General features: G+C 52.4%; 7 protein-coding genes and 2 long non-coding RNA genes across 12 annotated transcripts; 7 read left to right on the top strand and 2 right to left on the bottom strand.

Annotated features, from left to right (window-relative positions):
• Positions 1 to 15482: 15482 nt before the first annotated feature.
• Positions 15483 to 17636, top strand: HOXC11 (homeobox C11). The gene is made up of 2 exons (XM_044227817.1): positions 15483 to 16164; positions 17404 to 17636. Exons 1-2 carry the CDS (start codon positions 15483 to 15485, stop codon positions 17634 to 17636), a joined length of 915 nt encoding a protein of 304 aa, XP_044083752.1.
• A 9809-nt stretch (positions 17637 to 27445) lies between these two features.
• Positions 27446 to 32640, top strand: HOXC10 (homeobox C10). Its single transcript, XM_044228199.1, has 2 exons — positions 27446 to 28284; positions 31542 to 32640. The coding sequence occupies exons 1-2, from the start codon at positions 27534 to 27536 to the stop codon at positions 31817 to 31819; spliced, it is 1029 nt and encodes a 342-aa protein (XP_044084134.1). The 5' UTR covers positions 27446 to 27533; the 3' UTR covers positions 31820 to 32640.
• A 4749-nt stretch (positions 32641 to 37389) lies between these two features.
• HOXC4 (homeobox C4) lies at positions 37390 to 98049 on the top strand. 3 transcript variants are annotated; one of them, XM_044227250.1, is made up of 4 exons: positions 37390 to 37449; positions 95178 to 95294; positions 95443 to 96383; positions 96877 to 98049. In XM_044227250.1, the coding sequence occupies exons 3-4, from the start codon at positions 95945 to 95947 to the stop codon at positions 97230 to 97232; spliced, it is 795 nt and encodes a 264-aa protein (XP_044083185.1). In that variant the 5' UTR covers positions 37390 to 37449; positions 95178 to 95294; positions 95443 to 95944; the 3' UTR covers positions 97233 to 98049. The 3 variants fall into 3 exon arrangements, with proteins under 3 accessions (XP_044083185.1, XP_044083187.1, XP_044083186.1); XM_044227252.1 differs by lacking the exon at positions 37390 to 37449 and adding an exon at positions 89494 to 89582; XM_044227251.1 differs by lacking the exon at positions 37390 to 37449 and adding an exon at positions 94911 to 95008.
• LOC122891533 lies at positions 41442 to 42200 on the bottom strand. Its single transcript, XR_006381290.1, has 2 exons — positions 42113 to 42200; positions 41442 to 41676 (listed from the first exon to the last, which is right to left on the bottom strand). It is a non-coding gene; the product is annotated as an uncharacterized LOC122891533 (long non-coding RNA).
• On the top strand, positions 42008 to 45786 carry HOXC9 (homeobox C9). Its single transcript, XM_044227253.1, has 2 exons — positions 42008 to 43153; positions 44880 to 45786. Exons 1-2 carry the CDS (start codon positions 42616 to 42618, stop codon positions 45122 to 45124), a joined length of 783 nt encoding a protein of 260 aa, XP_044083188.1. The 5' UTR covers positions 42008 to 42615; the 3' UTR covers positions 45125 to 45786.
• Positions 47453 to 73093, top strand: HOXC6 (homeobox C6). 2 transcript variants are annotated; one of them, XM_044227248.1, is made up of 3 exons: positions 47453 to 47700; positions 70842 to 71187; positions 71916 to 73093. In XM_044227248.1, exons 2-3 carry the CDS (start codon positions 71034 to 71036, stop codon positions 72221 to 72223), a joined length of 462 nt encoding a protein of 153 aa, XP_044083183.1. In that variant the 5' UTR covers positions 47453 to 47700; positions 70842 to 71033; the 3' UTR covers positions 72224 to 73093. The 2 variants fall into 2 exon arrangements, with proteins under 2 accessions (XP_044083183.1, XP_044083182.1); XM_044227247.1 differs by lacking the exon at positions 47453 to 47700 and adding an exon at positions 61417 to 61927.
• On the top strand, positions 51755 to 55319 carry HOXC8 (homeobox C8). Its single transcript, XM_044227254.1, has 2 exons — positions 51755 to 52241; positions 53620 to 55319. Exons 1-2 carry the CDS (start codon positions 51806 to 51808, stop codon positions 53910 to 53912), a joined length of 729 nt encoding a protein of 242 aa, XP_044083189.1. The 5' UTR covers positions 51755 to 51805; the 3' UTR covers positions 53913 to 55319.
• On the top strand, positions 75254 to 77073 carry HOXC5 (homeobox C5). The gene is made up of 2 exons (XM_044227255.1): positions 75254 to 75926; positions 76646 to 77073. Exons 1-2 carry the CDS (start codon positions 75473 to 75475, stop codon positions 76858 to 76860), a joined length of 669 nt encoding a protein of 222 aa, XP_044083190.1. The 5' UTR covers positions 75254 to 75472; the 3' UTR covers positions 76861 to 77073.
• Positions 98050 to 120281: 22232 nt separating the features above from the next.
• On the bottom strand, positions 120282 to 122626 carry LOC122892165. Its single transcript, XR_006381379.1, has 2 exons — positions 121545 to 122626; positions 120282 to 120741 (listed from the first exon to the last, which is right to left on the bottom strand). It is a non-coding gene; the product is annotated as an uncharacterized LOC122892165 (long non-coding RNA).
• Between the last annotated feature and the right edge of the window lie 5988 nt (positions 122627 to 128614).

The raw sequence follows: 128614 nt of genomic DNA, 5'->3' as shown, positions 1-128614 counted from the left end.
CCCTAGCTGGTGAGCCTCCCAGTACGAGGACCAGAGTAGGAGGAGCACATCTCCAGAACCGGTTGGAAGCCAGAGTGGCTTCTTTAGCCCAGGACATTTTATTCATAGCCCCCTTCAGGCCCCAGCCCCAGTCCAATAGATCTAGGCTGGCTTAGGAGAGAGAGGCAGAAGAAGCCCAGCCGCACCTTCCTGCACTCTTGGTGAGAGTCCCTGGACGTCCCCCTCTGCTGACCCACCCTTGCCAGGAGTAAGAAGGTGAGAAGAGGGGACTGATGGGAGTTAAGCCCAGCATGCACAGTGTGAACTGGCCTGCTAGCTTGGAGTTCTTCCTGCCTGGGAAGAGTGTCCCCTAACCCACCCTCAAAAGGCAATCCCCAGAGCCTCCCACTCTCCCATCAGCACACAGCTTCATGTCCCCCATAAGGGATTGTGCAGAGGCATGGGCAAACACAGGCACAGCTGAGCCCAGCACTCCCATGGGGCCTACGCCACTTTTCTGACTGTACTTGTAAGCAGGCAGCCTCATGTCCCCAAATACAGTCCTGCAGAGTGGCCATACAATCACTTGCCCTCATCCCCCACTGGGCACCTGACACACTTCCCTACTGATGTAAACTTGTTTCACCTATGTACCAGTTTGCAGAGATCAGCATCATTCCAGCTGTCTGCACAACCCTTTCTGGGCTGACCCTGGGTACGTGGCACTCTCCCCTTTGCCTGGTCACCCATTACCCCTTCATGCAGCACCCCCCCACACACATTGTGGGTTCTGGGGTGCTGGATTCAAGCTTCACCACTCCAGCCTGATTCCTACAGCCTGGTAGAAAAAAGAGGCCAGAACACTCCAAAAGGGATGAGGGTACAAAGATATGCAATATTCTCTTCCTGTCGCTTTAAACTTGACTTCTCTGTTGTGAGCTTCTCTGTCAATCTGTGCCCTGTTCTCTGTATCCGTTGCTAGTACCTACTGTAGTCTCTATGGGTAGATGCCCTTCCCAGCTCTCTGTAGTGTGCCCTCCTATTCAAACGTCTGTCTTTAGCACGTTTTCCCTTTATATAGTCCTTGTACAGAGTTGCTTCATCATATTAATATTAATAATAATAATTAAAACATGACCGAATGATGATGTGATTTTTTTGAGAAATAATTTTAAACTGAGTCCCCACACATGGTCTCCTCTGCCCAGAAAGAAAAGAATGGGATCCCCATTCCTAGCCGCTCTCCCACTTGATTGTCTCCAGCTCAGGTGAATAATAAAAATAATAAATGTATAATGATAAAGGAAGAACGGTGCAGGGGCAACAAAAATATACGAGCAACAAAGATCTGTTGATGAGCTGCCATCTCTAGTCCCAAGCAATTACTAGCAGAGAGAAAATTGGGGGATAGAAGATTAGGGGGGAGGAGAGGGATATCTGAGGAGTCACGGGGCCATAAAAATAACGCAGACAGCCCAGAGGAGGCTGAAACCACCTTCAGGGCCTGAAAGAGAACGTCTGAGCTGCAGGATCTCCAGGAAGTAAAACCAGGGTAGGGGCTCAAGCAGGTTGGGGCAAGGATGGCAAGAATGCCCTGGGATATGGGGCAGGGGCTGGTGAAACCACACTTCAACCCCAGGGTCTAACCCCATGGCTTAACCCCAAGAGCACATTCTGTGCACAGCAAAATGACTAGATAGGGGACTAAAGGCCCCTTGGAGCTGGTGAAATAGACTTCCTCTCTCTTGGCCAGCAACTGCCTCTGGGCCTACCTTGCCAGAGAGAGGCCCAGGTGGAAGCCAGAGTCTGGGTTCCAGCAAAGCCCATGGCCCCTCTGCACCTCCACTTCACCCTTTCCTTCTGGGTGTGATATCTTCCCTCTGTCTCTACCCTTGTGCCTCTGGCCCCTGAACTTCCCTTTCTCACAGCCTGGTTCCAACCAGGGAGTCTCCACCAGATTCCCTCTCCACCCTCCTGGGTCTGCTTTGGAAAAGCAGAGACCCGCATCGAGCCCAGAGTCCAAGTCACAACTCCTGGCTGGAAATCTCTCTCTCTCTCCCTTTCTTTCCTTACTCCTGCAACTAGAAAAACTAACAAATTTAAATTGAATCACACTCTCCTTTTGCTCCTAACACACAGCTTATCTGGTGAAGTTGAAGGATTTGGGCAAGAAGGAAGATCCCAAGCTTTGGGAGGTCACCATACAAAGGTCCCCACAGAGTACAGGCAAAGCTGGGAACAGAATAGCTTCTGGCAGCTCAGCTGCCAGAATAGCTTCTGAGCTGGGGAGGGAGTGGGTGGCTGGCTGTGCCTAGGTCTGAATTAATTTGGGGGGGGGCAGGAGTTGAATCCCAGTGAACCCAGGCATAGGTTCTCTTCTTAGGACACATCTATATAGGAAGAATTAACAGTGAAGGCATTTCTCGCTAAAAAGAAAGGAGGGAATTTAAGGAGGTCGGAAGTAACTGGCCTTTAATTTGTTCTCTTGATTTATTCCTGAGACACTGCGGATCTGAGAGAGGAGGTACTTTGCTGGGTGGTGTCTACACAGGTCCCCAAACTCAATAACTGGGGAGACTGTCAGAGAAGGAACGACACTATAACTTCCTCCTAAGGGTTGAAAAACTTATTGTTGGGTATCTGGGCCAAAGAAAATGTCATGTTTGAGCCTCGATCCAAATACTCAGGGCAAGTCTGTATTCAACATCTGGGCAAGGATTGCATGTATTTTGCAACTATTTTTCTGGCTTAAACCCTCAAACTACAATTTACTCCATGGACTTTAAGACAAATAATCTCGTGTCTCTAACTGGGTCTTGAGGAGCAAGAAACGGAGACAATTATCTGGATAATTCAGGTAGAAAATATTTCTGCTGTTGTGTATTTGTAAGCTTCTATCATCTCTGGCCCCTGTTGTCCACCAAGTTCTACTCCACTCTGACCTGCATAGACACAGCTACGGTATTTAAAGCCGCTATCGAGCGGGCGGGAGATGGGTCCGGCAGCCGGGGTTCTGCGGATGCTAATGCAGCCGGAAACCCGGCGCGCGGTCGATGGCTCAGACCCAGAGCCGAGCAGGGACCGCCAGCCCCGTCTACGAACAAAGCAAACCCCCCGGGGCCTTGGGTTCCGGACTGGCCGGAGCTCCTGCCCATCATCCTCCCCGCCATTACCAGGAAAGTAGGAGCGGTTTTTAGGCCCCGGGCCGGCGCGGGAAACGCACCCCGGAACCCCCAACCCTCTCTGCGCGGCTGGCACACGGAGGCGCCGGAAGGTCGCATGTAATTCAGCGCGCGGCTGGCTGCAGGCGCCGGATCCCGCAGCCACGCGCCTGCCTAGCCTTAGGCCGGCGCGGCCGCCTTCCTGCGTCTGCCTCGGTCGAGACAGAGCTGCCCGTTTTCCGTGAAGCGTGCGGCCGACGCCAGCCGCCCCGAACGCCCCGCACCGCTGTGGCCCGGCGCCGCGCTCGCGGTCGCCGCTCAGGAGGAGGCTCCGAGACAAAGGCGCGGCGGCCGCTGGTGAGGACGCGGGCGCCTGGAGCCCTCCGTGGCCTGGCCGGGTGGAAAGGGCTCTGGGAGGTCGATCCGCGTCCCCGGCCGGCCCCAGCCCCGGCTCCCGTCCGCAGCAGGGCCCCCGGGAGGGGAGACCCGGCGCGCCTCTCAGCCTCCGGCTGCCCCGTGCGGCTCCCCGCCCAACAGCCGCCCCCCGCTCCGGTCGCCGCCCGAGGGCAGCCGGGCCCCCGCGAAGGACGGGATGACCCCTGCTGGCCGGAGCAGAGGAAGCTGGCGAGCGCCGCCCCGCCCAGCCGCTCAGCCCCGAGCACCCCGGGCCTGGGCGGGAGTACTCCCAGTTTGTGGGAGCCGTGGAAGAACAGCCCGAGTCTCAGGCGCTGCCGGGCGGCTAAGCGCCCTCCCTCTGCTGGGTACGCGGCGTCCCCACAGCCGCGGTCCGCCCTCCCGCTGGGCTTCTCACCGCCGGCGGCTGAGGCTCCTAAAGCCTGTGCCGCCTCAAGGAGCCTGGCACCGGAGACGAGGAACTGGTCTCAGATGAGACCAAACCTTTAGCCACTGTGACCCAGCCGCTGCCGGTGGGTGATCCTTCCTCTCAGAGCCAGAGGCACTTCCTGGAGACTAGGAGATCAGCCTTCAGTATGTCAGTTTCCACGTCCCCGAGTGCAGAACTTCCTTCGAGGGCAGATCTGCGCGGATGGGACTCGCCGGCAGTTCTTGCTAAGAAAGCTCCTGTGAAAGACGCATAGTCCGTATGCGAGGCACGGAAAAGATGTTTCAGAAAACGCACACTTGGCGGGAATGCCAACATAACAGATATATTGAAACAGTCTAAAATGCACAGATAGCTCTATTACATGTACATACTGGGCATGGAAAATATATTTCTCTATAAAACATACATACAAAGGCACTTTCATTTGTACGGGAAAGCAACGTTCTGAGAAAAGGTTACACACAGCATGGATAGACACCACACGTAATTTACATAAACAGTACACTTGCATGTGTATCCTACACAGGAAATATACAGTCCTCATCTGTTTAGCTACATAAACGTATACATTCCATAGGGCGTATAAAATCACGCATGGAAAATGCATCCAGATATTAACTGTCCACATAAAAAGTGCATGGAAAATACATCATATTATTATACACACATAAATTGAGTATCTACCCAATGTATGAAAAATACGTTCTGTAAATTAGTTTGTTTACATGGTGTGTGCATACCAAATACATTGCAGTACATTCTTTGAGCTCACATAGTATTGCATTTATAATACACATTTATTTGGCTGTCTTACAGACAGAAGCAGGAGGAAGCTCAGGCATTGGCATTGACAGGCTCCAACAGCTGAGCCTCTTTTCTGTCTTTCTGTTTTTCTATTATTTCCGTGTTTTAAAACCCCTTCTATGTCTAATGGGATTATTTATATAAGTGTTCTCCTATCTTGATTTCCTTAGTCCATCTCTTGCCGAAATCAGCATCTATATTTAGAATCCCAAGTCCTGTTTGCAGCAGGATCTGACTCGTAAACACAGCCTATATGGAATGAGCATTATATAATTAAGTTACCCTGTGTCTCAGGACTTGTTCTTCTAGACCTAAGATAAATATATTAGAGCATTATTCTGGGCTGTGAGTTAAGAAGTGAGGGGAGGAGAGGGAGGTGCAGTGACTTGGCAAAGTTGTGTAAGAAGCAGGTTGGGGTAAAGGCAAGTTCCAGATGTGTGCTGGGCACTCAGAGTTCCTGAAAGCCAAAGTTTGTTTAAATTTTTTTTTAATTTATTTTTAAAATCTCCAGTGGAGAAAGATGGCATGAAGTAAGGGCTCGATCTGGTCCTCTACCTCCCTCTCAAACCCCAAAGCAGCTCCACTCCCTCTCAGCCAACCCAGGAGAGGATTCTGGCCCACCCAGTTCTTTAGCAGCCGGTTAGCATCCTTCATGCTGGCTGGGTCCACACAGGCAGCAGGGAAAGTTTATTCTGGAACCCAAGTTTTTCTCAACAAGATCCATTCCTAACGCTTTCAGAGATGGAATCATAGCTTAAAGCATTTTTGGACACAGAGCTAACTGTTTCAGCCCCGGAAAAAAATGAATCCCACTTGGGTCTTTCTTTAGTAGCTAAAACCCCGAAACTACCTGACACACCCTATGGAAAAATTCTTTGAAAGACAATGCACTCATACCCCACACAGATATTGTTTATGGGTTCCATGTAGACACTGCCATATTTTACTGTCCAAAGGAATCAATTAATTAATGCCTTGCCAGTCCCAGAGCCGGCTGCTGCTTGGCTAAGCGGGAGCGGCTGAGATAGACACGCGTGGCCAGATCGCTGGTCTTGTTAACAAGCCTCGTCATAAAGATGGAGAAGATAAGGAGAGCAAGGATGCCCTGGTGGCCACGAGGGGGGGCTTCGAGGGCCAGCCCACAGCGTGTGGGGCAGCGGCGGCCCGGAGTCCGAGCCGGAATTCGGCTCTGGCATCTCTCCTCGCTAGCATTTATCCGGTCTTCTCCCCTTCTGGGGCGTTCATGCTGGAACTCCGATAATTCCCTCCCCTCTCCGCTCCTCTGTATTTTCCCTTTTCTTCTTCGAGCCCCACATTTTTAAAAAAAAATTGTAAATAAAAATGTATAAACCTCTGTCTGTGAGTGCCTGTCTTGCTCTCTGCCACATTTGCTCATTCTGAGACCTGCTGCCTCCTCCTTTCTCTGCATTACTCCGCATCGTTCCTTTTCATCTCTGTCTGGAGCTCTCTTCCATCTCTGGCTTCACGGCTGCTTTTTCTACTGGGTTGGTGCTGGCTCAGGCCCCAGTGAGCTTGTAAAAAAAAAATAATAATACAAATAACCCTTGGTTATCTTGCGGCAGAGTGAACACCCCCTGATAAGCCAGACCCCATGGAGGAAAAAAAAAAAAAAAAACCTTGAATGTAATTGCTGGTTTGGGTTGCAACACTTAATTCTGTTTATTCTCACCAATGTGCATACTTAACGAAGAGATATTGATATTAAAGGGCAGGGGGGAATTAATTTTACTTTTATAGTCATCTATTAAGAGCACAAGATGATCTGAGTCTCCTTTAAAGGGACCAAAAAAGGGGGAGGGAGAGAGAAATAAAGGGAGGGGGAAGGGAGAAATATGACTGAAGGCGAACAAAGATCTTTGCCTGAAGATACAATGTAACACTAGACAGAACTATAAAGTCTGGGAATGTAACAACGCAGGACCCTCTCAACCTCCCCCATTTGGAATCCTGTCCCCTGCACTTCCTGCTGAAATCCCAATCCCGACTACACAACAGTATTCAAGGAAAAATTCATGCAATTATCTGGATAATTGTAGGGAGAGGGAGAGAGAGAGAGAAAGCATTTCCTTTTTATTGTCTGATCCTCTCTGGTGTCAGTGCAAGGAGAAGGGTGGCTATATGGGATATGGAGGAAAAGGAGGTAGTAGGGTCTCCCAATGTCACTCTGTGACCTACAAGATGGCTACTCCTGAACCAAGAAGGTCCTAGGCAGGAGCTCAGATATTCTTAAGAGATTTTGAAAGCCTCAGCGATCCAGTTTCATTTTCCAAAATATTTGTTTGGTTTTACTTTTTCTGTTTAGACCTGCCTCATCTAGTATTGTAATTAGCACAAGTAAGCGAATAATAGATAATTATAGGGGTGTCGATAATATCATTTATTTTACAGCTGCGCAAGATATGATTAGAGTTAATGTCGGAGGCTCTGTTGGAGCCTGGAAGGCAGCAAGAGGCAAGGTAGAGAGAGAGTCCTGATTGTCTTTCTCTTTCCTATTTTATGTGTGTGAATCTCCAGAAATCCCCAATTCTCTAAATTCTCTGCCCAGATGTCTTGAGGGAGATCTCTACAATTTTAGTGGTTGGGAGCTCAGAGAAGGGCAAACAACAATTTGGTACTTAAATCTTAGTCTCAGGACCAGTAGTCTCTGTTCTCCCCATGTCCCCCAACAGTGAAAGACTTCAACCTTAGTTCAAGACTCCTAAGGTCACAGAAACTTGGCAATTTAGGCCAGTGAGAGGAAGGCAGGGTCTTACCAAAACCAAGTTCATTGTCATCCCCAAGTGGGCACTAGGTTCTCAGTGAAGCCCCCTTTGATCCCAGTTTGGCCTTCCTTCTTGGACCTCTTCCCTAGGGACACCTGGATGGAGGTAGAAGTCAGGCTAGGACTGTGGAGGTTGGTTGGGATGGGGATGGGTAAAAAAAACTGAAAATATGCTTTCTTGTTTCTGGGATTCAGAAGACCAGAAGCCAGAAGCCTGGGGGGAGGGGAGAGGAAAGAGGGAGGGAGAGTCAGGCAAGAGAGAGTCAAGGGAAACCACGAGACAGGAAGACAAGAATAAAAGGAATGAGTGAAAGAAAAGGGGCAAGAGGAGAAACCACAATAAATAAAGGAAGGAAATAAAAAGGAAAAGGTAGAAAGGAAATAAAAAGACAGAAGGAAAAAAAGGACGGGCATTTAGAAAGGAAAGAAAGATTTGAAAGCAAAAGAGAGGAAGGAGGGAGACAGAGGCCAGGGTCCAGCCGGCCGCAGGATCCGCCGGGCAGCCTGCAGCAGTCTGGGTGGGCGGGGGCCGCCATGACAAAGTGAAGGTCAAGTTAGCATCGTACCTTATAAGGAAGGCTTCGGTCCTCCATTTCAGCCTTTCTTTCTGCCCGGACAAGGCCGTAGCATTTCTAGTCTTGTAAACACTGGATTCTTTGGGGCCTTTAAAAAAAAATAAAGACCCCCTTCCTTCCTTTATTGGGGGTGAGCTCCGCCGGCTGGGGGAAGCAGTGGACAGGGAAGTCAACTAATGAAGACTCCGGGAAACTTTTCTCTCCTTTTCTCTCTCTCTCTGGCTCCGCTCCCGCCAGCTGGGACTCCCTCCCTCCCTCCTTTTCTCCCTCCCTTCCTCCCTCCCTCCCTCTCACCCTCCTCTCCCCAACCCAACGCCTCTTGCTCTCTCTATCTCTTGGTCTTCCGTGTCTCTCATCACAGTCTGGGCTCCTTCTCTCCACACTCCCCTCCCCTACTGCAGACTTCTAAATCCGTTCCACTCCACCAGGAAAAGGAGCAGGACTTAAGAACTGGAAAGAAAACTAGCCGTCACAAAGAAAAGTTCATTTACAGCCTAAATGTCTAATAAGATTTCCTTCTGAAAACAAGGCGGTGCACTCGGTAAGGAGGAGGAGAAGTGAGGCAGCGCCAGTGGGGAGGGCTGACGAGGTAGGAGGCTTGGATTTATTTATTTCGCAGATCCAGAGGCGGAGAGAAAGGAGGAGAAGCAGGAAAGCGAGAGAGAAGCGCTTTAACCCGGCAACTAGCAAAGGAAGCTGCAGCGGGCGGGACTGGGAGCCAAGCGCGCGGGCCTAGGACCCGGACCTGCAGCCGCTCTCCTCGAGCACGGAGCGGGCTCAGCCTAGGCCTGAGGTGCGGAGAAGCGAGCATACCCCAAATCTGTTGCCCTGTGAAGTGTGGGAGATTCAAGGACGGAGGGAGGCAGGGAGAGACAGAGAAAGGCTGCGCCCCAGCCGGCCAGCCAGAGGGAAAGTGAGTTCCGGATCCTGGGGGCAGTGGCGGCGACCTGGCTGGCTGCGGGCTGGGGGCAGCGGGTGGCTCAGCTGAAAGCCAAGGCGCCAGAGAAAGAAACCTGAAGTGGAGTCTTAGATCTTTTCCCTGCAGGATGGCACTGTGGGGAGAGAGGGAGGGAGAGAGAGAACATAGCATAGGGGTGTCTGTGAAGGGTTCACCTCCTTTTTCCTGGCCCTGTCAGCAGATTTCCTCTTGCTCGGTGCCCATAGAGCCCTTTTTAGGCCTATCTGTTGCTTTTAAAATGGGAATTCTAATGACGAGGGAAGGGAGAAATGCTCAGAAAGCAATTCTGGGGACTTTTGGTTCAATGTGATACTCCTCAAAGGCCTAATTTTGTCACATCCGCCCTTCTCAACTGGAAACCAGCCTCTAGGATCTGCCCCCTCCCACTTTACCTACCTGGCTAAGGTGCCTAAGGGCTACTAGGGACCCAAAGTAGGACCTGACACCCAGGTGGAAGTAGCCAGGAGCACTGGGGGTGGTCAGTAGCGCTCCCAGGCCTCGGGGCCTAGAGCCCTCCCACCCTGCTCCCTGATAATGAAAAACAAAGAGGGAGGACTTGATTATTTCTGATGGTGTTCAAGGATCCAGGCTTAGATAAACAGCACCTGACCCCAAGATCTAAGGTGATAGGCGTCTCTCCCACAGACATTTAATCTGGGCAAATGTCCTACTGCTTGAGCTCCAGGGGCTGAGGAGGTGAGCAGGGTGAGGACATTTGCTAACAGAAAGCCCCAGGGAGGGCACGGCAGACCCGCTTCGTATTATGTGCAGTGGTGTGGAGAGTGTTTTAAAAGGTTGGAATGAACTGGGGAGGCCCTTTCTGATGTCCCCCTCAGCTCTGGGAAGGGGAGCCCCAGGAAGTGAGGGAGTTTATGAGCTGGGACATTTCCCCCTAATGTGGGAAAGACAGAGATAGCCAGACCTCATCCTGCAAAAATGTGTTTCATGCCTGTGACAGAAAATTGGTAGCTGCTTGGGAGATTTCCGGACTTTTAGGGAGTAGAGCAGGGCCAGACGCTTGGGGGAAGGCAGAGGCTGAGGTGTGATTTAGGGTAAGTAGAGGAATCTGAGGGAGCAAGACTAGAAAGGTATCACCCAAATCCATTTTCTCAGAGAAGACACACACACACACACACACACACACACACAAAATGGGCTCCAGTATTGAAAAACACCAGATGATCTCCTTCGAAGGGACATAAACAGGCCAAGCGGATGCAGGTTCATAAAACCTGCAAAAACCCAGACAGGAACACTTAAAATGCCCCCAGAAACAAAGCACACCGTGACAAATTCTCACCCAACACACAAGTCCATGCACCAGAATGTTCAGGCACAAAGAGACCCTCCTCACCCTGGGCCTCCCCACTGGGACACTCAGGTGTACCTGCCCAGCTCCAGAAACACACACAAATTTGTGCACTTTCCTAAACCTACCCACAGCAATCTCTGGGGGGCAAGGGGCAAGCGCTGGGTGGCACACACACTCCCCACACAGAGCCAGACCCTATCCCCTGAGCCTCAATAATGCAGGATCCATACCCGGAGATAAAAGTCTAGACAATAGACGGCTGTTATTTGCAACGGGGCTCTCCAAGTTTGGAGCCAGGCGATAAATCTCTGGTGAATCTTCCTGTAACTCAACTTCTGGCTGTAGAGACAAGAGAACCACGGAGACCGCAGAGAAAAAGGAGCAAAACGGGGGAGACTTTGAAATCCTGAGCAGAAGGCGACTTCCCCGCTGGGGCAGGAGAGTGCAGGCGGCCACGCTCGCCTTACAAGGCACGTCCACACTGTGGAAGCTTTCGGATCAAGCTCCAGCACACAGGCGAGTCAGGTTTCCCAGCCCCCCGGAAATCGGGGTGAAGTGTACAGGCAGATGGCGGGGCCTGGAGGCTGGAACAGACCCACAGACCATTTTTGCTGCAGGCAAAGGTTTTTTTGGTTTGTTTGTTTTTGGGTGTTTTTTTTTTTGGGTTTTTTTTGGTCGGTGGTGGTGATCAGAATCTTCCTGTTATGTGTCACCTGAATGTTTTCGCCCCAGTACCCCTCTTCTCCCTAATGTTCTCTCTCTCTCTATCTCTCTCTCCACCACCCCCCCTTTTCCTTTTTGGATTGATGGGCTGTTCCCTTTTGCATTTTCGACCCAGGCGTCTGATTACAAGTAAAGAGCCACTGAAGTTCATCTCATAAAAATGCCGCGAGCTCACTTTGATCTGCACGGACTGGGTCCGAGCCTAAGTAGGCGCTAAAGCCAGGGAATGGCGGCTCCGGCCAACCCGCCTCCGCTCGCTGGCGGCGGGGAGGCCAGAGATCCGGGTGGCCCAACAGGGCAATCCCGCCCAGAAAAGACATTTCTGTGGGTCTGCAACTGGGTTTGGACACCAAGGTCCAGTAGTAGCGGCTCCAATTCAGACTGCTTTTAAGAGATTTCCTTCATTTTAGAGCATTTGGTGAGGGGCCCAGTGAAACTGGCTCATAAAATGGGACTTTTATGGGGAGAAATGGGGTCCCGTTGCTAGCCTCCTGGGACAATCCCTCAGCGGAGGAAGGTGGGTGGGGCTGCGGGGGTGGAGAAGCTGCCCTTCTCCCTTCCCCTGTCACTTCCAGGAGCCCAGTGGCCGAGGAACCTCGGAGCAGCAGCATCTACCGGCTTGGGTGACCTGACTTGGGCCCTTGGGTTTGGGACGATGGCCAGGGCTGAGGAGAGGTGGGGGCCAAGAACTAGTGGCTGGGGGTGAGATGTGTCCTGTGTGCAGGGTAAACGGCTGACCTGAAAATCCCCAAGCACACTAGAGAGGTTATTAAACGCCTCGGATTGCTCTAAGTGGAGAGAAAGACTTACAAGAAGGTGCGAGCTGATTTCTAATGAGGGCTCATCCTTGCGGGCCAAGCCTCCAAGCACTGAGGTTGTTCACGGCCTATTGCTTATCTTTTACTGACCCCACACGGGACTGTATTTAGAGTCCAAGCCCACCGGAGCTCTAACGGTCCCTCTTTCTCAGCTCTGGTTTTGTCCTCCCCGTGCCTGGTCTGTGGGATGGGTCCCTTTCCCTGGTTACCCCAGGGAACTGCTTTCTAGAACCAGGAGGTTTACAAGCTGCAAAGCTAGCCAGCGCTGTGTGTGGGGTCTCCCGTGCATGAGGGGATTCAGAATTCAGGAGATACTGCCCCCTTCTGAAGCCACCTCTAGTGTCTGTGTGTGGAAGGGAGTGTCACTGGAGTCTGTTTTGGTCCTGGCCAGAGTACCGTATCAGCTGCCGGACCGCAGCTGCCTGGAAGCAGCCAGGCAGGCGGGCGGGCTGGAGGTGCTGACTGAGGCCACCAAGAACCGGTGCGCTAGGTAGGATGGCCCTGCCCTGGAGGAATTCAGGTGAAAGATGGGACTCCAGGATTGTGGAAGGGCCATAGGCACCCATGAGATAGGGGAGGAGAAGCCACCTCCTGCCAGGGAGTGGGGCTTGCCAGGGCTCTTAGGAACTGATTTTGGACCACAGCTGAGTCTCTTATTGGGGGATGTACTGATGCCCCAGGATGCACCCTGGGGCAAGTGACCCAGCCTATGCTTTGGAGTGGCCTTGGACCAAGGGGTGGGCAGTGAAGTGGCCAGCCCACACTGTGGGCATTTTTGCCCATCCGTGCCTTGCTGACCTCAGCGTCCAGGGCTTTCTTTCCTTGACCCCAGCAGCAACCTCCAGTTGCTGGAATTTTTAAACAGTTGTTGAGAAATTAACAGACCAAAACTAGGCTAAATAAATAAATAAATAAAAATAAAGAACTTCATGTCTTTTAGGGGGAAGAATATTAATTCTCAGAAGCCTCTGTTGGGAGACCCTAGAGTTGACATCAACTTCTTTGACATTCTTTTTTTTGCCTTCTTTTTTGTTTCAAGGAAATAAAGCCGCCAGTGGCTCCTTGCAGCCGCCTGGCTCACTTTTATGGTGGCCCTGGAATAAACTTTGGTGGTCAAATTCAAGTGCTCAGGCCCACAGCTGGCTCCTCACAGGAAGCGTACCCCTCCCCACTGTCAGCACTGGCTGTACAGAATTTGCCTTGGGGGCTCAGGCCCCACAGTGCCCTGGAGACCAGGATAGAGAAGGAAGCAGGGCCCTGGGGGAACTCGGAAAAGCCAAAACTGAGATTCTGAGCCTTTATCCCCACCTCTGCAAGGGATGGGGTGCCTCACACTTCCCACTTGCTGGTTCCTATCACTGTTTGGGGAACATTTTGCCTCCAATAAACCTGAGTTTAATGAGGTCAGCACGAACCCCATAAAAGCCATAGTCCTTAGTTCCCCATCATTATAATTAAAAACTCTAGCCCCAGGTCACCCTATAAAAAGAGGTAGAGGAAGGAGGAAAAGCAACAGATTTTACTTCTTGCAGCTCCTAACTGATAGAGAAGTTCCACACTTTAGCAAAGCCCCAATCTAGTTCCTATTTGCCATCATTTAAGATCTGGCCAGGACTAAAGAAGGGTTCAGGAAATATTGCCCAACAAATAATAATGGGTAGAGGGGTGCTGGAGGTCTATCGTTGGGTATCTAGAGCCTGCCCAAGAATGGGATCCATGGTAAATGCGGCTCCACTGGGGACGCAGGAGGATTGAGGAGTGGATTTAGGGAGTTGTATTTGGGGACACGATACGATTTTTTGTGCCTCCGTCTGGTTTGGGGGCCTCAGTACCTCCCCTAGCTTGGCAAGGAAAATCAAATCCAAATAATATTTGTAAAGTAGATATCAGTTTTAACCAAGAGTTAGGGGTAAAAAGAAGGTCTGGGTCATTCTGGCTTTCCCTGAGTCCTTTTGGGGCTTCAGTCTTCCCCTCCTACCTGAGCAAATCACAACCTGGCAGCTCCTCCTTGGATCCAAGGTTGCTTTTTGCTTATGATGATTGCTCTGGTCCCCTGGATCCAGTCCGGAACCTTCCAATAAAGGGATTCTCTGCTGCCTAAATGTGTCCCATAGTGCCCAGAGGGATGGAAAGCAAAGGAGGGCAAACCACTGAGTCCACCTCTTGGGCCATCGTTATCTAGGAGGCTGATGGACATGGTAGAGGGCAGGAAATGACTGAGAAATGGGAAAGAGGTACCAAGGACTGCCTACAGCCCCCTGGGAGCAGGGCTGGGGGCCTCCATTAGGGAGTGGCACTTGGCCTTGCCCTGTACACCCAGATTCCTCAGCTCCCTTCCATTCCCTTGCTAGTCTGTGCAACAGACCCACTGCCCACCTCCCAGCCCCCAAATCATTCAAAGTCAGGAGCCCCAAACCCAGCACCCCCCTCATATTCTTCCTGGACCCTGACTCTGGGCTTCTTTTCAGCTCCCAAGCTAAGGCTGAACCCCCGACCCAAAGGACCACAGACAGAGAAAATACATAGCTCTCATTCCGATCTTTATCTTTGGGGTTTGAGATTTCAAAATCCACAGTGGATGTAGCTTTCTGCACATTGATTGACAATAAAGGCAGGCATGAAATATTCACCCAGGGCCACTCTCTCATACTAAATATTTAACACAACATTAGAGAAGGTTTTTCCCAGACTTCGCCAGGCACCGGCTGGGCGGCTGGCGCACTGCTTACCATTCGTTTATGACTAATCTGAGTCCCTAGCCGCAGGCAGCACAGCAAGCCAGACAAAGTTGGGACACTGGCTTGCTGCTGGGCTGCCTCACCTTTGGGAAACTTCACACACTCTTCTGAGGAGTCTCTCCAAAGGGGAAAGGGAGTATTGACATACAGCCCGGCCAAGAAAAGAATGGACTTCTTCAAACTCTTGTAAACAGGCACTGGCCCTCTGTGGGTTGGCAGGGTAAGAGATCTTGAGAGTTGGGGGGAAGGATTCACATCTCCGGTGGAACCAGGCGGTGGGGAACTCGGTCTTCCTCCCCACCTCAGTCTTAGGCTCATCACCAGGAGGAGGGAAGACCCCCCCATATGTGGGACCCCTCCTCCTACACCCAATCATGTGGGGGGGGGAGAGCAGCAGCTAGAAAAAAATACAGTTGCCCCCTCCCAGCCACCGCCCCTGCCCATCCCACCACCCACTCCACCCCAACCCTCTCTTTCCTTTGCTCGCTCTGTGGAATGGAGAGGAGGGGAGTGACGAGAGAAAAACGAATACAAATCTGCAATTGATTTTCATAATGTTTCTGCGGTGTTTGCAAACCAATCGCCTGAACGTCCCCATCTTACCTAAGAGAGAACCCCTCCTACGTCTGCGAAGTGCTCCGAACTGATATATGACAATATCTACTTTGGATCACGTGCTCGGGGAGAGAGACTAAGACGGATAACGCGTCATCTCGCCTTCCCAAATTTTCCCCCCTCGCTAGATCGGGTCCAAAACCTCCATCTGGAGCCGGCAGGAGAAGAGAACGATGTTTAACTCGGTCAACCTGGGCAACTTCTGCTCGCCGTCGCGCAAGGAGAGGGGCGCTGATTTCGGCGAGCGAGGGAGCTGCGCCTCCAACCTCTATCTACCCAGTTGCACTTACTACGTGCCCGAGTTCTCCACGGTCTCCTCCTTCCTGCCCCAGGCCCCCTCTCGTCAGATCTCCTATCCCTACTCAGCCCAAGTGCCCCCGGTCCGGGAAGTCTCATACGGCCTGGAGCCATCCGGCAAGTGGCACCACCGGAACAGCTACTCCTCCTGCTATGCAGCGGCCGACGAGCTTATGCACCGGGAGTGCCTGCCTCCTTCCACGGTCACCGAGATCCTCATGAAAAACGAAGGCTCCTACGGCAGCCACCACCACCCCAGCGCCCCGCACGCAGCCCCCGCCGGCTTCTACTCCTCAGTCAACAAGAACAGCGTCCTGCCTCAAGCCTTCGACCGTTTCTTCGACAACGCCTACTGCGGTGGCGGCGACGCGCCTACCGAGCCCCCCTGCCCAGGCAAGGGAGAGGCCAAGGGGGAGCCTGAGGCGACCCCGGCCTCGGGACTGGCGTCCCGGGCTGAGGCGGGGGCCGAGGCGGAGGCCGAGGAGGAAAACACGAATCCCAGCTCGTCCGGTTCAGCCCACTCAGCGGCCAAGGAGCCGGCCAAGGGAGCCGCCCCCAGTAGGTAGCAGCGGCCGGGATACAGGCGGGCAGCGAGGGAGGGAGCGGGAGAGGGAGGGCGAGAGCAGGGGGGAGGCGAGGGGAGCGGGGACGGCCTCGTGTTTTGGGTCAGTCCGATTTTATGTGGAGTTTTATAAGCATTCAAAGGATTTTATTATAACCTACAAAGCCCTCTCTCCCAACGACTCGACTTTTTACGATGGAGAAGGGGTGGGGAGGGAGGGGAAAGGGCTCTTTGGAAAAGCCGGGTGAACCCCCCTCCCCGTTATCTCCCTCGGTCTGTGAAATTTTTAAAAGCGCCACCATCGCGAGCGATATTAACTTTGATCGTGAACTTAGAAGAGCATTTAAGGAAGGATGGGGAGCCGGGCTGCCGGGGGGGTGGGACGGGAGGAGGGGTGGAGGGGGAGTAAGGGGAGGGCGAGGGAAAGACAGGGAGAAACTCAGAGAGGGGGAGTGGTGGGGGAGAGGCAATGGAGCAGAACCTGAGACCGGAGAGGCCGGCCAGGACTGCTCTGTTTCTTTTAAAAACTATTTTTGAAATGTTCAAACTATGTGTTCACGGGTCCTTGAGCAGAACCCCAGCAAGCCCGGGGTCATGGCGACAAAGGGTGGGGAGAGCCAGCTCAGGGCTCCACGCGGCTCCAGGGCCGGGTCTCACTGTCTCCCTGCGGTCCGCGGCCTCGGCGCCGGCCTAGCCCGGTAGCTTGGAAGGCGCGGCCCGCCGGGCGTCCCGGGGCGCCAGGGCCCCCGGAAACGGCTCTCTGGTGTCTTTGGTGCCTACTCGCTCGCTTCCTTCCCGTCTCCCCACTGCTCTCGCCCGCTCTCACTTCTTCGTGCCTGTTCTCCGCGGTCCCCCAGATTTCTGGAGGAGGGGTGGGTGGGTGCTCAGAGCCACCGGGAGGGCAGTGCAGGAAGGGGCCGAGGACGGCGGCTGAGCCCGCCGCTCCTGGGACGCACTTGGCCCACCCGACTACCTTCTCCCCCAGACTCCACTAGCTGAGGGGAGGGGCGGCGACCCCGCGGTGGCCCGGGAGCGGCCGAGCCAGACCTGGCAGGGGGTCCCAGGCTTGCCCCAGCACTGTGGCCCGAGCGAGGAAAGCAGGCCGGCCTGGCGGGAGGGCTGCCTGGCGGTGGGACTGGTAGAAGGGCCGCTGAGCGCTCGGCGGGCTGGGGTCGCCCGGGTCTCACGTGTCTCTCTCCCCTCTCCTCGCACTTGCCTCCTCCCCTCCCCTCCAGACGCCCCCCGCACCCGCAAGAAGCGCTGCCCTTATTCGAAATTCCAGATCCGGGAACTGGAGAGAGAGTTTTTCTTCAACGTGTATATCAACAAAGAGAAGCGGCTGCAGCTGTCCCGCATGCTGAACCTGACGGACCGACAAGTGAAAATTTGGTTTCAGAACAGAAGGATGAAAGAAAAAAAACTAAGCAGAGACCGGCTGCAGTATTTCTCCGGAAATCCTCTGCTGTAACTGCAGACCGGGCCCTTCACGGGGATGGGGGGGGCGGGGAAAGGGGGAAATTATTTTATTTTTATTTTTATTTTTTATTTTCTAACTCGCCTTCTTTCCGCGGGTGGAAAACTGGACTGTGGCCAGGGCTGGCCCCCACTGCCGATGCCCGCACTTCTTTCTGGAACCTCCTTCACCTTCCGTCCGACTCGCTGTGGGACAGGGACGGGGCCTGGAAAGAGGGTGAAGGGAAGTGTCTAACCCACAGCGAGTGGACTTGTTGGCGCCAAGGCCAAGACTCTATTTAAAAGAAAACACACCTCGCGACACTGTCCTGCTGCTCCGATTGGGTGGGGGAGGGGCGAGAGTAGTGGGCGCCTAAGCGAACAATCCTTGAACTAAAAGCCTTCCCTTGCCCCAGTGATAAGATCTGCTAAGACACCGTGTCTGCGAGGGGAGACTTCTTGCGCTCCCCACCCCTACCCCACCTCGCCCCACTGCTAGGGGGCAGCTAAATGTGATCCTGCCTTGCTGTGAAATTTCTGTACCTTCGACCTGGTGTTAGGTGTGCAAAGTCCGTGTCCTACCTCCGTCTGCGCCCAGGCCCCGCCTGAGCCTAGTTGTTCTCCCCGTGACCGTGTAGAGCCCTTCTTTTGAAATTTCTTAACTGGTGCATTGAGGTTTCCTAACCTATTTCCCAGCCGTGCCCCACTCCATGGATTTATAGCTATAGTCTATGCAGTTGTTACCTCCCTTAAAAAAAGAAAAAAAAGAAAAAAAGAAAAGATTAGGGTGGAGGAGGCAGGAGGGAGGTGGGATTGGACGCCTCCCCCATGCTGGGGCCTGAATTTTTGTAAATAAATTTCACAAGCGTTTCTTTTTACCCAGAGGGGATGGGGTGGAGGGGGAGGACTCTCCTGGAATGAGATTCAAATCACCCATCTCTCTCCATGAGCGTGAGTGCGCGTGTACGTGTGCAATCCCCACCCGGCTCCCATCCCAGAGGGATTGCTGTGAATTTTTTTTTTTGTGGCAAATAAAGATATTTCATTCTGTTCAATATTATGATTTTATTTGACCCTTTTATTAGCCCCTCTCCTCTTAAAATCCTCAGTGCTCCCAAGGCGGAGGAGGAGGCTGGAGGGTAGGGCCCAGCTGGTGAGGACAGGCAAGGGAAGGTGAGGTAGGCCGGGGCTGGTGGGCCTGCCGGCTCTCCCCGCTGGCAGGGGAAAGAGCGTGGCGGTAGCTTCCTCCTGCTCTGGAGCTGAGGACATTCCACGGCGACTCTTAAAGCTCTCCTTTCTCACGTGCAGTTCGAGCTGCGTCCAAACGCCCAGCACCGCTTTCCGTTTAAGTACACGTTTGTTGTGGAGTTAATTGTAACCATCATCGAATTTAAATTTATAGGAATTTTCTTGGCTCCACCGCCCTCCCGCCAGATGTCTCTGTCTGTCGCAGTTAAATGTGCAGGGTTGAGGGTAGGGCTTTCGGGTTTTTTTTTCCCCCTCTATGAGAAGACTGTATTGGAATTTTTATATACAGTTTTGAAGGAGGGAGGGGAGAGGAGGGGAAGCCAGCCCCCTCCCTTTCCTCACCGAGGCTGGGCCCCTTCCCCTCAAGCACAAATGGCAAGGCTCCTCCAGACACAACAAGACCCTATACTGGGGCCACCCTGATGTTTGTACATTGGGTCTCCCAGAGTAGAAAGCCCCAGAGATTTGTTTTGTAAGGGGTGGGGAGGCGGTGGGGCACTGAGTAATGGGGTGATTCATGGGGACATTCGCCATACCCATCTATATTTCCTGCATGCTTTTTTCTTTTTCCTCTGTAAAAAGATAACCATAGTCCTTTCAAGCAAAAAGCAAGGGCGCTCGGCAGTCTTGGTTCCAAATTCGTTATTTAGGGGCAAAGATTTGGAAACAGTCTCTCTTCTCTTTTCCCCCTCTTTGGAACTGTTCTTACAGAAATCAAAGAAAATGGTGTTGCCAATATGATTCTGTGGAATGACAGGCAAAACGCCCTGATAATGGACAGTCACAATCAGGCTCCGCCGTTGCTTTCGATGACAGGGACCTGTGCGGCTTAGCTATCTGAATCTGTAATTTGTCAATGTGAGTCTTGAGATAAAATCCGAAAGCCAAAGTGTGCATACAGCCCCACAATTCCCTTGTGTGTCCCCACCCAGGTATTTTAAGTTGGTGTGCCTGTGTGTACAGAAGAAGGAATCTTATATGTACATTTCTGCCCGTGCTGTGGAGTAAGCCTCACCCCATGCACATCCAAGGCTTGTGTCCTCTGTGGTGTATAAGCCTTGGCAGTGTTTATGAGTGTCAGCAAGAATGAAGCTGAGGGTGCTCTGTGGGTGTGTATGTGTGTGTGGACGCGCAAGACCTCATTTATCCCCTAGTCATATCAAGGAATATTGACATGCTGGCCATGTTTCCTATAAAATAAGGTGGGGCTAACTCTATTGAGCAAACCTGTTTATAGAGCAAAATGTTGATCTCCAAATGGATTCCGATTTTGGAGAAAAATATTTGAAACCTATAGCTATCCCTTGCCTGCAATATGCCCAGAAAAGATCCCCGGCCCCAGAAGGGATTTCGGAAAGCCGGGGGGTCATAGTGAAAGAAAAACAAAGGCTTTTGTGACCCAGGCCCAGAAACCTGCCTGTCCTTGGCAACCCTCTAAAAAGAGAAAAAAGGGGTCTCTGTCCCCCAAACGAACCCATCTTCTGGCCCCTAGGATGTCCAACCCCCCTTGTGGGTCAGGAGCACTCTGGGCTCAGCCTTTCTGGGTAATCCCCTCCAGCCGAGGCGCTGCCAGGGAACAAAAGATCTTCGTCTAGACGCCGCCATAAAGCACCCCCCGTGCCTCTAAACCCAGTTTCATTTCGCCCTTAACGACCCAGTCTGGCCTGTGTTAGAAAATGCTTCCGCTCTAAATAGTAAACAAACCCACAGCGGATGGTCTTGGCTCCCCCAACACACCCCAGACCCCCATGCCATTACCCTCTTGCCCCACATCTTCCCCCTCTTCTCCTCCAGCTTTTCTCAGCTCCCAGCTCCCCAACCCCCTCCCACCACCACCCCCAGTAAATAAACCCGAGGCCGAGTTCAAAGTTTCTTGGAGCTAAGGAGGAATGTTGGTTGTAAAAATCCAAGTTTATAGCGCACGTGGGAGTTTACAAGGGTATTAAGTGGTGTGGGCTGAGAGAGAGCACTCTGGCCCCTCCCCCTCTCGCTATGGGCTTTAGGGGTACAGAGAGAACTTTGGGGACTTGAAAGGAGAAATGGCTTGGGGCCAGCCTTGTGTTTGGGGTTTCTTTGTCCCTCAGACCTCTGGGTTGCTGAGGAATGGGGATGCAAGGGCCCCTTAGAAGACAGCTCACACAGGCGCCTCTGAAAGCAAGCCCACAGGTTTCAGATATCCCAGATGGAGAGGATGGGCAGCTCTGCTTTGAGAAAGCAAAAAAGTGACAGACCAGGTGTCTGAAAGGTGCACAGACATGGGGATATCTAGAGCCCCTTCTCAACCAGAGGGAGAAAAACTAGGTGGGGCTAATTTCTTGAGTGGGCTGAAGGCAGAGGGGGATTTTCTCACCAGAGCAAAGAAGAACTTTGAACTTCAAGAAGTCAAGGGCGCCACCCCTTCCCTTTCCCCGCCCCCTCTCAGGAATCTGTAGGGCAATTCGTTTCTGGGCCACTATTCCTCCAAGGGGGCAGTCCCTGGGGTTTCCTGGTGCCCCAGGGCTGGATAACACTGTTTGCTGAAACTTCTCTCCTTGGAGCCGGCCAGAACCGTGTGCACGCGACTACACTCTTTATTATTCGTATAAACCTTTGGAAAAGGCAACGCCCGGGAAGTTTTTATAACTTTGTTTGGCATAAAAGTTTTACAAGATTCCTCCTCCCCTTTTTAAAAACTTTTAAGTTTTGGTCTTTCCACGGAATGAAAACTCAGGATCTTTAGGAGGTTGTGGGGAGAGAGGTTCTGGGGCCCCGGTGGGGGAAATGGGGGCGTCTGAAGCGGACTCCGTCTGCCTATGGTAGAATAAGGCTGAAGACTGTTGCCAGTCTTTGCCTGAGGCCCAACTTAGACCGAGCTTTGGGGGCTAGCGGCTCACAGCCACTACAGGCCTGCAAGACAGTGCTGGCCGCTCCTCTCTGTACACACGCTCTTGCAGACTCCCAAAGCTGGGCCAGACCTTTCCCTTCATTCCCTCTGTTCTCCTGCAGGCATCATTCTCTCTGTCTCTACACACAACACAGACACACACACACACACACACACACACGCACAAACCAAACACTCCTTCAACCCACTACACAAAGTGGAAACCCATAACCTTGACTCAGACTGCGGATTTGGGAGAGTTACACACACGGCCTTGCATCTCTGTTTCTTGCAAACTCTCCAGTGGGTCAGAAGAAAGACAGAATTCAAAACACCGAGGAATTCCTGTCCAGAGGTTCCAGAGACTGCAAGACTGACAGAGGAGGGCCGGTGGGCTGCAGTCCGGAAGCTCAGAGAACAAAGGTGCCCATGTGCGGACATGGCTTTGGGTTGCTAAGCCCACGGGTAGCCCCTCGGATCTTGACCCCCATCTGGGACTGACAGAGCCCCACTCCTTCATTTCCCCTGACTCCAGCCTTGGGGACTCCAGTTCAGCTCAAACTGAGGCTATTTTAATGTTCAGCTCTGGAGGTCAGGACAAAGATGGAGCGACTTCTCCAAAGAGGCGTCTTGGAGGCAGTGGGACCAAAGGTACCTGAGCCCTGGGACCAGGCATGTCAGGGAGCCATCAGAGCCAGTAAGAACGTGCCCCCGCGCCAGCTTTTCCTTCCCTCTAATGGCGACTGCTGAGGCCTGGCTGCTGGCCGCTGGCAGCTGTACACTTCGCCTTGTGAGGAGCCGAGTTATTAAGGCTGAAGGCCGGAGAAGGTCAACTCCAAGCCTGAGTAGTAAGGCTGGGAAGAGACGCCCCCGAGCCTGGGGCTTTCTCCTCCCTGAGCTATGCCTCAGAGAGAAAAACAAGAAAGCCTGGGGAGACCGAAAGTCAAGGGGGAACGAAAGCACTGAGGAGGAAAGAAAAGAGCAAAGAATAAATTGTGTCCTAAAGAAAAAAGGAAGAAGGAAATAAAACAATGAATTAAGAAAGAGAAAAGGTCAGGAAAAAATGAAGGGAAAAATGAACTGCAGGAAAAAAGAGAAGGAAAGAAAAAGAGAAAGAGACAAATAAAGAGAAAGGAGGAAGAAGAAAAAGGAAGAAAGGAAGAAACAGAGAGAGAAAGAGGAAAAAAAGATGCAAAATCGATCTTCGGAAAGGAATTTAGCCGGTAAGGGAGGGGGGGTGGTTTCTTCTCCGGAGCCAGTCGGCCCAACTACAGCCCTGACTCCCCACTGGAAACCCAATCTACTGGGGCAACTTGGGAGCAAATCCCTGAAGTGGGGGGCCAGGCTTCCCCCCACCAAGACATCCTCCCATCTGTGTCCTTCTCTCAAAGCTTCTTTCCGAAGTGTTTGCTGTCTGGTTTCGATTCAGGAGGCAAAGTTAAATAACTGGCCGCCTTCGGCCGGGCAAAAAGGCCGTTGTGTTGGCTCAGGTTTATCGGACTTCAGGATGCGGGGATCCCGGGGAGCACGTCTCTTAGGTCGAGGTGAATATTTGTTGCCGGGTGCGCACAATGGAGCACGAGTTAGACAAGTTCATAAAGGGTAAATTCCGTAGCATCTGGGTGCGATCGTGCAGTGTGCAGTGTCCAGATGTGAGAGGGACTCTGATGGCCGGGCTGCCAGGGTGGCTTCGAGATCCCGAGTAGACCAGAGGCACCTCCAAGGGTCCTGGGTCTCCCATGTCTCTCTTGTACCTTTTTGAAAATCTCTGTCTTGGGCTTCTGAGCATTCTGCAGTTTGCCTAGTAGTTCAATGTTCCCAACTCAGCCTGGGCAGAGCCCCGTGTTTGTGAAGGAGAAAAGAAAAATTTTCCTTCAAGTTTTGGGATGAGAATGATTTATCTGGGTCTCCAAAACAAGAGGAAAAATGCTTGCAACTTTACTCCCTGGTGTGATTTTGTTTTCCATTTCACTTGGAGAGATTTCAATACACCAACTTTACGACTATTTTATTTTATTATTTTACCCCAAAGGGAGAGACGCTCTTCCTTTTTTCACTCCACCTTTGGAATTTTCCAGATGATGTCCTTAAATTTTGGGGGAAACTCTCCTCATTTTCCTTGGAAAAATCGGGGTGTTTCTGGGGCACGTTGTGGGCTGGCGCCAGGGAAACAGCCCGGTTCCTTTCTGTTCGTTGAGCACTACATTTTCCTTCTTCTGTTTTCACATGGGGACCCCTAGTGCCCCAGCCCTCAGCCTGCCCTCTGGAACCACAGATCTTCCTGGAATATGCTAGGAGTGAGCAAGGGGCACCCTCCTCCGCTCCCTGGCTCACAATCCCACAGGCAGCAGGAGGCTCAGTCCCCTGTCCCTGCTGCCCTTCCAGGTTCAGAGTACCAGGAAGAAGCGACCAGAGTGAGAGGGCTCTCGGGGTGGGTGGGATTGGTCAAGATGTACGTGCAGCCTGAGCCCTGCTCTGGCCTGCCACCCCTGGATTTTCACAGCCCCAAGTTTAGGCAAGAAGGGGTAGCCCTGAAGTCTCTCAGCACTCCCAGAAAGTTGGGGAAATGGTTTAACTGGCTGAGCAAAGCCACACAGATTTCTCTTGACCCCAATCTAGTTCCCCAGGGGTGCAGGCCTGAGGGTCTTGGCTCTGTTGGGCAGGACCTGTGGGTGCCTGGCAGCGGCAGCAGGCGGGATGGCCGTGGCAGCCTGAGTGCCTTTGAACGCCAGGCCCGGACAATAGGACGGAAACGGCCTTTGCTCCTGGCCTCGGGAAAGACCGAGCCCAAGGGGGCAGGGCTGGAACACACATCCAACCGTACTTTCCTGGACCCGCTCAAATGCTCCCTTGCCTCGACCTCACCCTCACGTCTTCCTCTCTTTCGCCTCCACTGGGGCAGAATCCCAAAGTCTGCAAAAACCCAACAAGTTATTCGAGTCTGCGTCCGCGCTTGGGGTCTTGTTTAACAGCTCCGGGTTTGCGTTTATCCTGCGTAATTAGAGGCAAACATTTGTCCCACCGGGGGTCCCACTTAGGCTGATGAATTTGATTTCTTTTTTCATTAATGGGCCGTGTTTATCATACTTCTAATTATTTCAACTTTAAACACTATTCGTTCTAGTGAGGAGGTGAGAGCTGAGGTGGGAGGCTCCTTCTCCCGGGGGGATTATTTCCATTAATAATGGCAAGAATTCTGAAGCAGCTCCAACCCCTCCTGGGGCTGAGGTAAGGAGTGAGTTTGGGATGGAGGTCGGGCTGGTAGGGAGAGACAGGTCCTGAGGCGGAGTGACTCTGTTCCTCTCCCGTTGGTTCCCCAGCTTAAGTCTTAGGGCTTGCTGTGTTTTGAGAGGTAATCTGGAGTTTGTCTTCTTCACCCTCCGCCACCTCCCTCGCCCCCTCCCAGCCTGGACTCGGATCCTTCCCCTGTGAGCCTCTTGGCAACCTTCCACCACCCCAGCCAGATCCCAGCCTGGCTGGGCAGAGGCTCAAGGAGCCCTATCCCAGCCCCTAGCTGCTAACACCGACAGAAAAGCCAGGAAAAGTTAGGGCTGACCAAGCGGTACCTGGGTGTGGAGGAGAGGGCCCAGTAGACCCCCAAACGGGGGGCAAGGGCAGGGGACTGTGACGCCAAACTCCATGGACAGGCACACCAGGCGGGAAAATAAAGGAGATGTGAAAGAGCGGGGGAGGGAACCCCCCCAAAGCCATATAATTCTCAATTGCTTTGGTCTTTAATTTCATCGCCCCATAAATGAGGAAATATCAGTTCCCATACTAAATTTTTATCCCCGGCTGATAAATATGACGGGGAATTTTCGTTGGGTCCTCGTAAAAGCGAACAGTTTCGATCAAACTGGTGGGGAAAGACTTATGCAGATAATACAAACAGAGTGGCCATAAAGTCTCCGCCGTTTCCCGCGGGGTGGGAGGTGGGACAAATGGTTCCCTGGATTGACGGCTGCCCAGGCTGTCCCAAGTCTCTTCTGGGGCCTAAACAGCCTAACCTTGCCCCGGCCAACCCCTCTGCCGAGCCCACTGCAACCCCTGCAGATGAAAACACAAAACCATTTCTAATCTCTCCTGGCTGGCCCTGCAAGCGAGTCACACATTACACATTTTCTGCCAGTGTTCCCGGGGTCCATGGACCCCTGTGGTCTCCTCTCTCGCCCCCTGGCTGAGGGAGTTCCGTGGATTTCTTTCCGAAGTCCTTTTCTAGCAGCCGCGGGCTTGGGCCTCTCTAGAAGCGATCCAGCCTCCGCACTCTTCCACGCCAGGGTGCCCGGAGCACCGGTCCTTTCCCGGCCAGGCTTCAGCCCTTTGGAAAATCGAAACCCGAGGCTTCATCCAGGGGAAAATGTGGGGCGACCGGAAAGACAAGTTATTTTCCAGATTCCGTTTCCTGAGGAAGGGGTGGAGAGTTTAGTTCGCTTTGGGAGAAAGGCGATGGAGAAACGGAAAGAACTATTTAAAACATATCTTGTCCCTTATTTCTCGTTTTCCTTTATTAAAAAAATAAAAACCACACAAAGACGCTGGTTCCTCTTTTCTGTTAAAAAATGCCCCCCAGCTCATTCGTTCTATAAAGGACACTTCCCTGGATTGAATTTTGTCGCATCTGGTGTCCTAGTTTCCCGTGTGATACGTGACTCCCACAAACCATCCGAGGCCCTGCAGGTTCCCTCTTCCTCTCTGGGAATATTCCTCGTTTTAGTGGGGGAAAGGTCAATTGGAAAGCGAGGAACGCCAAGGCCTGGAGCAAAGCACCCGAACGGACTCCAAGGCCAAAGCCTTCCAACCCCTGAGATGGTGACCCAGGGGCCGCCCACTCTGCCAGGCCCGGACTGCATTCCGTGGTCGGGGAGCTTGCGCCTCTGGTCTCTGGCTTCCTCCTCTCCGGACCCCTAGATCCACTGGAAACCTCCTTTACCCTCCTGGAGCAGCCCTGAAGTGATGATGACCCCCTCCCTGGTCCACTCCATACTCTGGGGATTCCCCCGTCAACCTGCACAGGGAACTTATAACTCAACCAGCTTCCATTGAGCGAGGTCCCCAAACTGAGCTCCCAGGCCAAGCCCGGAGAACCCGGACGCAGGAGAGCAGAAAGTTTAGTTCTGTTTGGGATTCCTTAACTTTTTCTCCCTTTCTCTGCCCACTGGAGCCCTCCCTCCAAACATCACCCCACACCCCTCCCAAGGGAAGAAACGGGGAAAGGGCACAAAGAGAGGAAAAGAAGAGGTAAAAGACAAGGGAAAAAGTACCTGGATCGTGTCTTGACCTTTTAATTTGAATTTGACTGTTTTGAGCCCCGAGTTGCCTTGCTCTCTCCCTCTCTCCTGCATGTCCCCCCTCTCCGCCCCACTCTCCCCAAGAGTTACAGGCTGGTTCCCGGGTAAACAAACCCCGTTCTCTCTAGAACCCCCCACCCACCCTCCTCCACCCCTCTCCTGCCCCTGCCGCCCCGGGGGCGCTTCCTTTGTTCGCGGGGAAGGGCTCCGGCGCCCCTACCCCGAGGCGGCTGCTAGGTGGCGCTGTTACTCCACGCTGCGCGCTCCGCCTGCCGACAACTTGACCCCGCTGACGTCACGGCCGTCTGAATCATCAAGGCCATTTTCAAATCCCATTGGTCTAGCCGTCACATGGTGAGGACCGAATGCGCGGATAATTATGGAGCTGATATTTCCCCCCCTCCCCTTCTTTTCCCGCCCGCCCCTCCAACCGCCCCCCCTCCCGGATGGGGAAAAAAAAAGATGTCAGCTCCTCCGCTGTAGTATTGCTCCTTAAAAACCCCTCTCTCTGAAAATGACATGCCCTCGCAATGTAACTCCGAACTCGTACGCTGAGCCCTTGGCTGCGCCGGGCGGAGGAGAGCGCTATAGCCGGAGCGCAGGCATGTATATGCAATCTGGGAGTGACTTCAACTGCGGGGTGATGAGGGGCTGCGGGCTCGCGCCCTCGCTCTCCAAGAGGGACGAGGGCAGCAGTCCCAACCTCGCCCTCAACACCTACCCGTCCTACCTCTCACAGCTGGACTCCTGGGGCGACCCCAAAGCCACCTACCGTCTGGAACAACCTGTTGGCAGGCCGCTGTCCTCCTGCTCCTACCCACCTAGTGTCAAGGAGGAGAATGTCTGCTGTATGTACAGCGCAGAGAAGCGGGCGAAAAGTGGCCCCGAGGCAGCTCTCTACTCCCACCCCCTGCAGGAGTCCTGTCTCGGGGAGCACGAGGTGCCCGTGCCCAGCTACTACCGCGCCAGCCCGAGCTACTCAGCGCTGGACAAGCCGCCCCACTGTGCCGGGGCCAACGACTTCGAAGCCCCCTTTGAGCAGCGGGCCAATCTCAACCCGCGCGCCGAACATCTGGAGTCGCCCCAGCTCGGGGGCAAAGTGAGTTTCCCTGAGACCCCCAAGTCCGACAGCCAGACCCCTAGCCCCAATGAAATCAAGACCGAGCAGAGCCTGGCGGGCCCAAAAGGTAGCCCCTTGGAGAGCGAAAAGGAGCGGGCCAAAACCGCGGACTCCAGCCCAGACACCTCGGATAACGAAGCGAAAGGTAAGGCTGCCTGGGCAGCGGCGGCCGGGCTGGGACGCTCGGGTACTTGGTCTTCGTGGCCGGGGCGGGGGTAGGGGGAGGGTTGGGCCGAGGAGGCCCTGGACAGTCCCGGGAATGCGATCCCGGCTTGCGACTCGTGTCCGCCGAGCGCCAGGCTGGTGGCGCGTCATTTGGCTAAGGAAGGTAAGCGGCAGAGTGGAAGGGCCGGGCAGCCAGCGGCCGTGGGCGCCGAGACCCGGGAGTGGTGCGCACCGCGGGCAGCCTGAGGGCGCCTTGTGCTGCCCAGGGCTGATGACGGCTCCCGGATGCTTGCTGGCTTTGGTTTGCTTGCTTTACGGCGGTTGCTTGGGGGCTGAGGTCCCTCGTTCAGGTCAGAAGCTTGCAAAAAGCTTAAAATGGCGATCTTGGGCCAGGGACTGGGGAAGGCTTAGGTGAAGGGGGATTTCGCTTTACTGCGCTTTCCCAATTGAAAATTGTTTCCTTCGAAGCGCGATTTGTTATTGTTTGTGGGTCTGATTTGTGTGTGTGGTATGGGCTCCTGCGGTTTGAACTCGGCCGGGGGGCCTCGGGCAGCGGGGGCTGGGGCGGAAAGAGGTGGAGGTGTAGGGCTGATCTCCACGTTCCTCCCTCCCCCAGACGCCTGGCTAGGGGATGGCGTTGGAACAGTGCATTTGGAATGTTGTTAGTTTCTTGTCTTCCCTGTAAAATTTCTTTTTCTTTTTCTAGTTAAATTTTAAAACATATTTTTTCGTTCTTTTCCAAAAACAGTTTACAAATGAGTGGTTGGGAATTTTCTGTTCGCGTGGCAAGTGGTTTTCTCCTGAAAGGGAGTGTTGCTTTAGTTGGATTTCATTGTGATTTCGGCTGGAGAGAGAAAGCCTAGCCAGAGTTCAAGCTCAGGGTTCAAGATTCACTTCTGCTGCTGGAACTGGGGTCCTCCAGGACCTTTCTCTGACACCTGGAGAAAGAATGTGGAGGAAACGGGAGCAGTGGAGGGAACCTGAGGGGACCTACTTTCCTTGAAAAGTTGGAGCAAAAATCATCCAGAAAGGCCCAACTGGGAGGAGAGGAATAAACCCGTGTCTCCTGCCACTAACTACTGGAGGCTGTGTATAAGTGGGGCTCGTTGGACGCAGAGGCAGATGAGATCCTGAGAGCTGAGCAGCCTGGGGGCGGCCTGGATCTTGTGGTGCTTTGTATATGGATATGGTGCACACTCATGCCTGGCGGCGACCTGTGTCACACTCACACTCACACACACACACACGCGCGCACCTCTCTCATGCTTCGCGCACACTCACGCATGCCCCCGTGCACGCGCGCGCGCGCACACACACACACACACACATGCAAGCGTGTGCGCGCGTACTCGCACTGTTTTGGCGGGCAAGGGCAGAGCCTTGCCCTCTTGGGTCTCCTCTGCAAAGGTAGCCTTGGCAAATCAGCCCATAGAGACCCCAGCAGAAGATGTGCACCGGTGTGTTCAGGAGGCTGAGGGAGAGAGTGAGGTACCCACACCCAGGAAGGCTTCCCTGTGACACATGTGCTGCAGGAAAGCTTAATTTTGTGCCCTCTCCCCAGATCCTGAGCTTTGTTGGGAAAGAATTTTAGGGTAGGAAAAGCTGCGTCCTAGCCCCACCAAAAGCAAAGTCAAGGTTAACAAGTCCACCTCCTAACTCAAACTGCCCCCATTCCAGTAGGCTCCCTTTCTCTCTTGCCCTCCCTACAACTTAAGCCCTTCCATCCCACCCAATTCTCTCAGTCTGCACTTAGCCTGTGCCCTTCTTGCCTCCACTCCCCCCCATATGGTGTCTCCACCAGCCCAGAGGCGAGAGGGCTTTTAGCCAGACTTCCCCATTTTTAATTCCTCCCTTCCCCCAAAACCCAACAATCCCAATGAGAAAATAAATAGGGCAGAGTTAGATGTGGAGAACATTTAAACAATTTGGCAAGAGACTGCAGGTGCAGAGGTGGGAGCAGAAGTAAGGACATTCAGATGTCTTAAACTATAGCCTTAAGTTTGCCTTTTTTTTTTTTTCTGGTGCCTCTCAGTTCCCCAAGGGCCCCTGCCTCACTCCCCATCAAAAGAGGATCTAGGAATCTGGCAGTTCCATTTGGCAAAGCAGGGGTGGGGGGTTGAGAGTACAGAGCCATCAGCAGCCACCTTTGCTGGGTGCCCTTGTTGGGTCTCTGGACTCTGGGTTTTTTCCCTAGAAAGGATGACCAAGGGCTCTCATGCTGCTTGAGGAGCAAGGCTGGTCCATTTCAGCAAGAATGTGTACCAAGGAAAGAAGCTGTCAGTAAGATAATGGGAATTACACACTCTATCTATATCATCTCCTTCTATCAGTAGACACATGTGTACTTATCTGTGTGTGGACATTGTGTAGAAGTGCGCACCTCTACAGGAATACATGTGCACACACAGACATTCACATCTATATAGACTAGATGGAGACTTCCAGGAGGCTGCATTTCCTCAGGATATCTCTCTCCCTTGACCTTAGGTCCTATGGCTAGGGCAGTTGTCTGAGGACCCCTCAGCATGCCCCAGAGCGGTTGCCCCTGACCTCTGCTGCCTTCACAAGCAACCCTGCTTCAGCTATTCACACCTGGGGGAAATGGCCAGGAGAGGAAGAGCTGGCAACGGGAGATTGAAAGGGGCAGAGTTGCTCTGTGGCACTTCAGGTGGGAACAAGGGCTGGGGGTCTGGTCCAGGGACAACTGCAAGGGCCTCTGGCCAAAGGGACTCTAAGGCAAATGTCCCTCTGTCCCTCCACTGAGTTGAAAGGGGTCAAAGCTCTCTGGGAATTGCTCTGGGCAGCAGGGTGGACTCTGCAACCCCGTCTGGGGCCTGGGAAGCACTTTTCCTTCCAGTTAGATTTTTCCAGAGCTGGAATGGAACCTAGAGGAGGGAGGGCCTGGTAAGGTTGAGCACACGCCCGCCCTGATCAGTCAGAAAGCTGAGGGAGAGTGGGAGTACTCAGAATCTGCCAGGTCAAGGTGGATTGGGGTCACATAATTAATAAATGCTCCAGAGGCAAGAGCTTTTTGTCTTTCCCCACAGAAGTCTAGACCCCAACGAAATTCTAAGAGCCCTGAGCCCAAGAACACCCCGCCAGCCAGGCCTGTGGGGTGAGAACAGCTCCCCTCTGCTCCCTCAGCTGCCCCCCACAGCAGACTGGCAAAGGCTGCAGTGGGCTGAGAGGGTCTGCCTCTTCGAGGGATACTTATGTAAATAATGTTATTTTTAACAGAGGAGATAAAGGCAGAAAACACCACAGGAAATTGGCTGACAGCAAAGAGCGGAAGGAAGAAGCGGTGCCCCTATACTAAACACCAGACGCTGGAATTGGAGAAAGAATTTCTGTTCAATATGTATTTGACGCGAGAGCGCCGCCTGGAGATTAGCAAGACCATTAACCTTACAGACAGACAAGTCAAAATCTGGTTTCAAAATCGCAGAATGAAACTCAAGAAAATGAACCGAGAGAATCGGATCCGGGAACTGACCTCCAATTTTAATTTCACCTGAGCGCGCGGCCTCCCCTCCCCCTCCCCTTTCTCCCCGCTTCTTCCTTTCCCCGCCCCCTCCTCCCTTTGTGCCTGGTGCTATATATTTTTTTTTTCCTCCCTGAGTATAAATGCAACGCGCCTGCCAAAAAGGCAAAGACCTCAGACTCTCCTTCTAAGGGACCTATGGTTCGTGCTGCGAAGATGCTTCCACCTAAAGCATGAGAAACGGGGTGCCGGGGTGTGGGGTGTGGTGTGCCCGCATAGATGAGGGTGGGAGTGTGGCTGGTGTGTGTGTCAACCCCTCACTCACCCACGCACTCACACACACCATCCTGTCCTCCATGCAAAGTTAAGGTCGAACCCACCCGATCACAGGGGGAAAAAATCAACCAGAGAAGGTCTGTAATCTCGCAGAGCACAGTCAGAATCGCTCCTTCCTTGCTGCATTTCCTCCTTAGGATAATAGACGTTTTGGAAAGTTCGGCTAGTGTTTGTGTGTTTGTCGTAGCGCCCAGCGCCTCCACGAAACCCTCTCCATGTCTTTACCTCCCAGTCGCTCTGAGAATCTGCTTGAAGTCTCGTATTTGTACTGCTTTCTGCTTTTCTTCCATTCTCCCAGCACCCCCCACATAGCCCCCGCACTGACACCTCAGAAATTCCATCCAGAGGAATACAAAAAAATTTAAAAATTAAAAATAGAACATAGTGAAGCAAAGACAGACTGCCCCCCCCCTTAAATATTGCCCTGTCCCTGTCTGGGAGTTGTGTTATTTAAAGATATTCTGTATGTTGTATCTTTTGCATGTCGCTTCCTTAATGGAGAAGAAAATCCTAATAAATTTCCAGAATCGTAATCCTCAAATGGGTGGTTTTTTGTTTTTAAGTGTTTTTTTAGCAACACCCCCCACCCCCAAAAGAGGCTGAGTGTGTGGATGTGTGTGTTTTGTGTTTGACTCATCTCCTAGAGCCTTTCTAGAATGTCTCTTGGCGGGTTTAATGTAAGTGAGAGACCATAACGTTGATTTAAATATTATCCAGGTGACCACAATAAGTCAAGGTCATAAAACAGTAATGTCAGGACGGTCTTGGTGCGCGCGAGAGGTGGATTTTATGATCTGCAAATATAATGTGGTGCTGCAGTAAAAGATGCATTTAAAGGTGACTGGAGGAGGGAAAGAGGCAGAGAGCAAACTGCAATCTTGAGGAGCAGACGGATCTGATTGCCTGGGGTGCTGGGCCAGGCGCACCCCACCGCTGCTGGGGGAACCCCAAGAGCCCCCCACCTATCCAAAGAGAGGAATAAACTTAACCGCCGGAGGGGGACGAGGAGATCAGCCAACCCCCCCCCTCGACAGCAGCAGCAGAAGCGCGGGCAGAAGCAGGAGGAGGAGGCGGCAAGGTAAGAGAAGCGGTTTCTTGTTCTTCTCTTGGCGGCGGAGTGGGGACCAGCGGTGTCCCCAGGTGCCTGGCGTGCAGCGGGCACAACAGGGAGGAAGGTGTTTCGGGCATCCGAGCTTGCTGAGAGCCCAGGCTTGTCTTGTGGCCGCACTCACAGCGGAGGGCAGTGGCCGGGAGCTCCCTCTCCACCCCTCCCAGACCCGTTGCTGTGGGGTTCGGCGGGTAAAGGGGTAAATTGGTGGTTTTTGGCTTCTTTCTCTGCGCGGGCACTTAGGGTCGCCTCGAGGTCGACACATGGATGTAGATGTCGCTCTGTCTGGTCGTCTGCTGGGGGAAGAAGAGGGAGGGTGGGCGAGAGAGGGCTGGAGCTTGAAGCTTAGGTTTCCTGCTTTCTGCTGGTTTGGATCCGAGCCTTATTCAAGCTCTCGGTCCCCACGCTCTCTGGTCGTGGGGTTTTGCCAGGCAAGTGGCCTGATTGGAAGAGGCTCTGGAGCACAAGTGCCTTGGTTTGGCCACCCATAGAGGCAGGGAAGCAAAGCAGAGCTGAGACAGGGAGGAGACCAGAGGGAACCTAGGAGGAGAGCCAGATGGATAAGACAGGGGACCCAGCTCAAGAGTGGAAGGACACTCCAGCTTCCCTCAGGGCCAGGGCCAGAGGCAGGGGAATAGCTCCACGGCCGGGCTGGGGGCGGGGCAGGGGTTTGGCGGCTGGAGGTCCCATTTCACCAGAGTTTCCCTGAGCAATTTGCTTAAACCAGAGGCTGTTGAGGCAGTCAGACCCCCTACCCACCCAGCCACCCAAAGTCTACTCCCTAGTCCTTAGGGAGGTTGTGGGGGCGGAAAGGGGGACGGGGCTGAATTTCTTCCTTCCCCAACCCCCTTCCCTTCTCCTCCCGGTAGATGCAAAGCCGATCCCGCCCTGCTCGCTCAGCTGATCTGTGGCTTAGGTAGTTTCATGTTGTTGGGATTGAGTTTTGAACTCGGCAACAAGAAACTGCCTGAGTTACATCAGTCGGTTTTCGTCGAGGGCCCCAATCCACCTACCCTGCTCCTTCCCTCCCCAGTGGGACTGCCCTACAGCCCCCTCCAAGGTAGGGCAAAATGGGTACAGACTGAGGAGGACAAGCTGTGACTGGGACTGCAGGACAAGTCTGGGGAGCCCCGCTTCATACTGTCCACTCCTCAGCCTGTCCCAATCTCTGTGACTGAGGGAGAGGAGTTTTCCCAGCAGCTATTGTTTCCTGGGCCCAGCTGATGGAGACAGACAAAGAAAGTCTAGCCAATTCCAAGGAAATTGAGGAATTTGAGTAAGAGGTGGCCTGGTGGGCCCTCTCAGTTGGGCAGCAGGGTGGGGCAGGATCAGAAGGAGAGAAAAGAGCACAGAAAGAGAAGGGAGTCTCTGGAAGGGCTAGCTTCTCTCACCTGCCAACCTCCAAAGACAAAAAACTACCTCCAGTCGGCTGGGGCTGGAGCTTCTCCCTAGACAAGTGGGGTGACTGGGGGGGCCCCAAGAGTTGGGGAACTCTGAGCTCCAGCTCAGCCACCTCCCCTTCCTTTTCTATAGCTCCATACCCATGAGAAGGGGATATTTAGGGTGTTAGTAGGTTAGAGAAAAAGCCGTCAAGTCCAAGTAGAAACACTCCCCCCACACACACACCCTACCTACTGGGAAACATCAGGGCAGGAACCTGGCTCTAGTTTCGGTCTAGCTGTCTGTGGCCCATAGGCCTTGGTCTGTTGTGTCTGTGGCTGTCAGGCAGCTGCTTGTCTTTGCGCTTTGTGGAAATGTCTGGGTGAACGGAGGCTGCCAGCGCCCACCATTACCATATTGTTGGGAATGTTGTTGGCTGATGCCAGGGGGAGGAGGGGAGGATAAAGGAGTAGAGGAGAACCCGAGCAAAGTGAAACTTTGCAAAGCTTCTTCCCTTCCTTTCCCTACCTGGCTCCTCAATTCTGGCCCTGGTCGCTAGAGAGAAGGCTCTCAAAAGAGGCTTCTCTGCCTGTGGAGAAAAATGGGAGGGGGGTCAGGGAGAATGGGGAGATAACACCCCTGTTCTCAGAGAGACTGGGAAAGAGAAAGCCAAGAGGAGAAGGATAGGCTCCTGGTTCTCTCACTTTGGAATTATTATGATTATTAAAGTATTATAAACTTTGAGACAGGGGAATAAAATTCCATCCCTGTAACAGAGTATATACATGGAGTTCTATTTTCTCACAGAGGGCTGCTGGAGGGATATATCTAACCTTGTATATGAGTGTGGGTCCCTTTTTCTATTATGTCTGTCTTCTCCAGACTCTCTCAAAGCCCTAGTATATTTTTACATGCATACTTCGTGTATTTCTCTCTGTCTCTACAAAGAGATTTCTTTTGACCCCAGGGAGGCTAGAGGAGAAAATGGGAATAGAGCCTTTCTTCTCCCTGAGTTTGTTAGTCTTTCTGTCTATTCCCTTTGTGGGAGAAAATAATCTCTTTCCTTGAAGGAAAGTGCTCAAATCTCTCTATGGCTCCCGGGGAAATAGAGAGGTTTTCAGAGAGGAAGGCCAGCTGGTGCGAGGCAGGCAGGGGCTCCCCTGGATTGGGAGCCCCTAGCAGTCTCTGAGTTTTCAAGCTGTCAGAAGCACAGGACCAGTTGGAGTGAAGGGAGTCCCAGGCAGGGGCGGGGTGCTCAGGAGTGCCTGGCTTGGAGAGAGTGTCCCTGATGGGCCGAAATTCACCAATGAACGACTTTTGCGCTTTGGGTCTCTCTCTGCCCCCATTTCCATTTCAGAGTCCACGGGCTTATGGGGGCCTGGCCACAGAGCCATGAGTCTGGGGTGTCCCCCTTCCCAGATCCTGGGGAATGGGGCGAGTCCTCACCCGGCCAAGGTGAGGGCCAGCCTGGTGGCCAGAGTCCACCCCCACGGCCCTGGGACCGTAGATTATGGCTAAGGCGATGGTGATTATTTATTCGCTTCGCTGGAAGGGAGTCTTCAGAAGAAACAGCGTGAAGAGGAGGGAAAAAATTATCTCTCTCGTCTGCGGATATTAAGATGGATTTTTATTTCTTAAAGGACCCTCCCCGCCGAGAGCGCATAAGCGTAAACTTAATATATGCTCCGCAGCCCAACTCCAGAAATCGCAATAAAAGTTAAAACCTCCCCTACTGGTTTTTTTTAATTATGATATGGGAAAGAGGAGCAGGATTTATAGAGCTGAACTCCCGGCGTGTGAGTGTTTAAGACTTGAGGGAGACGGAGGAAAAGGCAAGAGCTCGTCAAGGAGAGCCTTGGTCTCTGAGATATCTTGCTGGCTGCGGGGGCTCCGGCTTAGCCCGGCCGATCCTCTGTGGCCTCCCTGGGACCTCGGCTCCCCGGCTCCCCGGCACCCTCCGCCCAGGCCCACGGCCTTGCCTCGGCTCGGATATGCAGCCTTTCTCGGGAACAGGTGAAGGGCAGCGGCGGCTGGGGACGGGGTGGGGGGGCTGCGGTTGGGCACTGGGCTTTGTGTGGGTCCCGTGCGGGGAAGAAGGTTTGCAGTCCGGGGGAGGGTCGCGGCCCGAGGGTGGCCCGGCGGACGCCTTGGCTAGGAGGGGTGTCCGGCCCGGCGCGAGAGCTCGGACAAGGTGGATTGTGTGTGGACTTTGGCCGCAGACGGAGCAGAGCGGGCTCCGGGGCGGAGGCCAGCCGCTAGGCAGGCAACCGGATGTTGAGTCTGTAGGAAGGACCTTGAGGTCTGTTTGGTGTTTGGGCTGCCGGGGGGCGGCGGCCCAGAGTGTGGAGCGCGCAGTGCGCGGGGCGCGGCGGTCAGCGTGGGCGAGGCAGCAGGCCCAGCACACCTCTGCAGCTGCCCGGCCGTGTCCAGGGCGTCTTCACAGAGGCCGGCCAGTGGTCAGAGCATGGAAAATAAACGCGGTTAAAGGTCTTTCTTTCTTTTTCACATAAGAGGTCCTTTTCTCTCTCTCTCTCTCTCTTTCGGAGATACCTGGATTTGGTCCAGAACAGGTTGCCCGCGGGAGGGCCCCGCGAGCGGCAGCGCGCGAGGGAGGGAGAGAGGGAGGGAGGGCAAGAAAGAGGGAGGGAGGGAAGGAGGGCGGGCAGCGGCGGCTGCGGTGGCCGGGGCTTCCCTCCCCCGGCGGGAGGCGGCTGCCCTGCATCTGTGGCCGTGGGGAGCCGAGGAGCAGGTAACGAAGGCGCTTCCCGAGGCGGGATTGGACCAAGCCAGAGGGACCGAGTCTTCCGGGTCTCTGCCCAACGCCCTGGAGGGGAGAGAAGGTAGGGAGATCGGCGCCCGCCCGGCCTGGCGGAGAGGCCTCGGGAATGTTGAACCTGTATTTGATTTTAGGCTCACACTCATGTTGTGAGTCTGTCTGCCTCCGGAGATGCGGTTTGTCTGTCTGTATGTCTGAGACGTTCCAAACCCTACGCTCTCCTTCCAAAGGCTGAAAAAAATCGGGAAATTTCGTCGGAATGTACACTTTCATTCATTGGATTCTCTGCAACTCAGCGGGGCTGGCTGCTGCGCCCCCAAGTTGGAAGGGAGCTTTAGTCCAGCTTTCTGGATGCCGGATCCTCTGGTTCCCTCCGCCGTGGGCTGAGTTTCCGGCTCCAGGTTCGCGGGTTGCCCTGAGGTCTGAGGCCAGACAGCTCCTAGTCTGGCAGGGAGGGCGGGGGAGAGATTAGCGGCTCCGGCCCCTTAATTGTACTTCGGACCCGTATTGTCTCTCCTTTCGCCACCTCGGCTTCCTCAGTCTGGGCTCCAAAGTCACTGCAAATTTCCTTGCGACACACACATCACACAAAGATCAGGTAACAAGGCTCCCCGAGCCACGGGGGTTTCAGGCAAAGAGCACCCCCAGTTCTGGGGCCGCTCCTCCCTCAGCCACTCCCCAGGCTGGGAAACTAGACCCGGTTGGGGGAGCCGGAAATAGCCCCGTTTGCTGCGGGGCGGCAGGGCAGGGGGCCGGCGGGAATGCAGGCCGTGGCGTTGAGAGGGCCACGTTCACAGGCCCTGGGGGTTTCACTCCAGCTGGGCTTAGGGGCCTGACTCCTGGCGTGTAGGGATCCCGGATACCCACCTGGGGTGGGGGCAGGACGCGGTCTCTCCTCGCGGCGGGCCAGGAGAATTCAGTTTCTGCTTCCAGCGCAGGCCTTAGCTAGGAGGAGTTGTGTGTGGGTGTGTTTTTCCCAACAAAGAGGGATCAGGAGCGAGAAGGGGGGAAAGTAGAGGGGAACCGAGGAGGGGGCGGGGAGGGGGAGAGGGCAGCCGAGAGGTGAAATGAGCCCATTTCAGGGGGAGAAGGAAAATGAAAGCAAATGGAGCACGGCCTCCTCCGCGCGGGCGGGTGCTGACGAGCCGGGGAGCGGGCTCCCTGCCTGCGGCGGCTGGGCACCGGGAAAAGCCTGTTTTAAATTTAATCCGAACTTGACGGTGTGGATTGAACCGGAGGGAATTTAAATCACTAGGAGGGAGGCGCAGGGCGAGGGGAGGGGATGACTCTAACCTGTCTGTCTTTCTGTCTGTCTGTCCTTCCCATGGTGGTGCTATCTTGGTTGTGGCTGCAGCTGTGCAGGTCTGAGGTGATGGAGTCAGGGTGCCCCTCCCCCTTAGGGGGTCTCCTCTGCCCAGTGAATTCTTTGGGGGTCCGAGGCAAGCTCTAAGAACCAGAGTGAATGCAGAGCTGCTGGCTAAAGCTGGGGTTCCCCCCACCAATAGGGACTCCCAGTGTCCTCCAGTCCCTCGGGTTTGCCCCATCCCTGCTGAGGAAAATTGAAGGGAGTGGTGGGGGTTGAGAGGGAGTGTGGGAATCTGGCAGGAGATTCAGCAGGAGTAGGTGAACCTGGAAAGACAAGGCCCTCTATCGGTGCCCCCACAGCCTTTGTGCCCCCACATCCACAGGCTGGGATTTGTGGGGGGGGGACCTCAATTTCTGCTACAGAGCCCTGACCTGCCATCCCACCTCCAAATGCAGAGACTATGGGTACAGCCCACAGACAATTGTGGAACCCGAGGGACCTCGGCCTGGTGAACTCAGGGACTCCCAGCCTCTTCCAGCCCCCCTCCTTGTGGCTGCTGCTGTCTGCAAGGCCTAGGCAAACCGGGGCATTGGTGGGGAGGGGGCTGTGGGCGAGGCCTGCTTCCTGATCCACAGCTGTGTCTGTGCCTGAGTGGGGAGGGTCTGAGTTCACGCTCTCAAACGAAGGCAACATCTCCCATCAGTTTCACGGGGAATTTGACGGCAGCAGGGAGCCCCGGCTGGGTGATCAGGTCTGCCCTGCTGTCGCTGCCTCTGCTGGGTGGGCAAGCAGGGTGGGCAGGCAGCTCCAGAGTTGAAAAGAAGGTAGTGGCCAAAGGGGGTAGGACAGAAAGGGGCATCTGTTTACAGCCACTGTGTCTGATGGGCTCTCCCAAATAGTAGAGGCCCATAGGAAGAGGTCTTTAGGGATGCCTTTCTTCTAGGAAAACTAAGGTGGGGGCACATGGGCCCTGTTGGCTGGCGAAGACGCACAGGGAGGAGTGGTGCATGAGACCTCCTTCTTCATGTCTTCTTTGCTCCTTGACTGGAGCATGGCTCAGCCCCCAGATGCCTGGGGGGCTGCCTGGGCTGAGATGGGGTTCTTCATCCTCCAGAGGCCTAGTGTACCCACCCCAGCAGGTCACCCGGGAGGGGCAGGAGAGGAGGCCTCTTCCTCCTTTGTGTCCGGACAGAAGTGGCCGCGGCGCCCGGAGCCGGTCCCGCGGCAAAGGCCCTGCGAGCAAGCGGACAGCACAATGCCACGGCTGCTCCCAGCTCGCGCCCTGCCTGTCCCGCCTGCCTATCGCCGCCCTTCCTCCCTCCAGCTCTCTGCACGCCTTCCTCTCCCAGCACTCCCATCTCTTTTCATCTTGCCCCCCCCTTTCCTTTAATTCTCCCCTCTCCTTTTCTTTTTATCTCAGTCCTCCGTTTTCTTCTCTCTCTTTCCTTCCTTCCTTCCTCTCCATGGGCCTGGCGCCGTGTTGCAGTTGTTGTGTCTCGGGCTCAGTCTCTCTCAGGCTCTGTCCCCTGATGTCCTCTAGGTCTCTGTCTGGCCCCGGGCCCGCTGAAGGCTAGCTACACGTCTCTGCTCAGTGCTGCCAGCAGCCGCCCCAGAGCTGGGCAGGTCCCCAGCCGCCAGGGCTGGGGGAGGTGCTGACGGTGCTGGGGATTTGGAGAAAGCCTCGGCAAGGGGACAGGAGGGAACCTCCTGTCTTTTCCTTGAACTAGTGAGGGAGAATTTTTGATTGACAGCTAACCCGACTCCATCAAGGCCAAAGAGATATTCTGTTTCTTGATGTAATTTGGATTTCCCACGCCATTCCAGTCCGGGGGAGGGGAAGACAATCAGAGCTGAAGGCGAGGAGGCTGAGGCCCCGGGTTGTCTCTCCCTAGCCAGGCACTTCTCACACACCCCCGTGCGTCGAAATCCCAGCCCCGATAGACCGAAAAGGAAAGAACCGGAGAGGGGGAGGAGCAGGGATGGGGAGGGGACTTGGAAAGCTGGGGTCAGTGCTGTGGGCTGCAGATCTACCCTTCCCCCCTCAACTTTCCTCCCCCGCTTCCACAACACACATGCTACACTCTCTGGGACACCTCTCTCCAGCCCTTCTCCACCCCAGAGGAGACAGGTCGACAGAGATACAGGAGAAAACCATCCTCCACCCCCACCCCCAGCGTTTGGTCCCCTCCTGGGGACAAGAGTGGGAAAGAAGGGCAGGCGTCTCCTATCTGGGAATCCTTGTCCTTCCCTGCTGCCTCAGAACCTGTGTCTCAGCCTCAGCTCCTGCCTATTTCCCATAGCACAAACTGGGACTCCTCTCTTCTGACCCTGAAATTGCACTCCTCCTTCAAATTCACTCTGCTATGCCTAGGGTGCATCGTGTCTCTGGGGGACATCACCTGCCCTTCTCTCTACCCCCCCCCAGCCAAACTCCCTGCCCCCTCTCTTGCACCCACTGAGAATTTCCTGTTTGCTAAAAACCCACCTTTACCAAACCACCATGGGACAGTCTGATGGAAAGCTCAGGGCTGGGCGACAAACCTCAAATTCAAGGAGGAGGGTAGCAACCAACTTATTGGGGGGGAGGAATCCAAGTTGTCTGATCTTCCTTACAATCTCACTGCCCCCTCCAGAATTCCTGCGTCCGACCCTGAAGAAATTGCTTTCTCCCATCCCTCCGTTGCTTTTTTCTCGTTCCAAAAACAGCCTACAATTTTATTTAATGAAAGACACATTTATGAACAATCAAATGATCCTCATAAAAATTTTATTGAAGGACGTAAAAACAAGCTACTTGCCCACGACCGAGGTCGCTCTCTCTCGCCTTGCCCGCTCTCACCCTGGCTCTCTGCAGACAGAGCCCTGGAGTGACTTCTTTTGGGGGGGCAGGGTGTCGCAGAGATGGAGTTGGGGGCAAAGGAGGGTGAGCAGGAAGACGGGACGGGGATGCCCCACTTGTGCTGATCTCTCATCCACTTCTTCAAGCTGGCAAAGAAAGATAAATAGATATAGACAATAAGTTTAAAATAAAGGAGCTTGCATATCTGTGCCAAAGCAAAGAGAGGACTTCTGATGATAAAGGTGTATGAGGTCCGGAGGTCCTACCCCTCCCACAAGCAGACCACTTTCCCCAAGCTGCCCTACCCCAGATTTGGGGGGCTGAGTTGGCCAGTGGCAGAAGGACGCTCCCCCTTTCCCTCCTTCCCTCCCTCCACCCCAGCTTCCCCAGTCCCCTCCCACCCTCCCTCCCTCGCTGCTGCTGCTCCTCCTGAAAGAAATACATACATACACACTATTTAAAAACGCATTTTTAAAAGCCACGTTCCGAACTGACAATCGCTGATCTCGGCTCGCGCAGAGACTGCGGGAGCGTCGGGGCCGACAGAGACGGATTACGTCAAGAAATAGTTCCTCCACCTACCTCGGCCGGCCTCTCCGCCCCTGCGGGGCTCCCGCGCCCAGCTCGGCCCTAGGGGTCCAGGAACCCTGGCTTCGGGGACTGGCATTTTCACCCCATTAAGAAATCCTCCAGGGTGTGGGGGGGTACGGGAGGCCATCAGCTTATGGGTGGACATGGGCAAGGGGGTGTGCTGATGAGATACGAGTTGTCCTGAGGGGGTGGCCGGTGCCTTGGATCCAGAGTTCCGGACCCCCAGGAAAACGCAGGTCGCGGGGATCAGCCGAGAGAAGGGGGTGGGAGAAGGGGGGAAAAAAAAAAAAGGCAAGGAAAAAAAAAAAAAAAAGCCCCTGCGCATTGATCCGCGCCGTATTTTTGGGTAAATACGATCACGTGGGGGCCGGGGAACCAATGAGCTGCGGGGAAAAGGCTGGAAAAATAATTACCTGCCTTGATTGTTCTGTGAGCAGATAAAAAGTACATATACAGTTCATACAATAATCTTATGTATGTAAAACCCTGTTACGATGTCGGCGACGGGGCCCATCAGTAACTATTACGTGGACTCGCTCATCTCTCACGACAATGAAGACCTCCTAGCGTCCAGGTTTCCGGCCACGGGGGCTCACCCCGCCGCCGCCAGACCCAGCGGTTTGGTGCCGGACTGTAGCGATTTTCCATCCTGTAGCTTCGCGCCCAAGCCGGCAGTATTCAGCACGTCGTGGGCGCCCGTGCCCTCGCAGTCGTCCGTGGTATACCACCCGTACGGCCCCCAGCCCCACCTCGGCGCCGACACGCGCTACATGCGGACTTGGCTCGAGCCGCTGTCCGGCGCCGTCTCCTTCCCCAGCTTCCCGGCCGGGGGCCGTCACTACGCCCTCAAGCCGGACGCCTACCCCGGGCGCCGCGCCGACTGCGGCCCGGGTGACGGCCGCAGCTACCCGGACTACATGTATGGCTCGCCCGGGGAGCTGCGCGACCGCGCCCCGCAGACACTGCCCTCGCCCGAGGCGGACGCACTCGCCGGCAGCAAGCACAAAGAGGAGAAGGCCGACTTGGACCCCAGTAAGTTGGGAGCAATTTTCCTTTACAACCGGCGCGGGAGGGGAGGGGAGGCGGGGGGGGGGAGCCGGATTACAGCCCCTCGGAGCAGCGCAGGGAGCGCGGGAGAGGGGCGAGGGTGAGGGGGCGAGGACTCAATAAAAGCGAATTACCTTGGGGAGCTTTCAGGGGCAGGAAGGTCTGAGAAGGGAGCCCAGGGAGCCAGGTTGGGAGAGGGCTGAGGGGGGCTCCTCTCTCCCTGGAGCTGGCTTTGATGAGACACCCCCCACCCCCACCCCACCCCCAGCCCAGGCTTTTTTTGGCTCAGTCGCTACTTTCCAAGAAATGCACACAGGGCCAAAGGATGGGGTGGGGGTGAGGTTCATTTTATGGTTTGAGGTGGGATAGGGGAAGAGACAAGGAGGACACTGCGGACAGAGAGGAAATACCCCAGGGAGAAATATCACCCCTACCTCCCAGCCAGCATGGGGGTCCTCACCCCATCAGGGATTCATTGAACAGAAGGTGGCTGGACTTCTCCCCTCCAGGAGCACTAGGTGAGGGGTCTGGGGGATTTCACAACCTGGGAACTTGGAGAAATCAGGACTTCAGAGTTGGGGAAGAGAAGTGGGGTCCCAGTCTCCTTAAACTTGAGAGCTCTCTTCTGAAGGTCTGCAGGAAAGAGGCTTGAGAACAGGGCTCAGGAATGAGGAATGGAGGGGGAGGCATCTCCCCAGACTGAGAATTATACCCCCCAACACACACACACACACACACACACACACTCTCCCATCAAGGAGACTGGAGCCTTAGAGTATTGCAAAGAAGGGCAGGGGTAGGTGGGGGGGGGGGCAGGTGGGAGCTTCTGGGCCAGAGAAAGGGGAAAGAAGGGGAAACAGCAGGGGAGGGGGTGCAGCCCCTGGGTGTGAGGAAGTGTCTGGGGGAGTCCCAGGAGGGGGCTGCAGGAAATCCTTTCCTCCAGCTCCATAAGGGGCCAGGGGCTAATTATACCCCTCTGAAGGCTTCCCTCCTTGCCCTCAGCTACTCCCATAAACCTGAAATTGGAGGCTTGGCTCCTGCAGAGCCTGTCCTGGGGCTGGCGGGAGGGGGGCACTGGAAGCCTAACAGGGAGGCTAAGATATGGGGAGCCTGTCCCAAGGCTAGCAGCTCTCTGGGGAGAGGAGAAAGTCTTTCCCCATTCTAGCATCACTCTGAGAATTCGCCTCAGCAGGGTTGAACTCCGAGAGAGCCGAGCCGGGCACTGAAGAGGGTAGTGAGGGGCTTAGGGACTCTCAGGGTCAGGAAACAGAACTGCTGAAATTTCAGGACTTGGTCGTGGGCTGGGAGGATGGGAGGGGGCAGAGGAGGAGGGAAGTGGGGAGGAGAGAGACCTCACTATAAAAATAAAAAACAAGAGAGAGAAGCGTTTATGGGCCTATGAAACGGTTGGGAATTTGGACTTTTTATGAGCATATTCTCGAATTACTACTCTTGAAGCTGAGGACCAGACTGTAGGGGCTTTGATAGCCTTGATTTCCTCTAGTTTCAGGTGCTAGAAATTGAAGAGGGGGACGATGGGGAGAGGGCAACATGCAAAAGGAGACAGGGCGAAAATTACCAAAGCAAAACGTGTCCAAATTCAGGTTCAATTATTGCACTGGGGGAGCCTGGCTAAGCCTGGGGGTAGGGTGGCAGGGGTCCTGGGCTAGAAAGGGGCTCCACTGACCCCTGCCTGTGTTTGGCCCTCCAGGCAACCCCGTGGCTAACTGGATCCACGCCCGCTCCACGAGGAAAAAGCGGTGCCCCTACACCAAGTACCAGACGCTGGAACTGGAGAAGGAGTTTCTCTTCAATATGTATTTAACCAGGGACCGTCGGTACGAGGTGGCCCGGGTTCTCAACCTCACCGAGCGGCAGGTCAAAATCTGGTTTCAGAACCGCAGGATGAAGATGAAAAAGATGAATAAAGAGAAAACCGACAAGGAGCAATCCTAAACCTTGCCCCAGCCTGCTGCCTCGGCACAGCCAAGGGAAAAACAAAAAAACCCCGCAAAAATACCCCAACCCAGGCGGGAGAGAGCACGAAAAGAAAAGGAAAGAGCAAGATAGAGAAAAGCCAATCGGCTTAAAAAGGAAAAAAAGGAAGGGGAAAAGGAAAACTCTTGCGATTTGGGAGGGTTCAGTGTTGAGAAATTGGTGTTTTAGAGTTAGTTCTACCCAGCGAGGAGGAGGAGGCGGGGAGAGAAGCCGCGTTCTCTTCTCCTAGCGCAACTGAAATAAATGACACACACAAATGTGATTTTTCCCCTCCTTTCTCCAGAGAAGCCAGTACTTGAATCGCTATATTTCTATTTTTTTTCTGTATCGTATTTGGTCCGGGCCATTCCTCCCCGGCCTGGGGTGCTCTGCGTGCAGATTTTGTACAAAATAAGACACACACACATACACAATAACAATTCCCAGCCCAGGAGCTGATGGGCGAGGGCCCAGCCCGTGCTGTAGGCTGGGTCCAGCGGCGCAGGCCGACGCCTCGGGCGTGTGTACATAGCAGTGTTTCTCCTCATCCCCAGCGTCCGTCCTGTAACGTGCTTCTGTTTGTTATGGTAGAACAGCTCTGTGTTAATATATCGAAGTCACTTAAAAAACCAGAAACCCAACCGCATCCCGTTCTCGTTATTTCTCCTCCCTGTGGCTCCCAGGCTGCTGTCGTGGAGGAGGCAAGTGCTCGGTGCCTTTGGGGCCAGCCGGAGCCAGGGAAGGGGCTCCCTCTACTTCGGAAGGGCAAGTGCCTGCCGCTGCTCTCAGGGCTGGGTGGGGTGGGCGTGAGAGCTCCAGGGGTGGAGTGGAGGCTGCTGAGGCCCTGGCCCAGCTTGTGCCTGCCCTGCCGGCGGCCTGTGACTTTCCTGGTAGCTTCTTGGAGTCCTGGGGTGGGGGGGGGTGGCATGGCATGAATGGTTTTCCCTGGCTGTAATTAATTGTAATAATTTATGAGTACACGAGATCGGAGGGAAGAGATAGGTGAAGATGAAAGTTGGGTGCTGGGTGAGGGCCCGGGCTGGATTCTTGCCTGTCTGTCTTGGTGCTTCGAGGGATGGCTGGGAGGGAGGGAGGGTGTGCGGTGAGCGGTGAGGGAGAAGGCTGAGCAGGCCTCAGGGAGCAGAATAGGCACTGGGGATTGTGTTGAGAGTAAAAGAAGGGGGCGAGAAGAGGAAGGGAGAGAAGGAAGGAGAACGAGAGGAAGTAGAGAGGGAAGAAAGAATGGGAAGGAAGGGAGAGAAGGAGGAAAGAAAGATAGCAAAACAAATACAATCAGAATTAGATTTAGTTTCAACTTCCCAATGCATTCTCAGCTTCTGTCTCTCTCTCCCTCTCCCAGTCCTCTTTTCTTCTCAGTCTCTCTCTCTGTCTCTGGTGGTTTAGTTTGAATGTTGGTTTGGGGGCGACAGGGTTATGCTGAGTGGCTGCAGTGTTTCTGGGGAATGACATGGCCAAGGCCTGAGGAAGCTGGTCAGGGAGTAGCCAGGAGCGGGGTGTTCCCTGATGATGGGGGTACCCCAGGCACAAGGGTAGAGGCCCGCCTGTACAACAGCCTATTGGGGCTGGTCAGTTGCACTGCACCCCAGAGCGCCTTCCCTAGCACCGGTCCGGTCGTTTTCATGTGCTAATCAGAAGCAGACACGAGCTGCTGGGTATGCCTCGGCCCGGCGCCCCCTTTCTCGGAAATCCCCCAATCTGGAAACTATTAAACTCAGACGTCTTGAAATATAGCGCTTTAATATCTCAGGCTGCCCATTCTGGCGAGGGTGCAGGGTGTTGTTCTGAGTACTTGGGGAATACCACCATAAAAGAAAATCATTGGGGATCCCAGTCCTTCTGCAGCTTCCTCCATCGCTTGGCCTTACAGGATTGGTGAGGCCCTTGGAGGGACCAGCCCCTTCCCCATCATTTGAATCTCCTACCCCCTCCTTCCATTCAACACTCCATTTTCAGGGGCTGGAGGAAGGTAGGATCCTGGCACAAACATTTTGTTTGGATGATATTTTGAGGGGGGCAATCAAAAGTCGCAAACACTGGTTTCCCAGTGGCTGAAGCACCCTCTCTTTCCCACTGAAGAAACCTCCACCCTAATTCCAAAAGCAGTTGTTTTCTTGGTCCTTTTGAAGGGTGCTTTGCCTGTCGTTTATCCTCTTTTCTCAATCCAAACTCCCTCCTTTGGCCAAATATTTCACTGTTCTGGGACCCTGGCCTCAGTTTCGCACTGGGCGGAGGCCAGGGCACCCGTGTCCCTGGGTCCTGACTGCCGGTCCTGACTGCGGAGACTCGGGCTTTTCTCAGCCCAGGCTCCGCGGCCTTTCCGGGCCTCCACCCCGCCCCTGCTCCAAGGCCCTGTCGCCTCCCCTCGTCCGTCAGCGCGGCCTGCTTCCTGCAGCCCGCTGATCCGGCCTTACTCCGGACAGGAAGGAGGGCGGCAGGGCTCAGGGCTCCGAGGGCCCTGGCGAGAGCGTGGGATCCAGAGCAGGCCCACCCGGTCCAGCCCACTGTTGAGTTCCAGCTCAACCTTCAGCCTGCAGGTTAGGATTGGATTCAAATTTTTTTTAATTTATTACAATTTGTGAATTAAAACCACAACACAAGATACATCTAGGGAAAGAAACGAAAGCTGGGGGGGGGCGGGAAGAGGGGCTAGCAAACGCCCTCCTGCCCTAATCTTCCCCTCCCACCTCTCCTCTGCTCCTTTGTCAGAATCACAAAACCCTAAAGGTTGTTCCACTTGGGAAGGCAGCGGATAGGTACATTTCCGCAGCCCCGAAATGCCACTTTTATGGCGCTGTTTGTCTCCCTGCGCTGGATTCTGAATGGGGCTGAACAAAACAGCAGCGCGGAGCTGGCTAGACGTCTGGGCTTAATTGTTTTATGGTTTAAATAAGGTGGACACTCTTTCCTTTGAAATCGGATTATAGGAATGTTTTGTCTATGGCCCACGGAGAACAGGACCTCACTGGCTGGGAGGGAGAGGTGGGGAGAGAGCGCGCGTGAGGGGGGGGGGGCGGGTTGGGCTACAAACCAGGGGGCAAACAGTCGGGAGAAGGGAGAAGTCAGCGTCCCACCCCAAAGTCCTGCGGGCGGCAGCGGAGTAGGCGGTGCGGAACCAGCGGCAGGGTAAGAGGATCGAGCAGTTTGGCGCGCGCGCCGCGGGCAGGAGGTCGCTGGAGCCTCGGAGCGTGCATCTGCGTGAGCTGAGGTGTTCTGAGCCCAGAAATGCGCCTGAATAGGGGGGAGATCGCGGCAGGTCCTTTGCGCAGCGTCTCTTAATGCGGCAAGGGAGGGTGAAAGAAGAAAATAGTGCGAAACCTTTGAGAAGGTTATTTGGAGAGTTTGGAAAACAAAAGGACAGCGGTCCCGGGGGAACTCCCTTCCAGGGACCCCTTGCTCTCGCACCCATTTGGAAACTCTTTCCTCTCACTTCCCACCTTTGGGCCAAGGCTGGGATCTGCAGGCTCTGTTGGCATTTTCCCGGCAGGACTGCATGGGAGCAAGTGGACGCGAGGTGGCGCTGTTGCTCAATGTTAGAGGCGCCGGCCGTGCCCCTGGTTGGCCTGGCAGCACTGACATTTGAGGCACGGCCCGGAGGTGCGGCGGGGAGAAGGCCCCGCGCCCCGGCCCAGACCGGCCCCGCTGGCTCTGAGCAAATCAATCCTCTCACCTGCGAGGTGTAAATAAATCGCGAGTGGCGGCGGGAGATGGGCCCTCGCTCTGGCGGCAGGCTCGGGAGGCTCAGGAGGGCGGGCGTCGAAAATAATCGCTTTGCGAAGGAGATAAGCACCAAGTAGGCAGCGCGTAATTAACACAAAAAGGCAGAATGACCCGGACAAACGAACATAAATCCGTGGTACCGAGGAGGGCGGTGTAGGCCTCGGGGCGAGGGGCAGAGACGCCCCAGCGAGGATGGCTGCTTGTGGTTCCTTTATTTCCAAGCTCCGGGGGCGAAATCAACCAGATACGTGTAAAAGAAAAAAAGACAATGGGGGGGGGGAGAAAAGAAAAAGAAAAAAAAGAAAGAAAAAAAAGGTGAGGGATCCCCAAAAGGGAAAATCGAGTCCAACCAGGGTTTTGGGGACTGGTGGGCTCTCAGAGCAGACGGTGGTGGCGGCACACTCGGGACAGTCGCATTCCAAGACACAAAGGCCTGGAAGAATAGCTCTGTGGCAGGGTTTTCGCTGGACCATAAAATGTCGAGATATCCCCCACCCTCTAAAAGATAAGGCGCAGGTCCCAGAGCGGATCTGGCCTGCCGAGCCTCCTCTTTCCAGGCAGGAAAGGGAAAATATTTATGACAGTCCCCAGTGACCCAGATGCTGGGAACCCAGAGCCCATCTCCTTCAGCTTGGTACTCTGAGCAGAGGAGGCTCAGAGAAGGCAGCGCTGAAACCAAGGCTGGAGCTTGCTCTAGCAGTGGAGGAGACCCCTGTCATGTCCCCAACTGTCCTGGACCCTAGGGAGACCTGCGGTGCTGGCACAGCCCTCCTCTGATCCTCCCCTCCTGCTGCTCCAGGGCCAGCGTTCTGAAAGCTGCAGAGTCTGGGCAGTAATTAATTCAGGTGGAGGTGGGTCCCTCCATATTCAAGGGATCCTGAAAGTGTCTTTGGCTGGGGCACCAGTGACTCTTCTTTGGGAATTTGGCTGAGAGTGGCCATTTTCCCAGCAATTATTTAGATATTAGAGGAACTTGGGGGCTGGTGTTATTCTACTCCATCCTTTCCTGCACTGCCATTCCTTCATCCATCTCCAGAGCTGGGCTCTGGCTGGGGAAGAAAAAGATCTGGTTTTCCAACAGCCTCCTTCCTCATCCAATCCTGAGACCCCAGGATGTGGAAAGAAAATAGGGAGCAAATTTTTTCCTGATGCAAACAGCTAGAGATGCACGTGTATTTGTCAGGCTTTGGTTCCCTGTGTGCCTGGGCGAACAGTGTCTGTGAGGTGACAGGGGTGCTTCCAGGTGCATGATAGTTGAGGGAGCGTGCGTTCGATGCGTTTTGGGGTGGGAGGTGACATATCCAGTGTGTGTGTGTATCCTGAGTGTGCTCCACTGTTGCCCTGTGTGCACCAACCTCACACACTGTGGAAGGGGAGGGCTGGAAAAATCCTTCTAACTCCTCTTCCTAATTCGTATGCACACAGCACACGTATTCACAGCTCTCTCACTTTCTCTCTTTTCTCTCTGTCTGTGTTAAGCCCCACATAGCTGTACATGCTTATGGTGTGAGAAGGGTGCTGATGGACTAAGGTTCTTTTATCCATTGAATTACCTTGAATTTACCTAGTCTTGGGGATGGGGGAGGAACCCTCTAGAGAAACTATGGGTAAATATTTAAAGAGTGTCTGTTGACAGTTCCCATCCACATCCTGGCCTGGGCAGCCTGCCTGGGGAAGTAAGGGGTGTAGTGAGGCCAGGGGGCCCCTCCAGGTCGAGCTGGCATGTCCTATAGGGCTGGAGTGTGTGGGGACAAGTAAGAGGCCTGCTCCCATCCCATCCGACCCAGATACAGATAGTCTCCTGAGAAGAAACATCTTGGATCAGCCCATCCAGAAGTCATAGACCCGCCAGCTGCCCTGTCCTCTGTCCCCATAAACTGCTTTGCTCTCAGAGCCCCCAGCCAAGCTTCAGGCAGGAGCTGGTATCTGAAGGGGCCAGTGCAGCCCTGCCTGGGTCTATGCAGTGTGCCCCACCTCCAGCCCTCTCCTCTACCCACAGCAGCCAGGCAAAAGGATCTTAGGGATAGGGGAAGATGGGGCGGCTTCCCACCCTGAGGAGGGGCACAAGACATGGAGGGTTGGGGTTCCTGAAGTACTGGTGGATATGTTGTACTGATATGCTTGCCCCTTCTGAGTCCCAGGCTTACGGACCCCCTGGGGAACCCATCTTTTGGGTTAGGAGACCTGCTCTCTCACGCTGGTATTCAACACCCCTGAGGGGGAGGGTCTTATACCTGTTGAGGTAACCTGGGTTGACCTGCTGGCTCAGGTGTCTCTGTCTGAGAGGAAGGAAAGGGGAAGGGGGGGGGAGGCACCTTCAAATCGGAATGCGCACCTTGGAGAAGCTGGCCCCAGCCATTAGCTGGGGCTGGCTCACCCCCCCACCACACACACATATACCACACCCCCTCCCTCCCCCTTCCTCCCCTCCCCTTCCTCCAGGTCCCCCCAGCCCTGAACCCCTCAACCCCCCGCCATCCCTCCTTCTCTCTCTCTCTCTCCCTCTCCCTCTCTCTCTCTCTCTCTCTCTCTCTCTCTCTCTCTCGCCTGTCTTCATGTCGTGGATTGATGAACGCGAATCGCGTGTAAGCGCCGCCACCGCCGGGAGTCTGAGGAATTCGCCTGGGCTGTTAAAGGAAAGAGCTAAGTGCGAGAGCGCGAGCTCTACCTACCGACAGTGAAGAGAGCCGCCGCCGCCGCCGCCGCCGCCCGCGCCCGCCGCCGCCGCCCGCCCGCGCCCAGCCCCGGGAGCCGCGCCGAGCCGGCCGGGCCCCGCACCCAGGCGCCCCCCCACCTGCCCAGCCCAGCCCCGGGGAGCCGGCCGGCCCGGGGTTCGCTCCCGGGGGAGGGGACTTTCGGGGGTACCGGGCGGGGGAGTCGCGAGCCAGAGGGGAGGGGGCGGCGGGTTTTCATGTGCCCAGCATGAGCTCCTACTTCGTCAACCCCCTGTTCTCCAAATACAAAGGCGGCGAGTCCCTGGAACCGGCCTATTATGACTGCCGGTTCCCCCAGAGCGTGGGCCGGAGCCATGCGCTGGTGTACGGGCCCGGCGGCTCGGCGCCCGGCTTCCAGCACGCCTCGCACCACGTCCAAGACTTCTTCCACCACGGCACCTCGGGCATCTCCAACTCGGGCTACCAGCAGAACCCGTGCTCGCTGAGCTGCCACGGAGACGCCTCCAAATTCTATGGCTACGAGGCGCTCCCCAGACAGTCCCTTTATGGGGCTCAGCAAGAGGCGAGCGTGGTGCAATATCCCGACTGTAAATCCTCCGCCAACACTAACAGTAGCGAAGGACAAGGCCACTTAAATCAAAACTCGTCTCCCAGCCTCATGTTTCCATGGATGAGACCCCACGGTGAGAAGCCTTTTCTCTTTCCCCCTTGGTCTCCCGCGCTCCGGGGTCTTCCCCCCCTCCCTTGCCTCCTTTTTGTCTGCCCTCGCTTTCCTTCCTGGCTTTGGGGTCTCTGCGGCCCCACCCCCCCGTGCCTGAGTGGGTTTCTGGAGGTTGGGAGGTTCAGCTGGGGGTGGGGCACGGGGATCGCCTGGGATATTTGGGGAACTGGGGTGAAGGTGGTGTCTGGGAGCAAAGGGTTAAAAATCGTTTTCTCTACCACTGTCTGTCTGCCTCTCTCCCTCTCTGTCTCTCTCTTCTTGCCATCCCTAAAGTCAAAGTTGGGGAGGTGGCTGGGCAGGGGCCCCAAGGACCCTGAGGTTATCAGCCTTTAGAGCAAACCAGTCTTTCCAAAAGGCAGAAAGCCTCAGTCCAGAACAGTGGCCAGGCTGTCTTGGGGCGAAGTGAGACCCCTGTTTCCCTCCCCTACCTGGACCAGAAGGGTGACAAGACCCCAAGGACAAGTGTCCTGACTCTCTGGGGTACCCACTGCCTCCTCTCAGAGAACTAGCCTTAAGGCTACTACCCCAACTTTGCTTTAGTTCCCTCAGCTGGAGAGAAGAGAGGGAGTCAGAGAGAAGAGAAAAGAGTGCAGGAAGGGAGAGGGGCCATGCAGATTAGAGGGCTCTGGGGTCCCGAGAACCCAAGCCCCAGCTACCCCCAGTCAAAGGTTTGAGGTCTTTCCCTGAGACCTTCAGAGTGGCTCAGGCCATGAGCCCCTCCAAGGGTGGCCCCTCATGGCCCAATTTCGAAGTAAAAGGGGAAGGGAGAAAGCGACAAGTTCCAGCGGGGATGGCCCGTGATTTATTTGCTGGTCTCCAGTTAGCAATCAGGCCAAGCAGTGATACATTCCAGGAGATCAATTATTTTTCTTCCTGGCAAGGCATTAGGCAGAGAGATTCAAGGAGGGGCCAGTGAGCAGAGCCCCCTTCTTTACCCCCAGATCTTTCTCCTTTCTTTTGGGAAACAGACTCTATCCTCAGCTCTGCTCACCAAATGCCACTCTGCACTTGTAAACAAAGCTGCAAGGGCCAGTTTCCTGAGACTGAAGGCCTGGGGGGGGAGGGGGGACTCTGCAGTGCTCCCCCTGGCCCCTGCCATCCCCCAGTTTCTCGATAGACCCCAGTCCCTGCCCCCACCCCCATCCCACCTCCCAAGGTGAAGCCAAACCAAAGCAAGACCCCAAACTTTCCTGCCCTTGTCAGCTCCTTGCTCCTGCCTGGTCTTCAGGAGGGAGGGGAACTGGGGAGATCACAGGGGGAACTTTAGGGGAGGAAGAATGGCGAGGGGAAAGCCGAGCCCCCACCCAAACATAACCAGACTGGGGTTCTATTCTGTCCAGCTCCGGGGCGGCGCAGCGGAAGGCAAACTTACAGCCGGTATCAGACCTTGGAACTAGAAAAGGAGTTTCTCTTTAATCCTTATTTGACACGAAAGCGCCGGATTGAAGTCTCTCACGCCCTGGGACTGACTGAGAGACAAGTGAAGATCTGGTTCCAGAACCGAAGGATGAAGTGGAAAAAGGAGAACAACAAGGATAAACTGCCCGGAGCCCGAGATGAAGAGAAGGTGGAGGAAGAAGGAAACGAGGAAGAGGAGAAAGAAGAGGAGGAAAAGGAAGAAAACAAGGACTAAGCAAAAAAGAAAGCCCCCCCTCCCTTAGCAACTCCCTTGAAGTTTCGTTTTATGGTAGCGGATAAATTGAGAAGTTTACGACTGTCATTTGCTTTTATAGAGAATAGAATGACACTCACAACTCTAACTACCTGTCAGATACTTGCAGCTCTGGTTTTATTACCTTTGGACTTCCCCCCGATCTTTATTTGTTTGGGGGCTGGAGGGGGGGGAGACCGAGACACAGCGAAAAGTTCGGACTCTGTCTCAGTCCTTGCCCCAACACACACACTTGTCCCTACCCCCACCCTTTGGAGTCCTGCCTGGATTTTAAGGTCTGAGACCTGGCCTCTTCGCCCCTCTCTCACCCCTTCTTGTCACACTCCCACCTCCCTGCTTCTCTGGTATTTATTTTAGAGGGGAGCCCTCTCAAAATGCGGAAGAAGACTTCTGGCTTTGCTTTTATGCTAGGATTAGTGTATTAGATTTACTTCCTTTCAAAAGAAAGGAAAGAAAAGTGAAGGAAGGAAGGAAGGGAAGGAAGATGTTTAAAGAATTTTTTAAAATGATAGCAAGGACTATCCCTTCTCCCTCTCTGGGGCTCCCCTACTTAGAAAGACCCCCTTGACTTTCTGTAGAAACCTGATGGAAACCTGAAGGAGATGCGGGTCTCTCCCCTCCCCCCACCATGGGGTAGATAGGAGCCTGCAATCCCGGCTAAAATCCTACCTAGCCATCCCATGGTCACTCGGGCCCATGCCTTCCTCCCCTTCGCTGTCTGATTTCTGTTGTTGGGCCCAGCTTCCTCTGAGCTGCACTAGTATTAGCGCTCAGAAATCACCATAATCATGAAAATAATAAGAATGATAATAATAATAATAATAATACTGATAATAAATCTTTAACATACTACCTAAAGGGAACCTGCAATAATCTTGAAAAAATAAAAAAGAAATTTTAAAAAATCCTAATATGCAAGAAAAAAAAGAGAAAAAGATGAAAATTTAAAAAAAAAAAGAAAGAAACCTCCAACGTATTTTATCACTACCTATAGAAAGAAATCCTGCTTTGAGAGTATTCGTAATGCGGTTTTGTTGTCGTTTGTTGCTGCTTATTTCACTAAGAAAAACCCAACAACTGAGACTGCCTAGCCCGCCGGTCCTGTGCGCTTTTATTGTGCTTCTAACCCCAGTAGAGTAGAACTAAATTGCACTGAATGTATAGTTAACTCTGTCTTGAATTCTCTGTTTATGCAATGTGCTCGAAAGAAAAAAAAACGTTAAAATATATCTATAATAATAATTTTGGGTCATTTGTCTTTATGTCCAGCTATGAATGTAGATTTTGTGTCCCGGCAGCCCTGTTCCTGGTCCAAGTACTTTGTATTGTATACGTGAGTCATAATAAAAAAAAAAAGGAGAAAAAATATTTGAAGCTGGAATGACTTGCTTTTTCTCCAACGCCCCCCTCCCCCTCTCCATTCTCTACTCTTCCTTCCATCCTTATCCTTCTTTCCCAGCCCCGTGGAAAAGGTCTCCGTCACTGATCTGAGTTTGAGGTGGGGGAACTCACTAGGAATTGAGAGGGCAGTCTGGGCAGGGAAGGCAGGTGAAAGGTGGGGGAGGTGCAGAGGTGGGGCAAGAAGAGCAGTGTGCTCTAAGCATGCTCTCAGAAGAACCTTGGCTCCAAACTAAATGGGTTTCTAAATACCAGGATCCCAATGGGAAGGAAGAGTCTCCCCACTTATTCACCTTCCTCCTCTTCAGCCTCGGGCTGGGCCCAGAAAAGAATCTGCCCCCGTACCCCTCCCACAGCCAGGCCTTTTTCCTCCAGGGACTGAGGATGAGACCATGGGGGGCTTTCTGGTCTCCACATGCCCCTCATGGTCAACCCTGGGCACTCAGCACCCAGCACAGAGTGGGGAGAATGTGAGGCCCCCGGGCAACCTGGGGGACTTGGCTGGGGGGAAGATGGCTAGGAGTGGGGGTTAAGGAAGCTTCAGCCTGGGGAAAGGAAAGGAGAAGGGGAAGGTGAGTGAGTTGCACACCAAGCAGCCTGGGTCCATGTTCTGAAATTCAGATGCCATCAGCACAGGGCCATCCCTGTCACCCAGGCCGGCTAGCATCAAACCTAGCCTCTGTTCTGGTGGTTACAAGCGGGCCTGGCTTCACCTTGGCAATTGGGCAGTCCGCCTGCCCTCATGGTGTGGGCCATTGGCCTGGGGGTGAGGACATGGGCCTGCTGAGTGGACAGTCCTCCATCCCAGCCACAGCAGGGTAAAGAGAATCTTCACTGGACTCCTCATTCCCCAAAATAAGGGATTGAAGGCTCAGGGACTCAGGGGGCAAAGGGGTGTCTTACTCCTCCCTGGACATCCTAGGCAGAGCAATCTGTTCATGCCTGTAAGATTCTGGTCAAATAATACCAAATTCCAGAGATACAAGTCATCTGGCTCAGTCAGGAGAAGGGGAAAGGGAAGAAGATGGGATCTTCTGAAGGTCCTTAAAACCAGATCCCCCAAAGACTGAAATATTTTTGAGGCCAGTTCTCTCTCTCTCTCTCCCCCCGTGGTCAATGATTTTCACGATCTTAGGCCCAGGCTGACTCTTATTTTGTGTAATTTTACCCGCATCTGGGTCCCTGGCTCCCACGCAAAGTGGTGGTGAATACAGGATTGGGTCAGGCATCCTTGATAAGGGACTCCTGCGGCCGGAGAGAGAGGCTGGCGATTGGAAGCACAGGCTGCAGGCAACTGGGAACAGCTTTGGACAGCTCTGGGGGAAATCTTTAGATAACTGGGGTCCCTGTTGTGAGCCGCTGAGCCAGCCAGGTAACTCTGTTTGCTGCGGGAGGCACTGGCTACCCGCCGCTGGGGAGGCCCGAAAAGAGAGCATTTCGCTCCGACCTCAGGCCTTCCCACGGGCATCCCTTCCAGACTCCGAGGGCCGGCCGCGGGTCATTTTTTAACGTGGAATTATGATTGCTATTAATAAACATCCCGACCTCTAGCCAAGTTGCTTGAACCCTACACTACGTGGCTCCGAAGGACCTCGCTGAATTTCCCTCACACCCAATGCCCCATTCATCCCTGGCCCTGCTCAGCAATGCCCGTGGCCCCAAGCCGGGCGTCGGAGGGCGGGGTGCGTCTGGAGCCCGGCATCGCTTGAGATGCGAAGCCTCGGGTGGGCCAGACCAAGACAGCTCCAGCCGCCCCTTCTTGCAGCACCCGCTCCCCCACCCCTTCTGCCCACCGACTCTTTTTTCTCGTTTGGAGAGAAAAGGAGGTAAAACCCGTTTTATGGTGGAACTTAATTGCGAACGGGATGCGCTCTCTTTAGAAACGCGTCCTCCCAAATGCTCCCGCCGTCCCATTACCGGAATGGGGACCATTCCGCGGCAGCAGATAGGACTTTCTCCCATTCTTTACTTTTTTATTAGCCAATCAAAGTGGCTTCCGAAAGCTATTTGTGATTTGTGAAAAATAGTATCTTTCAAAATGCTGAGTTGAAGCATCTCGCTCATTTCGCCTTGAATTTATTATTCTAATCTCAACCGTAGAGATGGGATAATGTAGCTATTAAGTTGGGGGGTAAATTCGTTTCTTTGTGTTGTGTTTTTTTTTTTTTTTATTTTCGGCATTTCTATCTCCCTCCCCACTTCATCGCAGAGGCCAAGGGAGGTGCGGGCCTGCAGGGGACCTGTGGGTGAGGGAGGTAGTGAGTCGTCTAAAGGGCTTTGGGGGGGACCCTAGGATGGGAGAGTAGATTGGCTTCCCCCCAGCCTCATCTTCCTCAAGTGAGATCTCCCACCGGCTGCCTGCCGGCTCCAGAAAGTTACCTCATCCCAATTACACCGAACTCGGGACAGGTTGTGCCACAGACGAGAAGTAAAATTTCCGGTGAGCAGCCCGCAGTGCCGTCCCATTCTCCCAGCAGCCCATTGTGAAAAGCTGGGCCAGAGCTTCCTTGTCGTAATTTTTAACTACCTGTTATAAAATTTATGGGTGGGTTTGTAAAAGAAACTAGGTCTCTGCATCCGGCTGAGGGAACTGCTTCGCTTACTGAGGGAGGAAGTTTGGGGAGAGAATGAGGGACCCCCTATGGCTTGGGGTGGGGCACCCAACCATGGATGTCCCCACGGCAGCCAGCTCCGTGCGGGATCAAGGGGAGTGCTTTGGGCTTTCAAATCTTCAGCTAATGGGGAGTGTTGGGCTGTGACTCGGCTGGGCTGTGACTGGTTGGCAAATAGTCTCTATGGGGGAATTTATTCTGGGCTCCCCCACATTGGATTCATCGCCAAAGTTAGGGGTCTAGAGAAAGGTGGGGGATACCTCAGGTGCTCAGAGTTTGGTATAGAAGGTGGAATTTGGGGAAGGTATGGTAAGTTTCTTTTTGTGGGGAGGGCCTCCAAGGTGTATCCCAGCTGCCCGGAGGCCAGAATTTTTCTGAAAAAGGCAGGTGGGTGTGGGTCACCTGACAAGATAGAAAAGGCTTCAAACTGCCTGGCATCCAAAGCGGTGGGGGGAGTAGGAACCAAGATCTTGGGCCTTCATTTTATTTTTAATTCGAAAAAAAAATTGGGAGTTATCTGCCATCTAAACCTAGGAATTGAGGAGACTTGACACTAGGGATGGTCTTGGAGAAGGATAAATGTAATTTTCTCTGAGAAAGGAGCCTGAGGATGATGGGTACTTTGGGGGTTCTGGAGGCTGCCCCCAACTCCGCTCCTGCTGACTCCGCAGGGTTACTCAGTATGGGTCTAAGCGTTTTCAGTTCTTCAGACCACGGCCAGGTCTGGCTTGGTTATGAGGCTTCCAGCAGCGTGTCCCTCCTGTTCCTGTCTAGGGCTGAGTGGGGGGCTGCCAGGGCTTCCCACTGGGAAAGATGTAGTTCTTTTCCTAGAAAAAAAGGTGGGAGTAGGGAGAGCATCCCTTTTCAGTCCCTTCACTCCTCCAGCCGTCACTGCACCAGCCAGTGCCACAAACCTTTGCAAAGCCTCGCTTCCCCCAGATTCAACCTTAATACCCCATTTATTAAGAAAAATATTTAAAATTCGGTATGGCAGAGGGAGGGGGCCGACTCGGGGCCAAAATCCTTCCTTTCCTCCTCTTGCGTCCCCCCTTTGCCCTTTCTGAGCTAGCTTGGAGCAGCCTGGCCCGTTGGGAGTGGGCGGTGGGTGAGGGTGGGGTGGGGGTCGGGGGGGATGCTCCCTCTCCGAGAGAATTGGGTAAACATGGCGACCGCGGCGCCCATTTGCACACGCTACACAAATGCATCGCATTCCCGGTTGTTTGCAGAAAATTTACAGCTGAGTAATAAAAGTTTACGATCGACTCACAAGTTGGATTGGCCACAAGAAGTCATGTGGATTCCATCCATGAACGTGAACTTTTTATTGTGGTTTGTCCGTTCGGAGCGCTCCGCAGAACAGTCCTCCCTGTAAGAGCCTAACCATTGCCAGGGAAACCTGCGCTGGGCGCTCCCTTCATTACCAGTATTTTTTTTTTATTAATCTGATTAATAATTATTTTCTCCCCCCATTTAATTTTTTTCCTCCCAGGTGGAGTTGCCGGAAGCTGGGGGCACCTAGGGAGGGGGGATGTGGGGGAAGGGGCAGGAGTTGAGGGCACCCCTCTCTCCCTTCCCGATCCTCTAGCCCCCCAAGGGGCAGGAGGAATGCGGGAGCAGGAGTTGAGATAGGGAGCTGCTGATGCCTCCGCCCCTCCCCTCTCCCAGCCTCTCCCTCCTGCCCCTTTCTTGCAACTCTCCTTAATTTTATTTGGCTTTTTGATCACTGGGATTATTCTTTTTTATTTTTAAATTTATATAAAGTGTATATGTGTGTGTGAAGCTGAGACAGGCTCGGCAGCGGCACAGAATAAGGGAAGACGAGAAAGAGAGAGTGGGAGAGAGAGAGAGGCAGAGAGAGAGAGGGAGAGGGAGAGTGACAGCAGCGCCCGGTAAGTGTTTCCTTATTGGTTCAAATATGTAACTAATGGTCCGTAGCTGGGTGGCGGTTTCAAGATAAGGACAGCAGCGGCTTGTCTTGGTTAGAGAGGAGAGGGGGGCTGGCGAGAGGGTGGGCGTGCGGGCAATTAGGGGGAGAAAAAGTGGGCGGGGGGGAGGATTGGGTTAAGCTGTAATACGGTAGTGTGGGAAGAGTGTTGTCCTGATGTCACTGTGCGCCGAAGTTGGGGGTCGGGGGGCAAAAGGACTGCGCCTGTGGGGCTCAAGGCCGGGGTCTAGTGCGCTGACGCGCTGCCTGATGCCCATCCTGTCCTTACCTATTAAGAGATCTGTGGCCTCTTGGCTAATGGGACTGGGACGGAGGGGGCCGGAAAGCTCAAACTCCAGGGCAGGAGACAAAACTGTAGACTGTAACTATTGCCCCCTGAGCAAAGTCAGCCCCCCAACCCCCAAACAAACTTTCCAGAGCCCCCTCCTTGCCCGCAGCCCCCTCCCTCCCAGAGAGCGCCACCGCGAGAGCTCACACATGCGCAGTGCGGGCCCAGAGCCGGGCGGCGGAGCAGGAAGAGAGCGCAGCTAGGAGGGCGGTGGGGCCTGTTAATTGGCAATTAGGGGGGAGGCTGTTGGCTGGTGCGCGTCAGCAGAGGAGAGTACGTCTGCCCACCCCCAGCTCCCGCCCCCACTCGAGCGGACGGAAAGATGGGAGGTGCCCAGCACTGCGGTGGATGAGTGGGGGTGGGGGACGAGGTACTCAAAAGCCATCTTGTGCTTGGAGAAAAGGGGCAAATCTGCCTTCTCTCACCGGCCCAGAGTCCTTCACCCCCAGCCGCGGCCACTGTACCCGGAATACCCACTGGGCTGCTTCACCCGCCTCGCCTGGCCGCTCTGAGCTAGGATCTGCCTCGTCTGAGGCGGAGGTGGGAATTGGGGAGGCCCCAGGCTGGCTGGGGAGAGGCCCAGGCCTCGCTAGCGGGGCCTCTTGGGTGAGTGGAGGCAGTGAGGATTCAAGGCGCGGCTGGCCTCTAGGGTAGGGACGTCAGAATCAGGCGGCCCGGAGGGTCCTGGGCGCTCGGGATCTTCCTAATAATTGGTGCTAATGGCGTGTTGTATGGTCTTAACCCGACACATATGGTTTCATAACACAGTGGCTTAATTTCTTCCAAATGTACGTGGCCCTGAATGTGTTGCAGTTTGATATATGACCCCGCCCTGCTCCCTGGCCTGGGTCCGAGGCGGCCCCTATATGTGTGAGCTTCTGTTTGTAAAGGGCGATGCACACACAAGCGCTTACACACCCAGGCAGACACACCCCAGAGCTGGGGGAGGGGAGAGCATATTCCTGGAGAGGTCTGAGAGTCTGGGGGCCAGACTCACCTTCAATCCGAGCAAAGAGCTGCCCCCCACCTCCAGTCTTCTCTGGAGGCGCGACTGGGCTTCTCCGCCAAGCCCGAGTGGGGGAGGGGAACGCTCCTCGATTTCCTGTTTAAACCCTGACCCGTCGCCTGGGGGTCGGGGTTGGAGGGTTGGGAGGGAGAACCTGTTTTTATCAAATTCTCAAAAACGTAATTCGACTGCGTTCAAATCAAACCCCATTGGGTCCGAGTTGATGGTGAATCTTCTCTCCCATCCCCCACAATCCCCTTCCCTTCCTCTCCTGCCCCCCCAAAATTCCCGTTTCATATCCGACATAAAGGCCTCTGAGGTATTCTCCCGGGGGAAGAAATGGCATTTTCTCTCCCTCTTCCACTCCCCCCCCCATAGGACTTGTGTGTCGGCAGAGGCGTCTGCCGAGGGGCTAATTTCGCGTTCCTTGTTTACGATCGAGAAAAGCGCTTGGCTCTCCCCAAATGGGCCCAGCCCGCCGCCTGCTCAGGCTGCCGCGCGCTCTCCCGCAGCTCCAGCGCGGCCCAGGGTCTGATGCCCCGAGTGGGTAGCCACGCGGCTGCCGCCAAGACCTCGAGTCTGTACGACCTGAGCAAGGCAAGGGGAGTGCAGTGGGCCAGTGGAGGGGCCCCCGGAGGCCTGAAAATGGGAGCCTTTCTCCTGGCGTTTTGTGGGAACCGCCGACCGGTGAGGTCTCTATTTCTCTTTCGCCTGTATTTTGTCTGCCCCCCCCTTTGTCTGCCACCGCCCCCCCCCCCCCGCCAGCCCTGCAGATGGCCGCAATGACTTGGTTGGGGGTGGGGGGACAAGTCTCCTTTGTTCGTCCTCCCCTGGAAGAGTTTCCGGAGAAGGCCACTCAGGACAGTGGGTATTCACCTGGAATATTAGAGGGGGCCCCCTCCCTTCGGAGGGGTGGGCCTGGGGAAAGCTCCAGTATTTATCTCGGCCTCCAGGGATCTAAACAGATATGCTGCCGGTGAGATTTCAGGGTACTCTCTTCATGAGTGACCGGATAAGGGCACCATCCTGAGGTGTTCTTATATAATATTTTTATCAATTGATTTTCTGTCCCTTCCTGGCTAGGGTCCTGCAGGCCCCCACGTCCTTCACCCCTTAGATCCTCCTCATGAGACAGAGGGATGCAGAGAAAGTACAGCAGGAGTGACTGATCCTGGTTTTCCAGTTTTCTAGCCTGGCCAGGGGATACACCCAGCCCCAAACGCCAGCCCTTTCCTTCCTTCCTTACTTTCGATTTTCATTCCCTTCTTCCTCTCCCACTCTGGTGCTCAATTAGAAGCACAAGAGGGGCCACCAGGGGTAACCCTCAGCCTCCTTGTAGGCCAGTGTCTCTGTAAACGTGGTCCTCAGTGCAGGATAGCCCTGGCGTGTGTATCTAATAATAGCCAGGGCAGCTGAGAATAGAATCTGGCCTTGGGACTCTGCACGCCCAGGGCTAAATCTGGGTAGATGCACCGAGTGAGTGTCCGTGGGGTTCTGGCAACTCTCCCTGGAGCGCAGGGCCCCCAGGGTTCCCCTCTGAGTCCACTCTTTGGGCACCTCGGCCCTGCTCCTTACAGGCTTTGTCAGTCCTGCCACGGACTGTATTCCGCGCGCCAGTTCCTAGCTAAGGAGAAAATGGGCAGAGCAAGCCCTTTCTCTCCCTGGTCTGACAGTTGTGATCCCTGCGAAGAATGCGCCCTTGTTTGGAGAAGGCGGCCTTGTTGGGTTGGCTGTTGTGTTCCAAAACCAGGCTTGGTAGCTTTATACACTTATTATATATGGGTTCAAATGTACAGACTCCGACTTATGCATGAATATATACAGACTCGGATTTCCTCGGTGGTTAAGTGTATATTACCATGCTTGTACTCGCTCAAACACCGTTTTATGTGCATGCAAAATTTTGTTAGATGGAATTGGGCTCAAGGAGGCACTCGGTGCACCAAGAAGGCCCTCTGTACATGCTCTCCTGCAAACGTGTGCGTGCTGAAATCGGACTACGCGGGTTCCAGGAACCGACTGATGCCACAAAGTCTTTCTCAAGATCTTATTGCCTTTACTGTTCAGCCAGCTGGGCTGGGGAAATATTGACTCCCTTCTGCTTTCTCTCCACACCTCCCCCCTAGACTTCCCCAGCTCCGAGGCTGTTTACCAGGGGAACACTGTGGTGTTGAAAGTGAGTTTTGTGGGAGACTCTTTTTGTGGGTAAGGTGGACCTTTGGGCAGTTCTGAGCAGTTGGCGAGGCCTGGTGCTTGCCGCCTTGCTGGGACAGTGAAGGAGATCTGAGTGGTTAATAAGGTGGCCTCTGGGCCATGGTCTGAGGCAGCTGTTTGAAGAGGCTGGTGGAGAAGGCGAGACAAAATGGGTAGGGGTGCAGTGAATATCTATCCCCGACTCCGGGCCCTGCTCACCACGAAGCCCAGCTTTGCCTGCGTCGTCCTCTGTGGTGCCGATTAGGGCCTCTCTAGGCTCGCCAACCACCCAGATCTGGTTACTGGTATGACTTTGTTTTAATTCTCTCTGCTACCGAAGAAGCTGGGGAGAAAGCTGACAGGCAGGACCGGAGAAGAGTCTGGGTCTAGCTGCCTGTGGGCCTGGAACCCAGAATGTGAGCCGGGGCTGGGAATTCCCAGCCTCCCTTCCTAGTCTTTCTCCCATCCGGGGCCACGGAAAGCCAGAGCAGGGGAGAGTGTACATGTCCTTGAACCACTTCTGAAAGAAAGTAAGGACAGGAAAGGGGCTACTGGAGTTTTCCTCAACTCCCTAGGCAATCAGGTTCCTCCCAAGACTTTCCTGTCCAGACACGCAGCGGGTGCCAGGACGTGCAGCTTTCTTCCAGCTTTTCCCCCGCAGGCACTGGGGGCAGCCTCGGGCTTTTGGACCTAGGCCACGCCCGGGTGCTGGGGTGACATTACCCCCAAATTGTGCTCCTCACCCAGCCCACGGCCTCTGCCACGGCGGCTGCGGCCGCCCCTGTTTATTGTGTCTGTGAGTTGTTTACTTGTTTTGTCTGCTGCCACCCTGCGTCAGAAACCCGCCAAACCAGCAAACTCACCCAGGAGAACAAAGTGCGGCGCTCTCCTGTGCTCCCTCCCCTTTCCGGCACCCTGCTCCCGCCATTACCTCCTCCTTCACTCTCCTTTTCCCAGGGGAGGAAGCAGAAATTGTCCTAAAATAGGGCAGCTGTTTATGGGGTTGGGGGAATTATGGGGACACCATAAACCTCCGGGTGTCCGGGTGGTAGAGAGACTTAGAGCTGCCCTCCCCTTGCCTCGGGCTTTTCTTCCTTCCCCCTGGCAACTGCTTGCTTAAGGGGGCCACAGTCATTGAGAAAGCTGAGTCCCCGTCACCCAACTCCTCCACTCCTTTCTGCAGGAGTTTTCCCTGAGACACAGGTTGTTGGGTTTTAAATCAGAGTAATGTTGGCAGATTCATAAAACTAGATAAAGCATGTCGTTCTCCCCTCGCCCTCCCTTCTCCTCAGCCCCCCAAAATAGCAGTGAATTTAAGCAAATCCTACAAAATTAAATTGCCCCTTCGCTAAAGATCCTATAAATCTCCAATCCCGCCAGGTGTAGAATCGAAGAGGCCGCTGTTCGCCTCTAATTTTGCTCCTGGCTATCAAATCTAAAAGAGTATCATCGAAGTAAGTAATATTCTTGTTTCTGAAATTAATTCCCCCCTCCCCGTCTCTCTCTCTCTTTTCGCCAGTGCAGATTAAATGGTTCTCTCAGATCCGCAAACAATAAAGGATGAAATTATTTATAGGGAAATGAAGATGGTGTTTCATTGTTGGCTTATTATTCCAGAACATAATAACATTTTATTTTCAAGGGGGAGAACTTAGGCTAGGGGAAGAAATGGGGAAAGGAAAAAGTGTGAGGAGAGGCAGGGCACCCCCACCCCAATTCCTACTGTATATGACTTAATATGACATTTACAATTCCCTCATGACAACTTGCTGTGACGTCATAAATGCCCTGCTCTTGAATTTTAAAATTCTCTTAAACCTCCAAAGTAGGGCCAAGCAGTGCTTAGTGTGGAGGGGTAAAAGAAAAGCCAGGAAGCTGGGGTTCCTTTGGCCCCATTTTGGGGGGCCAAAAATATTCTAAATATTTTAGATTTTCAGTTTTTTCCTCCTGGGCCAACCAGGGCCACTTGCTTTTCCTCCCTGAAATGTCACTGGGCATCTGAGTTTCCCTCCCCATTTCCAGTGGGGATGAGATACTCTGTCCAAAGGCTCTCTTGCATGGCCTCTCCTCAGCTGATATTCAGCTGTTTGGGACAGAGGTGGGATGCTTAGGGGCCAGGTCTCCAAAAGCCAGAAATGATTTCTTTCCAGAGATGAGCCCAAAGGATCTCAGGGCTGAGTGGGATGGTGGGACAGAAATGCTTGGGATCTATTTTACTTTTTAACCTTCAGTTAGTGAAGTGAATTGAGAAGCTAATCAAATGCCATTGTGGGAGTTTGTGTCCGCTGGTGGTAATAGCATCAACTGTAGAAAGGTCAGGCAGAAGTCTGGAAAGAGAGAGGGAGGAGAGAAGATATGAGGGGAGTGAGCAGAGCCTCACCATGCACCTTTCTTCTCTGTTTAATTGCAAATAAAGCAAAAACAGCTTGGGTAGCCTCTCAACCTCTTAGCTAAAGAGAGAATTTGCCAGCCCAGGCCTCAGAGGTGTTTGGGTATTTGGGGGCAGTTCTCAGGCGCTTGACATGCCCCATCTGGCCTCGTCCTCCTTCCCCCCCTCCCTGCTGAGCCCCAACCCCATTCAGCTGGCCAGCCTGGGCCCTATCCCCAGAATATAAGCACCCCCAAATGGGATCTATTTCCGGGTTGGATGTGTCAAATTTCACCTTTCTCCAAGTGTCTCCATGCCTGAACTTTGAAAGGAGGAGGAACATTCTCTTTTGGAATGCAATGTGTGTATGGGGAGGTATGTGCTCAGACAACTTCCCCCACCGTATCTATAAGAAACTGGAGGCTCCTTGGGTGAGCCATGCTTTGGTGTTCCCAGGCAGACCCAGTTCCCCGCATTCAGGTTCTCTGGCGGACTTGGAGACTCTCTTTGCAATCCTTTGACTCTGGATTCTGTGGAGATCAAAGGAACTCCTACACAAAACACTGGGCATTTGGAGTAGGATTTATTTTTTAATTTTTAAGTTAAAAAATTCTAATCATAAGCCAGTTGGGCCAACTGAGCAGTCGCCCTAGAACAGCAAAACCTTAACCAAACAGTGGGATTGTAAGGTGAGCTAAACAATTATTGAAACTGCAAGAGGGATTTCAGCCTTTGCCCAGTGGCACAAAAGGGGCTGGTGGGGCCACCGCTCTCCCCCTGCTCTTGAAATCAAGAATTGGCAGGGGTGAGTGGGGCAGCTGCGGTGGCTGCCGGGCAGCCAAGCGCCCAGGCCGAGCGCTGAGTCCTGCGGCTCCCGTGTCTAGGTCCTTGAGCAGCCTCCGGAGGCGCCGAGCTGTGGTTGGTGGCGCCGGCAGCCAGAAATGGAGTGTGTATCTGTGTGCAAGGCTGGGTGGGTCACAGACGTCTGCACAGATTTGGGGGAATCTAGGAAAAGAAAGAAGATTGGCAGAACACAAACTAGCTAGGACCCCTAGAAAAGATTGTCCCCCAATAAATATTCCAGATCTCAGCCCTCTCACTTCAGATACCCTTCCCCAAGAAATTAATATATTTCCTAGAGCAAAGTGGAAAGCAAAGGCAAGAGGAGGCCTGCTCAGGAACCCCTTCCCAGCCAGAGTCCAGTCACACCCACCCTCTCCCCAAATGAGAGCTGCACAGGCTCCCAGCCCCTGGCCTGGAGCAGGTTAAGGCTGGGGCTAGCGCGCTTGACTCATTCTGAGAAACCTTCAAGTGCCCAGCCTCCAAAGCACCCCTTAGCCTTGGGGACTCCTGGCCAGGGACTGCCCCCCATGCAGGCCCATGGCGTCTGCAGTTAAGTTCCTCTCCTATAATTAGCGCTCATGAGAAGCATGTGTTTTGGACTGGGGACATGGGGGGACTGGAGCAGCAAGAAACAACTTTCCTCCTTTATTCCTTTTCTGTGTTTTTTTTTTTTTTTGAATTCTCTTTTCGAATCCCCTAATTACAGCTCCGAAAGCGAAAATCTGCTCTTGCCGCCAAACCCCCTCGGAATGCCTGATTCCGGAGGCCCAAGGGGCAGAGCGACTCGGAGACCTGCGGGCCTGATGGGGGTGTTCTCTGACTGCTCTAGGCTTGTTTTATAGAAACAAAGAACAAGTCCCCCCTTCCCAGGACTTGTGCATATTTACAGAGCTCAACTGCAGTTTTAATAAAACATCTGTTCTTGCTTCTGCTGATGAGTTTCCATAATTGTTTTCAGACAAATTTAACAGGAAAATATAAATATATTTAGAAAAACCCAAGTCCCAGCTATCCCCCCATTGACATTCGTTGTTTCGCCCCAAAAATAAAATTAACATAAAATGAGAAGAGGAAAATATAATCCAGTGGAGGGAAGATCGGGCTCATCTGACCTGCTCTCCCCCCTTGGAGCGAATCCTTCCAGCAATTTCAGCTGCATAATTAAAGATCTGACTGAAAGAAGGTGGCTTCTTTTTTCAGGAATAGAAGGTGATGGGGGAGAGTATGTTGGAAATTAATTTTGCCAAAAATCTTTAAGCAGTGGGGGAATTTATTTGTATTTCTGCTTCCCCTTCTCTCCCCCTTCCAGCATTTCTGCCTTTTTCCCCCAGCAGCTGGTTTCTGTTCATTATAAATCGGCGAGACCTTTCAGTCTCTGCCCTCTGTTTAGGGACGTAATAAAACACTTAACTTTCCGGGGCTGAGACTTACATTCTGCTCCTCAGGTCGCCCACCCCCGAGCCCACTACTTTCAGGCCCCAAAGGAGACTATCCCCAACTTTGGGGCCCCTTTCCCCTCCAGACTTTGTTTAGGAGGGGCTCAAGGAAACCCAGGCATCCTTGCTGGGGGGCTGCAGCACACGCTTCCCCAGAAGCCCCTTCTTTCTCCCAAGGTCCTTCCTTCCCCCACCCCCCATAAAAGAGATTTAAAAATACATAGAAAATCAACACTCATTGAAAGTGAAACCTCATTAAGACATCCTATCTTCCATCATTCAATTTGTTGTACATTGCAACAATTTAATATCTTGAAGGAAATATCACTGACATGATTTATCCCTCTAGCAATCTCTCTGAAATGGGGGGGGTGGAGGGAATTTACTCTCTCTTCTGGCCTGTTCTATGTGTTACACTGCTACCCTTAGGGCAGAAATGAGGCTGGGAACTCTGAGAGCGGCTGCTTGTGTCCAGGGGTGCGCTGACTTGTTTCTTAGCTCAGCCCCCTGGGTCTCCCCCCCAACCCCCAGTTCTTACTAGATCTACCTCTTGCCCTCCAGGGGGCCTGGAGCCCCAGCCAGCTGTTGAAAACCTCTGTCCAGGCATGCCATGAATTGGAGGACAGCTGGATTCTAGAGCAAAAAGCAAGTCACGCTGGTGTCTGTGTTTAGGTACCTGCCATGTTACCCCAAACCAGACAGCTCATCCCCAGATTTCTTTCTTAATTTGGAACCCTCCTCTACCCTTTCACTTTTATCTCCTTGAGCAGAAGAAAGTATGGTCCGAGAGGGGGAACCTTTACAGTGATAGGGGTCTTTCTCCCACCCTTTTAAATACCAACAAATTTCCCTCCTTTCTGAAGGAGTGGGGCTGTATTTTTAAAAGCCAACACAAATTGCCCGGCAGGAAGACTCTTCAATCCCCCAAAGAAGCTCATGTATTAGCTAACATGTTGTCTCCACCAGCTCCTACACACTGTCTGCTTTTGGGTTCGAAACTTTATTTTTCCCCCCTAGCGACACTCCAGGGAAACCTTAACGTTACAGAAGATGAATAAACGAGTTTTTTCCCAGCGTAGTCCCGTTTATGGCTTTATTGCTACCCATTGATTACTCCGCTTTGTTACACAGAAGGAAAAGATCATAAAATCCGGCGACATCCGGGTTCTTGTTATAGCTAGCCCCCCCCAAAATTGGGGAAGAAAAAATATGGGCTTCCACTGCTCCCTTCGCTAGCCCCACTGCCCCCTCTTTGTCAGCTCAAAGCATTTTCAGCCTATATCATGATATCAAATTAAGTTTGGATTAATCAGGAGAAAAACCCCATCTGCACACCTTCCGCTGTTTCACTTCACCCACTGCAGCTCCCTCAGAAGCCTGGAACTCAGCTGCCTTTTCCTAACCTTCTCTTCCTTTTTCTCAGCCCCAAGGTGGAGAGAAAATGGGGGTAGGGGCTGCTGGGAGGCCCCGCTCAGCCAGGTGTGGCTGGTCCTTGAGTGAGAGCTCCCCAGGAGACCTTTGCTGGAATATCCCAAGCCTCAGAGCTCAGGTCCAGGGATGCCTCCCTTGGCAGGGCAGGGCTTCTGACTTGTGCAGGGGCTTGAGCCTGCCAGACGCTAACTGTCCTTCAGAGCTCCACCAGCCTTCTCTTTCTGCCTGGATCCTATGTGAATTACCCCACTGGCCCTCGCTGGCTCCAAATCATAAATTCTCACCAACATAAACAGGAGTTGATGTGTCTAGAAAGACTCTCAGAGTTCTTTCTTCTTCCTTTCTTTCTTCCTTTTTCTCTCTCTCTCCCACCTTTTACTTCCTTCTCTCTTTTTCCTGTTGTATTTTTATATTTTCCCTTTTAGGGAAAAATGCTGCAGGATTTTCCCCCAAAAAGGGTGTTCTGAGAGGCAGAAGGGGGCTGAGAGGAAGAGGAAACCCATGCATGGCCCCGTTGCTCACTTCAGCTCTGCCACCGTGTCCTGAAGTCTCATCCTTGCCCCTTTAGACCTCCTTGCTCCCTACATCCCCCTTCCACCTAAGACTCTCAGCCACAATTTCCTTCCTCTGAGCACTATGTTTTATGCAGTTTCTTCCTACTTTTGATTTTTTTAATTATCGGGGGAAAAAATATTGGTTTAGTGATGAGGACTCAGTCCATGGAGGGTCAAACTAGGATTTCCTGTAGGCTTTCTGGGGATTCCCCCCTGAACTGGAAGTGGGTGGGTGGGGAAGCTCATCCCATAAAGAAATCAGGATGTAATTTTAGAAGGGGGGAGATATAAAAGATGAAATCAGATTGAAAATAGAGGGATTCCTCCAGACCTGGCTCTGCACAGCACAACAAAGTTAGCTGGGGCTGAGAGATTTCCTAGCAGGGCAGCTCTTCTTCCCTGGGCCTCAAGGCCCTGCTAATGCCAATTCACCCTTCTTCACCTCCAAATCAGTTCCCTAACATATATATTTTTAAAAGAAATCCAAGTCTTACTTTCAAAGCACACACTTAGTCTCAACTAGGGAATCAACAGAAGCAGAAGCGATTTTTTTCCCCCTTCTTGACATCTGGCTTGCGATTGGCTGGAAGAGGGTCAGCTGACTTTGTCATTTTGTCTGTCCTGGATTGGAGCCGTCCCTATAACCATCTAGTTCCGAGTACAAACTGGAGACAGAAATAAATATTAAAGAAATCATAGCCCGACCAGGTAAAGGCAAAGGGATGAATTCCTACTTCACTAACCCTTCCTTATCCTGCCACCTCGCCGGGGGCCAGGACGTCCTCCCCAACGTCGCCCTCAATTCCACCGCCTATGATCCAGTGAGGCATTTCTCGACCTATGGAGCAGCCGTTGCCCAGAACCGGATCTACTCGACTCCCTTTTATTCGCCACAGGAGAATGTCGTGTTCAGTTCCAGCCGGGGGCCGTATGACTATGGATCTAATTCCTTTTACCAGGAGAAAGACATGCTCTCAAACTGCAGACAAAACACCTTAGGACATAACACACAGACCTCAATCGCTCAGGATTTTAGTTCTGAGCAGGGCAGGACTGCGCCCCAGGACCAGAAAGCCAGTATCCAGATTTACCCCTGGATGCAGCGAATGAATTCGCACAGTGGTGAGTTTTACAGCTCCGAGATATAAATTAAATAAACTGAACTGGCTTTATGACCGGCTTCCCTAGAAGAACGGGCGGAGAGAGTTTTTTATGGCCCCATAAAAACAATCACGCTCGTCTCCTCGCCGACGCCGAGACAGGGCCCCCTCTTCTGCCCCCTCTGCTCGCCTCCCGCTTGCTCGCAGGGGCCTGGCCCCCTCGGCCCCTGACGGGTTGGAGGGCACCAAGGCAAGCTGAGGGGGCAGGAACAGGGCAGGGTATGAGGGGAGGGGGTAGGAGGTGGGGGAGCCCCCCAAAGTCGAGTCAGGCTGAGGAGAAGGGAGGGGGGAGAGTAGCGGGCAGAGAAGTGGGGAGAAGTTTTCAAGGAGCTAGGGTGCTTGGGGGAGGTGGGGGAGTCCAGTTGTTGAGAAATAGGGCCTTCATCCCCAGTGTTTGGGATTTTTCAAAAACCAGTTTTTACACTTACAGCTTTCTGCTTGGTTCTTGCCCCCCCCCCAACCATTCTTTGGGACACTCACCTACCAGCACATGGTGGGGGACTGAATGAAGTTGGGATCCTGGCTGTACCCCCAGTGGGGGTGGGGCAGGGCAAAAGGGAGAAGGCTGGAGTCCGAGGGGGCCCGTGAGCTGCTGGCCAAGTTGGGAGGGTCAGGACTTTGCTAGGCTAAATCGTCTGTGGAGGATGCCTCGCTGATTGTTTTTAGTGTGTTTTGTGCCCGGATCTTTAGGGGTCGGCTATGGAGCGGACCGGAGGCGCGGTCGCCAGATCTACTCGCGGTACCAGACCCTGGAACTGGAGAAGGAATTCCACTTCAACCGCTACCTAACGCGGCGCCGGCGCATCGAGATCGCCAACGCGCTCTGCCTGACCGAGCGACAGATCAAAATCTGGTTCCAGAACCGCCGGATGAAGTGGAAAAAAGAATCTAATCTCACGTCCACGCTCTCAGGGGGCGGCGGAGGGGCCGCGGCCGACAGCCTGGCCGGAAAAGAGGAAAAGCGGGAAGAGACAGAAGAAGAGAAGCAGAAAGAGTGACCAGGACTGTCCCTGCCACCCCTCTCTCTCTTTCTCCCTTGCTACTCCCCCAATTCCCTCCTAATCACACACTCTATATTTATCACTGGCACAATTGATGTTTTGACTCCCTAAAACTAAATTAAGGAGTCAAAAATGGACCTGAAAGTCAACTCTGGACCCCCCTCCCTCACCGCACAAACTCTCTTTCACCACGCGCCTCCTCCTCCTTGCTCCCTCGCTAGCTCGTTCTCGGCTCGTCTGCAGGCCCTTTCCCCTGCCCAGGCCTTGGGGGCTCCGTCCCTGAACCTCGCTTCAGACTCCACAGATTTCCCTCCAAATGAGGACTTGGCCTCCCACCCCCTCGGTGCCTCCACCCCCGCCCCTGCGCAGAGAGCCAGTTCCCGGGCCGGGGCCTCCGCTCCGGGGCCTCAGGGCCCGGCCTGGCAGCCGCGGAGGGCGGGAGGCCCAAGGAGGGCGCGTCGTGGCCCCACAGCAACCCCCAGGGCCTCCCCGCAGCCCCACACCCGGCCCCTCTGCCCCAGCAAATGCCCAGCCCAGGCAAATTGTATTTAAAGAATCCTGGGGGTCATTATGGCATATTACAAACTGTGACCGTTTCTGTGTGAATATTTTTAGCTGTATTTGTGGTCTCTGTATTTATATTTATGTTTAGCACCGTCCGTGTTCCACTCCCATCTTAAAAGGGGAAAAAAAAAAGAGGGAAAATTACAAAAAGAGAGAAAAAAAAAGTGAATGACGTTTGTTTAGCCAGTAGGAGAAAAAAAAAATAAATTAAACCCCCCCCCTTGTGTTACCCTCCTGTATAAATCCGACCTCTGGATCCGTTCTCGAATATTTAATAAAACTGATATTATTTTTAAAAGTTTATATCGGGATTTCTGTTAATTCGCTCGTGCGCCGGCCTGGGATAAAAGTTGGAGCCGGCTCCGAGCGCTCTCGCCTCTTCCCGCCGCCTGCAAGACCCCTGCGCTCGCCTTTCCCGGGAGCCGGGCGCAGAGCCGGGGCCTCCCTGTCCTCCTGGTGAACGCGCTAAGGGGCCTGGGAGGGCTCCTCTGGGCTTTCCAGCGGAGCAACACACTCACCCCGCAAAAAAAGGCCGCATAGGATCTCGTTGGGGGTGTGGGAGGGGAAGCCTGAGGTCGCTCGAATTGGTCTCCAAACCCACAGAGGCCTTTCTTCCTGCCTGTGGTAGCCTGGGGTCCTCGGCTTCTGAACCCCGAGCCCCCAAGGGCCAGAAAAGAAGCCTTGGCCAGGCACCAGGGTCTCCCCCGTCCACTACCGGGAGTAAGGAGGGGGGCGCCGTGGGAGCAGCCCCCAGCCAGCGCCAGGCCCAGGCCGAATGTTGCGAAACGTGGCGGAGGCGGAGAGCCGAAGGGAAAGAGAAGACCGCGGGATTTGAGCCTTTCCGCAGGGACTGAGCGATTCAAGGACATCTCGAAACAGAAAGCCTGGAAACTGAGCCTGCTCTGGGACTCCTGACGGGGCTGGGACAAAATTCCTTCTTCCTCACAGCCCCAGTCGCAGTCTGGTTCCTTACTCCTTGGCCTCTACAACGCGGCGGGTGAGGAGCTCAGCCAGACCCTAACCCTGCCCCAGCTCAGGCCTTCTCTCCTGAAGCCCAGCCAGAGAAACCTGAGTGGACTTAGGGAGTGAGGTAGTGAGGGGGTCTCCCGGAGGGAAAAAAATCCGCCAGAGTTTTCCAGACCTTCCAGATCCCCGCCAGCGCCCCCTCCAGCGCCTCCGCCGGCGGGGGGGGGGGAGTGGGGGGGCAGGAGGGGGGTTTCTCCTGGCAGGGGCGGGGATTTCCTGGGGAGAGGCAGGCAGGGAAGAATAAGACCTGGGGCTAGGGGAGGGGGTTCGGAAAGGGGCCGAATGGCTGCGGAGCCCCTGGCCACAGGCTGTGAAGGTTGCCCAGGCGTCTGCCCTGCCCACCTCCTCCATCCCCCACCCCCAGCCAGGTCTTTTCCACGCCTCCAGATAGGTGAGGAATTGCTCTCCTATGGACCTTCTGTATCTAGGTCCCTGAAAACCTGTTCCAGAGGCCTTTTCCAAAAAGGGCACAAATTAGGCCTTTTCCTCTGTCTTGCTCATATAATATTTGTGGAGGCTTCAATCTTGCTTCTCCATGCCCTCAATTAACATCTATTTTCTATCCCAAATATCTGGCATAGAATACGCCATCAGGGTCATACACAGGGATGCAGAGCAGTCCTCCAAGCCCATTGTGTCTGGTTCTACACACACACACACACACACACACACACACACACACACACACACATAGAGAGAGAGAGAGAGAGAGAGAGAGAGAGAGAAAATTGCCTAGTTGCCACTCTGGGGTCCCAGTATGGTGAGGTTTACTCAACTCCCCCAGGATCCTCACCTCCAGGCTCATCCCAGAGTTCCCAGTACTTTCAGCTTCCTGACCCTCCCCCCTATCTAGTTCTGTCCACCCAGGACCCCCTTCCTCATAGCATCCTGTCCACCTCTCCAGGGTCTGGGTTCACTTCCCCATGCTAACAGTCACCTCCTCAGCAGTAGCAGGGCCTTGGGGCCTCCAAGGAGAGCGACCTCGATGCTTGGTGTAGAGAACCTGAGGTAAATCCTTTGGGATCTCCAACTTGGCCAGGGGCCCCCCTACCCAAATCTCCTTTCCTCAGCCATTTTTGAAGATTGAAAGGCTCTGGGGGCGGAGAGTCAGGGCTGTCCGTTAGTTTTTGTATCCTAAGCAAGACCTCATCTTTCCTTAAAATTAAATACAGTTTAAAAGGCCGTTTCAAGGGTTTGTTGCAGCCGCAACCAGCGTCTCTACAGGGTAGAAAATCCAGCGGTCTGAAGGCGACAAGCCAGGCTGCAATTCCTCAAAGTAGGCACCAGGTGTCGCTGTGGGCTCGTTGTCCCGGCTACCCCCCAATTCCAAGAACCATTTTTTTTCTCCCCCTCTCTCTCTTTCTCTCTCACTCCCTCTTCCCCTTGGTTGGGCTTTGCCAACATATCAAGATGCGTTTCGCCGGCTTCCATCACTAACCTCCCGGAGGTCATCAAGCCAAATTTATGAGTGGCCGCTCCAGTCACGTGACTCTATTTAAGGCTCCCTTATTTGGGAAGAGCGCATAGGATAAAGAAAGAGATATCTCCACCTATAAATTGTGCACTTTGGAGAACAAAAAACCCCTCAACTTCAAAGAGTCACAAATCACCCTTAATCAAAAAGGGTGCAGAAATTTTTTTTGGGCCCTCCCCGCCATGAGCTCCTACGTAGCCAATTCATTCTATAAGCAGAGCCCCAATATCCCTGCCTATAACATGCAAACTTGTGGGAACTATGGATCGGCCTCAGAGGTGCAGGCATCCAGGTACTGCTACGGTGGATTGGACTTAAGCATCACTTTCCCACCGCCTGCGCCTTCCAACTCTCTCCACGGGGTAGACATGGCTGCCAACCCCCGGGCTCACCCCGACCGCCCCGCCTGCAGCGCCGCGGCCGCTCCGGGACACGCTCTGGGCAGAGATGAAGCGGCTCCTCTGAACCCCGGGATGTACAGTCAGAAGGCGGCTCGCCCAGCGCTGGAGGAGCGAGCTAAGAGCAGTGGGGAGATCAAAGAGGAGCAGGCGCAGACAGGGCAGCCCGCCGGACTGAGCCAGCCACCGGCCCCGCCACAGATTTACCCGTGGATGACCAAACTGCACATGAGCCACGGTAAACTTTAGGACTTCATTTTGCGCGCTCGGGTCCGCCTGGGTTTTATAGGCCATGCGGGGCAAATAAAGAAAAAAAACCTGCGGCCATAAATTTTACGATCCAGGCATCAATGGCTCGTAAAACTGTCCACTAAAAGGCTTAGAGGCTGTGTGCGCCCAAATTTACGACGACATAATTGGATCATAGGAACAAAACGTGTATAAAAGGCAATATTCAATTTTTGGGGGAGAGGGAGGGAGTTAAAAAAATAGAGGGATCTGAAGGGTGAGGAGCGCGGGGCTCCAGAGCGGGGATCCCCCCGCGGCTCCCTCCCTCCCTCCCCTGTGGAGCCGGCTCAGCCGGCGCTGGCCGCTCCGGAGGATTCCAGCGACTCGGGAGGGGCGGGAGGGGGGTCCCCGGTGCTCGGATCTCGAGGGTGCTTATTGTTCGGTCCGAGCCTGGGTCTCCCTCTCCCCCCCAACCCCCTCAGTCCCTCCGGCTGCTGAGTGAAAGCTGCGGCGGAAAGTTTTCTGCCTGGGCAGAGGCGCCTCTCCCGGGGGCTAGACTGGGCTTGGCTGGGCTGGGCCGGGCCCGCCTGCGGCCCGCTGGGCCTGCCCTGCCCTGCTCTCCTTCTCTCCCTCCCGCGGCGGGTGGGGGCCTGGGCCGGGGTCGGGGCGCTGGGGCGCTGCACGCTATTCACCCCTTCCTGGCTTGGGGGGGGGCGCTTATATTTCCAGAGACGGACGGCAAGCGGTCCCGAACCAGTTACACGCGCTACCAGACTCTGGAACTGGAAAAAGAATTCCACTTTAACCGCTACCTCACTCGCCGCAGGCGCATAGAGATCGCCAACAACTTGTGTCTCAACGAGAGACAGATCAAGATCTGGTTCCAGAACCGCAGGATGAAGTGGAAGAAGGATTCCAAAATGAAAAGCAAAGAGGCTCTTTAGAGGCAGCGGGGAGGCCCGCAGATAGCACCCAGAGCCCGCTTTGGTCCCCGCGCCTTTCCTTTTCGGTTTTCCTCTCTATATTTTGGGAGCAAGGACGGGGGCGGCAGCACCCGCTCCGGGGCCTCACAGACAAAAGCTCTTTCCCTTGGCATTTCAGATCCCCACCGACCCCAGTTTCCCGAGGGGCTATCCGCGCTGCCCAGACTCCCTCCAGTTCTGCTCAGCACCGGGGGAGGGTGGCGGGCAGGGCAAGCTCCGCGGGGGTTCCCCAGAGGGCTGCGGGGAGCCGGGCTGGTGCTGAACGAACCCGGGCCTGGGCCTCCTCTTGGGCTTTCAGCCCCATCGCGGCCCTCCGGTTTAAGGTGGGCCCAGCAAGTGCTCCAGGACCCGCGGCCCGACCCTCCGGCCTCCCCTGTCCTTTGTTCCCGTATTAGGCTGGCCGGGCGGCTGAGGGCTGGCGAGAGTGGTTGTGCTTGGCGGAGTCTGGCCCCAGACTCGGGGTGCTTCGTTGTAGCGACTAAGCTCCATGTTTGGCTTTTAAATGATTTGCATATGAAAGGGGGAGATGACTGAAGGTCCGCCTAGGGCCCCCTCATGGCCTTAGGCTCTCCAAACCTTCTCACCCATCCCTAAGCCCGGTAACCTCTCCAGCCTGCGCCCCCGCCCCCACCCGCATGCCCTCTCAGGTCCCTCCGCCTCAGACCACTAGCTAGCTCAACTATGGGGGTTCCCTGCCACTGGACCCCAGCAAGCAGTCCTAGGTTTCTTGGCTGCCCACGAGTCCCTGCCACAACTCTCTGTGCCCTCCTGCCCCATCGCTGTTGTCCAACTATTTATTGACTCCAGGTCTTTCCTGAAACTATATTTTGTCATATCAAATAAAGACAAAGAGAGAACAGGACTAAAGATGCAGCAATGCCTCTCTGTTTGGGGCATGTATTGGGTAAAAGTATCTAAATGGGCTATAGAGTACAGGGGAGACCCACAGCTTCTCTGCCTCTTTTGAAAAAAGAATTTTTAGGAGCTTCGAGAGGGGTTGAGAAGAGGGTGGTGAAACTGAGCTCCTTCCCAGATCCCTGGTTCCCAGAAGGGCCTTTGGGGAAAGGGGAGGGCACTTAGGTGGTGTGTACTGGCGTTTCCCACGCTGTGGCTTGTCCAAGGCTTTCAGGCCTCTGTACCCCACTCCCACCTTGGCTGGGTGAATCTGAGGCCTTTAGACAAGCAAGCAGACCACTGCCTCCCAGAGCTAATCTGCAGGGCATGGGGGCTCCATGGTGCTCAGACTCGGGTCCTTTTGGGCCTCTGAAGATCTCTCCCAGGCCTAGGTGACCCATTTGGTCCCAAGAAGGATTCTCAGAAAGAGTTGGTACTGCTTGGTGAAGGGGTCTGAGGCGAGTTAAAGGAACTGTGTGTTAGCTTTTTAAGGTACCAGGGGAGATGGGAGGGAGGAGGGCAGCCTACAGTGAACCTGCCTGGCCGGCAACGTGCAAACCAGTTTCTCCCACTTCTAGGGCCTAAGGCTATGCAGGACAATTAGCTGGGAAAGGAGCTGTGTAGACTGGTGCCTGAGTCCCGTCTGTTTGCCATCATTTGTCTCAGTCTCTGGGATTTTGTGTGGAGGGGGAGTGGACTAAAGGGAAGGGGAAAAGGCAGATAATTCAGGTGGTGCTGAGGCCGGCTGTGGCCCGTACTCTGCTCTGCTCCGGGCTCCTGGAATGGGATGGGGGAGGAAGTACTTTATAGGAGAAACAAATGTGGGAAGGGTCCATAAAACTTTACTGCATTTCCTCTCCTGCCTCCCACAACGGGGGTGATTTCCTGGAGCCAAGCCTAGGCCCCCCACACTGGGGGAGGGTGCGGTTCAGGAGCTGGGCTAGAAGGCTGCTCTTACAGCCAAGAGGGAAAGGGAGCAGAGAGACTCTGGGGAGGGGCAAGGGGAATATTTATGATTATTAATGCTGATGCTCCTTGAATTTATTATAAGGACTGACTTCTCTGCATCCCACTGCCTAAGCTATCCATCTGTCTTTTTTTTTTTTTTTTTTAACCCAGGAGTCTTTCCTCACCCCGTGCCTAGCACGTAGGAGGTCTCAACAAATATTTATTGATCTGTGCCCATTGCTATGCCCTTCCGTTCGCACTCAGGCCAGGTTAGGGCGCCCGTTCGGTCTCTCCCTGACTAGCACACAAGAGTCTGCCCAGCCTAGCACCACCTCGGCTCCGCTCTCAATCTCTCTCTCTCTCTCTCTCAAATAAAATGTGTAATTTTCTTCAGGGAGTTATTTTAATTTTTTCTCCATGCTGAGTAAAACTATTGGGCGAGCGGTGAAGCGTGGAGAAGCACTGACGTCTCCAATGGGTAACGGTTAACTAAAAAAGAGGCCGCGGCGCCCGCCATCACACCCTCCAGCATCCCGGGCTGCAAAGGCCCTGAGCTCCCTCCCCCCGTGATGCACCGCCCCAGGGGTAGAAGCAGGGCTGGGCCAGAGAGCCAGGGCCCAAGATGTCAGACCCACCCTGCAGGGCCCACCAGCCCCTCTTGGCCCGGAATGCCTCTTTCCTGCAGAGTTAAGGCCTCTTTCCCTGGAGGAGCTGGAGGGTTGACTCAAGTTTGCCAGACTTGGGTGGAGGCAGCCGAGCCCGCCTGCCCCCGCCCCTTCTGTCAGGGTGCAGGCCTGCCCCAGGCCCCGGCCTCTGCTTCTGTGGCGTCAGCTGCCACAACTTTAGCAGAGGGCTCCGACGTACTCCCCTACGCTGGGACTAGGTACGGCCCAGACCCTCGCTTTCTCCCGGAACGGAGTCTTCTGCTTTGAAGCCTGGGGTGGTTCTCCCACCAGCCAGCCTCCTGGAATAATCTGCAAGCATCAGGATTTAGCCTTGCCCTGGGAAAGTTAGTGGAGGGGCTTCCAAGTCCCAAGCAGAGACCATGGAGCCTGACTCTCCACTTTGCCCAGAAGCCCACCCCCTCTGGCAGCCAGGAAAAAAAGGGGGGGGAAGCCGTGACTTACCTTCCCGGGGGAGTGGGAAGAGGGGGACATGACCCACTCTGAGCAATTAGAGGAGAGAGGAGGAAAAAAAAAAAGGAGGAAAAAAATATCAACACAACCTCGAAGGCGACAGGTCCTTATGGAAATAAGTAAGTAAATAAATAAATAAATAAGGAACCACCCTCTCCCCCCTCCCCACCCTGCAAGGGGGGTGTGGGGGTGGGGCAAAGGAGCAGCCCAAGGGCTTTTTAGTGTAACTGAGCATTAGAGAAATACGCAAGGCTTCTATGTGAATTTAGGAGTTTGAAACTTTTGGAGGTTATTTATGTGAATGGCCCGAAGGCAAGCCCGTGAGTGGCTCTTGGGGGACCACGTGATGTCATTAAACCAAGTTTTATGGTGTAGGGAGAGCTGACAAACCCACAATATATTTACATCATATATAATCTTAACTGTCCAGCCACGCAGCTGCTGGTGAGGTTTAATGCTAGGACAGAGGGCCTGGCAGTTAGAGGGGATTACGGCGCTGGGGATGATGGTGAGAGGTTACATCTTCGCAAATGAATCCCAGGCGAACGCTGTAAGTTAATTTTCTCTCTCTCTGACCCTTTCTCCCGTTTACCTAATCCCCCCTCCCCATGATAGAAGGCAGTTCCCACTCATTAAGGGGAGGGGACGAAGGCCTCCCCAGGCGTTCCCAGGCTAGGGTGGAAGAGTAGAAGCCGCTGGGAGGTAGGAGGATGGGGGAGCTTGTCTCCTCTGACCAGTCTCCCCTCCCTGCCCTTTATTTACTCCAGCTGCGAGTCAACTGTGGTAAAGAGAGGCCTGGGTTCTTAAGAGCTCTGCCAGTTCTCCCTGACCCTCTCTCCCTCCTCAGTTGGGAAGAAAGACTGCGGCAGACACATGGGTGTTTGGTGTTTGCAGGAGTGTGCCAACTCTATGGCAAGCGCAAAGGGCCTCTGGGGCCCCCCCAGACCAGGGAGGGGGCCAGTTCAGCCCTTGGGCCAGTAGTTCACAGTCCAGGCAGGTCAGGCAGCTGGAGAGGGAGGCCAGGAAGGCAGGCTTTGGGACTTCTGAGTCTCCAGGGTGCGACCTGAAATTGCAGAAGCATCTTAAAGGAAGCTGGCTGAGCCCAGAGAGTCCCAAAGCATTTTCTCTTTCCTCACCACCAGGCCCGGTGGACAGCTGTCCCAGCATCTGTAGTCTGGGGTCTTGGTCGGCCTGGAGCCAGGGTAGTTTCATGCCTCCCTCTAGCTGTTGGGATCTTTCCTGGCATTCTCAAGCCCTTGCCTGAGGCAAAAGTAGGCCCAGGAGGGACTACTTTTAGGAGTATAAATGGGTTGGAGAGTGGAGGCAATGTTTTTACTAGACTGACCAGGAAAAGCCCCCCAGCTCTGGGGAGAGAGTGACCTCCGGGGGGTGGAGGAACCATCAGGGCCCGATATGGACATGGAGTTCTTCTGACAGTCTCAGGCTCAGGCTCCCTAACAGTATCTAGGAAGGAGGCTTCCAGCACGGGAGGCACGTGTCCTCCACACCTGGGAGCGCAGCCCCCTCCCCATTTGGCACCCGGAGCTAAGCCAGGACAGCAATGACATAGAAACTCAGTCTTCTTGAAGGGGCCGACAGAATCCTACTGAATCTGGCGGGATTCGGAATCAGGGCGGAAGGTGGGCCCATCCAGGCCAAAGAAAAAGGAGAAGAGTGGCGGGGAGAGCCAGGTCTGCGCCTTCCCAAAAGGGAGGATTGCTGTGGGGATCCAGGGCACACGCTTTTGTGGAGAAGCGCGGTTGAGGACGGGAAGAGGATGTAGTTAGTGTGCCCCTGCCACCCAAGGGGACTGAGGAAGAAGCAGGACTCAAGCAGAGACAGAGAGCCCAGGCCCGCTCTGAGAGAGTGAAGGGGAAAAGAGACCCAAAGACATCCCTGAGCCAGGCGATCTCCAAGCCCAGCTCTAGCGGGCTCTCAGGCTCTCGCTTGCATAAGCAGCGCTGAGGCGGGACTTGGGGGACTCCCTGAAGCCATCCCTCTGGGGACCCCTGTCCCAAACCATGATTGGGCCTCCCTCGGTACCATAGTCCTCCCTACTCCTTTATTTCCCAGGGAAGCATGAGGATCCCAGAGGATTTCCCCAGGAGCCCATTCAAAAAATTAACTCTCATATTCTTCCTTTCTAATAATTAGCCCTCTCCACTCTCCCCTCCTCACTAGTCTGTGATTTGCTGGGGGTGGTTCTGGAAACTTTCCATTCAAGCCTCAGGGAGATGGGAGTTTTCCTTGCTTTCTAACTTGACTCTTCCCCTCCCGCCGGCTCCCCAGGGCTTTAGGGAGCGAATCTAATGGTCTTCATCCAAGAATTTAGCCAGGGCCAAAGTTCCACACCGAGGCAAACTCAGCCTTCCCATACCCCTGGGTAAAGCGCAGTCCCATTCCGTTCCTCCTCTCCGTGGAGAAGGGTGTGTGTTTCTGTTTTATAGATTTACACAACATCTCTTGAGGGTTCCTCATCTCTTTTTCTGTCCCTTAGGCTCAAAAGTTCCATTTAAATATCACTCCCTCTTCCTGCCCCAGCAATACTAGATCTTCCTTCCTCTCAATCTGTCTGGGCCAGTTTTTTGTTATTTTTTAGAACAAATACATAAAGACAAATATAGATAGAAGAAAGACAAATATAAGTTGGGCCTGAGATTCTTGCTTTTTCCACCCTGCCCCCCACCCCGTACTTGATTTTGGGGTCTTCCTGGAGTGGGAGGTGGGTGATCCATCAAGTGCCAAGGTGCCCCAGTCAACCCGGGAAGCTTTTAATTTTGTTCCTAGCTCTTTAACCCTGGAAAAGGTCAAACAACCAATCAGAAATGCGCTAAGCAGGGTCACATGGCCCCCACCAACCAATCAGCCAAAAAGTAATTGGGTCTGTCTCGCCCTTCCCCTCCATTCCTCTTCCTCCATCCCTCCCTAATCGTCTTTAGCTCCTGGGTCTGCCCTATCTCAGATAGGAATGGAAACAGCGATGCTGAGAATATTCTAGCCCCTCCCTTTGTCCCTGAACTAGTTCTAGGGACTCTTTGGCTTGCATCCTGTAGTTCTAACCATGTGCCTTGGCCTCGAGGTCAGTCTCAGTTGTACAGGGATCTGAAGTTGTGGGAGTGTCCTCTGGATCATTCCCATTTTCTCCGGTGAGATCCTATCTAATTCACTGGGCTTTATAGACGTGGACTCTCGATCAGGGTGTACAGTAGGTGTGGATATGAAATCCAGTTCTGAATTCAAATTCTGATGGTGATTATCCCCTAAACACTTACCTTGTACCAGTTTCCATTCTCTTCTGATCCTCCTGGGGACTGGTACGGGCGAGTAGAACTTTTTAAAAATTTATCTCTCTGGAAGTGCCCCAGAGCCATTTGCTTTGTCAAATGACCCCTGATGTGGGGGAAGGGAGCAGAAGTGGATTGAAAGTTGTGTTTGGTACCTCTAGCTTGTTGAATAACTTTGAGACAGTTGAAAAAGTGTTTTGGAGGGATGCCTGGGTGGCTCTGTCAGTTAAGAGTCTGCCTTGGCTCAGGTGGTGATCCCAGGACCAGGTCATGATCCCAGGGTCCTGGGATCCAGTCCTGCATTGGGCCCCTTGCTCAGCAGGGATCCTGCTTCTCCTTCTGCCTGCCACTCCACCTGCTTGTGCTCTCTCTCTCTCTGACACATAAATAAATAAAATCTTTTTTAAAAAAGGGATTTGGAAAAAGGAGTGAGCACAGAAAATCAGGACCCTCCCCTGATATATTATAAAGAGTTGATTAATTTAAGTCCCTTTCCTTTGCATTCTAAATAATAATAATAAACACCTAAGTGATGATCCTGTGTTCTGGCCAGTAGCTATTACAGGACACAACCACCAAAGGTGTGGCTTCCTGTGTTTGTGTTTACATGGGTCAAGTCAGAACAAACAGTGGGTGGGAAACTATTTCTGAGCAAGAGCACCTGATGGCACAGAAGCTGTGCACGTAGGACAGAAGTGCTGTGTTTCCTGAACACCTGGGCTGGGCCCTGAGCCAATCCACTCGTGCATGGGTCCAGACCCAGACATTGCTCCCTCCAGTACCCTCCGGTCTCCAGGGCTTTGTTCCATGGTTGATTTTAAGGTTGAGTTCCCATTCCCTCCTCTTCTCCTCTTGTTCTTCTACCTTCCTGAGCTGACTGAAGGGCAGGAGCTCTGATGGACTGTACCACCCAGACCTCTAAAGTCTGTTTAGGGGCATCAAGGGTGCAGGGGTGGAAAGAATAAGCCAATATGAACTCGGCTTTGACAGCATGACTCTGCTCATTGGTCTTCTGGGTGGGCCTGATTTTGGGACAATGCATAGGACAGATGGAAGGTTTGGAATAAGAAGTCAGAGGAAGGGCAGCTCTTCTCAGAAACCAGAGAGCCCCTACTTTCTAAGTCAACTTCAACCATACTGCACCACTAACCTCTTTCATCTGTTAGAATTAAAGCACACACATTTATTTTTCTCTGGTAGGTGGTGAGGTAGTCTTTGAGACCAACCTTCACCTCCAGTGTGAGTTTCTCACATTGGAGTTTCTAGATCTCATGAAGGGTAGAAAAAGAAAGATGGAGGCTTGTTTCTGTCCAAACAGGCACTGGGAAGAGAGATGGTATTGCCTCAATTCCCTCTAATATCCATGTGAATTTTATCTGTCTCTTTGACTCTCCCTTTCTGTGTACCAGGTCTTTGGGCTGAGTTCTTGAACTGAAACATCAGGATCCTAGACTTCAGTTCTCTGTTTTCTTTTGCTGGGGGTGCATGAATTACTCTGAACCTCCTGCTCATGGGAATGGAGACCCTGGAGCTCTTTGAGATGGAGAAAAGAGACAATCCAGATTTAAGACCCCCAAGCTAAGGCTTTCTGGATTAGTTCAATTTAAGGAAGGAACTTCCTAAACTGCTGGAGGGCCAAGAAAATCACATTCCCTTTTATTGGACCCTTGTAACCCAGAAGAGTGTGTCTGCATAATCCCTTGGCTGCTTTGATGGGGCTCTAGAAGCTCAAGTTGTCTAGACTGAGGCATTGGGGTGATTGAGATCTCTTTGTCCTTGAGTCCTACAGAACCCTGGGATCCATCTTCTTCTGCCATTCCTAAGGGTCATGGAGGGGCAAAAGGAAAACAGGAATACCCAGGAGGATTCGCTCTGTGTGTGTGTGTGTATGTGTGTGTGTAATGGGGGTGGGTGGGTGGGATGCAATTTGGGACTTGGGATAGTTGAGCAAGGCAATCCAGGACTTGTTCAGCCTCTGATGACCAGGCCTTAAGATCTACAATGAGAAGTTGAATAGGAGACTTATGCAGGAAGGCAGCTTTTTCTCTACACCTGACACACATACAGAGAAAGTTCCACCATGATCTGCAGCCTCACATGGCCTGGGTGGACTATATGGGCTCAGCTACTTGGTATTCCTTCAGGACTGCAGGTGTCACAGTTCTCAGAGAGGTAGGGCAGGCCGGGTTCTGCCCTTGAAAGTTCCCTATATCTCCCAGCCCCCTGAACTAGAACACCACACCGGAACACACAGAAGTATATATATGTGTTCAAGTATGGTATGAAATAGAATCCCTGGCAGGATACGGTAAACCAGCTGACTTGAGCTAACTTCCCACTCATTGTCCTGCCCCATTTTTCCCATGGGTTCAAACTGGAGACCATTTCTCTTCCCCAGCCCACCCCTGCCCCTCAACCCCCGGGGGGAACTGTTAAATTTCCTCTCTTCTGCCTCCCTGGAAAACCAAGACCCTGGAGCAGCCCCACAGATGGTGGCACCCAGGCTCTTGATGACCTTTAGTGTCCTGTTGTTCTGTTGGGTTGGGGGGGGTGTTGGAAGACAATGTGGGACTACAAGACCAGACCCCTTATCTGATCAAATCCTCCCTTTACTTGCTATTGTAGACTCAAACTCAAACTCAGGGCTGCTTCTTTGTTCAGTGGGGAAAATTTTCATCTAGTAAATATTTCTTTAAAAAGTCAACTTTTTGGAAAATCGTGTGTGTGTGTGTGTGTGTGTGTGTGTGTGTGTGTGTGCTGTGTGGTGTGAATGAAGGAAGTAATGGTCAGGTCCCTCATTTTAGATTGTGTCTCTCCCTGTCCTCTGGGTGGAGGATGGGGGCGTGGGCTGAGGTTTTATTGAGGGTGCTTTTCCTGTTGGGAGTAGAGATGGGGTCATAAAAGCCTAGAGGAGGCTGTTTTGATCTGGTGACTTCTCAGGAAGTAGCATCTGAGGTTTTGCTTTGAAAATCACTCTCCCCCAAGCTGGCCAGCTAAATTGGATTGCACTTCCCCAAGCCCACCTGGGGCCCCTCCTTACCTCCCTTTCCCCAGTAAACCAAAGGAGAAAAATAAAAAGAAGTCCAGAGCTTTCTAAATCCTATGCCTCCAGTAAGAAAAGGGCTCCTTGGTGATTTCTTCCCCCTCAAAGTTCCAGGTTTAAAAACCATGCAACCTTTCGTTTTTCTTTTTGTCCACACAGACCTTGGTTCCCCCCAACCCCTCAATTTAAAAAGAACTAACATAGAAGGCAATCAGCTTCTGAGCCTGGTGATAGTACTGTGACTCCTGGGGACTCTACCATAACTTCTGGGTCTGCTATTCTCCTGTGACCCCTTTCTTGAGCCCCAAACCCTTTCTTTGGAAGGTGGGACTTCAGGTATATAGAAAACTCTTGAGAAGAGATATTGGGAGTGAGGCATATAGAAGAACCTATCTAGAACTGAATGAATGGAGGAAGCTCTCTATAGTGACCGGGTTTTATGTAATTAAAGATGGGTGCAGGGGTGTGTGTGTGTGTGTGTGCATGTGTTTCCGTGCTCACGCACGTGAAAGCCCAAAGCCTTCTCACATCTCACTGTAATCACATTATCTCCAAACTAAACCGTATTTTACCTGAATAGCTCCATTTTGTAATGTTAATGAGCCTTCCCCCAAAGACACCCCAACCTCCCACCGGTCCCTTCATCCCCAGCCGTGGGCTAAGGAGATGAAGGGAATGGAAGTAAAGAGTTCTCTACCTCCATCTCTATTAGGGACGCTTCCAGGCCTAGGGATCAGGGCTCTTATATATCGCTGGAGAAATGCCCCCATATGCTGGAAATGAGGCCACAGATTATATGCGTTCGTGGGCCTCTTAGACCTTATGCAGGCTCTAGTTTACCCTCATTTGTTCCCCAGAGAAGTCTGGACTGGAACACCCCAAGCCCACAAGCACTAGAAAATCTCCCTCATTCCTAGGACTCAATGCAAATATACCTATCCTTATAGAGAGCTGAGCAGTCCATGAGTAGTCCAATAGCTACCCTTGTGAAAATGTATTTATAGGTCTATCTATGTCTATATAACAGGATGTATGTTTTATTTCACTCTCTACTCCACATTTAAATGCAGGTGTATAGATCTTTAGATTTATAGATCCACAGTGAACATACCAGTCCTCTGTCGAATTCCTGTGTGTGCGTTACCAATCTTTCGGTAGTGGTTGGATGTATACGCTGGGATGTATTGGTACAGCTCTTGCTAAACATCTAGATGAATTTTGGGTTTTTTCCCCCCTATTGGAAAGAAATATGTGTGTGTTGCTCAATCTCTATTTTGAAAATTTTATCTAGATTTATGCAAGGGCCTCAATGCGTAAAATAGCTACATATTGAAGCTACATATTTGGAGATCTTTATGGTCTTTGCAATTTTGCTGCAAACTTAAACATTTAAGCATATGTTTAGAGATGGTTCCATGATACGTATATCTATATGTAGGGGCATAGATCTCCCTCTGAAAGGATTTAAACCACTGCATCTCTCTGTCTATCTCTGTGATCAATAGAGACATCAGGCAAATGGGCATGGAGAACAAATACCTTTTGGATGTTTTGCTTATTAAAGTGAGTGATTCTGTTGCTATCTCTAATGCGATCTCCAAATCTAGTACAACTGAGTCCTCTGCCCCCTGGAAAAGCCACTGTAGGGACCATAGCCTCTCTCTCCAGGCTGTCCCTGTGCCCTAAATTCCCAGTCAGTCTCCCCATCCTGCAGTACCTCTCAAGACAGCCCCTAAGGAGAAGGGGAGAGAAGAAGGGGAGAACCCTTCAACCCGGCTCCTCTTGGCTCCTCTTGGCTCTCAGGGTGAAGAGACTGACCGGGGCGTGAGAGTCCTCCCCAACCCCAACTGGACCTTTGGATTTGGGGGAAAGGGGTGATTAAGTCCTCGACCGTTTTTTTGGAGGGTGCCCAATGGTGCCAGGGTCACCGCCCGACCCCTAGGTGTCCCCTTCCCGGTTGTTCTTGGTACCCAGGGCCCAATTAAGCGGCCGCAGCGCTCCCTGCAGCCACGCTCTTATCGGCCGGGATTGATGCCTCCGCCGCTCCTGTATATCATTTCCAAGATTTTTTCTGTCCAACTCCTCGGCTCCTTTGGCTTCCGCGGCTTTGACTAATGATTGCTACAGATGCCAACGTCTCCAGAATCCTAATAGCCAGGCAGGCGGACTCTTATTTACCCGGCAACATTGCGGCGTGGGGGTGGGGGGAAGGGGGTTGGGGGTGCAGGGGTTAGGGTGCTGTAAGTCCGAGGACAGGGAGAAGGTTGCGACCAACTCAAGTTTCACTGAACTTCTTCCCCAATGAGGAAGACATCCCAAGTCCCTCCTCTCCCCGAGGGGGAAAATATAATCAGAAAATACTGCTAATAGTAACTTATTGCTTGCCTCGTTGGAAGGGATCAAAGAATAAACAGGACGTGGGAGAATAATCAGAGGAATGTTTATTAGTTGTAAATAGATGAGAGAGCGGAAAACCAGCGGTTTGGGGAGGAAAGAGAGTGTTTTCTTCCGGAGGGAGAGAGACGGGAAAGAGGTCAGCCACAGCGGGCTCAGGGGCTCCTTTTCTTTATTCCACGGCTCACCCATCCCCTCCTCTCCCCAAATCCACACTTCTTCTAAATGAAAGTTCCTTCCCCCTTCCCCATCCTTCACCTCACCTTCAGTACCTCCGGCGCAGGGGCCGCTGACCCGCGTGTTGTCGGACGCAGGTGCCCGCAACCCAGAGCGCTGGGGCTGCCAGGCCGACGGGCCTCTGTCTGGGGCCGGGAGGCAAAGGCAGAGTCCGCGGCCGGCTGCGGGCTGGGGGGGCCGCTCGCCCTGCGGTCCCGCTGGCGCTCAGGGGCTGAAAGTTGTGGACGATTTTGCTGGTCCTGGCGCTTGTGGCCCTCCGGCGTGGGGCGGCTCTTTGGGGAAAGCGGCTGGAGCTCCTCGCCGAGCCTGGAGCCCGGGGTGTTTCTGCCTCGGGTCCCCATCCAGACCTTCTAAAACACGCCATATTCGGGTGAAGAGAAAACACAAAAACGCGGAGCAGCGCAGCTCCGGGCCCAGGCATGGAGTGATAACTCAAACACGGAACATTTTTCTATCAGAGGATAATGGAGCACAAAATAATTCAGGAAGGCGAATGGGCAGGGCCCGAGTGGCAGAGCCCGGCGGCGTGGGGCGGCTGCAGCCCGGGCTGCGCGCCGAGAACCGTGGGAGGACCATTTCGTTGGAGTGTAGGGCGAGGCAGCAGCCCGGACCGGACCCAGGCCACCCGAGGGGCAGTCTCTAAATCACGGCCCGTCAGGAGGACTCGGAAACACAAAAAGAGAGCCGAAAGATTTAAACAGTCGGAGGCAGAGGCGTCCCGACGCGACCAAAGCGAAAATCAATCACGTAATTAAACCGGGGCGAGGGCGAGGCCCGAGGCTGGGGGTCCAGGGTTCGGAGGAGGCGGCCAAGGTGCGCGCCGAGGCGGGCGAGCGGCCCGGGGATGGGGGCTCACCCGCCGGGCCTGAGCGCGGAGGGGCTGCGGGCAAGTTTAGAGCGGATCGCAATGGATTCCCGCTTGGCTGGGAAGAGAACAGGCTGCGTGTCTTCTCCCAAGCCAGATCCAGAAGCTACCGATGGCCCTTTCTCCGGGCCCCCCATTTTTATGGAGCTGTGGTGCGGGGTTAAAGGTTGCTCCCAATTGTCCAGTGGTGCCAGGGATGTGTCTAGGGAAGTTTGTCTGGGAGCCCAGGGGGAACCAAGATGCTGCCTCTGGGTTTGAGGGGATGGAAGGGGTTGGCACCCCAGTTTCAGGCCCTTGCATAAGTGACCTGGGCCTTGATTGCCCCAACTCAGAAGTCAAGGCAACCTTTGGAATGACTCCCATCTGTGGGCCAAGGCTGGGAAAGTAGGGGGCAAGTGGGCTTTATTAAAGGAGAAACTCAGGGCTGAACAAACTGGGCCCCTTTGGGCAGGGAAGGAGAAGGGACAGTTCCTGGGAGAGGAAAATGAAGCACATTGGGAGCTCTGTTTAGTGAGGGAATGATGCTCTTGTTATTATAGAGGTTAATAATGGTAATGATCTTGTATGGCTGGGTCAGTCCAGAGAGACCAAGCTTTCCACAGTCCTTTCTCACAGAGGTTTTTCTGGATAGTCAAGGGGGCCCCAACTTGGTTGTGGTTGGGGAGAATAAAATAAAGACCTTCCTTCCCTTCCCTTCCCCTGCCCTTTCCTCTCTGACTCCTTGAGGACTCCAGAAAACAAGGGAATCTTATAAAAAATCTCCATCACTCCCCCACCCCCATTATTTTCCTCTGTTCTTTCCAGCTCACTAAAATGCACTGTCTCCGGGTGGTGGGCTTTCCTGGAGTGCCCTTCTCATGAAGAAAGCAGTTCCAAGTCCCCAGGAATTCTGTCTCTGACCCTGGAGGAGAGACACCCAAGATTTTCTTGCCTACTCCATAGAATTCTCCCTCTTTCCTTAGTCTTTCCCAGTTTCTGCCTTTCTTGGTTCTTGGTGCCTGATCCCAAGGTTCCGTGGCAGCTCAGAGGCCAAGAAGAGATTGGGCCATTTTGAGATGCCCTCGTCAAGCCCCCAGAGGGTTCCCAGCCTCCTATCATTTCATTAATTCTGGAAGCACAGGCCAGGGAGCCCACCATAAGCTACTCCAGAGCCAGCCTAATTCCTAGAACTTTCAAAACTACATTTCACCTCCTTTAAAAGTGAAAGTCCTTTCCCCCCTTAACAGGAAAGTTAAGGTTACAAATCTCCAGCAGTGCAAGCTTCCTGCAGCCTTAAGTCAGAATTTTTAGCAGTAACAACAACAATATTAATAATAAAAATAATTAAAGCTTGCATCAAGAGCAGAAAGGGACACCCTAGCTCAAGTTTTAAAGGGAATATAATCCAGCAGCCTTGGATGAGAGTGAGGCTGAGTGAGGCCAGGATGACCAAGAAAGGGGGTGAGGAACCCAATCTCTAACTAACAATTTCTCCAGCATAAAAATGAAACATCAAATTCGTTAGCCCAGGGCCTTCATTTTTCCCCTTCCACATTATAACTAGTTATTGAACTCGCTGGAAGATCTAAAGGCCATTTGCGAAGAGACAAATTTCAATGGAGTTTCCCCATCAATAACCCCATGGCAGTGACCTATTGGAACAAGTCAAACACCCGAGGTGAAATGCAGGTCACTCTGTCTAACCAATATTAAAATGCGGCCACTTTTTAAAAAGCCACTTTAAACGAGATTTGAGGAAAATTGAATTCCAAGGAAGGCAAGGCAAGGAGGGGGAAATCCACGAGAGGACCTTGCCTATGGTCTCTGAACAAACAAGAGAAATTCATCTTTAATATTTTAAAGGGGGGCAAATTAACATTCCCATGATTGCTTTTTTTTTTTTTTTTTGAGACTATAAGCGATTCCAGGAGAAAAAAAAAGGTTTAGTATTTTCTGGTGACACGTCCAGGTTATTAAAATCATTTTAGACCAATTCATTACTTTTACTGACAAGAGATTTAAGAAAAAATCAATTAAGCATTTGCATATTCTTTTGCATACATTACCTCTGCCTGCTGGCATTAGAAAGGGACAAAAACACACATATAGACATACATACGCCGCAAAAAAAAGAGATAAGAGTCTTGCTTTACTTTGGGGTTTTCAGGATGCTTGGAGAAAAAATAAAAATGGAGGGAATTACTTGATTGCATACCATCTAATAGTCCATTTATTTGAGGAAGAGGAAAGCGAGGTGTTGCGATTTTTTTATCTCTAGCACAACAATAACAAAACGACATCATACACCCACACAAAAGCCTGCACTTCCCAGAGTGGGAAAAGGAATGACCCTCATTTTCCTTCTCTTTGCCCTCCAAATCCTGAGTTGGTTCTCCCATTTATTTTTCTCCCTAGGAAAATCCAGGGAGTCTGAGGGGTGAGATTTTAATACAGCACAGAATGTGTGGAGCCGCCGAGGTCCCCCAGCCGGCAGCTTGTTACTGGGGAGGGGAGGAATATGGGTTATCCAACGGTCAGTATGGTAATCTGGGCACAATAAGGCCTCGCACACAATGGACACATATTTTTCTTCAGCGGTGTCAGAAGGGAAGCGCTTTGTACTGAAACGTGTTTCCGAAAGAGAAACCAGATCGAGATTTAGAAAGGAGATGGGGAGGGTGGCATTCAGAGAGCGTTTGGAAGCTGGCAGAGGGTGGTCAGAAAAAATAAAAAATAAAATAAAATTGGGGTAGAGAGAGGTGGAGGGCAAGCGGGGATGGAGATCCTTGGGCTGGCAAGACAAGAGCAGCAGGGCAAAGCACAAAAGGAGAGAGGACCAGAAACTAGGACTCATCACAGGCAAGAGCTGCTTGAGTGCCCCCCCCATTAACCCAATGCTAAGTGCACGAGCTCTCCAGAGGGATTTTATTTCTGTGCTTGTAATAATATCCAGGTGAAATTGTTTGCATGTATGTGTGTGGTAGAGCCCAGCTGGCTTGCTATTTTCCCCTTGTGATAGGCGACTTCCTTGCTATTAAGGTATAGACACCCCAAAAGGGCTTTTGGACAAATGATGTAGATGAATGTGGGCCCATTTGGAGGAATCTCTCAGATTTCACTTCCTGGAGGTGCATGTTAAGTTAGATGTGCAAACCTGGGATGAGAACCCCACATATTTATGGCTGCACAAGGAGGCATTTAATGTATTAATAAGTATTAACAGTATGTATGCATATGTATTTGTTATGTGTAATAACCAAAGACAGACTTGACATTCAGCTGGAGGCCACTGAACTCTCTGTATCTACTTATTATGTATTGGACCAAAGTGGGTTTCCTGCTCTGGCTCCCTTGACCCACCTGCAGGAACTTAGAATCCTGGGGAGTGGTGGCAGAGGAAGGGTGACGCCTTGGGAGGAATTCCCTAAAAAGCCCAAGAAGGTGAAGAGATGGAAGAAAAGAAGGTTGGGGGAAGGGCGGGGGGCAGGGCAGGTAGAAGGTGAGTGTGAGGGCTGGGAGCAGAGGAGCCAGGCCAAGACCTCACCTTTCCTGGGAAAGAAAGAGTATTCTGGGTGAGGATTGGGTGGGGCAGCCTGATCCAGGTGCGGGCCTCAAGGGAGATTGGGGGGTGGGGCTGGAAGGCTATCTTCTCCTTCAGCAACCCTCCCCCCAACCCTACCTGCATTTGGGAGCTTTGGCTTTCCCTGGGGCCAGTCTGGGGCTGCAGTTCAGACTCTGTGTAGAGCAGCATTCAGCGCTGGTTTCCCTTTGCCCTCTTCCACTAACTTATAATTAACCCACCCCTACCCCCAACAATTACAACAAATAAGCCACCCTCCCAGGCTCCAAACCACTATCAACTGAACCCCAGCCTCTCCTCCCCACAGTTTCACATTCCTCTTTCAACCAAACTGGCCAGTCCTCACAGGCTGACGGCCCCAGACAGGAATGGGCAGGGACCCACTGGGAAATTTGGGACACTTCTCTGAGAGACAGTGCACCCCCAGGGAATTCCTGTTCCCTCGACCGCCTGGTGGTAGGGGGACAAGGCATTGTCCTCCTGGGGACAGAGTAGCCAGGGGCCCCCAAGCACTGGCTCCTGGTGAGCCGGGGGTGAGCAGAGACTCAGCATTGGAGGACAGAGAGTGGCCAGGGGGCCCAGGCGGTTCTCATTCCTGCCCTCAGGGTGAGCCCTAAATTTTGACGTGGGGACCCCCTCTCCTGCATCCCTAAGGTGGTGAAAGACAGGTGGGGAATCTCCCGCCTTCAGTCTCCCTCTCACGAGGGCTTTTTTTTTTTTTCCTTTTCCCCTCCTCATTCCCTTAATTGCAGATGTTCTAATTAAACCCTCAAATAGTTGTTATGCCGTTTTAAAAGGTACTTATTCAAGTGTCAACCAGGCTGGGCTGGGAGGAGGCAGCGTAGGGCAGCGAATTAAAGGTAGATTGACTAATCACGGCGGCGATCATAATAATAAAATCAGAGGGAAAAAAAATCACATTACGACTTTTCGTGGAAAGGAGGGAGCAGGCAGCCAGCGGCCGCCAGCCCTGCGCCGCCGCCGCCGACACAAAGAGTGCGGGCGATTCCGCGAGACTGATTTATGACGTTTTACAGCCCTATAAAAGCTGTAGCGACGAGGCAAGCGCTCCTACCACCGCTGGCAGATTTAGTCTAATAAATAAAACATAAACAGTTAACTTTATGTGTCACTTTTATTGTTATCAAGTAAAATATAGCCGAGCCCCGGCAAGCTATGATTTTAAACTATAATTGTTATCAAGTACAACAAGGGGACCCAGCTCCCTCCCTGGGTTCTCCCTTCTGCTACCTCCCCCCAACTCTGAGTTATGGGAGCAGCTAATTGGAATTGGTGGCATGACGTGGCCACTCCTGGCTGGGGGGGTTGTCAGAAAAAGCAGCCCTTTCTTGCCCTCTCCCTTCTCCGTGTGCCCCCGACACCCGCCATCAGGGTATTCCCTGTGGGTGGGTGGCAGAGAGAGGGGAGCTGGTAGGAATGGACCGGAGACCCCCACGGCCTGCCCAGCCTCCCCCACCTTGGTGAGCTCACCCCTCAGGTTTTGGAAAGCAGCCTGGAGCTGGCCCCTGGGAATGTGTGTTTACATGTAAACATATGTGTTACATGGATACGATCCCTGGCCGGAAGCAGGCTCTACCCGCACAGGCCTCCCTCTTAACTAGGTCGGCCCTCTGTGGGGATGAAGAAAGAAGAGCTTCCAGGGCCTTGGCTGGGCACCATCTCCGGGCACTGACTTCTGGAAGATCTCTCTCCTCCTTGCCCCACGTCCTTAAGGAGCCAGCCTTAGAGGTAGTTGTCAGAAAGCCACAGGCCAGTTGGATTGAGAGTAGAAACAGCAGCCAGCAGTAGAAGAGTTCCTCTGCTCTGCAGCCAGGGCAGGGAGGGTCAGTGGGTACCAGGGGAGGAGGACAAGGCTTCTGAACTCTGCTTTTGCCAACCACTTCCTGTCTCTCTTCAGCGGGGGCTCAACCCCCAGACCTCCAGAAATGACGTCAGAATCATTTGCATCCCGCTGCCTCTACCTGCCCGGTCCAGCTGGGACCCTGCCTTGCCGACCCCGTGGCCATAGGGTTGGGTGAGTGTGTATGGGGAAGGGGGATGGACTCTGGTATCCTTGGATGGGGGGCATCCCAGGCTCTTCAGCCTCCTGGGCTCAGCCTGGGCCCCTCCCCATCCAACCTCCACTCCAGTCCTCCTCATTCAACTTCCTCTTCCTGCAAAAGAGGGGCGCTGCCCAATGACCTACACAGACCGACACAGGATCGCCATGAATGGAGACCTCTGGAAAAACTCAGGAGACGAGGCCCATCGGGCCCACCGGAGGCCGACGGGGAGACTCTGGGAGGGGGCTGAACCACAGCCTCCCGAAAGCCCCCCAAAGCCCAGGCTTTGGAAGGGAGCTGGGGGCTTCCCATCTCCTTTTGCAGGGGAGGGCTGTCAGTCGGCGGGGTGCGCAGTGGGGGTACCTCGGCCCCCGCCTGCTAGCCCCCCATCACCACCACCACCACCCCCAGCACCACCACCACCACCACCACACACAAAAAAAATTGGATACATTTTGAATAAAGCGATTCGGTTCCTTATCCGGGGACTGGGTTGCTCCGTGTGATTGGCCGGCGGAGTCACATGGTGAAAGTAACTTTACAGGGTCGCTAGCTAGTAGGAGGGCTTTATGGAGCAGAAAAACGACAAAGCGAGAAAAATTATTTTCCACTCCAGAAATTAATGATCATGAGCTCGTATTTGATGGACTCTAACTACATCGATCCGAAATTTCCTCCATGCGAAGAATATTCGCAAAATAGCTACATCCCTGAACACAGTCCGGAATATTACGGCCGGACCAGGGAATCGGGATTCCAGCATCACCACCAGGAGCTGTACCCACCACCGCCTCCGCGCCCTAGCTACCCCGAGCGCCAGTATAGCTGCACCAGTCTCCAGGGGCCGGGCAATTCGCGAGGCCACGGGCCGGCCCAGGCGGGCCACCACCACCCCGAGAAATCACAGCCGCTCTGCGAGCCGGCGCCTCTCTCAGGCGCCTCCGCCTCCCCGTCCCCAGCCCCGCCAGCCTGCAGCCAGCCAGCCCCTGACCATCCCTCCAGCGCCGCCAGCAAGCAACCCATAGTCTACCCATGGATGAAAAAAATCCACGTTAGCACGGGTAGGCAACTTTGCTTTTTGCTCTCCCCCTCCCTCCCCACTTCCCCAGCGCTCCCCACCCTCCCCGGCCCCCTCCGGCCCCCGTCCTCCTTTCTCTCCTTCCCCCTCTCTCTCCAGGAGCGACTCTGGGTTAGCACAATTGAACTGGATTTACGAGCGAGAATGGGTAATTACATCCCCCATAAATTTTATGGCTTAGCTACTCTGGGCAGTCCGAGCCATGTGCTACGATCTGTTATGTATGTGTGAAAACTATGCTCGCTTTCTAAGGGCGCATAAATAATTCAGTGTCGTTACAATGAGGATTCCCCTCTTATTACACTACAAAGTCTCCAGCTTCCTTCAACTTCTTTATAACCCATTTAGCTTGATGACTTTATTTCCACTACCCCCTCCTCCTGTTCCACAGAGCTGAGGATGGGGTGAGGGTGGGGGGCGGGAGCCTGCTGCCTCTGAACCCCACTATTTGCTTTTCCCCTCCTCGTCCCCCCCAGTGAACCCCAATTATAATGGAGGGGAACCCAAGCGCTCGAGGACAGCCTACACCCGGCAGCAAGTCCTGGAATTAGAGAAAGAGTTTCATTACAATCGCTACCTGACCCGAAGGAGAAGGATCGAGATCGCCCACTCGCTGTGCCTCTCTGAGAGGCAGATTAAAATCTGGTTCCAAAACCGTCGCATGAAATGGAAGAAGGACCACCGACTCCCCAACACCAAAGTCAGGTCAGCGCCCCCGGCCGGCGCTGCGCCCAGCACCCTTTCGGCAGCCACCCCGGGCACTTCTGAAGACCACTCCCAGAGCGCCACGCCGCCGGAGCAGCAACGGGCAGAGGACATTACCAGGTTATAAAACATAACTCACACCCTGCCCCCACCCCATGCCCCCATCCTCCCCTCACACACAAATTGACTCTTATTTATAGAATTTAATATATATATATATTTTGGTTCTTTTCTCTCTTCTTTCCACCTTATACCTTGTCAATTCCAAACTGACAAAACAGATAAACAAGCCCTCTGCCCTTCTCTCCCTTCCACTGTTAAGGACCCTTTTAAGCATGTGATGTTGTCTTAGCATGGTACCTGCTGGGGTTTGTTTGTTTGTTTGTTTGTTTTTTTAAGGCCATTTGGGGGGGTATTTATTTTTTAAGGGAAAAGCTGCAAAAATTATATATTGCAAGGTGCGATGGTCTGGTTTGGGTGAATTTCAGGGGAAATGAGGAAAAAAAAAGGAAAGAGAGATTTTTAAGCCAATTCTCATCCTTCTCCTCCTCCTCCTTCCCCCCTCTTTCCTTAGGCCTTTTGCATTGAAAATGCACCAGGGGAGGTTAGTGAGGGGGAAGTCATTTTAAGGAGAACAAAGCTATGAAGTTCTTTTGTATTATTGTTGGGGGGGGCCTGGGAGGAGAGGGGGGACGACAGCAGACAAAGCTAAATGCATTGAAGAGCCTCTCAGAGCTGTGCAGTTTGAGGAGCCAAAAGAAAATAAAAATGAACTTTCAGTTCAGAGAGGCAGTCTATAGGTAGAACCCCCACCCCACCATCGTGGTCATTGTGTTTTTGGACTGAATTTACTTGATTATTGTAAAACTTGCAATAAAGAATTTTAGTGTCGATGTGAAATGCCCCGTGATCAATAATAAACCAGTGGATGTGAATTAGTTTTACGTCAATGTCTGATGGTTTCTTTTTATCCCCCTCCTCCTTCTGGCCTAGTAACATCCCACCTTCTCTATAGTTGCCTAAGTTTACTCTAAGCAAACACACAAATCTTAACTCTCAACTCCTTCTCCAACCTCCTTAGGTGCACTAGCAAGGGGATTGGGACAGGGGATCCTCAAAAAAGGGGATGTGGAAGATTAGTGCTGATTTCCCCCGTCCCTTCCCTGAGTCTGCCAAGAGGCCAGACTCTCCTGGGGGTCTTTAGAGTGGAGCTGGGAGGGTCTCACTTTTCTATAGTTAGGCACAGTGTCTTCTTTTTGTTGATTTCCCTCTCCCTTCTTCTCTTTTCTCTCTGCTGAGTAGGCCTGCCTTATTTGCAGACAAGAAGGCAAGTTTAGGGAGTGAGAGGAAGAGAAGAGTTTTTTTCATCTTTTAGGACTCTTTTGGAATGAAGGATTAAGGAAGATGCCCCCTCAACCTGCCTGTGCTTCTTAAAAGAAGGAAGATTTTGAGCTGGTGACTCTGGAGCAGCAAAGTGACCCGTCAGGGTGGCTTCTCTGTTTGTTTAGACTTGGAAAGAAGGGTGAAGTGGAGGCCAGAGGCGTGGGAGGCCCCCTTGCTTGGGTAGGCCTCAAAGCCTGATGCCTGGAGATAATGAAGAACTTTTATTTTTTCCCCTAACTTATATCATGGACCTGCCAGGTGTTGAGAAAAGACACAGGGACTACCCCTCTTCCTATAAGCTCCCAGGTCTTGGCAGGGCTTGGAAATAGCTGGAACCAGGCTGTCTGACTGTTTAAAGGAAAAAAAAAATTCATTTGTTTCCTTGGGGATTAAAAAAGAGAGAGAGAGAGAAACAGTCGCAACAAAAACTGGCCCAGGTTACCTGAATAATTAATTTAAGCCAAAGGCTCCCAAATCATCCTGATCCTCAAGACCAGGCCCTAAGCGGGGCCTGCTCAAATTTTTGCTTGCTTGTTGCAAAAAGTGGGAGTGGGGGCTCGGTGGGCTTCTCAGACAATTTATCTAAATTCAGAATAGAAGGCACCAGAAGTTGAAGAGGGAGGGCAAAGAGATCCAGGATTTGTAGCTGGGGATACCCCTATCCCCTCTCCCCAAATTTTGGAGGGAAAGGTAACAATGGGACCAGTTGTGAAAATCTGTTGTTTGGTGTGCTTTGAATTTATTTCCTCTCAACAGGAAAGGTGCTAGCTGGTACTCGGAGTGGGGTGCGTGTGTGTGTGTGTGTGTGTGTGTGTGTGATATCACTTGGTCCTGTAGGTCTACTTTCTTCTCCCTCAATGGTGCCCTGGAGATAGCAAAACATGCTGCCTGCAGTGTGAGCGAGCAGGGCCAACAATTATCTGGAGTTATTTCATGTAATCAAGTGAATTAGGGGCCAAATCTGACTGTAGCTCCTAGCATCTTGAGGCAATTGACTTTGGGGCAGGAAAAGGGGGTCTAACAGTGTTTGGGAGAAAGGAAGAAAGGACTGAGGGGTGGACTTAGGTGTCTTTGCAAGCCAGTAAGGAAGTTTATATGGAGGAAGGGGGAAAAAAAAAAAAAGAAAAGGAACTTAGGATCTATAGTCTTTTCTAACTTTTCTCCTTTGGTTTTAGAGGAATTTATTCTCCTCTCTTCCCTAAAGTGGAAGAGATGAAAGCGAGGAGGAAAATGACTATCTTTTCTTTCTCAAGCTTCTCCCTGAACTTGCCGAAAGGACACTCTCGCCCAGGAAAGCAGCAGGCGAGGATTGGGATGGTTCTTTTATTTGCCTTCTTTAGGGAGTTCAGTTACTCCCTCCCGTCTAACGCATACACACATAGCTGTTCTCAGTGCCTCTTGGTGTGACAAGGGGAAACATCAGAAATCTCTAATTCTTGAGAAATGAAACAAAACTAAACCCTCATTCGTTTGAGTTTTTGAAGATTTTGGCCTCTGGCCTTCCCTCCAGTGGGCTCCATTCTCTCCTCTTTCCCGGGAGCTCTCCTTTCCTTGGGCCTGACCACCCCAGAATGGGATCAGGGTGCGGGAGAGGGACCGGGTGGGATGGAGTGCGGGCGTGGAGGGCCGACCTGAGCCAGGCTCCTTGTTCCAGCCGACTGGGTCCCCCGCTGGGGCTGCTGCTCCATGCGAAGCTGCCACAGCCTCATTGGGAAGCAGAGGGTTAGAGCTTTTATCGAAGTTGAGTTGGGTTGAGCAGAGGGGAAAGGCTGGGGGGTGGGGGAGGACGCAGCCCAGGTTCACGGGGAGGACACAGCATTTTCTCTCCCATCGCCTTTATATTCGGCAGTGCCTCTGACCTCTCCCCCACCCCCATCTCCGACCCTCCCAAGCCAGGCTTTGCTCAGCCCCTGGTCTCCAGATACGATGCCACTGCTTTTGAAGGGCTGGGGATTTCTTGCCCAGAGTAATGGGAGAGGCAAGGCGCATGAATGCCTGCTAGCGCATTGTATCTCTCTCTCCAATGGCTAAGTTAAAAGAAGACCGGGTGAAAGCGGCAATCTTCCAAGGTCCTTCTCTCCAAGCACCAGGAGATCCCCACAGGTCACAAATCCCCTTGCCATGTAAGTAGTTAGCACTCGATCTGCTGATCTGCTCAGGCCGAACAGCACAGCAGTTACAACTCTGTCTCTGTTTGCCATTCCATTTTTAGCTCAACTCCCAATCTTGGGGAGGGAAGGCGGGAAATCCAATCACGAACAGAGGGCTTCTGCTTGGGGAAAATGGAGTTTCTGTGCTGAGTTGTGTACCTGGGGAGTGAAGAAATTTGGCTCAGAAAGAAGGTGGGGAGCGAAAGTGAGCCTGGGGAGCGGGGGAAGGACTGGGGAACTTTATTTCTCTGAGGGCGTCTTGCTGCTGCTTGTATGAAGTTTCCTACAAAGTTTGCTCTGCAATCTGTCCATTAGCTGTTTTTTTTTTTTTTTCATATGCGTGGACCTAGCGGATTGTAGTTCAGAGCTGCCTTCCCGCTGTTAGATGGATGTGTATGTGTGTGTTTGGGGGAGTGGAACAGAAGATAAAACAAGGGGTTCTCCAGAGCTTGGGACGAGGGTACCCTCTGCTAGGCACCATTTCTCTGCTTGTCCAAGATAAGAGAAGACAGACTCCGAAGGGGGCCTTCGAGATTGAGGGTGCCATGACCGGGAGGAGCAGCTTGCGGGGGCAATTCCACCATCTTTTCCTCCAATTTTTGCCCAGTGCTGGGGGAGCGTGCCATCGCCCTCACAAAGCTCCTTCTCATAGTTTTCCACAGTTTCTATCTGGTACCCCACTTTCGGAGAGCTAATTCTAAGGGACCCTTCACAGGCTTGGAAAAAGAGACGGAGGAGTCCCCCAACTCCAGTGGCCACCAGAGCAGAGGGAATATTTATTACCTCTCTGGATATCATTATCTAAGAATACAATTTTATGCACTTCCTAATCTGTTAGCTTGATTTATCTGGGTGGGCAGGAGCCCAAAACAAATATTTGGGGGATTTGGTAGGAAAAAAGTCTTTGCCTCTGACCAACCTTTCTGACTGAACTGATCGGCCCCCCACCCCACCAACTTGGCCTGCTTTTTCTACTCCCCCCCCCATATAGCTAACTCCATTTAAATTTTTTCTCTGCAGCCTGTGGCTGTTTAGGGTATCAGAGTTTTAGTTGCCTCTTGAGAATGAAAAATGGCTGAGCACACTGTTCGAGCCAGAGACCCGAAAGGCTCCCCTCAGCCACCCTAAAATCCCTGTAGCTCCAGATGTGGGCTTCTCTTTTGGATTTGGTAGCAGCCAGGAGCCCCTTGGAAGACCTGGCTCTTGTCTCCAGTCCTCAGGGTTTGTCTTCTCTTCTCTCTGGGGCCAGCCCCGTGACTGGGTCCATCCTGAAGGGGAGCATACATCCATGCAGACAGGGGCGAAGGCCTCTGCAGCATCACCTCCATGCTTCCCAGTCCCTGCAGATCCGCCTAGCTGATAGATTAGGAGGCAGGGAAGACAGGCAGAAGGGTAGGGAGGATCTCCCACGTTTGAGGGTGAACAGGGTGACGCAGTCTAATACAAGGAAAGGACTATTTTAAATTTCCAGTTCCCGTCAGCAATTGCCAGATTTCCTAAGATGTAGGGTCCTCTAGGGTCTCTTCTGCCAGTGGGGATGGGGTCAAGCCCAAAGAGGTGTCACCTTTATCCATTCCTTCTTTCTGACCCTCTCTGCCCAGTCTCCGAGATTGGGAAAGGGAGATATATTTGAACTTCCGGGGGACCAGCCTTAAGACGGAGCTTGGAGGAGGCACTGCCAGACTGTGCGACCCTAGGTTCCCGCCGCCGGCCCCTGGCTTCCCAAGCAGCCGTTGCCAGAGAATGGGGCACAGAGCGGCCGCCGCCTCCGGGGGTCCCGGCTCCCTTCTAGAGCGACCAGGGTCTTGAGGATGGCGAAATAGGGCCAGCCCGGGCAAAGGTGAGGTGCGAGAGGCCGGCGGCGGCCCGGCGCCCCCTCCGGGTTCCACGCCACGGCCGCTCCGGGCGCCGTGTCGCCTTCAGCTGGGTCACGACCCCGGGCTCCGCCCGCGGACAATAGGGCTCTGGGAGGGGGCCGCGGGCTGCGCGACCGGCCCAGCGGGTTCACTGCGCGGTGAACTCTGCTCCACCTCCAGGTCTCGCCCTTTAAGAGTCCAAGCTCCCTTTTCTTTGCCCTATTCTGCCTTCAATTTTTTTCCCCCGTGGAATATTGAGCACACTCTCCATCGCTCCTCGACCAAGAAATACCCCACCGTTACCACCACCAAATCGGATTCCATTTTCTTTAGAAATGAAAGCATAGTTTCCTCCGGAGTTACAAGAGCGGGAAATGGGACCCTCTCAAGGTTTTTGTGGGCACGCAGAGAGAGAAGAATCCCAGGCTATCAAACCAACAAATGGTCCTCTCCATCACAGGAATTCCAGGCCCAGAATGGGGCCTCCCTGCACCTCCACCCCAAATCGTAGGAAGCATTTCTTCCCTCTGCCCCTGGCCTTTGTCTCTGGGCAGCGGATTAGGATCAGGGCTCTTAACGAAAGGGGAGACATTGCTCTCAAATCTGATGGGCAGAGACAGGACTCCGTTATCCACTGGGGGATAGGGTGGGGGGGGCAAGTAACTTGGGAGGTGTACCCCAACCAGTTTGTTCTTGTTCCTCCATCTCTCCCCATCCCAGTGATTGCCCCACCCTTATTTGTGACTCTGTCCCTTTGGGCGGTAGCACAGTGTTTGTAACTTTGTGCATGTGGAGTCTTCACACTCAGCTAGAATAGACCTCGGAAAATAAGGTTGTAGGATATGGTTGGTTCTAGCTCGAGGCAAAAATGGCAGGCAGTTTGGGGAGAGAAGAAAATGGGGGAGGTATGGAATATTCCCCAACGACATTTGCTCCCTGCCTTTCCCCAGCACCCCACCTCAGCTCTATCTTTGCCAAGCTCAAAGGTGAGATGGAGAGATGCTCCCCTGCCCCCAACATGCACACCAACTTGGGAACCTTTCTCCTTGGACTCTGTCTGACCATTTCGACCCATTTTGGATTGTGACTGCCTGTACCCCTGCCTGTCTTTGCTTGGCCTTCTCCAGGTCTCTGCCTGGCATCTCTATCGCTCTCTGTGCTAGGTGGTGTTTCCTCACATCCTTGCTCCTCTGCCCTTCTCGTCCTGCAGTGATCCTCTGGGATGATCCCCAGCCCCAGTGTTCCTCCTGGGACACCCCTCCAACTGAGAAAGCAGAGAAGAAGAACCAAAAGGTGGGGGCAGAATCTGGGAGGGACAGCTGAGGTTCAAAGGTTCCCATCTGAGCCTCCAGTCCAGGCTACTTCAGGCCGATAGGACCAACCGCTCCAGAGCCAGCAGCATACAGAACAAGGTTTTACAGCCTGGGCAGATGTCGGCTTAGCCAAGTCACCCGGATTCCCCTTTATCTCCTCCACCAAAGAGCCTCCAATCCCCACCATACCTTTGTTCTCTTTCCTTTCCTCCCACCTCCCCCTCCTCTTCCTCCGTTTGATCCTGCCTTTCCCCCTCAAATTATTTCTTTAGATCTGGAAGCATCTGTTCCAGCCTGCCCCTCCCCCCACACCCTCCTTTCCTCCTTTTCCTCCTCCCTCCACTTCTGGGAGTCAAAGACCCCCAAATGGAAGGCCTCTGGCGTCTGCTTTGTTACCCCAGGGCCCAGACACCGGTAAGGCCAACCCTGGAGAACCCTCCCCAGCCTCCAGTCACTTGCATTTCATTCTCCCAGCTGGAGAGGGCCCTGGAATTGCAGTTTGAGTTTTGGTCCCCAGGAACCAGTCTTTTCTCTGACTGGGACAGTTACCACTGAATTCAGGGGAAAGCGAGGAATCTGAGGTTGAAGGGTTTGGTGAAGAATTACTTAGGTAATTGCCCCAGTTTTTTGGGGGCTGTTTTGGGCTCCAGAGTTTGAACATATCTACATATCCTGACCATAGAGGGGAGAGGGCCTTGGCAGGACAGCCTGCCCCTTCCCTTGATGGCAAAGTTGTTTTCTGAGCCATTAGAACACCCCCCAACCCCTCCCAGAATTCCATAACCCTAACTGAGGAGACCAAGACAGTGTCCGCACTGGGCATCTTAGAGGGCCTCTTTTCGCTCTCCTCCAAAAAATAAAAAAGAAACATAAGCAGCAATATATGGTCTCCAAAGCTTAAGGAGAGGGTGGTAAGCCCAGTCTGGGTAAATAATAGAATGTCTTTTCTTCTCGTAGTCAATCCAGTTCAGTCTGAGTCTAGATAATTCAGGCCAAGATAATTCAGACTCTTGAACACTGCCTGGTAGACCTGGCTTCAGCAGGAGCCCACTTTCTACCCCAGAGTACCAGGCTGGAATGATCCCGAGGTCCTCGCTCTAGCGCTCACAGTTGAAAACTGGTAGAAATGAATGAAGTCCTCTCTTCCCTCCCTTTCCTCTAGCTCCATCCTGAGATTTCGCCCTGCCTGGCATCCTGCTCCCTCTTCTGTCCTTGAAGACTGGTAGTTGGCCAAGAGCCCCAGATTCATGCTCCCTGTGGCTCTGCCACTCAGTTTCCATGGCAATGAGAGGCAACTGAACTATTCCCCCTGCCCTTCAACTGGTTGGATAGACCTGTATCAGCCAGGACATTCTCTGGGGGAACCTAACGGAAGAAAGATACAGGAGACAGGAGTCTGTACTTTGTTAGGGCATCTTTGCTAATTAGTCAGGATGGAAGAGGGAAGTACTGGAGAGAGAAGTCCTTCTCTGGCCTATAATTTCACACAGTCCTTTCTCTCTGCACATATGTTTACCCAAGAAAACACCCTCAAAACTCACATGACAGATTTATGCTAGGACCTCATCACATTCGTTTCTTCTGTTCATATCTGCATGGGTACGTGACTTTGTGTGTGCTTGCACACTCGCACTTGTGCATGCGGGCATGTGCATGTGAATAGAGGTAATGTGTGACAGAAAAGAACATCCCAGCTAGAGCTCCTGTGAAGTAGGCTCTTTGACTTCTTCCTAATGTCCCTGGTAACAGAGGCTTCTGCTGCCCCATCTTTCCCCCACTTTGCTCCCCAAGGCTTGCCCCTTTATTGAGGATCATGTGGCCTGAGGACTCACCCTTGATCCTGCAACTTGGCTCCTTAGGCCCAGAGTGGTTCTAAAAGAAGGAGGGGGGTGGTCAGAGGCCTCTGGCAGATCAGATTCCTCACTTAATACTTTCACTTCTTCAAAGTTCAATCAAAACCACAAACATTTCTCTAGCCCGCCAGTTTGCATGACTCTGCCAGTAGGCAGGGCCAAGGAAACCACTGCCACCACCACACCAGCAGCAGGGACAGCAGCATGACTCTCTCCTGGGATTGGTAACTGCCTTACAGTGGTACTGGAGGAGTCAGTGTGCTAACTTGGGAAAAGCACGTCCATAGTGCTCAGCATACAGGAAGCTTTCAGTAAGCGCCATTCTTCTTTCCTTCTCCTCCTCTTCCTCCTTCTTCCTCTTCCTCGTCTTCCTCTTCTTCATCTCCTTCTCCTCTTTCTCCTTCCCCTCCTTCTCCTCCTCCTCCTTCTTCTTCCTATTTCTATTAATAATAATAGGTATTTTCTTAAGCACTTACTATGGACCTGGCACTGTGCTAAATTTGCTATCTCATTTGAGCCTTACAATATGGCTATAAGGAAGTTGTTGTGGATCCGCTTTTTACACAAGGGGAAGCTGAGGGGGGCCCAGGAGGCTAGCTTTAGACCACACTGGGAAAGCCAGGATTCCAGTCAGACTGGCCTGACTCCAAAGTGGGTGCTCTGAACCTCTTAAGTTCTTTGCTTGTGGCGGACGGGGCACTGGCTGTGAGGATGGGCTGAGTTTAGCAGGGAGCGCCGGTGAGATGCGGGACTGAGCGCAGGCAGGACCTACAGTCACCTGGGTTTTGCTACTTGGCTTAGCAGGTTCTTGTTCTCATCAATAGCAAGCTGTAACCCAGTGGTTCTCAAACTTTCTGGTCTTAGGATACCTTTATGCTCTTAACCATTATTAAAATCTAAAGAACTTTTAAAAATATGGGTTATATCTATTGATATTTACCTTATTAGAAATTAAAACTGGGGTGCCTAGGTGGCTCAGTGGGTTGAAGCCTCTGCCTTCAGCTCGGGGCCTGATCCCAGGGTCCTGGGATTGAGCCCGGCATAGGGCTCTCTGCTCAGCAGGGAGCCTGCTTCCTCCTCTCTCTCTGCCTGCCTCTCTGCCTACTTGTGATCTCTGTCAAATAAATAAATTTTTTAAAATTAGGGGAAAAAAGGAAATTAAAACTGAAACCTTCTAGGAATCTTTTGAAGTCATAATAATGAATCCATTACATGTTAACGTAACTAACTTTTCAGGAAGAATAACTATATTTTCCAAAACAATTTAGTGAGAAGAACGTCACCGTTTCATGTGGAGGCAAATCTCTTTAATGTCTAGCTTCATAGAGAATGAATGGATTGTCGTACCTATTTCACATTCAATTTGTTGCAATACATCTTTTTGGTTGAAGTATATGAAGTGCATAAACTCATGCAACTAAGTAGCTGGGAGAGGCAGGACCTCTCACAGAGCTCCTGAAAGGGTTTCCAAGAATCCCCAGGGATCTTTGAACCACATTTTAAGACCCATTGATGTAACCGTTGGAGCTAACCAGCAGAAGCTACTCCCTAACACTTATACTGGATACTGTATTAGCTCATTAGTGGTGCTTCTAACTCCAAAACTTATCATCATTTCACTTGATTCCATGCTGTATTTGGAATGTGTCATCCTAGGCAACTTACTCAATTTTTCTATACTGTAGATTAACAGACAGAAAGATAGACATATACATACATAAATGTGATGTATGCCGTATATATTCATTGTTTTTTAGTATGAAAGTGTGGAGTAAAATACAAATTTATAAATAAAATGGACTTCCTGTATTTAGCATTGTTTGAGATAGCAGCTTAGCTTTTATTGTCAGTCTTGTGTTTCTGGAGGGGAAACTGAGCGAAAGAGGGTGATGTGACTTGCTGAAGATGACATGCTCAGCAAGTGGTGGACAGTAGAGTCGCACTCCTGTCCTCTAACTTCTAGACCTGTACTTACCCACTCAGAAGCATTCTCTCTAGAGACATGGCTGTGTAACATGTGTATGGAAGGTGGATGTGGGTCAAGCACAAACTCTTCCTGGAAGTATATGAGGTGATTGTATTTATCCGAATATATTTATGTGCGAGAGGAGAAAACTCTCTTGTACCTGCGTGCAAAGATACAGTTTTGTTAAGAGGTACAAGGCACTAGCCTGACAGTGTTTTTCCCTCCTCACCAAACTCTCCATGTGTCTGTGGTCCTGGGCTTGATCTGTCCATTGCCAGGAATATTTCTTCCTTCTAGATCTCCTGTTGGTGTGTAAGGTCTCACTGTGGGTGTGTAAAGTGCCCAGATCTTCACATGAACACACAGAATGGGTGTCACAATCTGATATACCCTTCTTTATCTTCCCCCGGACACCATGTCTCACACATCTTTTCAAAATAAGTGATCTACAAGTGTCCAACCAAGGGAAGCGTAGCTGTGTGAACCGGGCTGTGTCTCTGTGTAGATGCAAATGTAGAGCCCTTGGGTATCCACATACTTGTCTGGGTAAGCCCCATGCAAATGTATGAGCAACTGGAGTCTCAGTTCTTTCATTAATCTGATAAGTATTTATGCACAAATTCTATGTTTTATGGCTGTGGAGGCTCATGTTTATGCAGGATCCAATGAGAAGAACCTTCGGTAGGAAGTCAGGCTGCCTGAATTCTAGTCAGAGCTTTCTGCTCCCACTTGCCATAAGCAACTTCCTTACCCAGTGAGAGCCTCCACTTCCTTAGCCACATAATGGGGGGTAATAATTATCATCTCAGCTACGACTCTGGATGGGGAGTGTAGTGAGGAAATAGAAGGAGATGACTGAGTGAACAAGATCCTTTTTTTACTACCAAAAAGTTTAGGGCACCTGGGAGGTGCAGAGGGTTAAGCCTCTGCCTTTGGCTCAGGTCCTGATCTCGGGGTCCTGGGATCGTGCCCCGCATGGGGCTCTCTGCTCAGTGGGGAGCCTGCTTCCGCCTGCTTCCACCTGCCTCTGCCTACTTGTGATCTTTCTCCCTATCAAATAAATAAATAAATAATCATGGGGCGCCTGGGTGGTTCAGTGGGTTAAAACCTCTGCCTTCAGCTCAGGTCATGATCCCAAGGCCCTGCATCGGGCTCTCTGCTCAGAAAGAAGCCTGCCTCCCCCTCTCTCTCTGCCTGCCTCTTTGTCTACTTGTGATCTCTCTCTGTCAAATAAATAAATAAAATCCTAAAAAAAAATTTTTAAAAATAAATTAAAAATCTTTAAAAAAAAGTCCAAACACAATAGTAGAGAAAATAATATAATCAAGCACTCATATACCCATCACCTCACTTTAACAATGATCAACACATGACCAATCTAATTTTATCTACATTGAGCCTGACACTACCTCATATATTTTAAAACAAATCTTAGATATCGTGTCATTTCTCCTATGAACAGTTCAATGAATACCTCGAAAAAATAAAGACTTTTTTTGTATAACATACCCACAATATCACTATCATACCCACCTAAAATTTTTTTTAGTAAAATTTGTTAGCTTTTAAAGAGTGGAGAAATGTCTTTAACAATGCAGATCTGCTGACTCCCTTGTGCTTCATGCTCAGAGTTGATGAATGCCAATAAGGAAAAATGAGTAGAATGGGGAGGAAAAGATGCAGTTTCCTTTTTTTATTTCAATCTTGAAATCCCACTTCACCTCCAGACACTCCCCTCAACTCATTAGGTCCATTAGAAATGGGCTGACAGGGGACCCTGGAGGTCTAGAGTGGTGGAAGCAGCCAAGGGTCTGCAGGCCCTTGGAAGACACTGGAGACCTCATTTTGGAAGAAAATAGTTTTGAGCCAGAAGGAATCTGAGCAGAGGGCCTGCCCAACCATTCTCCAGCATCGGATTTCATCCTTGGCTTGCCAGGCAAACTTCACAATATCTGAAGTCTCACTGGAGTTACTGATATCCAAAGACATGCAGATACGTACATGTGATAACATCCCCTTACAGAAACCCAAAAGGAGATATGCACAGAGGCACAGGCAAATCCACTTGCCTGTACACAGGCCACGTACAAATGCAAACTTGTGAACACTCAGAGACAGATGCAAATTTATAAGTACATATCAGCAAACTTAGCCACGTGGGAAAACACAGAGACACAAATCCAAACATTCAGACATATGTGAATATGCAGGGATACAAATGATGTTCTGGAACAAAAATCCAAAAATCCAAATACAAGTCTGGATGCATGCAGATATCTATTGGGCCATTTTTACTCACCACCATTTAACAGGACCAAGTCCATTCTAGCTGGCTCTTTCCCTCTCAACCCATCAAATGGGTCAAATATCAGCCAAAGCTACAATCTGTGTCACATTCACTCAGATATGCACAAGAGACAAGTCATATCAAGGTCCTTCCACTGCCCCTGGCAGCACAAATTCTCTCTCTACCCAGTCTTCTCTCCCCAAAAGACAAGGCTAGGGGTACTGTGGCATGGTATGTATGCGTGTGTGAGACCATAAGGACACTCATGTCTTTGTCCTAGGAAGCTGCTCATTAAGAAGGGGAAGGGAAGGGGTACCTGGGTGGCTCAGTCATTAAGTGTCTGCCTTCAGCTCAGGTCATGATCCCAGGGTCCTGGGGTAGATCCCTGCATTGGGCTCCCTGCTCAGCGGGAAGCCTGCTTCTCCCTCTCCCATTCCCCCTGCTTGTGTTCCCTTTCTCTCTATATCTCTCTATGTCAAATAAATAAATATAATCTTAAAAAAAAAAAAAGAAGGAGTGCCTGGGTGGCTCAATGGGTTAAGTCTCTGCCTTTGGCTCTGGTCATGATCTCAGGGTCCTGGGTCCTCTGCTCAGCAGGGAGCCTGCTTACCCCCTCTCTCTCTGCCTGTTGCTCTGCCTACTTGTGATTTCTCTCTGTCAAATAAATAAATAAAAATATTAAAAAAAAAAAAAGAAGGGGAAGGATACTGGCCATGTACAAACTCTAAGTCAGCTCAGACTGTCAGGGGAACATTGCTTTTGCCTACACTGTCTTATAGGTAGAGGTGGACTGATTCTTCACTAAATTGATTAACCCAAGTGGGTATTTTGGCATCTTACAGACATGGCCTGAGACTTCTTTCTCTGGGCTTGAGTGAGGCTGTGTCAGTCATCTGGGTTTAACTCTTTTTTTTTTTTTTAAATAAAGATTTTTATTTGAGAGAGAGAGAGAGATCACAAGTAGGCAGAGAGGCAGACAGAGAGAGAGGAAGGGAAGCAGGTTCCCTGCTGAGCAGAGAGCCCGATGCAGGGCTCGATCCCAGGACCTTGGGATCATGACCTGAGATGAAGGCAGAGGCTTTAACCCACTGAGCCACTGAGCCACCCAGGCGCCCCATGGGTTTGACTCTTTTAATGAACTTACCAATCCGTTCAAAGAACAAAGGCGATGGTGCTAAGTGGATCAGACTGTGGTTGGCTAGGCCTTGCATGGCCACAGAGTGATTCTAAATCAAAAAGGGTGGCCAGAATCTGACAATTAAAAAAAAATCCGTCAATTAAGTAGAGATAACCAGTGGGGCTATTTGGCACTATGTTCACCAGAACCAGTCAACTGACTAAAATGTCCTCATTTCATCCAATTTTCGAGAGATGTAGCCACAGCCACAGTATCTGAGTCAAGGAACCCAAATATGTTTGTGTTGAAAGCTGAATCAACACTGGCATTTAGGGTAGGGAATGGGCTATGTAAGTGACTGTACATTTTTGGAAGGACAAAGCTGTGGTGCAGGGCTGTGTGTATGATTGGATGAGGACAGGTATCTGGAATTGTGCCCATTTACAGCCAACATCACTGACAAGAAAATCAAAATTGTGTATTATAACCGGCGCTTTTCCTTTACGTGGAATCATGGGATGTTAGGTATAGAAGGGACTTCTGAGCTCATGTGGAAACTGAGGCATGGGCAGTTTTAAATGTCCAAGATCATCCAGCAAATTATCAGATATTTGAGATATACTTAGGTACTAAGTATCTCTAGGAAAGCAATAACAAAGTACCAGAGACCAGGTGGCTTAAACAATAGAAATTTATTTTTTCAGAGTTCAGGAGGTTTACGAGTCCAAAATCAAGGTGTTGGCAGGGTTGGTTTCTTTCTTTTTCTTTCTCTAAGATTTTATTTATCTGAGAGAGAGACAGAGAGGGACAGAGAGAGAATGCACAAGCCAGGGGAGGGGCAGAGGGAAAGGGAGGAGCAGACTCCCAGCTGAGCAGGCAGCCTCATGTGGGACTCAATCCCAGGATTCTGGGATCATGACCTGAGTTGAAGGCAGACGGTTAACCACTTAACTGGCTGAGCCACCCAGGCAGGCAGAGTTGGTTTCTTTGAGGGTCTCTCTCCTCATCTTATAGATGGTCTGCTTCATAGGGTCTTGGCTTCACGTGGTCTTTCCTCTATGTCTGTGGCCTAACCTCCTCTTCTTATAAGCAGACCAGTGAGACTGGGTCAAGGCCCACATGTATGACTGCGCTTTGCTTAGTTACTTTTTCAAAATCCCTATCTCTAAATACAGTCACCTTTGTGGTACTGGGGGGTTAGGATGTCAACATATGAATTTGGGGAGGAGCATAATTCAGCCCATAACAGACACCAAGACTCTAGACTCCCAGTCCAGTGCTGTTGTGCCCATACCAGACTAGTAAGAGAGCTGGTGGATTTTGTTCCTGAATTGGTTCCATTTTGTTTTGTTTCTTAGGGATGAGGGAGCTGTTTAGGGCCAACAGGAGATTTAAAATTGTTTCCCAGGGCCAAGGCCCAATGGGAAACTGAGTGAGCCCTGCCTGATGAATCTAGGATTCTATACTATATTATAAATATAGTATATATTTATATGATAAGTATACAGTCTCTCTATATATATTACTATATATATATATATAGTAGTATAAACTACATATATAGTTTATACTACTATATATAAACTATATATGTAGTTTATACTACTGACTGTTAGATATATCCATAAGTAAGCAATCAGCTATTTGGTATATAGGAGAGACCAAGGTCTAAGTCTTGTTTCCTAGAGGTAGAAGACAGACGACCACCACCAAATACTGAGGAAAGTAACAAGAATCTTTGGCTTGTAAGGAACTCTGTGAGGTTAACTTGACCATATCAGGGGGATGAGAATTTACCTGGTTCATTCAGACTTGACAGATGTCTGAAGACTCTCAGGGCTGGCAAGTTCTTCCTTATGGATAATCAGCATTCCTCAGAAGCTGAAATCCCTTCCCTGACCTTCAGTCCTCAGAATTAGACAATAAGACAGGTTTCTTTCTTTTTTTTTTTTTCCTTTGAAACTTGAAGAAGGTTTGACAGCATATTAAGGAAACATGTCTATTCAGCATAGCCTCTTTCCTCATATGAGACTGGAGGGTGGGGAAACCAGAGGTAAAAAAAAAAAACAAAAACAAAAACAAAAAACCAACAGTCGTGCTTACCCCTTTGCTCTCTGCCTGAGACCTTCAGCCCCTCTCCAGGCCCCGGCCAGCTCTATGGAGTGGTGCAGAAATAAGGGGAACAGAGAGGTCATCTAACTTCACAGAAATCACAGGTGGGCTCTAGTGGGATTAGGGAACATGGTAAGGGTATGATGTAGACTGTACCCAAAAGGCACTGCAACCAGGCAGGAGGGCCTACATCATCGTGATGGCTGTTGGCACCTGTGCTGTATGCCAGGCAAAGCCAGCTTGGATCCTGGGATTTAGAGGGAGCAAGTTAAAAAATATCTAGCTGAAGGGCAAAGAGAGGCAAATGCTGCATGGCCTTAGGGATCGAAATACCTGGGTTCTGGTCTCTGTCTGAGCCTCAGTTTCCCTTCCTTCACAGTGAAGTGGTTAGATTAGGTCATCACTAAGATCCTTCCAGCTCTGAGCAAACACTAGAGGATGCTGGGGGGCAGGGAAGGAATACTCTTTGTAGAAAATCAAATGATGGACTATGTGTCTCCGTGAACCAAACCAGGCACAGAAAACTCTCCATCTTCATTCCAGAGTTGGTGGGGGGTGGGGGAGAGGGGGTGTTAGCTGTGGTGTCTCCTCATTTGACAACTCAACCTTTTCCACAGGGCCCCTGCAGGCGCACCGTGGGGAGCTGTTTCCCTGAGGGACCCTGCCCCTGAGGGGAGGAAGGCAAAGACAAGATGGGGCAGGACGATGGGAGGGTATATGCCTGATGCTAGCAGTCAGGTAAAGGCAGAGAAAGGAGCCCCCTATCTGCTCAGTTTCAAATATCAGAATAAAGGGATCCAATTTTATAGCTTTCATCTGAAGTTAACAGATAATGAGATGCAGGATTAGCTTTATGCAGTGAAGCAGTTTAAAGCCCCTGGGAAAACTCTGTTTCCCCCTCCCCAATTATCTTGCCACTGAAATGCCGTGAGTCCCACCATTAGAGCACATGGTGTTAAGTGTAGTCCTCTGCTGATCACATCCTTTCACATACAAAAGCACCACTGGGTGCTTTATCAAGCAGGGATAGAACCAGAAAGGCAGTGCTTGGTGGAGGATGCTCCAGGAGTGAGGGGTTCTGAAGATTAATCTCTAGATACTTCTCAGTTGAATGTCACGAGAAAGCTAGACTCTGCCTGGGGAAGTGTGAACTCAAGGACTTCTCTAGAAGGGCCCAGAGGCCTGAACTATGGGGATATTTCTAGTCTTGGGAAAGGGGTAGGCTCCACGTGGTGAGGGTAATCATTATGTGAGAGATCACAGGGGCTGCCAGGAAAACTGAATTCAGAGAGACGAAAATGCCAAGAGCGTACATGCGCTTGGATTGGCCACTGTAGAAGCCCAGTGTAGAAGTGAGCCCCCTTCTGCCTGTCCACAGGATGTAAAACTATTTCAGGAAAACACACACACACAAACACACACACACACCAGTTTCATTTCCATGATTATCTGCTTTTTAGCTAATCCAGGGGCATGACTTGGAAGAGTTAAAACACAGCAGGTGGGGAAATCTGGTTCGAACCTGGCTTTGCAACCTTGGGCAGGTGACTTAACCTTTCTGAGATTACATTTCCTCCTCAAATTTAGGATAAAGCACCTGGCATATAGTCATCTTTAGAAACAGAAGTGATTGAAGTTATGAGTATTGAGGGGGCTTCAAGACACTCTCCATAAATTGGAACTAAGTCATGGAATGAATTACTGCCGTGTTTAGAAAAAATCAGAAGCCCACATCTTGACAACTCATGCATAATGTTCTTTTTACCTGGATGAGTCTAGTTTCTTTCCAACTTTATTATATCTCTCAAGATCTGCTAATAAATGGTACACAAAATGTTCTGGGCTCCTCTCAGCAGCCTGGAAACCTTAGGTTTGGGGTGAGGATAGCTTTATCCACAGACAGATTGGATGGCTGCCTCCATGAAAAGGGTTAAGAAAGATTATAAACTACCCTCACACAAATTGATGTCATGCCGCCTGCCACGGGTCTGAAATTCCACCGTTATGGCTATTTCCCTCCATCTGAGCAGTGGCTCCTGAAGACTTACACCAAAAAGCATGGTTTCCCAGGAGAATATTCATGCAGACACCCTGGTGGCTTCTTAATCTGGCAATCTGGTTTTTGCCCAGTGGAGGTTAGAGTGGGACTCCAGACAAGTAAGTTTTGATAGGACTGGGGACATGAAAGGGCCAGAGGCAGACAATGGAGAATATGGGCAACAGAAAAGCACGAGGATTATAGAAAGAGGAAAAGACACCAAATGGGTTATGGGACCCACCAAAAATGTCAGCTATGCCAGCTGTGGTTTGGAGAGCTAAGAAGCAGATTCAATGCTAACATTTTATATTGACTCTTTATAGCCAGCTTATCTTTATATTGACTCTACCTGGCTCTCGTGTTCTCCAGCCTTGACTTGCTTCTTCCCAGGAGTGATGTGTACTTGGGCAGAGAGATGGAGAGCTGAGCTCAGTGCCTGGGTAGTCTGAGCAGCAACATCCCAGATCTCAATGACAGGCCAAGAGGCTCCGTCTGTGATTAAGCCTGTCATGTCATTGGCTGTAGTTCTCTGCCCTGGGTTGGGGCAAAGGAAATGAGCAACAATGAGTGTGCTCTGCAGATCCCTAGGGCTTCAGGGGGCTTTTTAGGTGGTCCGAGAGACCAGTTAGAATCTGTTATCCAAAAACGTGTCTGGCTTGTGTTTTCATTATAATCTCTGAGAAGATATGGATTCTTCTTTAAAAGTGAAAAGAAATGAATATTTTAAAAAGTATAGCCATTATCATGATTATTCACTCAGGAAAAAATATGTTTGTGAATATGTATGCATCTGTAAATTTATATATATAGATATATACACACAAGCACCTGTCTTCCTACCTTCCTTCCTTCCTTCTTTTCCATTCTTTTCTCATTGCTGAAAGAGGCCAGTGGGATATCCGAGGCCCAGCCTCTTTAAGGTCTGGCCTGAACAACATGAAAGCCCTCAGTATGGATGTTTCCTTTGCAGGACCCACCATACTCCTACACGTGACATCATGGCGGCATCATGGCGGCAACAGTCCCCTCTCTAACCCATCTGCCTCTAAACCCTATGCTGGTAATTTCTGCCCCCAAAAGAGCAGTCAGAGAAGCAAGAGTTTGGTTCCTCCCACATCATCCTCATCATTGTTATAATGTCAGGGAAACAGCACTAATACCCAGAACTCTCTGGGGCTCAGCTACTGTCCTCCCCAACCTTTACTCCCCCAAATGATGGGGAAGCTTTCTTAACAGGGATGGAAAAAAACTGCAGACAGGAGAGGAGAAGTGGGAAAGTGGAGATTGTGCTAAACAGGTGTAAACACACGGAGGGGCTCTGTAAATGTTTCCTCTCTGAGAGGGGGACTTTGTGGATGGGAGGAGGAGGAGCTGAAGGGTGGTAATTAGCTTATTACTGTTTCCCCCGGGTGTTGTGAGAATTCCTTAGGAGACACTTGTAAAAAAGCAGAGGGAAGACAGTAAATACACATCTAATGATATGCTAAATAAATTATTATTGTTATTATTATGACTATTATCATAACAATTGCAACTTGCTCCTTGCATCCAAGTTTCCACTAGAGATGGGAATTGGTCCCCCTACAGCCAGGCCTGCACGCTGCCAATATGCCCCCATTCTCCACCACTCCCCCAGAGACTGGTGGAGTAGCAGGGCAGTGTAGACCAGGCTTCCGTGAACAGCCACTCTCCTAGATTCTGCAGGAGAGCAGTTTGGCCCAAGCAAGGCCTGGTCCTGGTGCCTGCTCTAGTAAAGGTAAGAAGAAGGGCAGAGAACTGCCTGACTCCTAAGAAAAGGCACTCAGGGAGGGCCAAAGCAAAGGTAGAAAACTGGAAATGGGTCACAGAAAGAAGGGGGAAGGATCCAAATTAGAGGATCCTCAACCCAGAGGTCTCAAGCTTCCTGGGCTCTGCATCATCCCAGTTCCCGTGAACAACACTGTGCGTATGTATATTTTGCTGGGGAGAGGGCAGGTTGTTTTTATCTGCTTCTCAAAAGTGGTTTGGGACCCAGAAACAGCTAAGAGCCATTACAGCCCAGACAAAGGGACCCAGGACCCTTTAGGATCAACGAGGTAGGGTGAGGGTTTCTCCATTTCCTGTCTTTTGGCCAAGGATAATCATCATATGAACCTGTAGGTTCTGAGGTCTATAGCAGCTGCCCCCAACCTACACCCATGTGGCCAGAGCCCAGACATATGCCCGGAGCCCTGCTTCAGGCAAACATATGTAAATGCTGCCCGCCCCCCCCCACCCCACTCTCCCTCTCAGGATTTCTTCTTTTTTTTTTTTTTTAAAGATTTTTATTTATTTGACAGAGAGAAATCACAAGTAGGCAGAGAGAGAGAGGGGAGGAAGCAGGCTCCCCGCGGAGCAGAGAGCCCGATGTGGGGCTCGATCCCAGGACCCTGATCCTCAAGACAGAGGCTTTAACCCACTGAGCCACCCAGGCGCCCCTCCCTCTCAGCATTTCTTTAGGGAAAGTACCCACCATCTCCATGGGCATTAGGTATTCTGGGGAGGGAAGAGGGCGTGTCTCAGGAGGAAACAGTCAGAGTTTGGGGGACTAGAAATGAGGCTCCAGACACGGGCAGAATGCCCCTAAAGACTCTTATGGAAAAAAGGAATCAAATCTGGGAGAGTCTTCCCTGCTCCAAGCCTGATGGGAGAGGGAAGGCCAAGACCCTCACTGGATAGAGAAAGTGCCCATCCCACCCAGCTCATTGCCCGTGACCCGCCCATCCCCAAACTCTGGGACCTGTTTCACAGGGACCAAAGCTTCAGGGAATGTTGACAATTTTAAAAAGAACTATACGAAATAACCCAATTAGGAGATATTACTGAATCAGAAAATTTGGTAACTTTTTCCAGTTAAAAAAATTTCTTAAAACCCTCAGTCATTCTGATGCCTTCAGTAATATCCCTGGAGCCTGGCTGAGGCACAAGGCCTTTCCTTCTGCCAGGGTGGCTGTCTAATGCTGATTTATTTTTGTTTTATTTATGTATTTCTTAATGGACCAAGTGGTGGTTCCTCTTTGGGCCTCTCGGGCTGACAGGCAACACTTTCCCAGCTCAGGGCCCAGCTCCAGTTTAGTTTTCAAACACTTGGGGGTCTAGGGAGCCAGGAGGCTGGGGTGGGGGTCTGAGGTGTTCCAGGGAGGTAGAGCCTGGCTCTGGTGCTCATTCTACCTCTCACACCCCATTTCAGCTCTGGCTGCTCTCCACTGGGCACTAACCCCTGTCCATGGGCTCCAGCCCTGGCTCCTGCCGGGGCACCCAGGTGCCAGTTAGCCCACAGCAGTGGCCCACAGAAGGGAGACGGCCTCTGCCAAAGGCAGCTGCTCTGATCACCATTCAATTGACCTCAGGTACCAGGCTACCCCTCTGGGCCAGGCAGCAGAGTCCCTGTTCTGGAGAAGCCCTGATCCTAAGGGCAGAGCTGTGTGGAAGGTGACATTTAACCCCAGGCCAGGGCTCTTCATTCCCTTCCCAGCATCCTAGAGATCTAGTGGCCGGCCACTGATGTGGAGTGTAGGGAAACCTCCGCAAACCAAACCATTGAGCAGAGAGGTTTGTGACTCCCTGGTTTAAAAAAAAAAAAAGAACTGGGACCAGGAGAAAAATGTCTTTTCTCCTGGGATGGCTGGTGGCAAGGGAGGAATTGCAGAGCCTGGAACCTGTGGTGCCTGGAAGGAGGCTGGTGAGAAAGCCGGGTAGCTGTGAGCTGGGGGGACGGGGAATGAGCTCTAGAAGTGTCAATCCACGTTCCCCACTTATTGAAGTCAAATTCTCCCATAAAGGCCCAGGGCAATGCTGTTAGAGAGTTGGAGGGTATAGCCTTCTGTACCCAGAGCAGAAGGAGCCCCAAGTTGGGGAGCAACAGAGAAGGAGCAGTCTAGTGGAACAGAACTAGGTTCCAGGGGCCTGGGCCTCAGAGAAGCGGGGTGAGGAAGGCTTCCTGAAGCTCCCATCAGAAGAAGCCCAACCCTTGAAAATTTATCCCTCAATCCACCAGGCTCCTGCCACACAGGCCCCACACAGGCCCCCCCCAGGAGTAGAGGAGGCCCAGGTGAAAGCGAGCTTTATTTTGCCATACTACACTACCTGGCTTTCCTGGCCCTATTCCCAGAGGCAGCGGCAGTGAAAGTACACCCCCCTCCTTGCCTCTGAAACCTACTCTTTGAGACCCCGAAACTAGGATTCAAGAGCAATGTGCCCAGAATGCTGGAGGGGCTAGGTGGCAGCTGCCCTTTAATGCCCCAAAGCCCACCTGAGGGTCTGCTCCCTCAGCAAAGAGCTGGAATGGATCTCTAGGTCATAGTACTGTTCACTGCCTACCCGTCCATAAGACCCAGTGACCATCTGCACCTGCTCCTCACAAAACCAGTCCCCCATCTTCAGGTGGCTGCCCTGTGTGTGTCTACCCCTTTCCCGCCTGTCTGTTCCAGCCATGCCCCAATCACCTTCCCTGCACCTCTTCTCCTTGAGGCTGCCTATGTTCTGTTTACCCTTCAGTCAACTCCATCCCTCTGCAAGTAAAGAACTCTGCTAGCTGATTTCCTAGATGGCCAGATCCTGCTTTTCCATTGCTTCTCCGGCAATATTTCCATGAACAAGTCTCTCTCAGCCCCTACGTATAAATATGTCTGTACAGAGATAGACTGGTCTGAGCCCCAATACACACACATCACGAGGTAATTACACCCTTATATACATACAGATATCTCCTCGGAGTTATATTCGCCAAGTGTCTATAACTCTACAGAGAGATAGCAGCATGTACATATAGGACTGTAATTACTTATGTCTATTTTTATAACTATGTAGTTATAAATAGATATGCCTATATATAGTGATAATAATATAGAACTATCTCCATATCCATATATGGCTCTGAGTGAATGTTCTAACTACTCTATATCACAATCAATAAGTATATATCTCCTGATCCATAATTCCAACCATATACATTTATCTATATAGCTGCTCAGAGATATAAATCTGTCAGGATATCAAATGTCCATAAAACTGGATGGCTATAAGAGAGTCGTATATCTCCTCATATATAAATCTGCTTCTGTAACTATTGTATATGCACAAATACAATGGAAATAATTATATTTTCCTCCAGCATAAATCTGTAAATACAAGCACAGCACATTTAGGGATGGTTAGAGATAGAGCAATATTTTCTAGACATCAGTCTGTCAATAGAACCACCAGTGCCTCCAAACAGAGAGAGTTATAGTGGGGGTTATAAATAAAGTCTCCAGATGAGAACGGATCAGTAGGACTAGAAGTAAACACAGCTCTAAGCCGGCCTGCCTTCTCCTCCTCCTCCTTCTTCTTCTCCTTCTTTTTCAAGATATTCTTCAAGTGAGCACGCTTTACATATGACAGGGTGCAGAGGTGTCTGGGTACAGCTATTCCCCACCCCAACACACAAGGAGGGTTGGAGGTGGCTAGGTTTGGGAAACCATCCAGGAGTGGCTGGGGGGCAGTCCAGGAGCCCCCATTGTGTCAGAATCCCGGTGGTTGAGAGATCCGGAAAGTGGAGAGGCCTAAGGGAGAAAAATGGAGAGTCTGGCTTGAGTCACTTTGCCCCTTCTTAGGCCCCCAATCCTTGCACCAGGGAAGCCCGACCAGGCATCTGAGTGTGGCAAGGGCAAGAGGGGCTCGGAGGCCGGCCCAGGAGAAGGGGACTGCGGGCGGGTGGGCTGGGGAGGCCGAGATTTAGCCCGGCCTCTATGGCACCTCATAGCCCAGGGCAGCCGCCTCGCTCCGGCGGCCGCCTGGAACCCGGGATCTGGGCTATGTCCGCTCACCCTGCGCTCAGTGCTCCGACCCGGGTGTGTTTTATTTTATTAGTATTTTGTCCAACTGATTATCACAGTGTTCCCCCTCCTCGTGTGGTGTTCAAATGCAAGGCCGCCCCGGGTTCCCTTTTGAATCTTTGTGTGTGCTCCGGTCTTAAAGAAGTGACTCAGTTAAAAGTGTAGGTCTCCGTCCCTTTCAGACCAGATGGGTCACCGGCTGCTGAAAAAGAACCAAAACCTCTGAAAAGGTTCGTGACTTAAATCTTTTAAAAGTTCTCACGCTTGTTGGTTATGGCCATCCCCCCCCCTTTCTTTACCTTTTAAAAAGTTGGCTAATTTGTGTTTTTATATTTATTCTTGGATTTCTTTCTTTCTTTCCTTTCTTTTTTCTTTTTCTTTCGGTACAATTGTTTTTAAAGGGGGGTATTTCGTTAGACCCGAAACTGTGGGGAGGCTTTCTCTTTGGCGAGTGTCCTATCCCTACGCATCTGCCTCTCCCCCACCCCAGCCACAATAAATACATTAATACCATTATCAGAAAATTGTACCTGGAGAAAATGAGGTGGACGTGGAAGAATCCGGGATCGTGGTCTTCGCTTCCTTTATGGCAATCCGCTCGCTCCAAGCCCGCGAAGGAAAATTCAGCGCGCCTCAAATCCTTCCTCCTCCTCCTCCTTCTTCTTTTCTTTTTGTTGTTGTTGTTGTTTTTGTTTGTGTGTTTGAAAAGCCCCTAGAAAGGGAACTTTCCCTGGGCCTACCGGAAACCCCGGCCCTGCTCTCCCCTCTCTCGGGCGGCCATAAATGTTTTTCTGCTTCCGTCCAAACCCGGCGGCACGTCCTCCCCGGGGCACGTCTGTTGCCCGAGTGTTTAAGACCCTGGCTCTGTCCATCGCCTCATCTGCCCCCCCACATTCTCCCCCTCACCGTGACCCTCTTTGCTTGCCCTCCTCTTTAAAACAGGGGCTCCAGAGGCTCCCCAAAGCCACAATTCACCCCTATATGTGGGATCCCTCCCCCGATCGCACAAAGCAAAAGCCGGAGAAAACGAAGCAGGAAAGAGCGGCCTCCGGGGGCTCTCCCTTTCCTCCTCCGGCCGGAGGACCTTGTCTGGAGAGGGGGTTCCTAAATCCAGCCCTCCAAGGGCATAGGAAGAAGCTAACTTCCTTCCTTCCTCCCTTGTCTTCCCCTCGGATGCTGTGATCCCGGCTCCTTCCCCGGCCCCTCCTCAAAATATCTCCTCTTGCATTTTATTGTTATCCTGCTAGGGAGGGACTGTTAACTACCGTTTTATTGTTATTTATTATTTATTGTTATTATGATTGTTGTTAGAGATTTGTTCGCAGGGTTCAGGGGACAGCCACCAGGCCCAGAGGGAGGCCGGCTTGTCACACAGGCACACAGGCGCGCGCGCGCACACACGCACACACACACGCACACCTAACACAGTGTGCACACTCGCAGATACTTGCCCACGGGTGCCTGCTAGATGCGGCCCCCGCACAGCAATTCATAGGAAGCTTTTCCCCCCACCCAGCTCGCAAACGGCACACTGCCCACGCACACCAGCGTCCAGGCGCAACCCCCACCCCAGCCCCAGCCCAATGCCCCAAACCACACACCCCGAGCTTGTAAGGAAAGCAAAAGACTTAAGAACCCACTTGGAAAGATCCCTTCTCTCCCACAATCTGGAGGGGTGAGTCAGGCCTCTGTCTCTTTCCCCCAGTCTCTCTCTCCTTTCTCTTTTTTTTCTCCTTGTTTACAGCTTCAGAGAGCTCAAGGCCCATAAATCTTGAGGGGCCTACAGAGCGCAGAACACATTTGTATGCATCGTTAGGGCTCGCTAATACCTAAGCCCATTAACGAGCGTGTATGCGCGTGGTTTCCGGTGTGTATTAACTTATAGTTAAATTCTGGAGGAAAGGGCATTGTGAATTAACATATACCAAATCCATCACCGGCTTTTGTCATATCGTATTAGTCAGCCATGGGTTTGGGGGAGCGGGTTGCCTGAGTCAGGGTGTACCCACCCTCCAAACTTTCTGGAGCAAGTCTGCAGATGGGTTTGGGGGAAGAGGGGACACCTCTACCTCCGCCGGGGTCCTTCAGATCCCCCCAGGCCAGAGGCTGCACACCTGCGGGATGGTGCCGGGGGACGGGTCCCGGAGGCCGGCGGCGGAGGGAGGCGGGCGAGGGGGAAGGCCTCGCTGGCGGCAGGACGGGACAGTGCTGGGGTCGCTTGGGCCGTCTGGTTTCCGCTTTCGAATAGAAAGGAGAGAAAAGGCAAGCGGAGTCGCTAAACTTTAACTAAACCAAAGAGGAGACGACGGGGGGAGGAAAAAAAATACAAACGATCCGAGGAGGAGGATCCCGAAGGCCAAGGAAAGGAAGCGAGGCTGATGGGCGCGGAAAGCCTGGAGACTTCTGCAGAGGGCTTTTTAAAGCTGGGCCTTTTTTCCACCCTCCCTACCCCGCCGGTCGAGGAGGTTCATTCTAGCCCTCTGATAAATAGACAAATACATAACATTTAAGACAAAAGATTTTTTTTAAGAGAAAGGGGGAGAAAAGGAAAAGAAAGAAAAGGTTAAAAGGAAAAGAAAATCCTAATTATATGGCATGTTCCAGCCAGGTGTTCTGGGCTCCAGCGACTCAGATCCTACTGGAACCCTAAGGATCTGTATAATTGGGCCCGTACAGACAGAGATGAAAGATGCCAGTTCTAAAGAGAAAAGGGAGAGTGGAAGGTCCATCTCTTGGGGTCCTGTAGAAAATGCCGGAGACAAGCTAAATTATTGTGTCCATGTGGATCCCGTTGCCTATTTAAATACAGCAAGCCGGGCGGGGAGGGGGTGCCGGGCTGGAGCTGCAGAGCCGAGAGCCGGCGGCGGGAGAGAGCACCCCCCCCAACCCCGCCTGCGCGAGAGCAGCTCGGGGCCTCCAGGCAAGGCTAGCGCGGGCCAGGGCCGGGCGGGCCGGGGGCTGGGGCCAGGGGGCCGGGGGAGGGGAAGCGGGGGCGGGCCCTCCCCGGGCGCTGTGAACTTTAGCTGGGCCGCCGCCTGTCAGCCCCAGAAAGCGTTAAAGGTGCAGCAGCCCGCGCCAGCCTCCGCAGCCGCCTTTGTACGCGTGATTTATGACTTCAATCTTGGTTCACCGAGAGTTCACACGGCTTTCGCTGCTGTTGAAGGTTAAAAGATGGTCTTCGCTTGACAAGTGGGACTATTGAAAATTCCTTCTTCTTCGGATTTTTTTTTTTTTTTTTAAGAAGCTAAGAGCGGAGACTCAGAAGAGAGAAAATTTGGGGGGGAGGGGACAGAAGTTGCAGGTGGAGGCAAATGGTAGATCAGGAAAGTTTGTCCCCCCTACATTTAGGATTTTTTCGTAGCTAGGATTTGGGAGTATGTTGGGGAGGCAAGTAGAGAATAGGAGAGGCTAGGGAAGGGATTTCATGAGCTCTGGAGGTCAAAGGAGTGGCATTCTGAAAAACGCAAGCCGTGCTTCCACAGTTAGTTATCTGGATAATTTGGATCACAGCTAACTGGTCCTCTTGAGAGCAAAAGTGGGGCCAGGGAACGAGCTTGGAGGGAAGGGTGGATATGTGTTCATGGGAGTAGATGCATCAGCAATGCTGTCCTGACCCCCTCCCCAGCCTGGTAGCAGGCTTTCAAGTGCGCCCGGGTACCTACAGGTTTGGAAGAGAGTGCGGTAAGTCCCAACTGTCAACGCCCTTCATCCCGAGTTGTCACCTGACACGCAGATTTGATGCAACTGCTAAGGCTGATGGTAAAGCCATAGAATTGGGACTGGAAGCTCTTTCTAATGCTAGATCCCCTGGGCCACTGGCAGCTTGCTCCTTCTTCCTTCTAGCATTTTGAAGAAAGTGGTTCCACAGCAGAGATGGTGGTCAAAGATCTCCCAGTGGCCAGAAGATAAGGCCCCTTTGTGGTCTACAACATTAAGTATTTGGAAGAAAAAGAATCTCTCCCTGAGCGAGAGAAAGGAGATCTCCTGGAGCTGTGAAGGTCTGAGTGGCTCTTTGAGGTTCCTTTAAGATATTTAAAAATCCCACTGAGGTGGAAATTTGGGCTTGTGGGCATTGGGGAGGAGAGCAGCAAAGAGCTGGGTCTGGTGATGGGCATGCCTGCTCAGCTGTGTTTAGACCCCACACCAAGACTGATGCCATGTACAGGTCTTCTCAGGAAGTTAGAGTCAGCCCCTCAAATCCAGATTCTTGAGCCAATGGCATCCCCACTAGAAGCGGTGCTCCCTGTTTCCCTCCCCCCCTAGAGTTGGAAGGCCTTCCACCACTATGAGGGCTCCTAGACAATCCCTGTAAGAATAGAGGAAGGAGAAGAACCAGAAAGATGGGACAACCATCTCTCCCTGACACCCAGTGCCAGCTCCTCCCACGGGGCCCCCTGCTGAACAGGCAGAAGGGAACAAAGACCCCAGAAACCCAGAGTCCAGGTCCTGAGGTCTCTTTGGCAGGGATGACCCTCTGGCCTCAGGAAGAACAGAGGAGAAGTGTGGGCCTGTGTGTAGAACCCTGTGTGCGGGTTAGCTGTTCGAAGGAATCAGCCAAGTACATTAATGAATCTCTTCCATGTTCTGGTTGGGAAGCAGAAGAATGAACTTAAGGGCCTCTAGAAGTAATAGCTGCAATGAAGTCCCCTTCCCACCCCTTCTAGCTGAATTCCTCCCTGGGAAATAATTTCACCGGGCTTGTGCTTATCTGCAAGTCTGGAGTAATTATGAATTATTAATTCATAATTAAGACTGTTGATTGTGACCATTGCTCTCTAGTGGGCTCATTTATTTCCTTCTCCTCTGTGAAGCACAGGGCAGCCTCTGTTAGCCCCTGCCCTCAGAAAAAGCAAACTGAGGCCTGGAAAGCAGCCCTTGAACTCGGCCCTTATGTGGAAGGGTGGCCCCACTACTGGTCAGGTCATGCTGTACCCCCACAGAGTATCTGCACTCAATAAACCTCCTCCCACTAATGCCAGAGTTCAAACTGCTTTGCAGGCTTGGCTCCTAGAAAGGTAGAGTGAGGACTGCTGATGAGACTCCAGCCAGGGAAGCAGCTTGGCCAAGTCTGGGAGGAGACAGCAGTTCAGGCCTCTTGGCAGGACTCCCAGGGGCAAGAACCCAAGTGATGTGGCATCAGGGGTGGGCTCTCTGCCTTCCCCTGCCGTAGGAAATGCTGGTCTCCCTCAGCCCTCTGGAGACCCCCCACCCCAGTACATACCCCGCTCCTTTTGCTGACCTCCCTTTCCCCCCACCCCACTCCCCTTCGAGATATACCACACTCTGGGATATTTGGGGGCGGGGGAAATGGGATCTGCCAGTTGTTTCACATCTGTAAGGGAGTAGAGAGGGAGAAAATTGTATCCTGTGAGATAATTTCCATCTGAATCCCTGCCTGCAGCTCACCTCTTTCTGCACTGAGACATTCTCTTCATCCCCTCTTCCCTCCTTCCCTGCCCTCTGAAAATGCTGATGGGGACCTGACCAGGGGCAGCTCCCACAGCTGCATCTAGAGAGACAGAAGTAGAAAACCGAGGGACAGGGTTCAAACCTCCTACTTCCCCTACTATTCCCAAACCCAGGTCCACACCCCAGTCCAGGGCCCTCTCCCCACTTCCCGCAACTCTGCCTCATGGAAATAAAGCCCTTCCCCCCTCCCTGAGGCCGGGACCACTCTAAGAATTTTGCTCTAGGAACACTGCCACCTTTCATAGGACATTTGGGGACCCAACTCCCATGCCTCTCTCAGTGCCTGTCTGGTCCAGAGGGAACCATTGGCCCCGCCAGCCCATGGCCACTTCCTGTCCCAGTGGCGCAGTCCATGGAGACTTCTCAGCCGCCATCCCAAACTTCACTTGCTCTCGGCAACACCCTCCAGTCACTCCAGCACCCTTGTGCTCCCACAAGCCAGAAGGCAGGTAGGAAGCCCATCTAGAGAGTCCCCTGGAGTTGGCGAACATATTTTAATTTACTGTTTGATGGCAAATAAAGAGACCTTGGGAAAAAGGGAAGGAGCAACTGTGCCTGGTGACCTCCCCACCCGCCCCTCCTCTGGACATTGGCTTTCTCCATGAAACAGTGAGCTGTTGTTCTTGGACAACCATTCCCCACCATCTCCGTTCGAAGGGTTTGAGTTTCACCCTCCGTTCACCCCCATTAATCACCCCAGCAGCTAAACATCACCCAGCCCCCTCTGGCCCTTTCTCTTCTTCTTGCCCTTAGTATTCATGGCGGGCTTTCCTCACTGTGGAGTGCCTCACAAAGACCCCTCCTCCGACGCAAGGTCCCTCCCCCTCTCCAGCAACCCAGTCCTCGGTGGGCACTGCTCACCTTCCCCAACCTTCTGACTGCCATCTCCCACTCTTGAACCCCGTTTCCCAGCTTTTGCCCCTGCCACTGCCCATTCCCTCCCACACCCTCCTCCCAGTAGCTCATGGCATCCCCACATCCCTCTGCCGTCTCTCCCACCCACCATCCTCTTTCCTCCCTGTTGCATCCACATGTATCCTTCTCCTTATTTCTCTTGTCCTTCCCCTGCCCAAGAACTTCCTTAGGCCCTTCCCATCCGAGCACTTCCCTTCCAGCCTGGAGAAGCTGAGAGGCCGAGTAGCCCAGTGGTTAAAACCACAGGCTTGGGATTCAAATCCCAGGATCTGTCACCTGCTAGTCCATACAACCTTAAGCAGATTACTTAACCTCTCTGAGCCATCCATAAAATGGACATACTGACTGACCTTATAGAGTTGTTGTGTAGATCAGATTAAATTTTATTTGCATAGATCCGAGCATTCAGCAGGGGCTTGATAAATGGTAGCTATTAATATTAGAGGCTTCTTGTAAGGAGAATAAAGGATGCTCTTCAGTTTCCAATAAAAGTGAAGGGATTGGCCCCTCCACCACCTGAAAGGGAGGGATAAAAGTTACATAGCCTTGCAGATAAGCAGGGCCCCTTCCCCAGGCAGCCATCTTCTGTTAGCCCTTGAGGGGGGGGTCTCATCTTTTGCTGCACATTGGAACCCTCTGAAGAGCTTGGAAAAAAAAACACTGATGCCTGGATCCCACCTCCAGAAGTTCTAATTTGGTTGGTCCGGAGTGGTGCTCAGGCATCTGAGTTGTAAAAACTCAGGGGACGCTGATGGACAGCCTGAAGTTGAAGTACGGGCCGGAGGAGATGAGATGGAGGTGAGAGGCCACTACTTCGCCCTTGCTTTGTGCATCAGCAGAGAGCAGGAAGGGAAGGATGCAAGGCCTGGAGCTGCTTTGTGGTGTGGGCACTTCCTCAGCCCTTGCCTACCTGGCTTCACTGGGGGAGGGTGTCATTTAGGATGGGCTTCTCTGGACCCCTCAGAATTTTAGAGACTCATCTTTTCCACTTCTTACCATTGCTAGGATTTTGAAAGGGGCCACCCCAAGAGGAAATAGGGAATTGGACAAGACCTCTCAGAGGCCCCTTTCTCTTCAGAACAGCGTATGGTCCCAGACCACCAGTGACAGCGGCCAAGGCAGCTGGTAGGGAAATTTGTAGTTACATAGTAAATGGAATTTCTACCTGGTTGCTACAATAATAGGCCAAGCAATTAGGATACAAGTTTCCCGGATC

This window comes from Neovison vison, chromosome 12 (assembly GCF_020171115.1).
Source record: "Neovison vison isolate M4711 chromosome 12, ASM_NN_V1, whole genome shotgun sequence".
Lineage (NCBI taxonomy): Eukaryota > Metazoa > Chordata > Mammalia > Carnivora > Mustelidae > Neogale > Neogale vison.
Note: the sequence above shows the minus strand (reverse complement) of the source record. Positions and strands in the feature narration are given on the sequence as shown.

What these genes read in the sequence shown, in the direction of transcription:
- HOXC9 (XM_044227253.1), top strand. Translation starts at nt 42,616, where the DNA reads ATGTCGGCGACGGGGCCCATCAGTAACTATTACGTGGACTCGCTCATC. An exon ending in GAAGGCCGACTTGGACCCCA is followed by an intron (nt 43,154 to 44,879) that starts GTAAGTTGGGAG and finishes TTGGCCCTCCAG; the next exon opens with GCAACCCCGTGGCTAACTGG.
- HOXC8 (XM_044227254.1), top strand. Translation starts at nt 51,806, where the DNA reads ATGAGCTCCTACTTCGTCAACCCCCTGTTCTCCAAATACAAAGGCGGC. An exon ending in TCCATGGATGAGACCCCACG is followed by an intron (nt 52,242 to 53,619) that starts GTGAGAAGCCTT and finishes TATTCTGTCCAG; the next exon opens with CTCCGGGGCGGCGCAGCGGA.
- HOXC4 (XM_044227250.1), top strand. Translation starts at nt 95,945, where the DNA reads ATGATCATGAGCTCGTATTTGATGGACTCTAACTACATCGATCCGAAA. An exon ending in AAAAATCCACGTTAGCACGG is followed by an intron (nt 96,384 to 96,876) that starts GTAGGCAACTTT and finishes CGTCCCCCCCAG; the next exon opens with TGAACCCCAATTATAATGGA.
- HOXC11 (XM_044227817.1), top strand. Translation starts at nt 15,483, where the DNA reads ATGTTTAACTCGGTCAACCTGGGCAACTTCTGCTCGCCGTCGCGCAAG. An exon ending in GGCCAAGGGAGCCGCCCCCA is followed by an intron (nt 16,165 to 17,403) that starts GTAGGTAGCAGC and finishes CCTCCCCTCCAG; the next exon opens with ACGCCCCCCGCACCCGCAAG.
- HOXC6 (XM_044227247.1), top strand. Translation starts at nt 61,775, where the DNA reads ATGCCCCGAGTGGGTAGCCACGCGGCTGCCGCCAAGACCTCGAGTCTG. An exon ending in TTTGTGGGAACCGCCGACCG is followed by an intron (nt 61,928 to 70,841) that starts GTGAGGTCTCTA and finishes GCCGGGGGCCAG; the next exon opens with GACGTCCTCCCCAACGTCGC. An exon ending in GCGAATGAATTCGCACAGTG is followed by an intron (nt 71,188 to 71,915) that starts GTGAGTTTTACA and finishes CCGGATCTTTAG; the next exon opens with GGGTCGGCTATGGAGCGGAC.
- HOXC5 (XM_044227255.1), top strand. Translation starts at nt 75,473, where the DNA reads ATGAGCTCCTACGTAGCCAATTCATTCTATAAGCAGAGCCCCAATATC. An exon ending in CAAACTGCACATGAGCCACG is followed by an intron (nt 75,927 to 76,645) that starts GTAAACTTTAGG and finishes TTATATTTCCAG; the next exon opens with AGACGGACGGCAAGCGGTCC.
- HOXC10 (XM_044228199.1), top strand. Translation starts at nt 27,534, where the DNA reads ATGACATGCCCTCGCAATGTAACTCCGAACTCGTACGCTGAGCCCTTG. An exon ending in CTCGGATAACGAAGCGAAAG is followed by an intron (nt 28,285 to 31,541) that starts GTAAGGCTGCCT and finishes TATTTTTAACAG; the next exon opens with AGGAGATAAAGGCAGAAAAC.